The following is a 144179-nucleotide window of genomic DNA, read 5'->3' on the forward strand; positions in this document are numbered from 1 at the left end:
CTCGTGCTGTTGTAACAAAGTACCACAGACTGAAGGCTTAAACTACAGAAATTCATTATCTTACAGTTCTGGAGGCTGGGGGTCCCAGAGCAAGGTGTGGGCAGGGTTGGTTCTTTCTGAGGACAGAGGCAGGCCCGTGAGGGACGAGTCTATTCCAGGCCACCCTCCTCGGCTTGCAGGTGGCTGCCTTCTTCCCGTGTATCTTCATGTTGCCTTTCCTCTGTGTATCAGGACACTAGCCCTAGTGGGTTAGAACTCACTCTAATGACCTTATCTTAACTACTTACATCTGCAATGACTCTGTTTCCAAATAAATCACATTCTGAGGTCATGAGGGGTTAGGACTTCAACATATGATTTTGGTGGGGGGATGCGATTCAACTCATAACACTGAGGCATCCACTTTGCAACTCTGAGGGACAAACAATGATGACTCAAGGCCAATTTTCTGAGGACGGCCTGGTGGACAGAGGAACATTCCTGAGTCCTTGTGGCCCCGCTGGGCTGTGAGCCTGGGTCAGAATCACCCCCACCCCCCGTCTGGAATCTGTGTTATTGGGCTGAATTGGGGGCTCTCCATGACTCTGGACATTTTAAGTCAAGTTTTCTGTTCTTGAGGTCTTACCGATACAGTCAAGGAGTCAGTCTTCTGACTCCTTGGTATCCCGAATGCTGGGGTTTTGACCTCGGCAATGACTGAACTCAGTAACACTGGGGTTTCTCTACTTCCACATTAAGATGGAAATAGCGTCCTTAGAGATCTAAATTAGAACCTTAGACTTAAGTAAACACCCCCAGTCAATTAAATACCACCTACTATTAGCAGATATTTGTTAGTTTTTAAGCACTCCGCTTCCATCCCGTCCTTCAAGTAAGAACACTTGGTACCTTTTGGGGAATTTCCTCTCCCCTTGGCGTTCGGTCTTGGTGGGGCTGAAAGTCAAGGAGCCTGCAGAGAACTCTCAGGGCCAAGTGCAGACGTGAGACCCAGGCCAGCCCACTGGACTGTTTCTCCTGGAGTGACGCAAGGAGAGAGTCTGCTTTCCAGCAGCAGCAGGCACCCTGTTTGTCTTTTCCCAGCCTGGAGCTTCAGCCTTCACCTTGAGTCCACGAGGGTTCCCCTTTCCTCGTAATACGTATCCTTTTCTGCTTCACTTGTCCAGTTTTTGTTTCTGTTGAGTGTGACCAAAAAACCCAACCTGATCTTGGGCTCATGTCATACTTCCAAACAGTAAGAAAAGATGGTCACTGATATTTGGAGTATTCAGAAGATACCCACATGGCTTCTGCCTCAGGAAAAAGAGAGACCTCCCTCTTGCTAACTTCATTCAGATAATTTCTTCCATTCTGATTTGATTTACCTGGGTTCAGATGGGACGATATAAAGTTGGCTTCATCCCCCCACTCCCATCCCCTAGTCTCCTGATACCCAATGGAAGCTTCAGCAGGGTAGCCCAAACCGAAGGTTTTTCCAGGGGCCGACTCTTGAGTTGATACATACCTGTTACAGGAGTGGGGGTAGTGGGTGCCTGCCTTCCTGGGTTTTAGGATCCGTAGTTTTAAAACTTCTTGTCATGATTACATTCGCTGTCATTGCTGCCCATCTAGAAAGAAGAAGAAAAATAATTTCATTAGAACCCTAAGGACCAAAAAGCCAAGCACGAGTTCAGTACAAAAGCTATCTTTAAATGTCAGTAATACAATTGGCTTTCAAATTTTCTTCTTTTTTTTGGCTCTCATACTTGAACTCAACAAAATTCCAAATGCAGGCATTTTGGGGGAACCAAGATAGATGTATATCCCTTCCAATATTCATTAATTTGTCTCTGGTCCAAGAAATCTTTAGGAACCTGTTTTAAAGTCTTTGGGATTTCTAATATGAATGGCCCAGCTGTGAATCATTTTTTGCGAGTCACATTGGACCAAAGGCCCTTTTCCCATGTGAATTAATAATGCAGGTTTTGCAGCAAAGAGAACTAGAGTGGGCTGAACTTGAATCCACTCGGCAGGCAGTACTGTTCAATTTACCGTTGGCAGGAGGTTTGAGCATCTATTCTGACAGCTAAAAGAACCAAAAAGCTGCCCAAGAGAATTTTAAGAGTGTTCAGAATGAAGTGTGAAGTTATTATAATAAATCCACTATGCAAATTGTAAATGCAGACCATTGGGGTTTCCAGAAGACTGTCCTCGTCTTGTAACTCCTGGATATTAATCCAGTCCATGGCAGTTTATTAGTAATATTAATAACCATAATAACTCACATTTGTGGAGTGCATTTCTCTGGAGATGCACAGAGGCACTTTGTGTTGCTCACTATCCGGTTAGCCCTGTCCCTGACCCTGGAGGCTGTCCTTTGTGTCCCCACCGCACGCTGGGTTCACCCTTTCCATAGCTCATGCCGTATTGCCACACATTATAACCCATGTGTCTTAGGAATTGATGATTGCTTCATTCTCTCCTCAGTTAGAAAGAAAATTCCATGAGTCCAGGAAGGGAGTCTTATTTGCCCTTGTGTACTGAACACAGAAGCCAAATAAATGTTCGTGGCAATGCTCTGAATTGGGTGTCTTCATCCAGAATTTGAATGGAGGGCAAACAGGCACAGAAAAGAAGGAGCAAGAAAGATGGAGAAGTTCAGAGAAGGACCCCTGGTCTTGGGTTTTAAGACGATCTGGAAAATTCAGATTTGTGTCCCTAACTAGAGAGCCCATTCTGCTGCCTGCAGCACCAGCGGGGTACAATTTAGGGATGAGGATAAAATCAGTTCATGTCCCACGTGGATGAGACAGAGGTGCAGAAGGACATGGTGCGTTTATTTCGTGGACATTTAGGGAGCCCATCACTCTGTGCTGGGGGTCACGGACTCACTGACATTGCTGCTGAAACACATTCTCCAGAGGCCAGCACAAACCATCCTGCTCCCTGCTTTGGGCTGTTTGACGGAAGCCAACCCGAATTGCTGAAAAGTCTGGCTCATAAGAGCACTTTTCAGGTGAAAGGGTGCAGTTCCCCTCAGGTAACATGAGTGAGGGAGTATGGCATATTGTTGAATCATGCTATAAAAAAGGTCTTGGAATCTGCCCTGATGAATATATAGCAATAAGAATGAATATTTATTCATGGCACCGTAAGATCCTATTTATGTCTATGGCCTTCAGAATCAGTTTGCTCTCTTAAATGCTTCCTGACTCCTCATCCCCATTATTTCCTGGACTCATTTACTCTGGCTTTAGTTTCCCCCTCCCCCAGTGGATCTCCCAAGGGGTAACTTTTGTTTCTCATCTGACTTAACTTCTAAGCTGCAATCAAGACCCTTGGCCACTATCTTCCTGGGAAGCTCCCCCACCTTGATTTGTGGGACTCACACACTTTACATCATCTCCCTGCCCGGCCTAACGGTTCATCTGTTATCTTCCTCTCCTGGATGGTTGGATTTCCTCTGCGCCAGGCCCTGAGGCTTCTTCTCTTCTCCCTTGATAGTCTCGCTGGGAGATTTTACCCACACCCTGCGTCGCCACGAGCAGACGCGCGCTGACGGCATGTCCAGGCCAGGCAGCTTGTCTGGGCTCCAGCCCCTGTTTCCATCTGCCCCCGGACAGCTCCACAAACCCACACATTTAAAATGGAATCCGTGACCTTTCCACAAGCCAGTTCTTCCTCTGAGGATCCCAGAAATCTGAGTCACGTGTGACTGCTGCATCTCCCTCCTCCATGCCTCCCCTAAACTGATCCATGTCCCCGTCCCACGAGTCTCATCTTTGAAAGGTCTCTTGCCCCCCTGCACATTGATCTTAATCTCCGCGGCCACTGCATGGCCCCAGCTGCTGTCATGTCTACCTCGGGCTACCGCAGGAGCCCATAGTCATTCTCTGCACTATACCCAGAAGCAGCTTTTAAAAACCAAATCTGTTCATGTCAACCCCTTGCTTAGAATCCCTCAATGGCTTTCCAGTTTGAAAGAATGACAATCAATCTCTCTTAACAAAGCCTCCCTTTTCATCCTCATCTTGGACTACTTCTCCCCTCATGCTTGGCTTTCCAGCTACCCTGGACTTTTACCAGCTTCTTCAATATGCCGTGCTACCTTCTGCCTCAGGGCTTTTGCACATATTTTTCCCTCTGCCTGGAGTTCTTTAATTCTACCTTTCTCCTGTTACCTGCTTAACTCCTATGTATACTTCAGAACCCATTTCACATGCCCCTTCAATAAGGCAGCTTCCTCAGGTTGTTTTAAATCTCTCTGCTATCTGTTTTTACAGCCCACTATACTCCTCTCCTTTGAAGTACTTATTATAATTGTAATTAAGTATTTAACCGGGTGATTATTGTTGAATTCTTGTCTCTCCTGACAGCCTGAGCGCTTCACTGTGGCAGGGTCCGTGTCTGTCTGGCTCTCCAGGCTATCTCCTCTTGTGGCATAGTGCACAGCACAAGAAATATCTGTTTAAAAATGAGCAAATTCCTCCACCTCTGTCATGATATTATCCACACTACTGACTGGCTTAGTGGGACTGTACTGAAAGTCAGGTATGATCCAGTAGTTCCAGAATTATCATAAATTTCAAATTAGTGAATTTTTTTTTTTTTTTGCGGTACGCAGGCCTCTCACTGTTGTGGCCTCTCCCGTTGCGGAGCACAGCCTCCGGACACGCAGGCTCAGCGGCCATGGCCCACGGGCCCAGCCGCTCCGCGGCATGTGGGATCTTCCCGGACCGGGGCACGAACCCATGTCCCCTGCATCGGCAGGCGGACTCTCAACCACTGCGCCACCAGGGAAGCCCCAAATTAGTGAATTTGAATCCAGGTGGATTTAATTTCCTTTTTGATTCCTAGCCCTATAACATATAAAATCTGCCTGTGGTGGGAGGAGGAAGCACGCAGAGCAGTTATCCTTAGAGCCAGTTCACAGGATGGCAGAAGGTGTTCACTCACACCATGGCGTGTGCCAGTTAAGTTAGGGTTGAGTTTCAGGGTGAATATAGGCTAGCATTTACATCAGGGAGAAATAAGTGACTTCATGACTTTGCCATTTTCCTGTTTGTCTCTCTAATGGCACTCAGAGTTCCAAGCTGGGGAATGGTTTTGAATCTCTCTGGAGGGCTAGCGTCCAGCAAATAATTGTTGTGTACATTAACTGGGGTGTTGGTTTCAGCCACATTGCAAATGGCCATTAACTGATACGATACCTAAATTATAGGTGTCAGCAGGTGAAGTGCTGGCATCTGCCCTGTGTTGTACAGGCAACCCTGGAGGCTCAACAGCCCTCTGAGAACTGGTCTTTCAACACTCCATCCACAGATGCTGGATGCTGGGCACAGGTTCTGCAAAGCACCGGAGCACACAAGGGGAAATGGGGCCCCCAACAGGAATGAATGGACAAGGTTTTCCAGTTCAGCCATCAAGGAGGGACCAAAGGCTCTGGTGACACAACCATAGTGAAGACATGCTTGGGGAAAACTGGGGGCGTGTACGTGCCCCAGTAGCCAGAGGCTGGGAGAATTACCCTTGAGGATGTGTTTTGTCTTCTCCTCATTGCCAGGGTCATCTTTTTTTTTTTTTTGCGGTACGCGGGCCTCTCACTGCTGTGGCCTCTCCCACCGCAGAGCACAGGCTCCGGATGCCCAGGCTCAGCGGCCATGGCTCACGGGCCCAGCCGCTCTGCGGCATGTGGGATCCTCCCGGACTGGGGCACGAACCCGTGTCCCCTGCATCAGCAGGCGGACTCTCAACCACTGCGCCACCAGGGAAGCCCCAGGGTCATCTTTTTGATCTAGAATATGTCAAACAAACCAAATCTGAGTGAGCATCCCCATGAGTCAGCTTTTTGTCACCATGAGAAATGAAATAGCCTTTGCACGGTCATTACTAAATTCGGACTCTTCCAAAACGTTTTCTCACGTGGTGCTTTTTTCCATGTCATCCTGCACGATGCTGTTGAATTATCATGGACTGGAATAGGCTGCTTTGTGCAGATTCAGTTTTTTCTCTCTCTTCTGATCCCTTTTGTATGGCTGTGCATGACCCTCAAGGCTCTCTCGGCGGGGAAGCTGGAAGTCTCCCCATAGCCCCCTCCTGCCAGGCCTGCGGTGCCCTGGATGAGGGACCTGCAGGCCCAGGTGGGCCCTGGCTTGCCTCCTTGGAGCGGCAGTCCCTCTGAGTGGAATGTTTCTCTTTGTTCCCAGGTCACCAGCTTCTGACCACTTCCTCCTCTGTTCCCCTATTCCTCATAGAGTTCTAAAAAAATCACTTGCGCTGCTTCATTCCACTTTATTTGCTATGAATCCATCTTTCCAAGAAGGCTTTGAGCTCCTTGGGGGTGAGGTCCCCGGCCTGGTTCGTCTCTGACTGACAGGATGCCTAGGGCATGGTGGCCACTTGTCAAAGCTTTCAGCTGCCATTGCTGAGTACGCTTCTTGGGCCACAAGGATGTGATGACAGAGGTTTGCTGCGAGTGTGTGGTGTGGGAATGCAGGACCAAAAGCTCTGTTGCCTCACGTTCTCCTTGTCTCCCACGGGACTCCTGGCTGGCAGCCAGCCCAGGCCCGACAGGTCAAGCAACACAACCTTTGCTGGCCTGCCCCAGGCTGTGAGGACAGGAAGTGGCCAGGGGACCCTGATCCAGATTGCCACACACAGCTACTCATGTGAGCCCCGGGGCTGAGGAAGTGTGATGGGCCCACAGAACCAGAGCCCTGACTGGTGCCCCAGGCAGGCCCCAGCTCCTTATTCCTCTATGCAGCTGCGTACTGTCAGCTTCAGTTCTGAGACAAGATAAGGGAGCCTCAGAATGTTTCATGTCACACAGCTGCTGAGCGACAGAGCTGGGCTGGGGACCCCGGCCCGGGTGGTCCTGGAGTCAGGGCACAGCAAGGGAGGTAGCAGTTGGTGGTCTGGCATGGCCGGGTTGCCCGATTGAGTAAATGAAAAAACAGGACACTTAGGGAAATATGAGTTTCAGATAGAACAATGAACATTTGTTTAGTATAAGTATGTCCCATATTTGGGCTATACTTTGTACTAGTCAAATTTTTCTATCAAATTAATCATCCCATACTTATACTAAAAATAGGTACTCACTGTTTATCTGAACTTCAAATTGCACTGGAAATCTTGTTTTTTATCTGGCAAGCTGAGGTCCTCACCAACTTTTAGGACCCAAAGTGGATCACAGTCAGAGGAAGCCAATCCAGCAAGTCAATCCTGGGATGACTCATATCTGCATGTTACCCTGCGGTTCAAGACACACACTGGGATCCATTATCTTGTTTGATTCTCATGACCCTTATGGGATGGGTTCAACAGGTCTTACTGTCACCATTTTCTAGGTGGAGAAAAAAAGGCACAGAGAGGTGCAGAATATTGCTCAGAATATTGCTCAGTGTCACACAGCATGTAGAAAAGAGAACCGGGGCTGGGATTCAGCTCGGGTTCACCGCTTGACCACCCCACACTTTCTCCAGGATGAAACCCTCACCCCTCTTGTCCTTGGGCTCAGGCACAGAAGGGTGTGTGCTGGGCTCCTGGGCTGGAGTTCAAGGGAGAATTGACGACTGATGGAGAAAAGGAGGGTTTATCATTCTATTCACCTCCCAAGAATCTTCTCAGCTCAGCTTTTTCATGACAACCAAAGGAGTAGAACTAACAATGCAACCGGGCAGCACAGGGTCCCTCCTGTCTGGGGAGGCTCAGGTGGCCGGTCCTTGCACAGATGGGAGGGATGCTCTCCGGCTGCTAAGCAGGCCCCTCCCTTCTCCTCGCATCCCTGCCCATCTTTGCACAGGAAGCTGTTGAGATTTGCTTTGTTGCCGGGTTTGACCACTTGCCTGTAGTGTGGTTTTTGAGCTCTAGCTCTTTGGGTGGATTTAATTACCTTAATTGAATGGTGTTTTCACTTTTCAGTAAAGGCGAAGCAGGAAGCTGGTGGAGATGACAGGGGTTGGCTTTATCACACCCAGAAGGCCCTGACAAATTGGAACTGATTCTTTCCCTCCTCTTTCTGGGTGTGTTTTTGAGACATTGACTTGGGGTTGCCTTGAGGAGTGGTTTGGTGCAGTGAAACCAAACACAGCCAGCTTGTTCCATCCTGTGAACGCACACACGTTGTACACACAGCTTCTGCCACCCACCCCACACCAGGCAGGTGCCTTGCTCTGTACGTGTGCCCTGCTGGTCCGTCTTGGGCCAAGCTCTTGACCTCTTTGTGCAATTTCCAACAGACTTCCCGCTTGCTCTTTCAGAGGGAACGTCTTTGTCTATGTCCTACATTTTACATGGCAAAATCAACTTCCTCAGTTGGAGATGGGTGCAGACTCGTGTCAAGTGCCCAGGGCCACTGCTGCATGTGCCTGTCCTCATTCATTCCTTGCTAACACTTACACCTTATGGCTGGCAAACTGGAGCTACCTAGGCAGCTTGTCCCTTATAGAGCGCTGGAGCTGGGATCACACCTGCCTTTGGCTCCAGGACCCCGCTGTCCGGCCCGTGATGATTCCTTCCCAGCTCTCTCCCAATGCAATGATCCCTCTGTCCTTGTAACTCCTTTGGACTTTTGGAAATCAGAAATTTCAAGTTCGTTTATATTCTAATAGAGGTAAACTTGGGCTCTCAGAAGCCACGCTTGAAGCTCTTCTATGCATCCATCCACTCCACAACTGTTCACTACTATGTGCCACCCTGTTCTAGTGCTGGAGATACAGCCGAGGCAGGGCTGACCTGGGCCTTCTCCCTGTGGAACTGGAATGAACTGAGGGATGGCACTGGGCCACACATATTGTCTTAGACAGGTTTCCACTGGGTAGTGCCTCTTATACACGAAAAACGCACCTTTGTGCACAGGTCATCACACATCTGGTTTGGCCGTTTTGGCTCCACTGGTCTGGTTCTTGGCACCCCAGGGTGGGGGGTTCTGCTTGCATCCTGGCTTGGCCTTGCTTAAATGGCCCCAGCTTATGGGCTAGACTGGGCAAGGGTTCTCAGATGGACCCCGAGGCTTCCACGCGCTGGGAGAGGACAAGGCCGCCTTCGTCCAACCCCAGGAACGTGGTTGGTTAGCACTGGGGGCCCCGGCAGCAGCGCTGGCTTGGCATGTGTCTGAATCCCCCCTGAATCACATCACGTGTACAGGGGTCTCAAAACCCTGCAGCATGTAGGAGTCCAGGACATCCCAGGGATGTGGCTGAAGAAATCAGCTTGCCTGGGCTTGCCAGGCTCACAGAGCTGGCTGTGAGCTGTAGCTGCAGCTGCTGTTGGTGTTCTGCTGCCCTTGGGAGAGAGCTCGGGGCAGAGATGCTTTCTCTCTGGAGCTCAGCCCAGCCTGACTCCCACTTCCTGCCTGGGTCCGTGGTCCACTGTGTCTGGATGGGATGTTTCCTCAGGAGCCTCTGATCATTGCCCAGATCTGGGGCTGTATCTGGAATTAGAGGCCAGGGAGCCTGGCACAAGGAAGGTTGGACCTAACCCAACCAGCGCTCCCCAGGACAGGAAGATGCCAGCACCTGGCATCACACACTCGGTGGGGACCAAGTTGCGGGAGGAAAGCAGAGAAGCAAGGCATGGAGGCAAGGAGAGGAGGAGAGGGAGGGGCCAAACTGGAAGAAATGGTTTCGATGCTCAGCCCTGTGACCTTTCGGCCTCCTTGTTAGACACAACCCAAAGTCCACACCACTGCCAGGCCAGGGCAGGGCAGCTGCCAGAAGGGGGACATGCAGCTCTTTCAGAAACACAGGGGCCATTGAAATGATGAGTGCACTGGGATCGGGGCCAGGTCCCAGTGCTACTCTGCATTCGCTGAGTACAACCTTGGCTAACTTACAGAAAGTCTGTGAGCCTCAGGTTTCTCATCCGTAAAATGGAGCTAAAGATCTGTCCCTGCGTATTAATGACAGGGCTTCTCAGCCTCGGCACCACTGACTTTGCCATGGCCCCCAGGGCAAAATCACCCCTGCCTGAGAACTGCTTTACAGAAGCAAGGAGAGAGTCTCTGGAGCATCCTTTGTTTGTTCATTCACTCATTCATTCATCCCTTCCACCTTTCCCAGGAAGATCCTGCCCTGGATTCTGGAAACAGTAGGAACTGACATGAGATAGGAATCAACCAGGCAGTTCTGGGCAGTAGAAAGAGCTGGAGACCTGGGTGAAGTCCTGTTCCAAGGCGGTGTCATTTTGGGCAAGTCACTTCACCTCTACCTACACCTGTGAAACTGGGACAATAAAAATCAACTCCAGTTCTGCCACCCCAACCACCTGGGGCTGCTCCCCATGCTGGAGCAGGCTAAGCAAAGGAATGGTCATGAAACTGGTCCCCGAGGCAGCCACTGCTTGAAAGTCTCCAGATGCCTTGGAGCCATTGGACTCACCAGGTCCTGGGCTCTCCCCCAGCCAGGGGGCCACCTGCACCAGAAGGAGGCCCAGCGAGCCCAGTGAGCCCTGGCCATCCTGACCCTGAATTTTACCTGCACGCAGGCCCCTGGGCAGCAAGGGGATTACGTGCACGCTCTTTCTCTACATATCTCACAGGAGCAGAGGTTCCACACTTGTTTTCCCCTCAACACACAGTAAGAAATACATCTACATCACAGCGTACAACGAGCTCAGAGACATATATTTAAATAAAACAAGGAAAATTCACGAAGCAAAACTTACTCTGCTTAAATGTACCACTCTGATATTTTCATCTTATTCTGTTGTAGTCTTTCATTAAAAAAAAAACATTCTCAATGTAGTAAGTGATTTCAGGACCCAATAATGAGTTGGAGTCTGCAGTGTGTTGTTTTTTTTTTTTTAACTGTCCTAGACCAGAATCTCCAGGCATTCCTGATCAGGCTCTGTTTGCTGCTGCTTTATTTTTAGTGATACTGGGTTCTCATCTGGATGGAGAAATGGAGACCCAAGGCCCAAATGCAGTGACCAGATTCACGTTGTGGGGAAGGGAGGAGACCTCCCAGGTGGTGGGTCCACGGGCCAGGCCTTGCCTTTCTGCTTCAGTGCTGTGTCCCCAGTCCCTGTACAGTACCTGGGCCTAATTTGTTGAATGAATGAGTAAAAGAAATCCCCTTTTACGGAGTACCTGGCATAAGAGGCACTTTATAGGCTCCAGTCTTATTGATTCCTATTTTTTATTACGTAATCAGTACTCGAAACAGCCTTGTGAGGTAGAAATCACTCTTGCTCTTTACAGAGGAAGACCTCGAGTCCAGAGGTGTTTAATACTTGGCGATGTAGGGCTTGAACCTGAGGCTGCTGTGGAGGGAGAGGGTCTCTGCGACCTGCATTTAAAGAGGTGCCTCCAGGAGCTTCTGAAATGCCTGTTGCAGGCTGAGAACCTCTGCTCAGCATCACCCCACCCCTCGGCGCCCTGCAGGCCCCCTCACTCCTGGTTCTCACCCTCAGGGCTCCCTGGCACTCATTTTAAGACCCACGGCTACAGGAGGTCTTCTATCCCCTGCATCTCATTCCACCCGGGAGTCCACTTTTGATGGGCCAAGCCCTTGAAAGCCTGCCCTGCCCCTCACTGATGGACACCTGACTCTCCATTTAAGAGCTGTGGAATCAGTTAGACTTCGGGCAAATCACACAATCCATCTGAGCCTCAGTCTTGGTTTTGTAACCTGGGGCTGATAGGAAGGCATATCCAGCAGCCTGGTCCTCGAGGAAGCCCCTATGGATTATGAAGTGGGCGTTGCAGGGACAATTGTAACCAATAGCCCAGACACTGCTTTGGAGACCCTTGTCCAGAGAGGAGGATGCTTCAGAGGCTCCCAGAGGAAGAGGCACTTGGGTTTGCTGGGAGTGGGGTGTCCCTTAGTAACCATCTTTTCTCTAGCCCCTGGGAGGAGAGCCAGGCCATATGGGAAGGGGCACCCCTGAAAAGCAGCCCTGGGGTGTCCCAGGCTTGGGCAGATAGAGGAGGTTCCAGGGAGGGCTCCCAGAACCACGAGAAGGCAGAGGGGCTGCAGAGCTCCCTCGCCGTCTATGGACCCCATTTCCCCATCTGTAGGCTGGCACCACAGGGCTGGGTAGCAAAGGGGGAGAAGCAGAGCTGGAAGAGCCAGCACTGGTTACCCAGCTCCTCCTAACTGCCATGAACTTCACATATGCCATCTCGCTCAGTGGCCACAACCACTGCGCCAGTTAGATAGGGAGCGTGCCAAAGGAATCTGAGGTGGAGAAATTGAGGGGCAGAGAGGCTGAGGAACTTGCTCAAGGTCACACAGCCAGGGAGTGGCAGAGCCAGGATTCAGACCCAAATCTCTGTGCCAAACGGTTTTGCCCTCCTTGTGCAGCCAAAGTAGAGAGAGTTATGGGGCGGGCGTTTCCCTCTGCCATGGTGTCCCCGCAGGGTAAGGAGGGCTGGAGACCTCTCTCCTAGCACCTTCTCTTCCGTCTCCCACACCCTCCTCTTCCCACCAAGGAGCATTTGCTTTAGTAAAGCTAGAGAAGGCAACTGCTGGAAGTGGCCGTCCCGTGGGAGCATCCAGCAGGGTGCCCTCTTCCCTGTCCCTGGACTACCAGGAAGGCATGTGTATCTGGGCTGGAGGAGGAGCCTCCCATGGAGCCACTGGGAATCTCTAACACCACCCCAACCCCACATACACAGCAGAGCCCTGCTCTCTCTGGTCTTCTCCTCACTTCCTGCTGGAGGCTGGGACGTAGAAGGGAGACGGCTGGTTGGTAGATGACAGCTGTCCTTTCTCCAACCCATGTGGCAGCTATGAGCCCAACTCTTCCAGGGAAGGAAAGAGAGAACTTCCCTGCTTCGGGGACACAGTCATGGAACTGACTAACATCCCTCCTTCTTCATGAATTCCTCGTGGAGTGCTTACAGCAGCAAGAAAAAGAATTCAGACATGGCCATCCAGGCTATCCTTCTAAAAATTAAAACTGAAAAATGCTCTTTCAACAGGCAATGTTATTTAAAACAAAGGCTTCAACAATGAGTTGAAGTGGAAAAATTATCAGCTTCTTGGAGCGTCTTCTACTGTGTTTGAGAACAACAAGAAATCTTGTCTCCCCTTTCTTTCCTAAGTCAGTGGTCCTTGCTTCTCACCATGCCTTGGAGGGCTGGTTAAACAGAGTTCTGGGCCACCCCGGAGATGTTTGCTCAGGAAATCGGGGCTGGGCCACAGCATCTTGGGATACAGGTGCTGCTGGTCTTGGGGCCACACACTTGGAGCACCGCTGCCCTAGGTTTTGAGCAATTGGAGGTTGGACCCCTTTCCCGGAGGTCGTACTGACAAGTCATAGGCACTTGGGCCACTTGGGGCTCACAGTTGTCAACGACGGTGGTTTGGCCTGTGCCTGCCTGGCTCTAGGCCTGGCTCTGGGCAGGCCGTGCATGTGTGGGGTGTAGAGATCAATCAGGAATATGCCCTCTCCAAGGGACAGTCATCTGTGAGGGGAGAACAGGCAGAGGTCAGTGCGAGCTGCAGGGTCCAGGAGGCGGGAAGAGGGTGATCTCACCGGCAGGGCTTGCTTGAAGTCAGCTGGGAGGGAGTTTGCTGCCAGTCTGTGCACAGGCACCCAGCTGGCTCCAGCCTGGGCACCAAGCAGAGGGGAGTGGAACGTTTAGAGTCAGACCACGCTCCCGTTTCCTAGCCCTGTGCCACCTGGGCAAGTTCCCGCACCTCTCTGAGCCTCCCTTCCCTCATCTGTAACTATCCCTACCTCTCTGGGTGGTTGTGAAGGGTAGAGGTAAAAAATATCAAGAGCCCAGAAGAGACACAGAGTAAGGACTCAGTAAATGGAAGCTTCCACTGCTAGAGACCTTGAGTTTTTGAAACAGACCATGCTGGGAAGGAATTCCATATCTACCGCTGTGGTACTAACACCGGCCAACAGAATTGCAGAGTGAGCTCATGTACGTAAAGCATATAGTAGGTGCTCACTAAATGTCGTTTGCCTCATTTCTAATCCCCAGACGGGGGCGCTATAACATAGTGGGAAGTGCCTGGACTGAGGCCAGACCTGCTTGGGCGTCGTTCATTGCTGTACCGGCGGTGAGCGGGTCCCCGGCAAATTACAAATCCTCTCTGTGCTTCGGCTTGGCTTCCTCACCTGTAAAATGAGACTAAAGTAGTACCTGCCTCCTGATGTCCTTGGGAGGACTCAGTGAATTCGTGTCTGTGAGGTGACTGACACCTAGCAACTGTCAACGTGTGGTTACCATCCCCACCACGCAACCTGCTCAAGCCAGGGCCAGGACACAGGGTCACAAGGACGACTGCCTTTCCCCAACATATAAGAGAGAGAGAGAAGCGAGGCAGCAGCTGCCCAGAACCCCTGAGGCTTCCCTGTCCTCGGAACCACCTTGTACCTTTGCCCTCTCTGTCTGGTTTCTGTGCCTGAGCAATCCGCTCAGTCCCCTCATTCTGAGTGGGCATCAGCTGACCTTTAGCAGCCTCGGTGTTTGTGTGGCGGGCATTCCCCTTGAAAACCATGCCTGCATCTCCTAGGCCATCACTGGAACTAATCTGGGGAAACCTTGCATGCTGGATGTGAGAATAAAACCAGAGATCTACGTAAGTGGTTTGTATACAGGAGTAATGCAGCCAGATTGCCGTGATGAACTTGGTGGGACACTGAGGGTGAGAAATGGCTCTGAACCCGTGGGTTTAGCCCAGTGGGTCTGAATTTTGACCCCTTGATTGCTGCAGCCTTTGGGGCTAACCTGCTTCAGAGAGGGGCAGACAGGGCCAGGGCAAGGGATGAGCTGGTGGTGCTACATGTGGCCAGGCTGCCCCAAGCCAGGGTAAGCCAAGGGGCAGCTCCAGTATGACTTCTCCATCGCAAGCAGGGCTCAGGGGCTTGAAACCAGCCTCTAGACTGGGCAGGGAGTAGGGAAAGGCCTGGGTTGCTCAAGCAAATCTCACTTTCCTCTCTCCCCTTGCCTTCCTTAAGCTTCAGGTGAAGGCTTTAAGATGGGACATGGCTGAAATGAAATCTCTCTCTTAGCTCAGCCTTGAAGTTCCTCAGCAGCTCAAGCCCACCTGGGAAGGGGCCATTCAGGGACAAAAGGGACCCACTGAGGTCAGGGAACAACATCCAGAGTGCAGAGGCCCAAAGGAACCGAGGACTCCCACTGACAGCAGGAGCATGCATCTCCGTAGGCTCGGAAGCCCTTTGCTGGGGAGTCCTCAGGGAGGGCCAAGCCTGGAGCCTCCAGGGAGGCCAAGCAGAGCATGGAGGATATCAGGAAGGCCTTCTCCCCACTTCAATGGGCTGTGGTCCAGAAGGGTCTCTTTCCTCTTCCTATGAGAAAGAGAGGTCTATCAAGTCCTGGGGAGAAAGCCATTCATGGTCCATTGACTCTATGGCCCCTCTTGCACTCAGATTCCCAAACACTCTGGCGTCTGCAGCTCGGAAGGGAAAACGCTTCGCACCAAGCCTCCTTCTGCCCTCCGCCTAGGGACCTAGGCCAGCTGGGAACCCACTCTGTCTCAACCTTGACATCCGCTGTCACGTAGTACTCACACATGCAGCACCCTCCAGGGAATGTTCCAGAATGATAGCGATGACTTACGTTGAGGGTGACACATCTCAGCAGTGCTCCACATGTTCCATTTCGGGGCCTTGATCCAAGGCTTTGAATGATCCCGTGTCCTCCCCCTTCCCCCGCACCTCCAGCTCAGGTCCTGCAACCCCTGGGATCAAGTAGAAACTAAGAGGTGTTTCGGGTTTTCCCAACTAATGAAACGAGACATAAGATTGAGTTATAGGGCTCTGGATTGGCTGGATCTGGTGAAATGTGATTTAAACCCTCAGATGGAGATAAAACCAAGACCACTGCAGCCTGTTGGGAAATGTCAGCACTGTGTGTCTCCACAGGGCAGCCTCCTTTGAAAGCCCTTTTCGTCTCTCCAGTAATCCTGGGCAGATGGAGTGAAGGCCTGAAAGCCAAGGAGGACGATGGCCCAGGCCTGGCTCCACTGGCCAGCGGGTTTCAGTTACTGAGATTTCTGGCATAGCCTGGAGGAATAGGGCTAATTCTAGATATGGAGCTTCCCCTTTCTGTAAGGGTCTCCAGGACTTCCTTAGGGTCAGGAGCAAAAAGCAGAAAACACCAGATCACTCTCTGGAGTCCCAGTGAAAAGACATTGGGGTGGACATACTCTTCCTAGGAGAACTCGGAGCCATCGGGCCTTCCCTACCTCCTCCGCACACCTCTGTGTCCTGGGTTCCCAGGGGATCCAAGTCCCTCTGTTTCCAGGACCCAGCATTCGGCTTTCCTCCCAGCGGGCACAGGTGCTCACATCCCAACAAGCTTCTGGTCACCAGTGATCAGGCACAGTTTTTCCCCTCCCGAAGACCAAGGGGCAGACGCATGCTGGACTTGGGTCACCCAGAGACGTCTATTTATAAACCATCCTGATAAGCACAATCTGCCCTGCTCAGCCCAGGCCACACTCCACAGCAAAGCTAATCCTCCCAGGGGCAAACTGAACATTTCCTGTACCAGCTAGACTGGAAAAACTGGCCCAGCGAAGGGGCAGGGAGCTCCAGAGCCAGCCACGGGTCCTGAAGGGTCCAACTCACAGGCTGCTGTACAAGCTAGAACGTTCACTGCTGTTTGTGTGTGCACCAAATTGACCCATCTCAAGGAGTGTTCATGTACAACAGGGGTCAGCAAATATTTTCTGTAAAGGGCTGCATAGTAAATGTTTTGCTTTTGCCGGCCACACAGCCTGGACAGTTGTGTGAAAGCCAGCATAGACATTATGTAAATGAACGAGCATGGCCATGTGCCAATAAAACTTTATTTACAAAACCAGGAGCCCAGCCCACGGCCCTGGTTTACCAACCACTGTAGTAAAGGGAACACAAATGCAGGAAAATCAGACTTCATTTAATGTGAACATTTGCTTAATCTACTCTCCAGGACTCCTATAATTTTGGGTTTTAAAAATATTACTTCAAATATTGTTTTTTATAATTGGGTTAGATATGTTCAAAGAAATGATCCATAAACTTAGGTTTTTTTGTTTTTGTTTTTAATAACCTTTATTTTCTAGAGCAGTTTTAGCTTTGCAGCGAAATTGGGCAACTGAGTAAAAGTTACAGAGATTTCCCATATAGTCCCTGCCCCTGCCCCCCCGAATGCATAGCCTCCTCCATTATCAATATCCATGGGGGTGTTATAAAGTCCTAAATAATAATTTTTTAAAGGCTATTTAGATTTCCACACATATTCAATGTTGCTCTTCTCAATGATCAGTTCTCCTCCACGAGGAAAAGAAGATATGATTTTAGATTTGGTTAAGCCCACCGTGCAGGAGTCTGGTTGGGGAACCCCGGGATGTGGGAGAACACACAGTCTGTGGGCGGGTTCCCTGTTGAGGCCACACATGCTCTCAGAGTCCATGGGCCAGAATGTCCTGATGACCAATTGTCCTCTTTGTTACAGCTGGTAGGATCCTGCCTGGCGCAGCACTGGGGGACACAAGAGAGCCAGTCTCCTGCCATAGAACCTGTGGGGTTGCCCCCATTTGACAACACAGTGCCCTGGGCACACCCAAGGCTCATACTCGCTCAGCCATGTGGGAGCAGAATGCCCTGACAGATGCACGGAAGGACAAAGTCACACACGTCTATACCATGTACTCTGTTCCCTCATAGTCCACACGGCAATCCAGCACCACAGCACACCCAGCACTGAAGAAACTCAGCCCCCCACATGCCCCTGGCCACTCACACCGCCCTGCACAGCGCCCTGGCACAGAGCAACATCCCAACCCCGACGGTGCAGAGTGCACATCCCCGTGGGCCGGCTGGAGCTTGAGCCTCCCAGCCTGCACGAGGGAACCAGACAAGCATCTGACCCTACCTTCCGCTCTCCGCTAGTCCCGGCGGCTTGCTCTTCAGGCCTCCCAGGAACCGGACAGAACCCTAACTCTTCCAGCAGCCCGGCTCTGCCCAGCAGCCAAAATTTCTTCCCTTGTCAGCCAGACTGCCCAAAGATAGAGGGGAACGGATTCAAGACCCAGACCTCTTATTGTTCAGAAACCTGCCCACCTGAGGCAAATCAGTGACCAGAAGCTGGCCAGACACTGGAAGTTCAGGAAGCGCACCTAAATAGAGACCCAGCCGGGGGAAACCAAATGGTGTTCTTGGTAGGGAAGAGGCAAACAGTCCCCACTGCAACACCCGCGTGGTGTCAAGTAACAGTCAGATTAAACAAACAGCCTCAGCAGCTATTTTTACATCCAGATCGGCCACGGGTAATAGATAACTTGGGGAGTGCGAAATTGCTTGCCTCTTAGCCAGACCCTAACCACGATTCCAGCCTCAATCCGGAATGGTTTTTAAAACGATTCCAGCACTGAGATTCAAATAAAAATATCCCGAGGTGCGAAGGAAAACATTTGTTTAGGGAAACATTAAAAACACGATATTGTGTGCATTGGAGCCAGTGCCTGGAGGCCTGCTGATGCCCCGGGGCAGAAATAGCCCGTTTCATCATCGGCTCGGAGGACCGCAGCCTGCATTCCTCGAGTAAGGAGCCGTACTGGGCTGTGCTTTTGGAGCAAAATAACACGCCCAGCTGCAGGCTGGGGGAAGGCCAGCCTGGGGTTTCAGGGTGACAGTTGCAGAAGCATATGAAATAATCAGAGAAGAGGCAAGGTAAGTGCCCACTTGATGAGCCTGGCCATGGCAGGTCTGATTGTTTGCAAGGTCCAAGTGCCAGTGGACCGACCCCTTTCTGCCAGGTTAGAGCTCTCCTCTCCGTCTCTGGGAGGGGCTGGTCCCTCCACAGCTCCAAGGTGGGCTTACATCGGCCTTCCCAATGGCCACTTCCTGTCTTGGCCTGGGGTCACCTGCTCCCCAAACTGCCTGCAGACCCCCAGACATTTGCCAACCCCTTTGCCTTTGCTCATGCTGGGCCAGCTCCCGGATGCCCTCTTTACCCTCTCCAAGTTGACCCCGGAAGAGTCTGCTCATTACCAGGAGCACAAGAGTTTTAATGCAGGAGGTTTTGTTTGTTTGTTTGTTTTCTTTCTTTTCAAGATCCTTTCTCATGCTCCCCTGCCCCATGGCCTGGGAAGGCAGAGGTGCCCAGTCCCAGACAGGTGCTCCGCCCTTTGAGATGCCCAAAGCCCTTGGAAGTCTGTATCGTACTGAACCTCCATGCCTATTTGTGGACTGCCCTGCCTACCCCCAGGGGCTTCTCACAGCCAGCAACCTCAGTTCTAGCCCCAACGCAAGGCCTGGCACCACCTCCAGCCTTGAACCCACCAGTGGCCAGTGTCCCAGGGATCTGGGTCTATGCATTTCGGTTCAAACAAGTTAGAAAGAACAGCTCCTTGTTGCCCTGTAGATGGAGGGTTCAGACCCCCAACCAGCAACAGCATCCCGCCCCTCCTCCTCCTGGAAGCCTTAAAACTTACCTTTTGCCCTAAGAACTTAGGACCTGGCTGTGGGGACACCTGCTCACTGATCAGCACTCAGAGGTGGTTTGAGGGAGAACCAAAGCGAACCCCTTGATTCTACCCACCCCACCTACCTCCCCTCCTTGTCAAAATCAACACTAGCCAAACTGGTAGATCAATCTGAGAGATGAGTCAGCATTAAACAAAACAAAACAAGACAAAAACAAAACATAGAATTTGGAGCCCTGGCCCCTTGTATTTCCTAGCTATTTGACACCAGCCAAATCACTTAACCTCTCTGTGCCTCAGTTTACTCGTCTCTAAGGTGGACAGATTGCCTGTGTTCTGTGGGGTTGAAGATCAAATGGGCTCATGTACACGGATATGCTTCTATATTGCAAAGCTTCTCAAATGGTAGTTATTTACTTGTTATTTTTTTCATGACTTTTGCCACATCTTCAACCATCTGTACTATTGTTTACTTATCTTTCTATAAAGAGAATTTAAATTGACTTACTTTATAAAAAAACAGAGCTCTTTGGTCAACAGCAATACCTAAGAAATCATGGATTTGATGCTCTAATTTTTTTCCCGATTACATGTTGAAATAAATTTATAGCCAGTTCGTATGTTATCTGCTTTGACCCAAGTCGTTTTGTTCCAGATTTTAGGAATAGTTGCATTACTAAATCCCATTTTATGGAGGAGTTTGCCTTGGGGCGCAGGTAACCTGAGCTGAAATGATTCAGCAGGGCCCCTGATTTTCCTCACTTCCTTTCCTCCCGCTCCTCACAGCATTTCTTCCCCAGCTTACTTTTAATTCTTCACAGGTGGAGAACATGACCTCATGTCTGGCTTAGGATCCTAGAAGCGGTGAGCTTTGCTCTGTGTCAGGCGCTGATGGTGTTTGCTTGAAGTGACTGATTGAGAAAAGAAAACCACAAGGATGGTCCAGAGAACATTCAGGCGGCAGGGTTGTGGCTGGCAGCTTTGTCAACGACGTCAGCAGGAGGGGTCGGGAGAGAACCGTAATACACAGTTGACCTGGCAAGAGGCTGTCCTGGGAGCAGCCTCAGAGCTTGGCCCAAGACTATCCAGCTAGCTTGACCACAGCTGACCGCGGCAGAATCTGATTTCTCCCAGAATGTGCCTCCACCTGCCCTGTGCCACAGACACCACGTGTGGCTCGCTCCTGGCGGGGCACTGGCATGGACCACCCCAGGCACAAAACACAGCCAGCGAACTCAGCCCAAGCTCCACCAGGAGCTCAGGGTCTGCATGAGCCAGAGCTGGCATCTTTCCGGGGGATGGGCCCAGGCAAAGTGACCACTCTCTTCCAGTCCAGGAGCTGTGAGCTGCATGGAAAGAATGTGAATGAAGACACAATTCTAAATGTAGAATCACGAACGCTATGTGAGCCGGCTCCCTCACCATCCAGAAAAACAAGACCCGCTTGTACATTCTGCAAGAACATAAATAAAGCTGTCCTCAGGCGGCGTGTTACAGTGTCCCCCCCCCTTGCAGTGACTTCACTGGCTCTGACTCTCCACAGAACCTCTGGAGCATCGTGGGAGCTGCCCAGCTGCCTGACGGCGTGGGTGAAAATGGCCTCGCTCTTGCCTGGATATGCGTGATGCTGGCTAATTTAATTCTATGGCAGATCTGCTCTGTTCTGCCTCTGTACTAATTAGAAACATTCAAAAGCTGGTAAGGAGGGCCATGTAGAATGGGTCCTTCAGGGCAATTTCTGGTGCTGGGTGTTTGAAGTTCACATCCTTGCAAATAACATGAGGCAACTCCTCTGATTCTTCCACGCTTGTGACCTGGTTTTGTTGAGCTGCTTGTCAGAGGTCTCTTCACCACTGCTCGTCCTTCTTGAGGAGTTGTTTCCATAAACGTCTTCAGGAGGTTGGTGCATTTCCCAGGCTTAATAGTAACAACAAAATAGTCATGCCGGTAAACACATACAAAACCCTTACTCTGTGCCCTACTCTGTTCTGAGTCCTTACGTAAGTTAACCTATACACTGTACACTCTATCTTAGGGGCCAGTAACATTTTGCTCTATCCCCATGAATTGCTTCCAGTAGGGGAGCTAGGGAAAGATAAGATAGGGGGAACCGATATTTCCTGAGCACCCGTTATGTTGCCAGGCACTGTCTGATTTCTTTTCTGGCTATATGTGATGACTATTCACGCCCCCTCTTTCCAGATGAGAAAACGGAGGCTTGCAGAGGTTCTGGATGTCATGCAGCTCATGTTGGCACTGAGGGTACAGATGAGGGTTTGTTCTCCAGCCTGTCTGGACTATACGTCTCTGTTTCACCCTCCCTAACAAGACATTCTCCCAGACTAAGTCCACGGAACATGGCCTCTTTCCATCCACCTGTTCTCCTGTGTCTCTCCGGGGAGAGAGTAAAGTCTGGCCAGGGCACCTCTTTAGCTACTGCTTTGTTATGGGAACTGAGGAGAGAGATTCTGTACCTGTCAGCACAGTAAAAGGTTGTCCTCAGGGCTGATGGCAGAATGGGGTGTCACTGCAGGAGGACACTTCTCACCTGCTGAGGGGCCTGATTAATAGGATCCCTCCTTCAGATGGATCCCCTTACCAGGAGCTCTGAGTTAGTGCCTTTGTGAAGGGATGTGCATGATAACACACATCCAGTGCCTAGCTCAGAGGGGCTGGATTTATTTGGGGGGCCCTGTTCACAGCTCGCAGCTAGAAAACAGCCCACTGGCCCAGGTCACTGAGGCCCCTTCCTTAGGGCTGCTCCTCACCCCATCTGACCAACCTGGTGCCAGATTGGTGGCTGTCAAAGTCAACTGAGGGCTACCCAGTCTGGAGGCTCTCCTTGAAGCCTTTCCTTCAGGACTCTTGGCTTAGGACTTTATAATGACAGCTTTAAATGAAAGAAACAGAACCTGTGTTGGGAAAGGAAGTAAATCCACCTTATTAAAATACTCCCAAACACCAACAAAATCACTGTGACCAGCTGGGACGATGGCCACCAGTGCATCTGGAGTGTCCCTGAGTCATCTCTCCCCACGGAGGGATCTGGAAACGAGCCAGGAGGGGCTGGGGGAGGTGCGTTCTACTCCCTGCAGCACGGGCCGGGAAACTTGTTCTGTAAAAGGCTAGAGAGTACATGTTTTTAGCTTCGTGGGTCAGATTGTATTTGTCAGGACTGCTCCACTCGGCTGTGAAAAGCAGTCAGAGATGCTCTGTAGATGAAGAGGTGGGGCTGCGTTCCAATCAAACTTTATTTATGGACACAGAGATTTGAATTTCGTATCATTTTCACATATCACAGAATGTTCTGGTTTTGATTCTCCCCCACCCCCAACTATTTAAATATGTAAAGACCATTCTTAGCTCCCATGGCTGTACAAAGTCAGGGGCCTCGTGTGCAGACTCCTGAGCCTGTCTGTCCACTTCTGTCACCACCAACCACGTGTGGCTAATGAGCGCTGGAAACCTAGCTGGTCTGAACTGAGACATGCTGTAAGTGTAAAATACATGCTGGATTTCAGACTTAGTAGAAAAAAAGAAGAATATAAAATATCTTCTTAGTCATATTCTGTATTGAGTATCGTATTGAATCTGTGTTGAAATGGTAACACATTGAATATTTCAGCTTTAATAAAATATACTGTTAAGATCGTTTTCACAAGTTTCTTGTTACATTTTTCATGTGGCTACCGGCAAATTTTAAATGACACATGTATTTCTCTAGGACAGTGCTGGGCTAGCTCTTCTCCTGGTCATGGGCCCTCTCCCTCACTGCCATGAGGCCTCAGTATACCGTGAGGCCAGTCCGTTCCTGGGGTCAAGGTTGATGTGCTCATGGTGGAAATGTCCATCACTTCTCCATCATCAACTGCTCTGAGTTCAGACAGGAACTTTGTATTCTTAGATCACTAGTATTGTTGTTCCTACTTGCTTCTACCATTATCTGTAAAATACTGGATCTGAAGAAATTAAACTTTCTGCTACTGAAGAAGAAAATGGTGTTAGCTGCTCTTTTTCAAGCACCCACTGGATGCTGGGCTAGCTGTCTTGTACACTGTGTATATTTTGATCCCTACAACCACCCTGGGAGGAAGCCATGCCCATCTCTATTTCCAGATGCAGAACAAGGTCAAAGAGGTGAAATCCCTTGCCCAAAATTATGTAATTGGTTGCAGAGCTGGTCTCAAAGTCCGGTGTCCCAGTCTCCCCAGACTGCATTTTTTCTTCCCCTGGTGCCATAATCATTAAAATGCCATGGAAAGAGGGCCTTCCTGGAAGAACTGCTTCTCCCTATGGTACAGAGAGGTAATGGAGGAATCACACAGAGCAGCCTGGCTCTGGGGGAGGAGGATCTGAGGCAGCACTGGGGTACAAAGCCCGCTCAAGTGAGCCCTCTTGCTGTTCTGCACACCCAGGCATTGCCTGCTCCCTTCCCCCCAGCAGCACCTGGAGAAGAAGGCTCTTGTTGGTCCTGCCTTCCCTTCTGGCACAGGGGTAGTATGACTGTTCTGACCTCAGAAAAGGAACAAGGTAAGCATCACTAGTTACACTGGCTCCAGCCGCACTTGCCTCCTTGCTCCTCTTCATGTATGTAGTTCTGTCCTGCCCCAGGGCCTTTGCAGCGGCTGACCCTGTGTTTGGAGCGCTCTGCCCATATCTTTACCCGCTGCTTCCTTCTCCCCATTCAAATGGCAGCTCAGGGGTCACTTCCTCAGAGAGAGCTGACCATCCCATCTAAAGACCCCCAGCCTCGGGCTTCCCTGGTGGCGCAGTGGTTGAGAGCCCGCCTGCCGATGCAGGGGACACGAGTTCGTGCCCCGGTCCGGGAAGATCCCACATGCCGTGGAGCGGCTGGGCCCGTGAGCCATGGCTGCTGAGCCTGCACGTCCGGAGCCTGTGCTCTGCAACGGGAGAGGCCACAACAGTGAGAGGCCCACATACCACGAAAACAAACAAACAGAAGACCCTCAGCCTCTGTCACGCCACCTTGTTTATATCCTTCATGGCACTGATCATTCACAGAAACCATCTCAGTTCTTTGGTCCTGGGTTTATGCTCTGTCTACATCTTCCCCAGAATGCAAGCTGCAGTAAGACTTTCAAACTTTATCTTCCTTGTTCTCCTCTGCACCCACTATGTGCTAGTGAATGAAGGGGGTCACTCTGGAGGTTAGGTTCCTTACCGCCTCACCCCTCTCCCTGTCACTATGGACTCAGGTTGCTGGGCTTTTTTCTGAGTGGTGGTTCTTGAATCACCTGGAGGTCTGGTGAAAGCACAGATTGCTGGAGCCTTCCCTCAGAATGTGCATTTCTAACAAGTTTCCAGATGATGCTTGTGCTGCTGGCCCAAGGACCACACTTGGAGAAGAAAACACACCTGCTGTGGATGAGCTGGGTTGACTCTGCCCTTCCACTGTTGCTATAGATGATTCCCTGGGAGTGAGCAGCTGCTCAAGAGCTGCTTCCTATTCAAGTTGATTCAACAAATATCTACTGAGCACTCACTGTGCCTCAGGCACTACTGGGTGCCTTCTCACTCATCCTCCCCCTTCATCCTCACTGCATCTCTGAGTTAGCTTTACAGGTAAGAGAGCTGTGCCACAAGGAGGTAAGTAAATGGCCCAAGGTCACAGAACCAGGAGAAGGGGAGGCTGGGGCTTGGGTTCAGGGATTCGCGCAGCCCAAGCAGGCTCCCATCCTGTCCCGCTGCCTCTCTGAGGTCTTGCCTCCCAGAAGCGTTTGGTGTGGGTCACAGATGCCAGGTAGATCCATTTCTACTCCTTCTCTGTTTGGTGCTTGGCAGGGCCACACAGAACTTCTGGAGGCACAGCCAGGAGGGTCTGAGAAGCGAAACAGCCAAGAATGTAGATTTTGGCCTCAGAGATGTAAGGGTTCTTTCCCAGATCAGCAGCTGTGTGACCTTGGGCATGTGATTTGATTTCTTCAAACTTGCATTTGCTACTTACTTCAGATGACTGCTGCAAATGTTAAAGGGGATGAGGCAAGTGCCTAGCACAGGGAGCTACACATGAATGGGTACAACAGGCTGATGAAGCTATCCTGTTATAATTCTGATTGCCTTGCCTATATCAGGGCTGGTAGGTGGGCAAGAGTAGGTCTTCAGTGATTGTAAAATCTGGGAGCTTGGGGCTGAGGAGGTGGTGAGAGGAGACACCCCAGTGGAGTACTACACAGCTTTAGAAAGGTACAAAGGGCATCTCTCCATACTTGTAAGGAGCAATTCCCAGGGCAAGAGGGAGAAACATGGTATCTCATGTTATGTTACCATTTACTCAAGCAGTAGAAGATACAAATGTGTGTGCATTTATATGTATTTTCTTATATTAAAGGAAAACAATAAAAGAATAAACCCCAAACTGAAATAGTTACCTCTGGGGACAGGAGGGCACAGGTGTGGGAATGGGAGTAAGAGCTAGACTTCTCAGGGTCTGCCTTGTTTGGTAGATTTGACGTGGAGCCATGTCAGCCCCTTACCTTATTATCAAACTAAACCAAACCAAAAGTTAAAAAAAGACAGGCCCTAAAAATTGACAGCGAAATGAAACAAATGAACCTAATATGTAGGGGGTATAATTTCACAAAGGGGGATTATTTCAAATGATTTTAAAATACATTAGTTTGTTTTAACATTCATAAGTAGGATATACCTGAACATAAAATTAACTGTACAGTAAAATCTTAAGTCATTCTCAGAAATGTAGATAGATATAGATAAAGTGAACTAGGAAGTATGTTAATGTCATAAGAAAGAAAGATTTTTTTTTAGTGTTAGAGAAAAGAGCTGCAGATATAAAATCAAATGGTAAGTAAAACTCAGTACCTGTATATTTGATATCAATATAAAATAAAGAGATTGTATAAAATCAAATATACAAAAGTGTAAAATCAAATATACAAAATTGTAAAATCAAGATATACTTTTATTTATTTTTATTTTTGTTTTTGCAGTATGCGGGCCTCTCACTGCTGTGGCCTCTCCCGTTGCGGAGCACAGGCTCCCGACGCGCAGGTTCAGAGGCCATGGCTCACGGGCCCAGCCACTCCACGGCATGTGGGATCTTCCCGGACCGGGGCACGAACCCGTGTCCCCTGCATCGGCAGGTGGACTCTCAACGACTGCGCCACCAGGGAAGCCCTATACTTTCTTTTAAAGATAGAAAAGTATTTCCTACTGAAAAGACCTAAAAACAGTAACATCATAACGATCACTCTCCTTTGTACCAAGATTTTGGTCTCTGAATATGAACTCTCGTTAAAAAGAACAAACATTCTCTTATCCGGAGCAGAAAATGTGTAAGAAGAGTCTGAAACCTCTTGTCACACCAAAGGCAGGCAGCCTAAGTAAGATGGTTGGATTGATATCAAAACAACTAAGGAGCTGACTTTGAAGAGTTTCCACCAGCAACAGATGGAGCAGTTTTCATCAGTACAAATAAAATCCACAATAGATTGAAACACTGAATATATTTGAACTCATGAGTTCATAACGATTCTGAAAAAAAACAAAACGAAACAACTTAAACAACCCTCTGTGGTCTCCTTGGAGGACGTAGGGAGCAGCTTCAACCTTCTGAAAAGTTGAACAGGGTCAAGTACTTCACCTGACTTTCCTGTATGAACTATACCAAATAGTCCAAAGAGCCAAGTGATGAATGAAGGAGAGTTTCTCTAATAAAGAAGGAAGGGTAGAACTAGGATGTTATCATTTTTCAAACCCCTGACAAATAATGACCAAGACAATGATCCCCAAGGGGCCTCCTGTAAAAACACACAACACCCATGAAGTGTTCTTACAAAAAACCAAACCTAAATCAGAACAAGCCTCTAACTCTGGATTTAATGACCAGATTATAGGAATAAAAGGGACAGAGGAAACTGTTAAATGACACCATGAGGAAGCAATCAGCAAAATCTGGGGTGTGGAAAACTCTATAGGACAAGTGACCAATCTCTTTAACAAATAAGCCATTGAAATCAAAGTAGGTGGGACCGATTGATTAAAAGACACTAAAGAGACGCAGTGATTAAATGCCATACACAGACCCTCATTTGATCTTAATTCCGACAAACCATCCATGGCAAACATTTATAAGACAACTTGGCCAATATGAATGCTGCCTGGGTATTTGATGATATTCAGGGATTACTGGTAATGCTTTAGATGTGATAATGGTATTTGAAAAAAGCAGCTTTATTATTCAGCAAGACCTACACTAATATTTATGAATGAAATATGACATCTGGGACTTATTTCTGAGTAATGCAGTATATGGGGAAATGGATTGGAGTATATGAAACAAGATTTTTGAAGTTAGGCATTTGTTACACTATCTTCTGAACCTTTGTATACATTTGAAATGTTCCATAATTTAAAAAAATAGAAAATTCCCTGCGGCAGGAAGGAGAGAATGAGGGTCAGAGCGAGCTGATGGGGAGATGGGAGATCCCGGGAAGGAGAGAGACTCAGCAGGGAGCCAGAGAACACTGGCAGGGTCTGCTGGAGCCAGGGCGAGACCTGAGACTGTCCCTAGGGACACATGGCCGAGGAGGTGGCACCTGGGCCTGCCTGGCCCGTCCCTCAGACTCCAGTCTGTCTCGTAACCTCAGTTAGGGTTATCTGATATAAAGTGGCTTCAGAGAGGCCAACAACTCTACAAATATTGGCAGGTACACAAAGCATCAGAGACAAACGTCCAATTTTAGAGTTTGGTTGACTAAGGCTACACTTAAAAATTAAGACATTAAAATAGAAGAAATATTGATGGAAGAGTGTTAAGTAACCAAGTAAAAAATGGAGTTTATATATTAATGTAAACATGTGTACATAGTCATGGCAAAATTTTTTTTTGAACTGTAAAAATGTAGTTGTGGGAAAAAAAGTTCTCAAATAATATATCACCAAGCATTAGGTAAAAAGCTACCTAAAACCAACAAATATTGTTTCATAAGCAGAATACATGCATGTGTTGATTTTTCCTTTTTTTTTTTTAATGATAGTGCATTTTTCATGGAGATGATTTGCATCAGGGTGAAGAAACCTGTTTCTACTTTTGACAAGAGATTATCGTTGGACCAACTTGCAGGGAAACCTGAGTCCAGAGTTTTAGTGAGACACTTTCTGTTCTTTCATCCCACACACCCTGCTGGAGCCACCTTCACCTGGCCGAGGTGGGTGGTTAATTTCACCAGTGATGTTAACACCCCTGGAATGGATGTATGGGATGGGGGCTAAACATAACTCAGTGCAGGGGAAGTTTCTCTAGAAAGCCCGGAGCTGTCTACTCTCTCCCAAGGGCTGGGGAGTCACTCTCCAGTGGCCACTGCTGTGACGTGATGACCGTGTCTGGAGCAAAAGCTGCTTCTTGGACCGTTGCACGTGTGAAGGTCCCTTTATAGGCATTGCTTTTGCTGCAGAGGGTCGCCTTGGGCCTCCAGAGGGAGCGGGGAGGAGGGTGAGCTCACAACCACAGGTAGGGGGTGCTGCCCAGCTCATATACCTTCAATCCCGTCAGAGCTCTGGCTTCCTTAGGGGGAATGGAGGGTGTCAAGACCCCTCCCCACCCCTCGGCTCCATCAGAGGAAGTTCTTTTGCATTCTCCTGTCCGGTTTTAGAGCACAGAGCAGGAAGCAGATACCCACAGTGGGACGGGGACTGGCTCAGGAGCCTTGGGAGGCTGGGACAGAGCCACACTGTACACTCTGAGATGAGCAGCTCTGCAAGTCACCATCTCCCCTCCAGGTTCACTATCTGACGTTTGGGTTCCAACTCCCCAAGACTAGCTCTGCTTCCAGAAGCTTCCAGAGGCTTCCAGAAACCCAGATGCATAGAGCTGTGAGGCTTTTGCACGACTTCATGGGCATCTACTTGTTGGAGTTCTGTTGGCATGAATGGTACCGCCTGGCATGCAGAGGGCTCACCACCCCTTTATGGGGCGTTGGCTCTCCGTGCAGCCCTCCGAGGAGGGTTCAGTAGGCTTGTCATCCTCCACTTTCCTGCAGAGGGAGTGGGGTCTTGGCGACTTACGGAAGGCACATGGCGAGTCCAGCAGATAACAGAGCTGGTGTCAGACCTGGGGTGCCCAACAGTTCCACTAGGGGCTTTCTGGCTCTTTCCTGGCTTTCTTGGAGGAACCAGCACACTCCCTTCCTTGAACATCCCTTGCTCTCAGCTCCAGAGCCCAGTCACCTAGTGCCGTCTGTAGTCCGATGGGACCCAAAAGGCTGCAGGAGGCTTTTGCTCTAAAAGAATTTGGATTGGTTAGCAGCCTTTAAAATTTGGGAGATTTGGGGGTGACAATGGCATTTCTGGCTCTCTTTAATGGAAGGTCGGGCACCACTGGGTTGCAGGAGCTGGGGCCGAGCGGGGCTGTCCTTTCAGACAGGGCACACACCATCCTGCTGGCCACCAGCTAACTGTATCATTTACATAACCTGTCTGGACTATTTGCAACTCCATTCTGAGCAGGCGATGGCTTAGGCTATGTTGGAGAGGGATAGCTGACGCGTCTCAGCATCTCCCCTAAAGCCAGCTGGGGTGCCGGACCCCAAACACCCTGGCACCACCCTACTTGCCACCAGACACCCTCGAACACTCACAGAACTGGGTGCCACGTTGAGTTCAATTAAACCTTGAAGAGCACGTAAACTAGGAAACCAGGAAGTGTTCTGCCAGCATTAATACTAAATAAGGCTTATCTTCAGAAACATTTACCTGCTGTGAGCAGATATGTCTTCATGAAATATGAAATCCACCCAAATTTATTAAAACTGCCTGCATAGAAGTGGGAACTCAAACTGAGCAGCCCTCTGTTAGAGCCTCATTATTATTATGGCATTATTTATTTATATCCTACCTTAAGACAGACATGATGTAATCCAGTAATTAAGATTATTATGATTGAATATTTATTAAGCACCTACAGTAAGCCAGTCACTGATCCACATAAAATGAGTCTCTACCCTCCAGAGCTGCCACCTTGCTGCCATGGGGGGCTCAGCGCTTCTCATAGGGGAGCAGGCGGGAGTTGAATGGATTTTGTCTTCCCTGAGCAAGCCTGAGGGAAATGATGCTGATCAGAAATTGGGCCCAGTTTAGTCTCGCAGTTCAATCGGAATGAAATGAAAACCATCCATCGCTGGCTTAGAAGAGAGATGGGACTGCAGAGGGGCTGTCCACCCCAAATGCCTCCTCCTAGGAGTGAGGCATCTCAGAACCCAGTGGTGGGCAGGGCTGTGACCTCCTCTGCGCCCCCCAGGGCAGTAGGTGTGGACAGCTTCCTCTGCATTTGTAACTCACTCCCAAGTCCAGACTGTGCTGTTCTTTTGTACTTCCTTCAAAATTAGCCCCTACTCTCACATGTCACAGGGCAACTTAGGCTGGGTCTCTGTGCCAGCTCAGGGGCTGCAGAGGGAAGCAGACACAGCCTCAGGCTTCCCGGAAGCCAGTCCCTAGACAAGGTCCCTCAGGGAGCTTCCTCCCTCTGCCCCATCCCACTGCTCCAAAACAGCCTGTGGAAGGTCTGGCCCTCTCCTCTCCCTGGTTCCCCCTTCCCATCTTCTTCTGTCTTACCCCACACTGGGCTGCTTCTTCCTAAAAGGACCTCCTGGGTTGGGAGCTTGCCAAGGTAGAGCCTGTAGGTTGGGCCCTCAGGCTTCTCCCTGCCCCCCCATGCCTGGGCACCATTTATACAGTGAAAGAGAAAATGAATGAATGAAAGCACTAAGGGGTCGATGAATGCAACACCACTATAAATGTGTACCCAGCATTGATACATGAACTTCTGTGACCAACGTTCTTCACTTACATGTTCTCCCTAGCAGATTATTTCTGTGTTTGGGAAGGGAGTGGTATGTTCTTTGGGTTCTCTGGTGCCTTTGGTAGGAGATGTTTTGAAAACTGACACATGCCTGTCCTGCTTCCCTTAGCAAGAGCCCTGACTCTTACATTTGGTTCAGAAACAACCTACTCTATTGTGGAGGAGACCCTACTTGTTTCTACAAAATGGCAGGGTTTTTTTTTAATGTTGTGATTTTAAAAAACTGCGGCAGAATATATATAACATAGAAGGTACTATCTTAACCATTGGTAAGTGTACAATTCTGTGGCATTAAGTACATTCACATTATTGTGCAACTATCACCACTATCCATCTCCAAAATATTTTCAACATCCCAAACTGAAACTCTGTACTTATTAAACAATATCCCATTCCCTTTCCCCCAGCCCCTGGCAACCACCATTCTACTTTTTGTCTCTATGAATTTGTCCACTCTAGATACCTCATGTAAGTGAAACCATCCAGTCTTTTTGTGACTGGCTTATTTCACTTAGCATCATGTCCTCGAGGTTCATCCATGTTGGAGCATGTATCAGAATTTTCTTCCTTTGTAAGGCTGAATATTATTCCATTTTATCACATTTTATTTATCCATTCATCCTTCAGCGTACACTTGGGTTGTTTCTACCTTTTGGCTATTGTGAATAGTACTGCTGTAAACATGGATGTCCAAATATCTGTTCAAGATCCTGGGAAGGTGTGCAAACTGTGGTGGTGTCTTCCCTTTAATACAGCACCAGCTGTGCACTGTGATAATCTGTGGAACATTAAACATTGCGAGGCTGCATCCTACCCCGCACACTTCTGAGTTAATTGGTCTGGGGCAAATCTCAGCCATACATAGGGGAGGGTTACAAAACTTCCCATGTAAATCTGATGTGCAACCAGGCTGGGAACCACTATTTCAAGTTGTGCTATTGTTTCCTTGGTGCGGGATCCTTAGGTGCCAGAGATGGGACATAGCTGCCTGTGTAGAAGTGGATGAGTGCCTTGCTTTGGGCAGGTTTCTCCTGGTGCTGGTGATGAGGACCACACTGAAGTCTACTTCAGGTCTTCTTTGTCACTTGCCCTGATTCCATCAGAAACCCCTGAAGTCTGGTTTCCAGGCCTTACAGTGTATTCATTACTAGGCTCAGGGATACCTCTTCCTTGTGGAAAAGAACCTGTCACTGATTATCCACGTCTCCATTCGGAGGGGACGTGGACCATTTGCCTTCACATAACATTTTTGCCATCTGGAACTAGCTGCAGTGTTTCCCAATCACCTCTGATGGTAAGACCAGTATGGGGGCTGGTTCCAATACAGATTACTTACCAGGCCTCTCCCTTGGAACTTCTAATTCGGTAAGTCTGGGTTGGGGGCCAAAGCATCTGTTTTGTTTTGAAACAAGCAACCCCAGATGATCTTCATCAGGAGTTGGAAAAACATTGCCGTGTAGTGTAGTGTGCAGAGTGGTGGTGAGGGGAGCAGCTTCCCTTGGCTGTAGGCCCCTGTCCAGCATCATGATAACGCGCTTCTCACCGCACACCCCTTCACTCTCAGCCAGACGTTCTCCAAGTGTGGACCCTGGACCAGCAGCATCAGCATCTCAGAGCTTGTGGGAAATGCAGATTTTCAGGCTATAATGAATCAGAGACTCTTAGAGGTGGGCCCAGTTAGGTCTGTTTTTACAAGTCCTCCAAGGGATTCTCCTGCAACCGTGGGTCTTAACAAAGCATTTTTACACACTCCCTCATTCAGCCCCATGTTTGGCAGTTGGGAAACCAGGGCCCAGAGGGACAGCATAACTTGTCCAATATCAGTCAGTGAAATGAGGGGTAGGACTGGAACTCAAGACCAGGGTTCCAGACTCTGGATCCAGGGACCCCTGTCTATAAAGACGGACCCCAGATTAGGGGGAGTTCAGAAGGTTTTTACGCCAGATTCTCACTTTACTTCAAGGGATGTGGAGAGCCAAGAATGGAAGGAGTGAAATATGTACCACCCAGACATGACTTTCACCTAAATTAGAGTATATTTGGCCAATAAACACAAATCATCCCTCATCTAAAGATAGCCCTCCCCACTCCCTAAACAAAATGCTCCACCAATTAGATTCTAGGATTCTGAATTACACTAAAGAGGAAGAACTCTTTAAACAAAGGATTGCATAAGTAGGCAAGTCAGACATGAAAATGATGTCACCACCCAGGGCATCAGGGAGAAACATGGACGCCATAAAGTGGGATTGCCACTAACCATAGATTTAATTTGGAGTGAGATCAAACCACCAGACACAGGCCACGCCCTTCAGGAACCATTTTAAAAGAGATTGCTGTCGAAATGCCAGGTCAGCCCAGAATGGTGAGGAAACCTCTAGAGTGGCTGGACTTGAAAGAGGAGCGAGACTTCAAGGCAGAGCTATGACCTCAGGGAATGTTTTCCACCTCCTCCAAGGAATGTTGGCCATCCCTGCACACCCCTCCCAACCCTTCCACATGAAAGGGGACTTCGAGGCAGTCAAAGAAGGGAAACACCTGGCATCTGGCTTTAGAGTCCAGCTGGGACTCTTATGAGATCTGTGGGTGTGAGCATGTTATTGATCCACCCTCTGCCTCAGTGTTCTTCTCTATAAAGTGGGCTTCATGATATCGACGTGGCAGTTTTTGTACAGATTAAGTGAAACAATGCATACTCAATCCTGGCTTCCATATTTTTTTTTCTTAACGTCTTTATTGAAGTATAATTGCTTTACAATGGTGTGTTAGTTTCTGCTGTATAACAAAGTGAATCAGTTATACATACACATATATCCCTGTATTCCCTCCCTCTTGTGTCTCCCTCTCACCCTCCCTATATCACCCCTCTAGGTGGTCACAGAACACCCAGCTGATCTCCCTGTGCTATGTGGCTGCTTCCCACTAGCTATCGATTTTACATTTGGTAGTGTATATAAGTCCATGCCACTCTCTCACTTCGTCCCAGCTTACCCTTCCCACTCCCCGTGTCCTCAAGTCCATTCTCTACGTCTGCGTCTTTATTCCTGTCCTGCCCCTAGGTTCTTCAGAAACATTGTTTGTTTTTTAGATTCTTTAGCATACGGTATTTGCTTTTTCGCTTTCTGACTTATTTCACTCTGTATTACAGACTCTAGGTCCAACCACCTCACTGTAAATAACTCAATTTCGTTTCTGTTTATGGCTGAGTAATATTCCATTGTATATATGTGCCACATCTTCTTTATCCATTCATCTGTTGATGGACACCTAGGTTGCTTCCATGTCCTGGCTATTGTAAATAGTGCTGCAATGAACACTGTGGTACATGTCTCTTTTTGAATTATGGTTTTCTCAGGGTATATGCCCCGTAGTGGGATTGCTGGGTCATATGGTAGTTCTATTTTTAGTTTTTTAAGGAACCCTCCATAGTGGCTGTATCAATTTACATTCCCACCAACAGTGTAAGAGGCTTCCCTTTTCTCCACACCCTCTCCAGCATTTATTGCTTGTAGATTTTTTGATGATGGCCATTCTGACTGGTGTGAGGTGATACCTCATTGTAGTTTTGATTTGCATTTCTCTAATGATTAGTGATGTTGAGCATCCTTTCATGTGTTTGTAGGCAAACTGTATATCTTCTTTGGAGAAATCTCTATTTAGATCTTCTGCCTGTTTTTGGATTGGGTTGTTTGTTTTGTGATATTGAGCTGCATGAGCTGCCTGTATATTTTGGAGATTAATCCTTTGTCAGTTGCTTCATTTGCAAATATATTCTCCCATTCTGAGGGTGGTCTTTTCAACTTGTTTATGGTTTCCTTTGCTGTGCACAAGCTTTTAAGTTTCATTAGGTCCCATTTGTTTATTTTTGTTTTTATTTCCATTTCTCTAGGAGATGGGTCAAAAAGGATCTTGCTGTGATTTATGTCAGAGTGTTCTTCCTATGTTTTCCTCTAAGAGTTTTATAGTGTATGGTCTTATATTTAGGTCTTTAATCCATTTTGAGTTTATTTTTGTGTATGGTGTTAGGGAATGTTTTAATTTCACATGTAGCTGTCCAGTTTTCCCAGCATCACTTACTGAAGAGGCAGTCTTTTCTCCATTGTATATTCTTGCCTCCTTTATCAAAGATAAGGTGACCATATATGCTTGGGTTTATCTCTGGGCTTTCTATCCTGTTCCATTGATCTATATTTCTGTTTTTGTTCCAGTATCATGCTGTCTTGATTACTGTAGCTTTGTAGTATAGTCTGAAGTCAGGGAGGCTGATTCCTCCAGCTCCACTTTTCTTTCTCAAGATTGCTTTGGTTATTCAGGGCTTTTTTTGTGTTTCCATACAAATTGTGAAATTTTTTGTTCTAGTTCTGTGAAAAATGCCATTGGTAGTTTGATAGGGATTGCATTGAATCTGTAGATTTCTTTGGGTAGTATAGTCATTTTCACAATGTTGATTCTTCCAATCCAAGAACATGGTATATCTCTCCATCTGTTCATATCATCTTTAATTTCTTTCATCAGTGTCTTATAGTTTTCTGCATACAGGTCTTTTGTCTCCTTTACCGAATTCATTGATTAGCTCTAGTAGTTTTCTGGTAGCATCTTTAGGATTCTCTATGTATAGTATCATGTTATCTGCAAACAGTGACAGCTCTACTTCTTCTTTTCTGATTTGGATTCCTTTTATTTCATTTTCTTCTCTGATTGCTGTGGCTAAAACTTCCAAAACTATGTTGAATAATAGTGGTGAGAGTGGGCATCCTTGTCTTGTTACTGATTTTAGAGGAAATGGTTTCAGTTTTTCACCATTGAGAATGATGTTGGCTGTGTGTTTGTCATATATAGCCTTTATTATGTTGAGGTAAGTTCCCTCTATGCCTACTTTCTGGAGAGTTTTTATCATAAATTGGTGTTGAATTATGTTGAAACCTTTTTTTGCATCTATTGAGATTATCATATGGTTTTTATCCTTCAGTTTGTTAATATGGTGTATCACATTGATTGATTTGCATATATTGAAGAATCCTTGCATTCCTGGGATAAACCCCCACTTGATCATGGTGTATGATCCTTTTAATGTGCTGGTGGATTCTGTTTGCTAGTATTTTGTTGAGGATTTTTGCATCTATGTTCAGCAGTGATATTGGTTTGTAGTTTTCTTTCTTTGTGACATCCTTGTCTGGTTTTGGTATCAGGGTGATGGTGGCCTTGTAGAATGAGTTTGGGAGTGTTCCTCCCTCTGCTATATTTTGGAAGAGCTTGAGAAGGATAGGTGTTAGCTCTTCTCTAAATGTTTGATAGAATTTGCCTGTGAAGCCATCTGGTCCTGGGCTTTTGTTTGTTGGAAGATTTTTAATCACAATTTTGATTTCAGTGTTTGTGATTTGTCTGTTTATATTTTCTATTTCTTCCTGGTTTGGTCTTGGAAGGTTGTGCTTTTCTAAGAATTCGTCCATTTCTTCCAGGTTGTCCATTTTATTGGCATATAGTTGCTTGTAGTAATCCCTTATGATTCTTTGTCTTTCTTCAGGGTCAGTTGTTACTCCTCCTTTTTCATTTCTAATTCTGCTGATTTGAGTCTTCTCCCTTTTTTTCTTGACTAGTCTGGCTAGTGCTTTATCAATTTTGTTTATCTTCTTAAAGAACTAACTTTTAGTTTTATTGATCTTTGTTATTGTTTCCTTCATTTCTTTTTCATTTATTTCTGATCTGATCTTTATGTTTTGTTTCTTTCTGCTAACTTTGGGTTTTTTGTTTGTTTGTTTGTTCTTCTTTGTCTAATTGCTTTAGGTGTAAGGTTAGGTTTTTTATTTGAGATTTTTCTTGTTTCTTGAGGCAGGATCGTATTGCTATAAACTTCCCTCTTAGAACTGCTTTTGTTGCATCCCATAAGTTTTGGATCATTGTGTTTTCATTGTCATTTGTTTCTAGGTATTTTTTGATTTCCTTTTTGATTTCTCCAGTGATCTCTTAGATATTTAGTAACATATTGTTTAGCCTCCATGTGTTTGTATTTTTTACAGCTCTTTTCCTGTAATTGATATCTAGTCTCATAACGTTGTTGTCAGAAAAGATACTTGATACAATTTCAATTTTCTTAAATTTACCAAGGCTTGATTTGTGACCCAAGATATGATGTATCCTGGAGAATGTTCCATGAGCACTTGAGAAGAAAGTGTATTCTGTTGTTTTTGGATGGAATGTCCTATAAATATCAATTAAGTCCCTCTTGTTTAATGTATCATTTAAAGCTTGTGTTTCCTTATTGATTTTCATTTTGGATAATCTGTCCATTGGTGAAAGCTAGGTGTTAAAGTTCCCTACTTTGATTGTGTTACTGTCGATTTCCCCTTTTATGGCTGTTAGCATTTGCCTTATGTATTGAGGTGCTCCTATGTTGGGTGCATAAACATTTATAATTGTTATATCTTCTTCTTGGATTGATCCTGTGATCATTATGTAGTGTCCTTCTTTGTCTCTTGTAACAGTCTTTATTTTAAAGTATGTTTTACCTGATAAGAGAATTGCTACTCCAGCTTTCTTTTGATTTCCATTTGCATGGAATATCTTTTTCCATCCCCTCACTTTCAGTCTGTATGTGTCCCTAGGTCTGAAGTGGGTCTCTTGTAGACAGCATATGTATGGGTCTTGGTTTTGTATCCATTCAGCTAGTCTATGTCATTTGGTTGGAGCATTTAATCCATTTACATTTAAGATAATTATTGCTTATGTTCCTATTAGCATTTTCTTAATTGTTTTGGGTTTATTTTTGTAGGTCTTTTCCTTCTCTTGTGTTTCCTGCCTAGAGAAGTTCCTTTAGCATTTGTGGTAAAGCTGGTTTGCTGGTGCTGGATTCTCTTAACTTTTGTTTGTCTGTAAAGGTTTTAATTTCTCCATTGAATCTGAATGAGATCCTTGCTTGGTAGAGTAATCTTAGTTGTAGCTTTTTCCCTTTCATCACTTTAAATATGTCCTGCCACTCCCTTCTGGCTTGCAGAGTTTCTGCTGAAAGATCAGCTGTTAACCTTATGGGGATTCCCTTGTGTGTTATTTGTACCTCTTCCCTTGATGCTTTTAACATTTTTTCTTTGTATTTAATTTTTAATAGTTTGATAAATATGTGTCTTGGCATGTTTCTCCTTGGATTTATCCTGTATGGGACTCTCTGTGCTTCCTGGACTTGATTGACTATTTCCTTTCCCATGTTAGGGAAGTTTTCAACTATAATCTCTTCAAATATTTTCTCAGACCCTTTCTTTTGCTCTTCTTCTTCTGGGACCCCTATAATTTGAATGTTGGTGCATTTAATGCTGTCCCAGCGGTCTCTGAGACTGTCCTCAATTCTTTTCATTCTTTTTTCTTTATTCTGCTCTGCAGTAGTTATTTCCACTGTTTTATCTTCCAGGTCACTTATCCGTTTTTCTGCCTCAGTTATTCTGCTATTGATTCCTTCTAGAGAATTTTAAATTTCATTTATTGTGTTGTTCATCAGTGCTTGTTTGCTCTTTAGTTCTTCTAGGTCCTTGTTAAACGTTTCTTGTATTTTCTCCATTCTATTTCTAAGATTTTGGATCATCTTTACTGTCATTACTCTGAATTCTTTTTCAGGTAGACTGCCTATTTCCTCTTCATTTGTTTGGTCTGGTGGGTTTTTACCTTGCTCCTTCAACTGCTGCATATTTGTCTGTCTTCTCTTTTTGCTTAACTTGCTGTGTTTGGGGTCTCCTTTTCGCGGGCTGCATGTTCATTGTTCCCATTGTTTTTGGTGTCTGCCCCCAGTGGGTGAGGTTGGTTCAGTGGTTCAGTGGCTTGTGTAGGCTTCCTGGTGGAGGGGACTGGTGCCTGTGTTTTGGTGGGTGGGGCTGGATCTTTTTTTGGGGGTGTGCTAGATCTTGTCTTTGTGGTGGGTAGGGCTGCATCCAGTGGTGTGTTTTGGGGTGCCTGTGAACTTAGTATGATCTTAGGCAGCCTCTCTGCTAATGCGTGTGGTTGTGCTCCTGTCTTGCTAGTTGTTTGGCATGGGGCATCCAGCACTGGAGCTTGCTGGCCTTTGGGTGGAGCTGGGTTTTAGCTTTGAGATGGAGCTCTCTGGGAGAGCTCCTGCCGATTTATATTACATTGGCCTGGAAGGTCTCTGGTGGACCAATGTCCTGATCTCAGCTCTCCCACCTCAGAGGCTCAGGCCTGACACCATGCCGGAGCACCAAGACCCTGTCAGCCACACAGCTGGGGTAGCTGTCCTGTCACAGAGTCACCTGAGGGCCTGGCATCCTGTTGAGAGCTCCTCTCCTCAAGTCCTGGAGATGCCTGAGGGGCGGCCTCCTGTCAGGGGCTTCCTGGTCAGGTGCAGTTGCCTGAGGGCCAGGCGTAGGGTTTGAGTCATGCGGGGTGCTAGGTGCTCACCTTCTCTGCTCTGGAGCGCAGCGTCGGCGGGGGGTTGGCTGGCGTCTGAGCTGGTTCCATACTTAATCCCAGGCTGGCACTCAGTGAGAAGCAGCTCAGACTCTGAGAGTGCTCTGTTATTTGTGGTCCTAGAAAGAGGCCCCCTGGGCAGATCTTGCCTCTTTTTTTGGCGAGGCCACCTGTTTAAGCAACAGAAAGCAGTGCCCAGATGCCTCGTTGCTGTTAGTACTTGTACTGGGGAAAAAGTCAATTCTCTCACCCCTCAGTTCTTCCCTCCCCAGAAAGACAACAATAGCTAGTCCTTCCTCTATTTTAAGTCCCAATCGAGAGCTTATTGTCTCCATTTCCCTGGTGTCATTTCCTCCTAATTCACATCCAGGTTGCATCCTTTCCTTTTGAGGTTCCATTGGGTGGTCCCATTCCTAGAAATTTTCCATGCATACTTACCATATAGTCATTTGGGGGCCGGTGGTGATGATGGAAAATGTGTATGTGTGTGTGTATGTGTGAATATGTGTGTGTGTGTGCATGGCTAGGTGTGTGTGTGTGAGCTGGGTGCAGACAGTTTTGTGGATCAGACTCTGTATTACCATCTTACTAAAAAGAGAACAAGAAACAGATTTCTACTGTTTTGGGGTCTAATTTTCTAAGAATCTCACCTTGAATTCTTTGTAGATGTTACTATGTATGACATAAAAAATAAAATGTATCCCTGAAACATCTCATGTTTTGGAAATTCTTCAATAGGAAGAGTTTTTTTATATAGTCAAGCAATCCTTAATGGGGTCATGGAACAGCATCATGGGAAGGCCCTGGAGGGCATCCCACTTCTTCATCCTATAACTGGGGAAACAAGGTCCCTAGGGGGAAAGGAGCCCTGTGGTGTGTGCATGGCAATCCCCAGTCCTGGCCTCTTTCCTCTGACACACAAGTGGGTGGAAATGGCCCTTAGAATGACCTATTAGAGACCAAAGCAGGCTTGATATTAACCATTCTCCCTGTGGGGTGATCTAATGCATGTAAACTCCACCATCACTGCCCAGAAAAACCCATTCCCAATTTAAAGTTCCTAAGAGTGCCAAAAAACGGGTTGCTGAAGCATCCACTCATTCATTCAACGTGCCTGTGCCTCTCTGGTTCTGGGTACTGGGGACCCTGAGGTGCACACGCAGTGCTGGTCCCTACCCACTCTGCCCCCTGCTGGCCGGAGGCCCACATTGCAGGTCATATTTTCCCCATCACCACGGAGGCGTGTGTGAGTGTGCGTGTGCGTGTGGTAAAGCCAGAGAATCTGCCCAGGCTCCAAGGCTGCAGGTTAGGGGGTGCTCAACATCGATAGGAAAACTTGTATAAAGTACAGGGAGGCACAGAGTGAGCTAAAGAGGCTTCCCTCAAAGGTCGGCTTGAATTTGGTGTTTGAGGGATGGTTTTAGGGTTGAGAAAGCATTAAGATTGTCTTTCCTCCCTGAGAGAAACAATGTGGACGTGGGAAATGATGTCACAAACTTTAAATGGTGAGGAATTCCAACAGCTGGTGAAATAAAAAGGTGTATCAGAAATTGAAAGGGCTAAGAACCTGTTTGTGTTCTCCCTTTGGGACGAGGGCTCCCTCTTCTTGCCTTTCCTCTTGCCTTTCCTCCGCCTCCTCCCCCACTTCCTCCCATCTTTCCTTTCTCCCTAAGAAAATTTATTTTTCTCATTATAGACAATTTGACAATTTGGGGAGGGTGAAAGAAAGTAGGAAAAACCCCCCACCCAGGGAGGTTGACATGGAGGAGTCTATGCTTGTGTGGGGTAGAGGTATATGGGAGATCTCTGGACTTTATACTCGATCTTGGTGTGAACCTAAAACTGCTATAAAAAATAAAGTCTGTAAATCAAAAACAAAAACAAACCTCCACCCATAAGTCCCACGTGCAATTTATTCATTCACTCTTTTTTTTTTTTAAACATAGTTGTGTTCACACCATCTGGACAATTTCATAACTTTCTTTTGCCATTAAACTTTATAACAAAAGAGTTTCCATGTTATTATGAATTTTTCTGAAACTTTTTTTTTATTGAAGTATAGTTGATTTACAGTGTTGTGTTCGACTCTGGTGTACATCAAAGTGATTCAGTTATACATATATATTCTTTTTCATTGTAGTTTATTACAGGATATTGAATATAGTTCTCTGTGCTATACGGTAGGACCTTGTTGTTTATATATTTTACAAATAGTAGTTTGTATCTGCTAATCCTAAACTCCTAATTTATCCCTCCCCCCTTTCCCCTTTGGTAACTATAAGTTTGTTTTCTATGTCTGTGAGTCTGTTTCTGCTTTGTAAATAACTCCATTTGTATCATATTTTAGATACCACATATAAGTGATGTCATATGGTATTTGTCTTTCACTGTCTGACTGCTTCACTTAGTATGATAATTTCTAGGTCCATCCATGTTGCTGCAAATGGCATTACTTCATTCTTTTTTTATGGCTGAGTAGGATTCCATTGTATATATGTACCACATCTTCTTTATCCATTTATCTGTTGATGGACATTTAGGTTGCTTACATGTCTTGGCTATTGTAAATAGTGCTACTATAAACAATGGGCTGCATGTATCTTTTCAAATTAGCGTTTTCTCCAGATGTATGCCCAGGAGTGGGATTGCTGGATCATACGGTAACTCTATTTTTAGTTTTTTAAGGAAACATACCTTTTTCCATAGTGGCTGCACCAATTTACATTCCCACCAACAGTGTAGGGGAGGGGTTCCCTTTTCTCCACACCCTCTCCAGCATTTATTGTTCATGGACTTTTTAATGATTGCCATTCTGACTGGTGTGAGGTGGTACCTCACTGTAGTTTTAATTTGCATTTCTCTAATAATTAGTGATGTTGAGTATCTTTTCATGTGCCTGTTTGCCATCTGTATCTCTTCTTTCAAGAAATGTCTATTTAGGTCTTCTGCCCACTTTTTGATTTGGGTTTTTTTGTTTGTTTGTTTTTTGTTATTGAGTTGTATGAGCTCTTTGTGTCTTTTGGAAATTAAGCTCTTGCGTGTCACATCATTTGAAAATATTTTCTCTCAGTTCGTAGGTTGTCTTTTCATTTTGTTTATGGTTTCGTTTGCTGTGCAAAAGCTTATAAGTTTGATAAGGTCTCATTTGTTTATTTTTGCTTTTATTTCTATTGTCTTGGGAGGCTGACCTAAGAAAGCATTGCTATGATTTATGTCAGAGATGTTTGCTTATGTTCTCTTCTAGGAGCTTTATGGTGTCCAGTCTTATTTTTGTCTTTAAGCCATTTTGAGTTTATTTTTGTGTTTGGTGTGAGGGTGTGTTCTAACTTCATTGATTTACATGCCGCTGTCCAGCTTTCCCAACACCACTTGCTGAAGATACTGTCTTTTCTCCATTGTATATTCTTGCTTCCTTTGTTTAAGATTAATTTACCATAGGTGTGTGGGTTTATTTCTGGGCTCTCTATCCTGCTCCGTTGAGCCATATGTCTGCTTTTGTGCTAATACCATGCTGTTTTGATTACTGTAGCTTTGTAGTATTGTCTGAAATCTGGGAGGATTATGCCTCCTGCTTTGTTCTTTTTCCTCAGGATTGCTTTGGCAATTCTGGGTCTTTTGTGACTCCATATAAGTTTTGTGATTATTTGTTCTAGTTATATGAAAAATGTAATGGATAATTTGATAGGGATTGCATTAAATCTATAGATTGCTTTGGGTTCTATGGCCATTTTAATTAACAATATTAATTCTTCCAATCCAAGATCAAACGTTATTTTTAATGGCTTAATATTCCACATTATAGAATTTCAATGTATTTGGCTCCTTAGGAAATGCTACAATGAAGATGTTGATAGGTAAGATTTTTTAATTTGGACTTATTGCCTTAAGATATATTTGCAATGTTCTTGGATTGGAAGAATCAACATTTTGAAAATGACTATACTACCCAAAGAAATCTACAGATTCAATGCAATCCCTATCAAACTACCATTGGCATTTTTCACAGAACTAGAGCAAAAAATTTCACAATTTGTATGGAAAAACAAAAAAACCCAAATAGGCAAAGCAATCTTGAAAAAGAAAAATGGAGCTGGAGGAATCAGCCTCCCTGACTTCAGACTATACTACAAAGCTACAGTAATCAAGACAGCATGATACTGGAACAAAAACAGAAAGATAGATCAATGGAACAGGATAGAAAGCCCAGAGATAAACCCAAGCACATATGGTCACCTTATCTTTGATAAAGGAGGCAAGAATATACAATGGAGAAAAGACAGCCTCTTCAATAAGTGGTGCTGGGAAATCTGGACAGCTACATGTAAAAGAATGAAGTTAGAACACTTCCTAACATCATACACAAAAATAAACTCAAAATGGATTAAAGACCTAAATGTAAAGCCAGACACTATAAAACTCTTTGAGGAAAACATAGGAAGAACACTCTTTGACATAAATCACAGCAAGATCCTTTGTGACCCACCTCCTAGAGAAATGGAAATAAAAACAAAAATAAACGAATGGGACCTAATGAAACTTAAAAGCTTGTGCACAGCAAAGGAAACCATAAACAAGATGAAAGGACAACCCTCAGAATGGGAGAAAATATTTGCAAACAAAGAAACTGACAAAGGATTAATCTCCAAAATATACAGGCAGTTCATGCAGCTCAATATCAAAAAAAACAAACAACCCAGTCCAAAAATGGCAGAAGACTTAAATAGAGATTTCTCCAAAGAAGATATACAGATTGCCTACAAACACGTGAAAGGATGCTCAACATCACTAATCATTAGAGAAATGCAAATCAAATCTACAATGAGGTATCACTTCACACTGGTCAGAATGGCCATCATCAAAAAATCTACAAAGCAATAAATGCTAGAGAGGGTGTGGAGAAAAGGGAAGCCTCTTCTACTGTTGGTGGGAATGTAAATTGATATAGCCACTATGGAGAACAGTATGGAGGTTCCTTAAAAAACTAAAAATTGAGCTACCATACGACCCAGCAATCTTACTACTAGGCATATACCCTGAGAAAACCATAATTCAAAAAGAGTCAGGCACCACAATGTTCACTGAAGCTCTATTTACAATAGGCAGGACATGGAAGCAACCTAAGTGTCCACTGACAGATGAATGGATAAAGAAGATGTGGCACATGTATACAATGGAATATTACTCAGCCATAAAAGGAAATGAAATTGAGTTATTTGTAGTGAGGTGGTTGGACCTAGAGTCTGTCATACAGAGTGAAGTAAGTGAGAAAGAGAAAAACAAATACCGTATGCTAACACATATATATGGAATCTAAAAACAAAAAATGGTTCTGATGAACCTAGGGGCAGGACAAGAATAAAGACGCAGACGTAAAGAATGGACTTGAGGACACGGGGAGCGGGACAGGTAAGCTGGGGCAAAGTGAGAGAGTAGCACTGACATACACACTACCAAATGTAAAACAGATAACTAGTGGGAAGCAGCTGCATCACAGGGGGAGATCAGCTCAGTGCTTTGTGACCACCTAGAGGGGTGGGATAGGGAGGGTGGGAGGGAGACGCAAGAGGGAGGGGATATGGGGATATATGTATACATACAGCTGATTCACTTTGTTATACAGCAGAAACTAACACACCATTGTAAAGCAATTATACTCAAATAAAGATGTTAAAAAAAGATATATTTGCAGTTGTGTGATTAGTGGATCAAAGAGATTCACATTATCAAGGCTTGTATGCATACATCTTGCCAAATTGCTTTCCACTGCCACCAGCAATGAGTAAGCCTGCCTGTTTGACCACATCTTTGGCAGCACTGGGTATTTCCTTTTTATATCTCCTTGCTATTATGAGCTCTTAGAGACAGCCCTGGTTATGACTGAGACCAGTGTGGAGTGCCCTTGGGGTGACACAATTACAGGACAAATGGGCGCAGGAGTCTTCAGCCATGCCGAGGGTGGGGCACCCTTCCTGTTACCCGCTGTGAGGCCAGAAGGAGCAAGCCCAGGTGAACACAAGCCCCTAGCTACTCATAAAGGCGGCCCAGGGATGCTACAGGGCAGCATGGTGTAATGCAGTGTGCTGTTTAGGTCTCTGCCTGGGTTTGAATCCTTTTTTGCTAAACTCCTGGCTGTGTAGTTTGGGGCAGGAAGTTATCTCCTGAGGAATCTCTGTTTCCTTTAATATACCTTGAGGCTAAAGTGCTCCCAGGTAGAGCTGTTTTGGGAAATGGAAGGGATGACCTCCCCACAGGAGGATTTCAAATCAGCCTAGTTCCTTTCTTCTTTTCACTTCATTCCCAAATCCCCCAGGAGCCAGGTCACGGCCGGATGCAGGCCAAAGCAGGATCTCCATCGGAGCTGGAAAGGCGGTAGTCTACCTCCATGGCGAGCACTACTTGCTGCCCTACAGCTCTGGCCGCCGCAGCCCAAGCCGTGCCTGGTACATCCCACACACGAGTGAGTCCAGGCCATTCAGTGTTCTGCAGGGTGAGCATTTAGAGGCCAGCCTTCCATCATTTTTCTTCCTTGTCTTTGGGATGAGATCATGAGAGGCAGGCTGGTAATTGCTCAGGAAAATAAGGCTCCTTTTTAATCAGGTGCTAAAAGTGCTTTCAGCAGCCTAGTGCAGTGCTGCTGACAGGAGCAGTCTCCAGCCAATTTCGTGACACTTCAAAGAGCAGAGGTCAGATTGCTTCTGGGAAATTAGCACCATCACCCCTGCCCCCAACCTTAATTTTCTTGGACCATTGAACACACATGTCAAACTCAGAGATGGGAAATATTGATGTATCTGCAACACAACCCCTGTTGAGAATTTACGGAAATCACCTTCTCTGAGTGCTGCATTCAGTTTCTTCATCTGTAGAATGGGGATAAATTGGCTAAATCCTACCTCATCGGGTTATGAGGATCTAGGGAAGAGGAGAGAAAGGCACGGTGTTTATTGTACTTTTCATGTTATGCTTCATTAGATCTTTTCAAAAACTTCACGACGTGGGGAGCATCATTACCTGGGATGTGGATCCACCTCTTTACAGCCCAGGTCCCCTCCCCAGCGCCCATGCGCTGCTTGCACAGACCCCCTCCCATCATTGCGAGCACCCAGGGGTGCGGAAGGAAAGCTTGGCTTTGTGACCCACGGCCAACATGCTTCTTAACTCCCCTGTGCTGAAATTCTTCCTGCTGCAAACAGAGCTGGTTGGTTTTGTCCTCTACCTCCAGGTCGAAAGCACTGGGCAAGTCACAGAAGCTCCCTAACATTGGGAAAAAAGATGTGGTCAGAAAGTGGAAATTTTCCAGAGCAGTTCCTCAAGGCTGCACGGCTTCTCTCTGCCATCTCCCTTCAGCTCCCCAATCTTTTGGTTCTGCTCTCGATAACATGGTAGGTCAAGCATGTTGCTAAATATAGCTGCCCTCCCAGATGGGCTGTCATCTGGATTGTCAGCAGTGTGTCCCAGGTTTTCAGACTGGGACTTGAAAGTTAAGCTCAGTTATGGGACAGGAATTTTGTTTTCAGAAGTCCCACCTTCCTCCCCTTGAACTGTAGGCCCAGGGACAGACCCCACAGAGCCAGGTGGAAGGCAGGTGGGAAGTAGGGTGGGGCTGGAGAGAGCCTGGACCTGCAGACCTGAGCATGACAGTGAGCTGAGTCCTCAAGATCAAAGTCTCTGACTCCTATGCTCTATGGCCTTGGGAACACGGCTGCCTCACAGGAGCTGTAGGGTCCATCCGTAGGGCCAGGGTAAGTCACTGTCTCACCACCAGCAGTGTGGGAACTTGGGCAACCAGTGAACTTCTGAGCCACAGTGGCCCCATGTGCAAGAAGGCGTCATGGTAACTTCATGCTCACCATTACAGTGAATAAAGGAAAGCAAGGATGTGCTGACTTTGGGTCCTGTTGAAGCTCCTCACACTGGGGGAACTGGAGTCTGCCACGTGGTATGGACTTTGCCATCTCTCCATCAGCCCTGCCATGCAGGTGTCCGGTTCAGCCCAGCCAAAGTGTTCTGAACATCTCTGTGTGCTGGGAGCTTGAGGCTCAGAAAAACGATGAGTTCAAGGGCACGCAGACAGGAAGCAGCAGAGACAGGGTGATGCCCATCTGATACTCCATCCTCCCTCTTCACCCAGGGATGATCATTTGTATTGTTCTCTGGTCTGTTGGTCTGAGAATTCTTAAGGAAGAAACCAGTTGAGGACAGAGGGGCACAGCTGGGTCTGGGCAGGGCTGAGGGAGGGGACTCGAGGGGGCTCACCCCCGATGGAGCAGGTTGGGGGTCCAGGGCTGCTGTACTGACCCATCTGAAAACTCTAGGGGCATTGTTCTATGTCAGTGTCATCCCTGGATTTGTGCAGCCCATAGTCTGTGCAGCTGAATACAAGGGTCCCTCTAGGGCCACTTTCCCCCGAAGCCATCTTGGCACATTGGAGATACAGGCTGGGTGTGTACAAACTTTTTCCTCAGCCCTCTGAGCCCCACAGGCTCCCAGTTTAGGAGGAGGGATTGAAATTTGCTTAGCTGAAGGGATTTATTTTCCTTAGCGTCTATTCCCCTGTCTAGTGGTACAATGCAGTATAATTAGTTTGTCTGGCTTTGAATCCTTCGTTGATTCTAGAAGCATTTGTTTTGTAAATACCATGGGCCAGGCAATGGAATACAGCCATGAACAAGACAGGCAGAGTCACTGCTTTCATGGAACTTTGGGGTTTGGGGGTGGGAGTTTCAAGGTGAGAGCAGAGAGCAGGCAGGGCCAGGCCATGTGGAGCCTTGGTGGCCACGCCATCGAGTTTACATTTTATTCAGTGTTATAGGAAGCCAATGGTGGACTTAGTCATAGGACCAATAGGATATGATGAACATTTAAAAAAGATTTCATAGCAGCATTATTTATAATTGCCAAGATATGGAAGCAAGCTAAGTGCCCAACAACAGATGAATGGATAAAGAAGGTGTGGTATATATACTACAATGGAATATTACTCAGCAATGAAAAGAACGACCTTTTGCCATTTGCAGCAATATGGATGCATGTTGGAGGGTATTACGCTAAGTCAAATAAGTCAGACAGAGAAAGAGAAATCCTGTATGATATCGCTTATATGTGGAATCTAAAAAATATAACAAACTAGTGAATATAACAAAATAAGAAGCAAACTCACAGATATAGGGAATAAACTAGTGGTTACCAATGGGGAGAGGGAAGGGAGGAGGGGCAATATAGGGGTAGGGGGTTAAGAGGTACAAACTGTTAGGTATAAAATAAGTTACAATGGGCTCCCCTGGTGGCGCAGTGGTTGAGAGTCCGCCTGCCGATGCAGGGGACACGGGTTCATGCCCCAGTCCGGGAAGATCCCACATGCCGTGGAGCGGCTGGGCCCGTGAGCCATGGCCGCTGAGCCTGTGCTCCGCAACGGGAGAGGCCGCAACAGTGAGAGGCCCACGTACTGCAAAAAAAAAAAAAAAAAGCTACAAGGATATATTATACAACATGGGGAAATATAGCCAGTATTTTATAATAACTATAAATGGAGTATAACCTTTAAAAATTGTGAATTACTATATTGTACACCTGTAACGTATATAATGTTATATATCAACTATACTTCAATTAAAAAATAAAGATCTCTCTGGCTGCTGCATGGAAAATAGAATGTTGTAGGATGAGATGGGGGGCAGGGCCAGTCAGAGGACATTGTAGGGGTTCAGGAGAGACAGCCAGTGGCCTAGAGGCTCAGGGAGGGGAAGGGGAGGTCATTTGGGATTGAACTTGGCTCTGGAGGCTTGGATGTGCTGGATGAGGAAGAGGTGAGCCAAGCAGGACTCCCAGCACTGAGTACATGCTCACACTGTCTGCCACAAGCGGGTTGCTTCAGTTTTAGGAAACAACCGTGCAGTTGGCTGGTTTCCACAGCTAACAGGTAGTGAGCACATCTGTGTGACTGATCGCCATTATTGATTCATTTTAATAATCACAACAATCTTACAAGAAAGCTGCTATTGTTCTCTAAATAATTTGCTCAAGTCACTTGTTTGGTTGCCCAAGCATCCAGAAAATTAGTCTCAGCAGTAGGTGTAGTCTCTCCCTCGGGCCACCAGCTCTGGGTATCAGAGGGAGCTTGGTTCACGCCCATTGCTAAGGGATCAGGTCCACATTTGAGAATTTCATGTTTGCCTTCCCCTCCAGACATAGGTTGGCAATTATTCTCCTTATAAGTTTGCTGAAAGCTAAATGAACTATCCCAACTCTCTGTCCCTGAAACAGATGAGCCTTACCCTGTAGAGGACATAGGGCTGCCTTGAACCTCCCAGGGGCCTGGGTGCCCTGCTGAGGGCCCCATGGAAAGACCTGAAGTCCCTGACCCCAGAGACACCAGTAGTGTCTTTGAGCCCATTTGGAAGTTCCTGCAGAACACGAGGGCTCTCATTCAAGTAGCCCCATCCAGATGCTCACGTGAAGTGGCTGTTCCGAGTGCCAGCAGGGAGGACTCCTGAGGTCAGCTGACCAGTAGCACACAGTCTCCCTGTCGGCATCACATGGCCACGGGAGAGAAGAGAAGTGTACAAGATGATGAACACGGGCCTAGAAGCCCCCAGACCCCTGTCCTTTATTTTGTTTTGAAACTTTGCCCCAGTATATCTTTGCACGGATCATTGGGCAGTTCCCTGCTCATAAAGGGCTGCTCTCCAAAGTTAAATGGGATGTGCCTGCTCAAAGCCTTAAGATGAATTGCCCCATGTGTGAGCCTGTGCACACATGCTAAACACTGGTATGCGTGTGGAAGCTTTCACAGCTCTCCTGTGGACCACGAGAGAATCAGAATAAAGAGAATGGCATTTGGGGCATTCTTGGCAGAGAATGAGATGGTGGTGCAGCTGGAGATCCAGGTACGGATCCGAACCTGGCATCTTGCACCTGTGAATGAGGTACCATAATCTCCACCTTCCAGAGGAAGAAACTGGTAATCCGGCTCACGGTAGTACTCCATGGCAGAGCCAGCTGTGCACCCCACCCACGTGGCCTACCCCTCAATATGACCCCTCTGGCTCCCACATGGCCATCCATTGTGTTAAATGAGCGCTTCGACAACATCTGAAGGCCAGGTTTGGTGCTTGAATCTATTGCCACATTAATAACTTCAGACCATTTCAGACAGCATCAAAATAGTAAATTAGGACATGACGGGCCAATATATTCAGGGCAGAGAGCTGAAGTACCATTTTATTACATGTGCCATGGAATTAAAGGCTTAATTTTCTTTTAAAAGATGGTGATGCATCATTTCCTGCAGCCAGGGAAAAACAGTTAGCAGAAATGATTTATTTTTCATTCCATTTAAAAATAGGAAACCAGAATCCCAGGATCTACCTCTCTGTTATTTATCTCTGCCTGGAGGGCACTTGAGACTTTGATCAGTCATTCTGACTTGAAGGACAGGCCAAGTCCTGGGCGTGGCCAGGAGAGGGAGGTGAGGACAGGGTCGCTGTCTCTATGGGTTAGGGGAGTGTGGCTTCCCATGCAAGGCTCAGAAGGCAGGCAGGCTGAGCTCCTTTCCCATCCTTGGCCACAGGCCTGCTCTGTGGTCACCATTCACCTCTTGAAGCATGATTTTCTCACCTACAAAATGGAATCACAACTGAGCTTCTGGTGGGACTATTGTAAGGATCTCATGAGATTATATGTGGAAAGAAAGTGGGCCTCCAGTGGCTCTTGCACAATTATGTGATATGGTAGGCAGAAATTTTTAGAACAGCTCTTTTATTTTCTGATAATACAAGTTATACTCATTGAGAGGAAATTTGGAAAATATAGAAAATAGCAAAGAAGAAAATAAAGAACATGGTATCATATGGCCCAGAGATGGTCAAAGTTATTTTTTCCCTTTTTCTTGGCATACTTTTAAAACCAAAATTAGATTCATATACATTTACAAATTAATATTCTGGTACTCTGTTTTTCCGGCTTGATATTATAATGTGAATATCTGCCTCATCATTAATGACTGTCCAGGAACTTCTTTGCATGGCTGCATACTATTCTTTTGTAGAAATGCAAGTGACCTGTAATGATCCCTTCTTGTTGGATCTTTACATTATTTCTTTTATGAACGCTTCCTGTGGTTGCTACATGTTAGTGCTGACAGCGGGGTTTAAAACAACAGACATTTATTCTCTCACAGTTCTGGAGGCCAGAAATCTGAGATCAAGGTGTTGGCAGGGCCAAGCTGACTTTGAGTGCTGGTCCAGCCTCTGGTGGCACCAGGTGTTTCTGGGCTTGTGGCCACATCAGTCCAGTCTCTGCTTCCATCTTCACATGGCCTTCTTTTTTTTTTCTGTAAGTCTCTCTCCTCTGAGTGCTTCTAAAAGGAGACTTTGTCACTGGATGTAGGGCTCACCTGGATAATTAAGCTGATCTCATCTCTAGATCCTTAATTATATTTGCAGAGACTCTTCCCAAATAAAGTCACGTCCACAAGTTCTGGGGGTTAGGATGTTGACATATCTTTTGGGAGCCACCATTCAGCCCATTGCCACCAGGGAACCAGGGCTTAAAGAAGTCCAGCTCTTTGCCCAGGGTCACAAGCTTTCAGGTAGTAGAGCTGGGATTCTCTCCCAGGCATTTGGCCTAAATACATTTAATTTGTCTGAACATCTTTTTATCTACATGGGAGTCATCTTTTAAACTTTTTGTTTTAATGACCTCTTTGTGTCTGATGACAATGGCACTCTCCTGTCTGTTCTTCCCAGGCCCAGTCACCCTCACAGACAGGCCCCCAAGACCCTATCCTCATATCTGTCCCTACCAGTTGGGTGAGAGGGAAGGGAGCCAACACGCACAGTATGGCAGGTGTGAGCCTTCTGCCCCCGGGGACTCCTGCTGTCTGAACCCACTGTCCCCTCCATCAGATGCCACAGGTATCAACAGCACCAGCTGGATCCAGACCACTGTCCCCAGCTTCTCTCCTTCCCCCAGGAGACCCCCGAGCAGGTCTGCCTTACCCCCTCACTGAGGTCTGTGGGACAAAACCCTCTGCAGCACCCTTGACCTCTCCTTGTGGCCAGAGCCACAAGTGAGGTTCCTGAGTGATGTTGCCCTGTCCACTGCTTTGTAAATCTGATTAATACACGAGAACAGTTTGTGGGTTTCCCGGGGATGAATGTGCACCCTCTGAGGGATGTGCACCAGAGAAGGCACCTCTGAGGGGGCCTGGCTAGCTGACTTGCCTCCATTTCCTTCTGTAAGCCTGAGTGTTCGCCCTTGTAATCCCCCTCTTGGGGGTAAGATCCCTCTGGTGAGCCCCTGCTGGGACTGTCAGCACCCAGGAAGGGGACATAGTGCCTCTCATGCTTCCTCAGGTCTCCTGGGTCTTGGGCCCGCCCTGAATCAGCTTGCTTCTGTGTCAGGGGCCTGAGCCACACCACTGTACTCATGCAAAGTGGGGCTCGGGGCAAGACAAGGAGGAGCACCTAATACATGGCAGGGGCCAGGCCAGGTGATTAATGATCAACCTACAGTCACTCTAAGACTTAGATAAAATTATACCCATTTTAAAGGTGAAGAAACTGAAAGGAAAAAAATGACTTGTCCAAGGCCACATAAGCAGCAGGGAGCAGCGCCCCTTGGCTCCATAGTGGAGGTGCTAAGTCCTTTTCCATAGACGATCCCTACCATTGCAGATTCTGCTTCTACTTCAATATAGGCTTAACCCTGAGAAGGTCATAGCCAGCCTTCTGCAGGAAAGACAGGGCTTGACAAGTGAGTGATAAAGTTACAGGTTTGGTTTCAGGCTTGGAATCTGGGTCTTCTGATCATGAGCTGCTGGGCCAGAGCCCAGAGTCAGGGGAGGAGGTTGGAGGAGGAGTCTGTGGGCTATAGGTACCTGAGCCCTGTAAGTCCCATGTGGATTGCATGAATGTCCCCATGACAGCACAGGGCTACGCTGAGCATTCCATGTGACCAGGTGCCTGACCAGGATGGCTGGGGCCTCTGCAGCTCCAGCAGACTTTCTCTAGGATAAAGGTTAAACAGAAAAGAAGTTGTCCAAAGACCTGGGAAATGAGCCCAGGTTCTATGCATGGAGATTGGAGCTTTAGTTACACATACTGTCTCATCTAACCTCCCCAGCAGCTCAGCAAGTAGGCCGTATTATCCCCTTATTACAGACTGGGAAATGAGGCTCAGAGAGGTTAAGTGACTTGTGCAGGGTCACACAGCAAGAAGGAGATGGAGCTGAGATTCACCGCTTACTGAAGCTTGTGCCTCTGAACCCAAGCAGGTGAAAAATCTGCCCCCGTTCTTCTTCCTGCTGTAGCTACTCAGTCAGACATTTACTATTGCAGGGAGAAGTGCTTAAAGACATATAAGTTTCAGAGACATGATATAGTCACAGATGTGACTGAGGTAGGCCTCCTAGCTGGGTCAGAAGCTGCTCCTGCGGTGGAGGACAGCCTTCTGCTAGCTCCTAAGACCCCTGGTGCAGGAGAGCCGGGCATTTCCCAGGCTCAGGCCTGCTGGAGGGGCTGGGTAAGGCAGCCTGTATGCTGTGACTTCCTCTGAACAGCGGTGCCCAGCACCAGCCGTGCTGGGAGTAGACCCTGGTCCCCCTCAGCCACTAATCAGCACTCCCTTCCATCTACATCCTTGGCACTGCCGCCCGGCTTCCCGCCCTCCATGAGACAACCTGGGGCTGAAATATCACCCAGCAAGTCCCTCCAACCTGGCCCTGCCGAGAAAGTGGTCTTTACAGTGAGAAATGAGGGGAGCACAGAGGCTCACTCACCATGGCAGCGTTCCCCTCGAGCAGCAGCAGCGTGAAGGGCACAAGATGGACACGGGCTGCATGCAGGGCTCCTGCGCTGGGCACTCACGCTTCCTTTCTCGGAGCTACAGTGAGGCAGTGGGAAAGAATCCGCTCCCACCCAGCTGGGCCTGCCCTTCGCCTGAGACACCAGATCTGACTTGGAAGCCAGCTGGACATTCCTGCGTTAGGCTGCTCAGAAATGGACCACGGCCCCACCACTCAGAGAGGCCCAAGTGCTCCGGCTCCCTGCTTCCTTTGGAGCCTGGCCCTTCTCTGCAACGCCCCCATCCCAAGGGACTGGATCTCTGACCTTCGTGAAGCCCTCGGCCGACCCTGCACCCGCCCTCTGGCTCTGTTCGTTTATAAATAGGCCCATTTCTCATCCTGCTCCAGCCCAGAGCTCCACACCCAAGAGGCAGATGCAACCTCGGGATTCCCTTTCCAGCCAAGGGCAGAGCAGGACCCGACGGGCTCGTGGGCCTGAGGGATGAGATCACAAATTCTCCTGCAAATAGCAACTCATGCTGGACATTCAGAAGCACAAGTCTGCCTATGGGCCACTTTCCTGCGTCTCCCCTAACAAATGACCACACACAGGGTGACTTAAACAACAGACGTTTATTGTCTCACAGTTCTGGAGGCCAGAAGTCTGAAATCAAGGGGTCGACAGGGTTGCTCTAGGGGAGGCTCCTTCCTTGCCTCTTCCAGCTTCTAGAGGCCCCATTCATTCCTTGGTTTGTGGACACATCACTCCAACCCATATGGTCACATCGCTTCCTTCTCTTCTCTCTGCCTCAAATGTCCATTTCTCTTATAACAGGACACTTGCCATTGGATTTAAGGACCACTAGGATAATCCAGGACTCATCACACCATCCTTAAGTCTATCTGCAGAGACCGTTTTTTTTAAAATAAGGTCACATTCATAGGTCCCAGGAATTAAGACACAGACATATATTTTGGGGGCCAGCATTCAGCCACTGCAGCTCCTTGTTACAGGTGAAATTTACTCAGATGGTCATTGACAGGAGGGTCAAATGAGGAAGCCTGAGAAAAGGCATTTGTAACAGAGAGATGCAAGCATTTGGGGTGCCTGATGCTTGTACCTCCGGGGCCAGGTAAATCCTGCTGCTTCTGAAGGAGACTCTTTAATGGTGGACTGTCCCTGGCAAAGCCGAGGGCTCGGGAACAGGCTGTGTGTCATCTCCGGCTTGGCTGAGTTTGTGGGTCAGTGCCCAGCTATTGGATGGATTAGTGAATCGTCAATAGATCCGGCTGAGCTGAGACATCTGGAGTAAGCAGACCACAGATAGGCACTGGTTATTTTGGCTTTCGTGGTGATGTGGTGTGATTTGTAGCTTGGCTCACGGCCACTGTGACACTCACAGAGCCTGGTCAGCTGTCACAGTGTCATGCTCTTTGGCGAGTGAAATGACCTGAGTGTAATTTCATGGCTCATGGGAAGAACACGGGCTCTGGAGTCACACAGACCCCGCGGGTCTGTCCGGGCCATCGCTCGCTGCCCACGGGAACTTCTCGAGGCTTCCTCTTAGTAAAATGAGGAGGGACAAACCCATCTGGAGATATCGTTGTCCTTACGAAGCTAGATTCTATCTCCAGGGCCTGGCACGTAGTAGGCACTCATTAAATGGCTGTTTCGATTTGGGGGTGGGAAGGCCACCATCCACCATCTGTTGAAGCCTGGACCTTTCCACTGCCTCCTTCCTCCCCTCTCCCTCTCTCTGGGTCCTACCATGTCTTTTTTCTTTTTTTTTTTTTTAGATGTTGGGGGTAGGAGTTTATTAATTAATTAATTTATTTTTGCTGTGTTGGGTCTTCGTTTCTGTGCGAGGGCTTCCCCTAGTTGTGGCAAGTGGGGACCACTCTTCATCGCGGTGCGCGGGCCTCTCACTATCGCGGCCTCTCCTGTTGCGGAGCACAGGCTCCAGACGCGCAGGCTCAGCAGTTGTGGCTCACGGGCCTAGTTGCTCCGCGGCATGTGGGATCCTCCCAGACCAGGGCTCGAACCCGTGTCCCCTGCATTGGCAGGCAGACTCTCAACCACTGCGCCACTAGGGAAGCCCTCCTACCATGTCTTGAACTCTGCCTTGTGTCCCCTGGTTTGGGCCATGCATTTGCTCCCCTGGGTCCCTGCAGCAGTTTCCCGACCACTCTCACTGCCTCAGGCTCCCTGCTCTAGGCCTGCTTCACACAGCAGCCAATGCCAGGGACAGCTCTGGTTTTGTCACATTCTCTGCCTCTGTGTGTTGATGATTTCTCACCCCTGCTGGATCCTGGATCCGAGCCCCTCCGAATCAGCCCTGCCCACGTGGCAGCCGCAGGGATCGCTGCTCTTCTTTCACGCCCTGCGTTCCAGCGCCTGTGAGCCCTGCTCCAGCTGCTTCTCCTCCCGCCTGCTCTCACTCAGCCCTGCCTGCTTCCCCCATCCCTCCTCCTCCCACATCTCTCTAGTCTCTCTCTTCTTTCCTCTCCCTGTCTCCCTCTTCTCTTTTTCTCTCTCCTCCTCCCCGCCCTCCCCATGGTCCCCATTGCCCGTCTCTGTGTTCCTGTAGCACCTTGAACTTCCCATAAACACACCACACTGCACTGAGCCTCTTCTGGAACCTTGCAGTGTACACAGCACTCCCAGACTTCTCTCGCAGGGGATGAGGAGGGTCATGGTCCAGAGCCCAAGCTCTGCAGCCAGGGTCTGGGACTGAAGTGCCTGTGTGCCCTTGGGCAAATCATTTCACTTCTCTGGGCCTTGTTTTCCTCAGCTGTGAAGCTTCTGTGAGTGACTCCATGCCCTCACAGAAGGGCTCCCACTTAGACTAGCACACACTCACCACCGAGGATGGTGGTGTGTCCCAGTCTAAGTGGGAGCCCTTTCTGTCATGGAGTTGACAGCCTGGGGGATATCAGAAAAGATGAGCAATCATGATGCCGTGTGATAAAGGAAGTGTGGTGCAATCAGAGGACAGGAGGGGTTCCTCACCCGCTAGAGACACAGATGTGGCTAGGGCCTCCCTCCAGAGGCCTCGAGCTGCGCAAGGACGGGGAGGACTATGTCATGGTTGTCGATACCTGCCAGGGCCTGGCACCTCCACCTTCCATGCTGTTGGACACCTTCTGAGCACCATGCCCATCTGTCGGTCCACCACTCTCATTCCAGTTACTGCTGGCTCCACCTGCGACAGACGAGCCCTGCAGCAAACCCCCCACTCCGCCCCCTCCCTGGACTCCACACCACGTGCCTCTCACTTCTTGTCTCAGACTTCCTGAGGCCAGGGCATGTAGCAATGCCTGTGGGGACCCACTGAGCACTCACACAGGTATGGTCCCAAAGTGCAGGGCTCTGTGTACCGGGCCCACTCTTGACCTGTGGAGGTGGACAGCCAAAAGATGAGCTGTTCTCTGGGCTTCCCTGGTGGTGCAGTGGTTGGGAGTCCACCTGCCAGTGCAAGGGACACGGGTTCGAGCCCTGGTCTGGGAAGATCCCACATGCCGCGGAGCAACTAAGCCCGTGCGCCAAAATTACTGAGCCTGCGCTCTAGAGCCCACGAGCCACAACCGCTGAGCCCATGTGCCACATCTACTGAAGCCCGTGTGCCTAGAGCCTGTGCTCCACAACAAGAGAAGCCACCGCAATGTGAAGCCCGCGCACCGCAGCAAAGAGTAGCTCCTGCTTGCTACAACTAGAGAAAGCCCACACACAGCAACAAAGACCCAACACAGCCAAAAATAAATAAAAAAAAAAAAAAAAAAAAAAAAAAGATGAGCTGCTCTCCACCCGAGTCCCAGGAAGACAATTCTGAAAGGCATTTCAAAAAGTTCTTCAGAAGTTTCTGGTCAGGTGGAGTACCAGTCCCCCTTAGCAGTGGGTAGCCCATAACGCTTCTTCCAGTTACCTCTCATGTTTTCTCTGCTCACTTCCCTGGTCCTACACTCCACATCCCTGGGATACTTCCCAAATACAACTATCTACATCAGCCCTTCATCTTGGTCTCTGTACGGACTGCTTAACATAAGATCCCTAACAAGGGTTTAACTTGAGCTGACTGAGTACCTCAGCCAGAGAAGCCTGCCACATCCTCCAATGCTTCTTAGTAGGTGAGTCCCCTTTACAGCAATGGTGCCAAAGTAAAGAAACAAGGATGGAGCAGATCAGGCAGTGAGAGAGAGAGACCAGGAACTGGGTCCAACTAAGGCGGATCTGAGGCCAGAATCCAGGTCACTGTGTTGAGCCTTCCAACCCATAAACATAGTATGTCACCCTTATTTAGGTCTTCTTTGATTTCTTTCCTCAGCATTTTATGATTTTTGGTATACAGATCCTGTACATGCTTTGTCAAGTTTATACCTAAGTGTTTCATTTTCTTTGGAGCAATAATCAATGGTATTGCATTTTAAATTTTGGTTTCAATGTGTTCATTTGTGCATGTAGAAATGCAGTGTACTTTTGTGTGTTGACCTTATATTCTGTAATCTTGCTGAACTCACTTATTTATTAGTTCTAATTTACGTGTGTGTGTGTGTGTGTGTATTTCTTGGGATTTTCTATGTAGACAATCATGTCACATACAAATAAGGACAGTTTTATTTCTTCATTTTCAATCTGTAGGCCTTTTGTTTCTTTTTCTTACCTTATTGCAGTGGCTAGAACTTCAATTATGTTGAAGAGGAGTGATGAGAGCAGATACCCTTCCCTTGTTCAATCTTTCACTATTAAGTATGATGTAGTCATAGGCTTTTTGTAAATGCTCTTTATCGTGTGAAGTGGTTCCCCTCTATTCCTAGCTTACTGGGAGGTTTTTCTTTTTTTAATTATCATACATGGGTGTTGGATTTTGTCAAATGTTTTTCCTGTGTCAATTGGTATGACCATATGATTTTTCTTCTTTAGCCTATTGATGGATTACATTGATTGATTTTCAAATGTTGAATAAGCATACTTGGAATAAATTCCACTTGGTTATGGTGTGTAATCCTATTTATACCATCATTGAATTAGATTTTCTAGCACTGTGCTGAGGGCTTTTACCTCTAAGTTCATGAAAGATATTGGTCTGTAGTTTTCTTTTCTTGTGATATCTTTGTCTGGTTTGGTATCAAGTAATACTGGTCTCATAAAATGAGTTAAGGATTGTTCTTTCTTTTACTTTTTTGCTGACATTATATAAACTTCATATAATTCTTTAAGTATTTGGCAAAATTTTGTGGTAAATCTACTGGACCTGGAGATTTATTCTGAGGGAACTTTTTAATTACACATTTTTATAGGACTATTCAGGCTATCTATTTCTTCTTGGTTGAGTTTTATAGTTGTAGTTTTTGAGGACTTGGTTCATTTCTTCTGTTATCAAATTCATGAGAGTAAAGTTGTTTGTAGCCTTCCCTTCTTATCTTTTTAATGGCTGCAAGGTAGGTCTCTGGTGAAATTTCCTGTTTCCTTCCTGATATTGGTGATTTGTGTCTTCTCTCTATTTTATCTTTGTCAGTCTTGCTAGAGGTTTAGCAATTTTATTGATTTTTTGAAGAAGTAGCTGTTTGATTTCATTGATTTTCTCTATTGATTTCCTGTTTCAAATTCTTTGATTCTCTTGTTTTTATAGTTCCTTGCTTCTACCTGCTTTGGGTTTATTTTGTTTTTATTTTTCTAGCTTCTTGAGATTGGACTTAGATTATTGATTTGAGACTGTTCCTCTTTTCTAATGTAAGCATTTAGTGCTATGAATTTTCCTGAAGGATAGTTTCATTGGATATGGAATTCAAGGTTGACAGTCCTTTTCTTTAAGCACATGAAAAATGGCATGCCACTTCCTCCTGGACTCTATATCTTCATTAGAGACATCTGCTGTCACTCGAATTGGTGTTTTGTTATAAGAAAGGTATCATTTCTTTTGGGCTGCTTTTAAGAATTTTTCTTTGTCTTTAATTTTCAGAAGTTTACTTATAATGTATGTTGGTGTGGATCTCTTTTGGTTTTTCCTGTTTGGGACATGCTCAGCTATTTGAGTCTCTCAGTTTATGTTTTTCACTATATTTAAGAAGTTTTTAGCTATTATTTCTCTGAAAACTTTTCAGCCCATATTCTTTCTCTCCTTCTGAGACTATACTAATGCAAATGTTAGATCTTTTGTTGTTGTCCAACAGGTCCCTGAGGCCTGTTGGTTGATTCCCTTGTTTGGCTGGAGTGCATTCTCAAGTAACACATAAGAGTGTGAGGCAAATCTTGGCATCTGTAAAAAATGTCTTTATTCTCTCACACTTCACTGTTAGTATGAGTATGGAATTTCAGGTTGAAAATTAATTTTCTAGCAGAATTCTTTTTTTTTAAATAAACTTATTTATTTATTTTTATTTTTGGCTGCGATGGGTCTTCGTTGCTGCACGGGGGCTTTCTCTGGTTGCAGTGAGCAGGGGCGACTCTCTGTTGTGGTGCGTGGGGTCCTCATTGTGGTGGCTTCTCTTGTTGCGGAGCACAGGCTCTAGGCGCACGGTCTTCAGTAGTTGTGGCTCGTGGGCTCCAGAGCACAGGCTCAGTAGTTGTGACGCATGGGCTCAGTTGCTCCGCGGCATGTGGGATCTTCCTGGACCAGGGTTCGAACCTGTGTCCCCTGCACTGGCAGGTGGATTCTTAACCACTGTACCACCAGGGAAGCCCTCTATCAGAATTCTTAAGGCATTGCTTCATAATCTTTTAGCACCCAGTGTGGTTGATGCACAGTCAGAAGCATGGATGGTTTTCTTTCCTTTGTAGGCAACTCAATTTTATTTTTTCTTTCTGAAAACTTTAAGGTATTCTTATTTATCTTGATGCCAAAACCACACAGTATCGATTACTATAGCTTCATAATAAGTTTTGAAATCTGGTAGTGTAAGGCCTTAAACTTTGTTCTTTTTCTTCGAAGATTGACCTGGCTACTCCAGGTCTTTGCATTTCTATGTAAATTTAGAATCATTTGTCAATTTCCACAAAAATAAAACCTCCTGGGATTTTATCTGGGATTGAAATAAATATATAGATCAATTTGGAGAGAACTGATGTATTAAAAAGATTAAGACTTTCCTTCCAGTAAAAAGGTATATTCCTTTATTTCTCAGGTCGTTCTTTCTTCCTTCATTAATATTTAATAGTTCAAAAAAATATAGATCTTACACATTTCATGTTCAGGTTATTTATAAACCTGAGGGCTTTTTATCCTTTTCCATTTTCTGACTGGTTACTGAGATCTCACAAGGGCATTAGGGGCTCTGCAACCCCTTTGAAGTCCTGGACAGTGAAATAGACAGGTCTTATGAGGACCTCTGGGACCTGGGTTCCCTTCACTCAAAGTAGCTGACAGCACTTATGAATTTTGAGAGGTTGTGAGCAGGAAAGAGACATTGTCCAATCTAAGTTTAATGAAGGGTCTTCTGGCTGTAGTGTGTGTGTGTGTGTGTGCAGGGGCCTGGGGGAATGGGACCATGCCAGAGCCAAAGACACTGGTTTGGAGAGCGTTGTCACAGGAGGGGTTCCAGCCTGGCTGACTTTGTAGTGGGAGTAGGTGCCTCTCCCTAAGGGGGCTAGGCCACTTACCCTGACTGAAGCTGTTCCCCCAGCTATGGGCACTAAAGGCATTCACTGACTAAGTGCTGGAAGAACAGGCAGAGCTCCTTCCCCACTAGAGAACAGAATATAGAATTGTTTGCTTTCTATCCCCAGTGTGAACTCCATGACTGTTGCCTTTTCTTGCTCCATCTCTCTGGCCAGTTTACCTCCCTGTTCCTTGTTCCTTCCTTGGTGTCTGCTGGAACCAAGTCACATTGGTTGTATCTCTGAGCTTGGACCCTCACCACAAGCTCAGCACTGCTGCCCCAAATAGCATGGCCATTGGGTGCTGGTGCTGGCTGAGCTGGACTTGAATTCATTGTGTGTCCTTGGACTTACAGCACAGGCTGCTAGCCTTTCTTTGGAGAAGCCCACTGGGGAACTTAACTCAGTTTCTATCAGTCATCACCCAGCAGTTCCACCCAAATCCAAGTCTCTGGCTGGAAGAACACTGTACCAAAAATCCAGTGGATTCTCTTATAAATCCAGATCAATTTCCATTAAGGCTGGGCTAGAGAATTTCTGGAAGCAGGCGGGACATAGTTCCATCGCATGTCAGTTTGCTGTTGCTTCTCTCTTGCTTTGGAAAGGCAGAGAAAATAGAACCATTGGAATCCACCAGCAAATGCCTCATTGCTCAGCCATGCAGTCAGCCCTGTCCTCAACACAAACCAATATGAACTGGTAGCAGTGTTTAATCATTTTTCATAGTCACTAATGAAAACAATGCTGCTTCTGGCTGGGTAGTTCAAAGTGCCCAACAAATGAATTCTGAGTCCCAGGCAAGAACTCTAGATCTAGAAGGTGCTGGATCAACTAATGACATACCTTGTGCAAATTTTAAACCTCCCAATAATGTCCATGACTGTGGCCTAATGGTACTATAGAGACTTTAGGATATGTACATATATTAGTCACAGTAATTAAAATCCTGGAATTATATGTTATTTGTATGGCAATTTGTGATGTGCTTAATGCTCCCAGTTTCAAAATTATTAAAGCTACTGTCCCTGGACTGGTCAAAGTGATAAGGAAAGTAAGATTGTGATCATATTCCCTTTTGATGGGGCAGGAGGGGAGGAGGATGCGTGTGGGATTTTCTTGTAAAGAGAACAAATGCCAAATAAAAGAATTCCAGCTGTGCAACAGGAAAGTTGAAATGGTTTGTTAGGATCATTAATATTGCAATGAAAACTAATTAAACCTGGAACTAGAAGGAGTTCATTAGTGGTTTGGAGCTGAGGATTCTGCTTCTACAGAGTCGGTTATAGCACTGGGGAACTTGGAAAGATGTCAGCTGGGCTTGGGGTCAGGCGGCTCTCTCCTTTGTGTGGCTTCTGGAATTGGGCTTCGCTAATGATAGGCACTTGGCAGACATGAATCAAGAGATTTCCTTGGAATACCTGAAGTACTCCCAGTCCCTGCCTCCAGAGGGGACCTGGATGATGCCACACCTGTCTGGGTGGGTCACCCCTTGCAGGCTACTGAGAATGAGCCTTTGAAGATGGGGAAGCAGGGTGGAATTGGCAGATTTTCTTTCCAAGAAATGAGAGAGGTTTTCACATTGCAACTCAGCTCACTTCAAGCCACGAAAAAGAAAAGAAACCCACGGCTTTGATGGTAGTTTTGAGCTACTGAAGTGCTTTCACACACATTGCATTTGCTTTTCTCAACAGTCCTCATAAAATCGCTTTATCATTTCTTTCTCCAAGTTGGTTGCCTGAGAGAGGGGAAGTTGCTTTCTTGCAGGTTGGGTTTGCCGAGCCGCAGACTCTGAAATGGGGTTTAGCTGACAGGATGCCCATTAAGGAGGGGTCTTGGGACCAACCCTGTTAAAGGGAAGGGCTAGCGGCAGATGTGGGTGGAGGGAGAATCAAGCTTTGATCTTGTCCGACACCTCTGGGAGCTTTGCGACTGGAGTGGCCCTTCAGAGGTGTCCTGAGATGGGTTGAGATGGCCAGGTCTTCATCCTTTGGCTTCGGTCAGTCATTGGATGGCAGCCACCCTGGGAAAGGCGGGACCTAGTGCTGGCTGGCTCTGTGCTGACACAAAGGGACCCCTGCCCACAGCACTCCCAGCAGCTGGGGCAGCAAGTCCTCCTTCACTGGGGGTTCTGAGCAGCACATGGCAACATCCTCTGCTGTTCTGTTCATCATACTCTCCCCTGAACTTAGCACAGTTCCTGGCATATGATAGGTTTAGTAATGTATTCAATAGATGGAATAGTCCCCTTTCACACAGAAAAAATGAAGGCTTTGGAAAGTGAAGTAAACGGTGTAATTAAAGTTAGAAGGAAGGTCCCTAACTCCAGAATCCCAGTCCTGGCCACTCTCTCTTACCTCTACTCATGAACAATGGGGTACACGAAGGGGGTCATCGGGTGATGGTCATCTGGCCCCAGGTACAAAAAAAATCAAGTTCATCTTTCAACATCCAAAGAAGATAGCAGGGTTTTCTCTCTTTTGAGGTCTTTTCCTAGGCCTGCCTTCGGGTGGAGGATTGCCACTGGTCTCAAGAGGAAGGACAGGGGTTCTTCCAGCAGGCCAGACTAACTTGGCCTCGAGTTTGAGGACTGCCAGAATGAAAGGTGGGCCCTGCTGTCCACCCTATGGCTTGGCAGCTTTGGCCAGCCCAAGGGGCTGCCTGGTTCTGGGGTCCAGGCAAAGAGAACAGAGCCTGTGAACACATAGGCTGAGAGTTCCAAGCAAACTGCCCTGAAATAGCTTTGGATAGTTTATTACAAGGTCTCAGCCCCTGTGTTTGCATTGTAGGCACAACCAAAGCAAAACGTAAATCTGATAACCAGACAAATATGGCAAAAAGATGTACTTTTCTTGATTTTCTGGTCCTTGAATCCAGCACTTCTAGTGTGCCATGAGTGGGTTACAGAAGTGCCAATGTTTTGTTCCCCTTGGCCTTGGGGGCAGCGGGCAGACATGAGGAGGGGCAGCTGGTCACCTCCAACCACAAGCAGCCTCTTCTGTTTATTCCCACGTGACACATGTGCCGTAATCTAGAGGAGGTTGAGATGTGCCATTTAAACCACTTTGCTATAGGGAGCTTGTTTTGAATGTTGGAAGCCAAAAGTGCTATGCATTGTAGTAAAGATCTTTCGCAGTTTTCCAAGTCAAATTCCATGACCCAAAGGAAATGGCCTGCTCTCTCCCAGGGCCCAGAACAGTCACGCTTCAGCTGTCAGATCCATGAGATCCAAAGGCTCCTGAGAGCATCTCGTTCAAGCCCCTCATCTTATAGATGAGGATACTGAGGTCCAGGAAGATAACTGCCTGGGCAATGGGCATAGAAATGAGGTAGGTTTAATTTGACAAAATTATTAACCCTGCTCATTATCCTGGAATGATCCCATGAGAGCTCATGAAAAATGGTAATTACCTAATTGCCTACTTTATCTACATATTATATTTTATGCATTGTATAATTATCACCATCATAATTAATGGTGGTGAATTCTTCCATAGCTGAAAGCAGTCTGCTGAAGGGGGTATTTAAATATCTTTTTTTTTTTTCATGTCAAGGTTAAGCCTAGGCAGACCTTTGCCTTTTGTTTAATCCCAGGCATCAGAGAGAGGTGATGAAGAGACACGTTTGTGGGAGACCATGCGCCAACCCCAACTCTTGATGGTCAGCCATCATTTCCCACAGTGCGGGGCAAGAGCACATCTCCAGGACACCTCACGGTATCCACAGTGCTGGAAAATTCAACCTGACTTTACTAGAGGCCCCCAAATGCCCTGATTTCACAGAAGTAAAAATTTAGCAGTCAACTCTGAACCTTCCTAGTCTACCTTTCAGAATCATTCAGGTAATTCATAATGTTTTGGGTTAAGTTAAAATGCAATCGAGTAGAGAAATTAAAAATCTTGATGGTTTAAAAAAGTCTGGAGCCAGGCCACCCAGCGTTAGAAAGGCAATCCCATGACTACCCATGGTGGAGAAAGAAGCAGGATCCCCTCTTTCTTCTTCACACCCTGGTGTGTAGCTTTCCTCCTCAAGGTCACCTCATGGTCCAGGCTGGTTGAAAAGTTCCAGCCATCATGTCAGTATTCCAGGCTGGCAGCCAGAAGGAAGGTGGTGGGGGTGGGGTGGGGGGAGGGAGACTTGAGACTGTTCTTCCCAGTTGAATAGATTTTCTAGCATTCCCATAGAGCAACTCATTTCCATTCCATTGGCCAGAATCAGTCAGACTACCCTTAAATGCAAGGGAGGAAGCTAAAAAAAGATTTTAGCTGGTATATCTTCTCCTAGCTAAAAAAAACAGGGCTCTTTAACTAGGGAAGAAAGGAGGATCATGGTTGGTGTAGACAATCACTCTCTCTGCCATGAGATTCCAGGAGATAACAGGGACCAAGTCTTTAGCACAGCGTCTGGCACATGGTTCAGTTCTTGTTTATTTAGCAATCATTTATGCAGTGCCTCCACCTCTTAGGGCAGAGGCTGCCCCTACTCTCAGGGAATTCTCGATCTAGGGCTCGGCTAGCACACGGAGGCAAGGGCATTCTCCAAGGAGACAAAATCTCTTTGACTGATCTGCTTCACATCGATGGCTCCTTTGTGGTTTTCGAAGCAGGGGGCTGCAGAGTCATTCAGCCAGGGTTGGGGGGTGCCTATGGTCTTCCAGTGTCCTATTGCCATAAGAATGTTTCGGGTGCTGCTTAAAGAGGCTGCTCATGCTGGGCAGCATGTTTTGGTGGGAATGGTACAGGTTGGAAGCCAGAGATTCCTGGCCTCTTATCCCACAGTGATGCTGATGCTAGCCCTCAGCGTGGCAAGCCTTAGGTTCCTGGTCTGCCAAATGAGGATAATGCCCCTTACTTGGCAGGGCTCTCATGAGAATAGTTCCCAGCCCTGCTCTTGTCAAGATGCAGCTGCTGCTATTATATACGTCATGCCCACTCTGAGAAACCCTGGTTTAGGGGAAGTATGTAACTTCATAGTGAATCCCACTTTCCTCATCTATAAACTGGGAACACAATCCTCACATTTTGGGCTGCTGTGCAGATTGAATGGGACAATGTGTGAAGAGCGCCTTCATGTAACAGATGATCCATACTCAGTCCCCTTATTCTAAGCTCCTACCTAATGCAAGGATGCATTATCTGACATCCCCAAAGCATGGCTTACATCCTCTGCTTAAACAATTCTTAGGTCACTGTCTCCAGGGACAGAACTTGAGGGTTTGTTAAGGAAGTGTTCCTAAGGAGAAACTGGTAAGGGGAGGGCGGGCAGGGGAAGGGCAGGGAAAGGGAGGAGGCCAGCCAGTGTGTGATTTCAAGCAAAATCCCGCAGAGGTGAGCCTCAGCCTGATTCCAGAGGGCTCTGGGGGTCAGTTCCATCTCAGATTTGGTCCAACCTAAGGCCCTGGGGCTGGGCTTCCAGACTCTTGAACCCCCCAGCTCTCAGCTAAGGGGTACTTCTGACACTCCATGTGTGCTAGCAAAGGAGCTCCAGCAGCCTGAGGGCAGTCCTCCTTCAAAGAGGAGGGGAGGGCTTCCCTGGTGGCGCAGTGAGTCTGCCTGCCAATGCAGGGGACGCGGGTTCGTGCCCCAGTCTGGGAAGATCCCACATGTCACGGAGCGGCTGGGCCCGTGAGCCATGGCCACTGAGCCTGTGCGTCCGGAGCCTGTGCTCTGCAACAGGAGAGGCCACAGCAGTGAGAGACCCGCATACTGCAAAAAAAAAAAAAAAAAGTGGAGGGGAAAGCACTACTGAGCTGGGAGAGTGAGCAGAGATACAGTCAAAAAGATCTCAGGGGATCTGGGCAGGGCGCAACATGTCTACTACGGGACTTAAATCCGCTCTTCTGTTTGGGTCTCACACTAGACCACAAAGACAAAAACAGAAATGTGAAGTGCACACATATACTAAAATGAGATTCTAGACCTATCCGCACAGAACTTGCCCTGACCAGCCACAATGGGTCCTGGTACCTTTAGCCAATTATCAACCTCTAGTGTATGTTCAGGCTGGGAATGGCTCACAGTAAAGATACGGAGGGTTGTAGGGTTGCCCCTCCCAGAGTGGGCTACTTTCCTGGCTCAAGACAACTGAAGAGTGCTTGGGGCAATCTCTCATTCAGGGAGTGTGTGCTTGAAGGGAAACTGATGTCTCCTCCCCTCCCACTGATCTGAGTACTTCCTAAGCTTAGAAACTCCTGTCCCTGCTATTGGGAAAGAGCCGGGGAAGAGTTTTTAGAAGAGCTTGACCTGAGCATCCTGAGGCCCTGGGGGTAGGGGACACAGAGAATAGCAGGAGGAGGAGGGGGAGAGGAGTAGAACGACAAAGGGGTAGGAAAGGGGAGAGGGGGCCAGAGAGGTGGAGCATTCACACTGCACAGCTGACAGGAGGGGAGGGTGTCAAGAGATTGCAGGGATCCCACAGTAGTGGGAGGGCACCCTGTTCTTCTCCAGCCTCCCACCCAGCCCTGAAGGATGCAGAAGTGGCAGAATGCAGAGGGAGGGGTGCAGGAGCTTGGGCAAGAAAGGCTGCATCATGCCCCACTTCCCACTGGGAAGAAGGGAGAAGATTTTAAATGGATGAGAAATGGAGCTTTTGATTTCAGTTGGATGAGACTTTATTTATTTATTTATTTATTTTGCCGTACGTGGGCCTCTCACTGTTGTGGCCTCTCCCGTTGTGGAGCACAGGCTCCGGACGCACAGGCTCAGCGGCCATGGCTCACGGGCCCAGCCTCTCCGCGGCATGTGGATCTTCCCGGGCCGGGGCAGGAACCCATGTCCCCTGCATCGGCAGGCGGACTCTCAACCACTGTGCCACCAGGGAAGCCCGAGACGTTTTAATACGTGAAAAACATTATTAAAAGCCTGCAAGTGACTGAAAGGCTAAGGGCTACACTCACTGTATCCTACACTTGCCCTACACTCCAGGGCAAGCAGGGGTGATCAGACATTCCCTTCCTAAACAGTGTTGAGGGGAAAAATCATTTTCTACTTGTACCTTTGAGTCTAGCTTGTTGAATATACTAATTATACATAATTTTTAATGACACTGGAATATTCAATTTACCATTATTTATTTCCCTATTGTTGAACATTTCTCTAAGTTGTTTTTATTTTATATTTTTTTGTTTTAAGAATAATACTGCAAAACCTGTACATAAATGTTCATAGCAGCCAAAAGCTGGAGACAATTCAAATGTTCCATAGTAGGTGAACAGTTAAACAAAACTGTGGTCCATCTGTACCATGGAATCCTACTCAGCAACAAAAAGGAACAAAATATTAACACACGCAGCAACTTGGATGACAAGGGAATTATGCTGAGTGAAAAAAAGAAAGCCAATCCCTAAGCGTTTCATACTTTCTGATTCCATTTATATAACATTCTTGCAATGAAAAAATGATAAAAGAGTTGGAGTTCAGCGTCGTGATTGCCAGGGGTTAGGGGCTGTGTGGGGAGGGAGGTGGGTATGGCTATAAAAACACAGGGGATCCTGGCAGTCACAGAACTGTTTATATCTTTGCTGTGGTGGTGGTCCCACTGGTCTACACATGTGATGAAATTGCATAGAATTATATACATGCAAATGAGCGAGTACAGCAGGGAAGTATGAATAGTGATGTTGTGTCTATGTCAGTTCCCTGGTTGTGATATTGGGCTAGAGTTATACAATGTTTCTATTGGAGGAAGCTGGGTGAAGCGTGTGCTGGGTCTCTCTGTATATCTTCTTTCTTATAACTGCATGTGAATCTCAATGATCTCAAAAAAGAAATTTAAAAAAAATAAAATTTTCCAATTAGAAAATGTGAATAAATGTAAATAATTAAAGGCAAAGGTATTTGGAAAAATGGTATTGATTGTTCCTGTACTTATACCTTTTGGTGCCTCTCTGGTTATTTTTTCCCAGGAAAGATTTGTAGAAATGGAATTATTGAATCAAAAGGTAAAACGTTTCTAAGGCTTCTTATACACATTATCAAATTTTGTCCAGAAAATATGCACAATTTATGCACCCACTGGAGTTTGTTTTATGCTGCCCACAGCAGTATTAATCATCTTTCAATGTTAAAAACAAGAACAAAAACAACTCCCTTCCTTGTTGCCATTTCTATATGCACTAGACAATATCTCATTGTCTTAATTCCCCTCCCATTGACTACTAGTGAGGCTGAACATTTTTTCATATGGTATGTATTATTGGCCATTTGCCTTCATACTTAGCTCATATTTCTATTGGGATATTGATAAGATTTTTATTTCTGATTTGTAAGAGTTCCTTAAATTATAAGAATATTAACCCCTTTGTCATATTTGTTGAAAATACTTTTTTAGTTTGTCTTGTCCTTTTATTTTTTAAATGTGGCATTTTTGATATAACCTGTGTATGATATACATACATAGATTATGCAGCTTAATTGATCAATATTTTCCTCTGTGATATTTTTTAGAAGTGCCTCCACCCTCCTGATGTCAGTAATTATTGACATATATTTACTTCTATTTTCTAAGGTTTCATTATAAGTAAAAATTCCATTTGATGAGTAATCCATTTCTTTCCTCTTGGGTGTAATGGTCCCTTTATCATATTCTCATTTCTTATATATTTTGGAGATTTCTTTCTGTGCTTACTTAGTCTCTTCCATTGATCTGTTTGCAAATTCTTCTGCCAATAAAACACTTAATTGCTGGAACTTTAGTACACACTTTAAAATTTGGCAGAACAATTCCCCCTGCTTTTTAAAAATGCTTCCAACCTTTCTCACTTGTTTATTTTTTTAGATAATATTTAGAATTATTTTGTAAATATTTGCTTCATTAAAAAATTCCACCACCATATTGATAGTAATTGTAGTAACTATTTAATTTGAAAGCAACTAACTTTATTTATTTATTTATTTATTTATTTATTTCTGCCTATTTATGGGACTCTATGGCAACTTTGCAATATACTTGCAATATTTTTCTCCATTTATTAAAATATTACTTTGTATGTTTCAGTAAGCTCTCATATTGACTACATATGTATTGTAATAATTACTCGTGGTTATGTTACGCTTTACAAATTTGTTATGAAGTTAGGGTTAGGGTTAGTAATTATCACTGGTATTTAGCAATGATCTTGATTTAGGTTTATTTATCCTGCATCTGCCCAACAATCTAACTGATGTAAACAGATTTTTTGGTCAGTCCTCCTGAGCCTTCTTAGTTTCTAATCATATTGTCTGTAGATAACGTAATGCTGCACTTTCCTTTCCTGGAGCCCTTCCACTTCTCAGTCTTCATGCCTATTGCACCAGCCAGAACGTTCCAATCAGGGTTCAGCAGTGCTGGGGTAGCAGGCTTATTTTTATGGACTTCATTTCAAAGGTAATAAAACTGTGTATTAATGAATCAAGTATTACTTTGGCTTAAGGTTGGCTTTTACCATTTAAAAATATATCATTCAAGTTTTAAAATTATGAGTCATCTTCATGTTAGGTTTTATCAAATGTCTTTTCAGTATCTGTTAACACCATCATTTTACAATACATCTCATAGTATACTAGTAGATTTCCTAATATTTAATCTTCCTTGCATCCTCAGGTAAAATCACCTTGATCAAGGTAGGGATTATTTTATTGTAGTGTCATATTTGATTTGCTGATATTTCTGCCAGGACTGGATACATAATTTGCAGGGCCCAGTGTAAAGAGCAAATGTAGGGTCCCTTGTTGAAAAATTATTAAGAATTTCAAGCTTGTGACAGAGAGCATTAAACTAAGCATGGGGCTCTTCAGAGCACAAGGCCCTGTGTTGTACGTAGGTCACAAGTCCATGAAGCTGGCCCTGATTTTTGCTTTTATATTTACACATGAAGTTGAAATTGGTCCATAGCTTTGTTTTTTCAGTCAAGTTTTGACATCAGGTTTATACTAATTTCAGAAAACCAGTACGGTAGCTTACCATATTTTGTGTCCCCTGATAGAGTTTACATAGTATAGGGGTTAACTGTTCCTTGAAAATGTGAAGAGGACACCTAGACATGGTCATTTGTCCAGGGGGCATTCTTGAGGAGTTATTTTGAAATATTAAAAAACATTTCACCATGAATATTATTCCCCACAGGATTCCCAATTTTCTAAAGCCAATTTTAATCATTTGCTTGTTCCAGAAAATTGATTAACTTGATCTAGAAGTCTGTACTTTCTGGAGTAAATTTCAATGTAAGATTTCATAATAATTTTTGTAATTTCCTTACCTTTGTTACATCTCATTTCACATAACTGATTATATTTGTCTATCTCTCTTTTTGTGATTAGATATACCAGAGATTTCTCTATGTTATAGTGATTATCACCCCTCTACCCAATGACCCAGTTTGAGGAAGATTTATTAATTACCTCCTCTTAGGATGGGAGACTCTTCTGCTTATTTGTTTTGTTTGCTGCTCTGATTTCTGCTTTTATCTCTATTGTTTCCATCTCCCTGTTCTACTGAAGGTTGTTTATTTTCTGCTAACTTCTCATGTTCTTGATTAATCTTCATATATATATATATATATATATATATATATATATATATATATATACATGAAATGAAAGCACTTAAGATTATAAACTTGTTTCTACTTCCATGTTGGGCCACACTCCATATTCTTTGAAATTCATTATTTTGGTTTTATTTTTTTTTTTTCCACAAGAAACTGTAACTGCAAATGCAACCTCTATGATTCAAGTTAGTTAAGTGGTCCCTCTCTCTCTTTTTAAAAAATTTCCATGGGGCTAAATTTCATTTGTTTGTTTAAACTTTGTCATCGACTTCTAGTTTTGCTGTTTGTTTTAGATTGTTGTATGTATAAGTTCTGCTGTTTAGGTTTTGTTTCTCCTTTTATAAATGTCCCAGGATACCTGATAAGTAGGTATATTCCCTGGAAGGCACAACATCTAAATTCTACTTGTTAATCCAATCTTATTAATTATAATTCTCATTTCTATGTCCCTTGTTTTTAACTACTTGGTTTGTTGGAGGTGAAAAGATGTATGTTAAAATCTATCACAATGATTTTTCCTTCTAGTCTCTTATTTCCATAGTCCTTTCAGTGCTTCGTAGCTACTGAAGCTGTATTATTCTGAAGGTGAAGTTTCATGGGTGTTACATATTTACTCTGAAGGGTTTCTTTTGTTGCCTTCAATGTTCCCTTTGAAAGTGGCTTTTTCTGAGGTATGCATCCCCTGTTCTCTGTGGGACACTCCTCACTGCTTATGATCCATTCACTGGGTCCTGGTTTCCTTCTTCCTTGTCCATCGCCCCCTTTGTTCCTCACAGGTCCTGAGATCCGAGGCTGCCTGGCAGTTTGCCACTTCCTCCCGGTGCCCACCACGGTCTCTGGCACATGCAAAACACTTGATAGACATATGGTCAAGGAATGGGAAACAAGTGACCCTCTTTGACATATTAAACAGTTCTTTTTAACCTTGATTTTTATTTTATCTGAAAATAATCTGATTACTCCTGCTCTTCTTTCCTCTCTCTCCTTGGTTCCTGGTGGGAGGGTGGGCTCGCCTGGCCGCCCCTTGTGGCTGTGTCCTGCAGGAGAAGCCTGCTTTCCAGTCCCTCTTCCTCCCCCTGTCCTGTGTGCTCCATCGCTGCCTCGCAGGGCCCTGAGGACAGAGGGCATAGCATAGCTTGGCTTGGAATCGGTGCCCAGGTCATAAACCTGGCCTGACCAGTGGAGAGATCTTGAGGACATGGTTTAACTCTTCTGGACCTCAGGTTGCTCATCTGCTGTGGGGATAAGTAAGATGACGTCGTAGGGCACTGACCCCACACAAAGTTGTCGCTCTGCTCGCCGCCTTCCAGTCCCACCCTTCAGGGGAAAACAACAATCAAAACGTCACCTGCCAGAAGGTTGCTGCTCACTGACCTGCGGGTGGGCTGATGTCTTAGAACTGTTGACTGTTAGATGTGCCAAGTGCTGTTGCCGGACCAGGGGAAGAGGGACAATAATGCTGTCCTAGCACCAGGGAGCGACCCGATTGATAATGGAGCATCTGCTCTCCACATGAGAGGGCGGAGTGACCTGTGATGGTTATCCACATTTTATCATTGGGGATGGGGTTAAGAGGTTTGTCCTGTGTCACACAGTGAGTGCTAGGGAGCTGGGGTTATTAATATCTTCAGTTAATTCAGGGCCATACATTGGAGAAGCTCAGAGTCCTCTGGTCTCGCCTAAGAGTTCGTACTTGCATCTGCAGCATCTCCAAAGGTGAAGGGACCTTTGGTCATGTCTGTCACTCACACTTCTTGGGAAGATGATGGTCAGGTCTTTTGATCCCCCTTCTAAGGGTGAAGAGACCCAGGCAGGGTCCTTGACCTCTCTGGGATCTCAGAGGAGGGAGACAGTGTCAGAAATGACATGCAGAGACTTGGGGTCTCAATTCCGGGGTCCCCTCCCCAGGCGCCCCTAGAGTAAGGAGTGTTCTAACACCCACCCTCTCTGGGCCTGACCACCTCTGTCCCGTTATCCCAACCTCAGGCCCCAGGACCTGAGCCCCATGCTGCAGCCCTCTGAACGGTGGGCTCCTGCCCTGATACCAGGAAAGTTAGGCCCCTCCTGTTTCCCCAAGTTCTGCCTCACTGGTCAAGGTCAGTTTATGACTCCTGACTGAGGAGGGCCCCCTTCAAGGCCTGGTGGACTCTGGACCATCAGTGAGGTGGGGGAGTCCCTGGACCTTAAGTGGTGGCTGAATTCAGTGTCCCCTTGCTCCAGTCACCCTGCACTGTACTCTCCCCTCCTTGGCTGCTTCCCTCTCCAAGGCCCGGGAAGTGTCCATCCTACTCAAAGGCCAAGTGCCTTATCAACAAGAAGCCGCTGTGTGCTTTCTACTTCCAGCTATGTTTATTCATCTTCCCGTGCCTCTCACCCTTCCAAGCCACGGCCTTGAGCTCCGGAGCCTGACGGACAAATGCCTGACCAGAGCCCTGGGAGGCACAGCTTGCTCTCAGCTCGGAGCAGCTGGGCCCAGCCTGGCCCAACGCAGAGGGCCACGGAGACCCAAACTTGGCTTTGCGAGGACTCCTGGCTGAGCAGCCCCAACAAATGTTGGATCTCAATTCCTCTAAAGTAAGAGGAATCCTTTCTCGCTTCCCTGGGGTGCCCTGAGAATGAATTATTTACTACTTGTAAAGCACTTTGTAGGGTTCAGTATCATTACACAGGGACCACAGGGCTCAAAAGCAACCCTGGATGCCTGACAGGGTGGTTGTTACTATTAAGCATTTATATAGCACTTTACATTGGCTGAGTACTTCCCAATCATTTATTAGTTAATTCTCTCAGCACTCCAGAGCTGTCAGTGCACTCCGGTTGCCATGTTCTCCCACCTGGAGGTGAGGTTGCTGAGATCAGGAGAGGCCGACCACCTGGTCCAGGGTTACCCGGCGCGGGTGGCTTGAGTCACTGCCTTTGATCCTCGGGCTACCTGTAGGTTTCATTCTTACAACCTTGTCATCAACCCACCCCAATCCTCCAGTGAGGCATCCTGCAAGGAATGGCTGTAGTTTATGACCTCGGTGACACTCTGGGGAATGCTCTCAGATTTACAACCTACTGTCTCGTGAAGGAATGACCACTGGCTTTAGAGTCAAAATCTGGTGGTACAGTTTATAAGAAGTGCAAGCTTGAACACATTTCTTAAGTCTCCTGAAACTCGGGGGCCTTGATTATCACGTAAGAATAGAAAAACCAAGGAGGCTGTCCTGAGGATCAGAAGTATTAAGTAGAGAGAACATGGCATAAGACAAAGGCTTAATACTTGTTAGCTCTAAGCCTCTAATTACTGTCATGGCACAGACTTCAGCTTCAAAGATGACACAGGCAAGCCTTTGGGAAATGTTATAAAGGAAAGCTTTGCATCCAAGAAACCCACTGGGACTCTTATCAAATTCTTGCCTTTAGCTTGGGAACCTAAGAGTAGAAAGGTAAGAAGAAGGGGGAAAGCTGTAGCTATTACTCTTTCCATTATACATTAATAAATCATGCTACTTAGAAGCCACACTGCTCTTCAGTACGTCTTTTTTTCATTAACTAACAAATATTTACTAAGCACCTACTCTAAGCCAGGCACAGTTTTAAGAGTGAAGCATTTGGCGGTGAACAAGGGAGACAAAGAATGAAGGAACACTGGTCAGGGAGTGAGTAGGGGATCGTGTAGGAGAGGGAGGGGATGGTATGTGCAAATATCCTGGGGAAGGGAAGACTTCAGAATGCCCAAGTAACAGAGAGAAGAACACTATGGCTGGGTAAGGGAGTGAATGTGAGATGAGCTGAGTGAAGATAGCAGAAGCAGCTCCCGTGGAGCCCCGAACCCCAGGGTGAGGGGTGGGATTTTATTCCCCATGAAACACCTACGAGAGGCTCCAAGCAAGAGGGTGATGCGATCCTTCAGGTTGCTGTGTACATCATCACATTTTCAGCAGACAGGAATCTGAGCACCCATCTCTGTCAGATTGTTAATCTCTCAGCTCCAGGAATTCCAAAGTGTGTTTTCTTAGTGACAGAGACTGGATGTCTGTGTACCCCCCAAATTCATACATTGAAACCTCATCCCCATTGTGATGGTATTTGAATGTGGGGCCTTTGGGAGTTGATTAGGTCATGAGGGTGGAGCCCTTATGAATGGGATTAGTGTCCTTATAAAAGAGACCCCAGGGAACTCCCTTGTCCCTTCTGCCACGTGTGGGCACAGTGAGAACACCATTGTGAACCAGGAAGCAGGCCTTCATCAGACATCAAATCTGTGGATGCCTTGATCTTGGACTTCCCAGACTCCAGAAGTGTGAGAAATACATGTTTGTTGTTTATAAACCACACAGTCTGAATGGACTGAGCCACTTAGAGAATGTCTGAAACACAGTTCGGTGAGGGAAGCCCAACAATAATCATCACTTCAATAATAATCATCACTTCAGCGATGGCTTTTGCAAAGCCCTCACATCCATGATCGCCTGTGAATTCTCATAAAAATTTGACAGGCTCGCTGAGATGAAGTAAGCCACATGGCTCCACGGTTCCCAAGCGCTGGTGCCAGGGCTGACTGAGATGCTCCTCCCCACTGTGCTCAGCCTCCCTTCCTGCCTCCCTTTGTGAGATTTGTCCACAAACTGGCTATGGAGGGCTAGTCCATCGTCTCTTCCTGGTGGTCTGGGGAAAACTGCTACCCACCAAAGTACTCCCTCATCTCACAGTTCAGACAGATGCCTGTGGGTCCCAAATCCCCTTCCTGGGGTGCTGGCATAGACTCTGCTTGTCATGTAGGGCAATCTGTGTGGGAATCATGGAGCTTTCTAAAAAGGGTGTCCTGGCCAGCGAGAAGCTTGCAGTCTGTTGGAGAAACAAGACCTCAGTGCCTTAGAAATTGTATTTATGGAGTTGTAAAGTGCTGTGGCTGGAAAGAACCTGAACATCTGGTTGCTCAAGATAACGGCTGCAATTACCAGGTCATACTTAATTAATTACTGAGTACATCATCCTGACAATGTGTGGCTAGGAAGCTGTGCTCAGCCTAATGGTGAGTTTCCTTGAAATCTTAGTAGTAGGGGAACCCATAGTTGAGAAGCTCTTCAGAAAAATAGGGCTGAGGACTGAGGTCGTAAATGAACCCAAGAAGCACTATACATCTACATATTTTTTAACCTTCAGTACAATAAAACAAAGGCAGCATACTAAATAAAGGCAAAAGCATTAGCCTCTTACACATCATACGTTTGTAATAGCAGGAAGTTTATAATTAACTTCCATTTACCATTCCTTCCTCCCTAGAATCTTTAGATATCTCTTCCTCACAATTTCAGCAAGATGCTTATAAATTCACTTGGCTTGCATTCAGAGAACATGTTTAAAGGGGATAATATTTTTGAAGTATTTTCATAACCAGTAACTCTTCATGCCCTGGGCTCCCCACCTGTGTTGGAAAGAGTTCTTACCAGGAGAAAACAATATCTGTACTAGTTAGTTTAATCAGAAAGGGGATTTTAAAATCATATTTGTTTGCTTACAGGATCTCCCGGGAAACCAGGGAATGATCTTGGCTACCACTCAGCCAGGAAAATTGCCCAAGCACACACAGGACTGTTCAAATAAAGTACCACGGCCCCTGCCACCCCCTGCTTGACACCTATGACACCAGGCTCTCAAAATCTCATTTCAGCTGCTGAGAAGAGTCATTTGCTTCTGCAATCAGACTTCTGGAAGATTCCATGTCCTGCTGTGTGGCCAGAGTCACTGTTGCTCACTTCATTTTCCAAGTCGGTGTGTCAGCTTGGCAGATGCTAGGTGGTACATGGAACTCTCTCTGGAAATGTAGTGTCTAGCCCCCAGTCTCTACACGTCTAGTGAGAGGGGAGTTAGCTTTCGGGGGGCCAGCTTACAGGATCGGCCAACCCCCCCATGGTAGCAATAGTTTTCAGGCAGAAGGCAGATATTAGCTAGAACACCATGTCATTACTCAGCTCTGACTTTTCAAAGTAAATGTTTTTTTGAGTCTCTAACAGGACAGTGGTCTTAAGAGCCAGGATTTGTAGGGAGAGAAAGCTTCTTATAAATTCTTGAAGCTCCCATGAACATGTTCAGGGCCAACATGAACATCCGTGCTACAATAACACATGGGGCAGAGAAACTCAGGGTATAATACAATCATAGACCCTGCTACACAGGAAAAGGAAGCAAAAAGCTCACCCCTTCCACTCTGGTGGGCTGTAGGAGGAGAAGAGAGAAAGATCAGGACAAATTGGTCAAATGCAGAATCTTCACCTTGCCCACCTTGTTGATACAACTTGGTGGGGTTAGGGGTGCTAGAAACATTGCTATACTCCTCAAATATCAAAAATTCCTAGCTCGCTTCCTGCATGTTATCCTGGGAGACTATGGGCCTTGGGAGAAGACAGGTGACAATTCATCACCATAACTGACCTGCAGTGGGAACAATCAGAGGGTGGGTGCCTGGGCAGGGGCCCAAGCTCTTCCATCTGGTGGCTCTGTTGCCCCCTTAGCTTTCAGTTCTCTGCTACATCCTCTCTATATGACCAGCCAAAACAAGCAAGTAAAAAGAGGAAGGGAAGTCCATGGAAGATGGCACAGGAGACTACAGGGGTTTGGCCAGCAAGCAGTGTGTACCACTTCCATCCACATCTTTTTTTTTTTTTCCCCCGGTACGCGGGCCTCTCACTGTTGTGGCCTCTCCCGTTGTAGAGCACAGGCTCCAGATGCGCAGGCTCAGCAGCCGTGGCTCACGGGCCCAGCTGCTCCGCGGCATGTGGGATCTTCCCGGACCAGGGCACGAACCCGTGTCCCCTACATCGGCAGGTGGACTCTCAACCACTGCGCCACCAGGGAAGCCCCCATCCACATCTTTGACCAGAACTAAATCACATGACTCCCCTAATTGTAGGGGAGGCTGGACAATGTAGTTTGGCTGTGTACCTAGAAGGAAAAGGAATGCATAACAGGGTTTCTGTCCCATACCAGGGATGTTGTGTGCTTGGTAAGAGGACACAGTGGCAGCACAGGGTGGAGGAGTTCTAAGAGATGTCACATGCAGGCGCTCCATGGCCAAGTGGAAATGGTGGAGTCCAGAGCTCAACCCTGGGTGCCACAGGATGTCTTGGGGTCAAGTGCAGTGAAAGGCTGTCTGATGGACAGCAGCCCCAGCTGGAAACCTGACCAGCCAGACTGCGGCAGAGGGGGTTGAGGACTCAGCCTGCGTCTGAGGCCCCCTCCCTCCTGCTGCCATGAGGCCATGTGTACCCACCACATGCCCAGGTTCCATCTTGGTGTGAGGGAATGGTCTGCTGTCTTTCACCCCTCCTCTCCCGCCCTCTTTTGGTTCTACTTCTTTTAGGACTCGGGCAAGGAGGGTTGCTTAGGAAAAATGGTAGAACCTTTCTATGTCAGTGACAGGCAGTGTGCCCTCTGTTGGTCATTGCTTCTGCTACTCTGGTTAGTGTTGAGTCACTGCTGACGCAATTGGTGTAATAGATGTCCACACCCTGGCATGTGTGTGTGCTTTTGGGGGCCTCTCTGCAGGGTCTTTCCTGAGATGGGAAACCCAGCTCTGACACAACCTCCTTCACTCCTCTCCTCCTTCAGCTCCCACAACTATGCTTTCCTCCACTGCCCCCAGTGGTCTCTTGCTGCTGGCATCCCACCTTGTGGGGGCCAGGCTCATGGGTGGGGTATCAGCAAGACAGCTCAAGCTGAGCCATCTTTTGGGGCATTGCTTGACCACAGAATACTCATATATTTTTGCTACTCAGCTGACAGGAGTGTGGGCTGTTTGGCTGTCACACTCTTCCTTCCTTTCCGTTTTCTCTGGCTCAGGGAGGTGTAAGGGAGGTGAACAATCCTGAGGAGATGTACAACCAAGGGATTAGAGGCCAATTTCCTCTTTTGTTGGCACCTAAATCCCTAGGAGAACCCCTCACCCACTTGGTTTAGGGGACAGGGGAGGGAAACTCCCCCCAGGATGGGGGAGGGGGAGATTCCTCCAGAGACCAGTGGTACATGTCTACCTCCTCCCTAGTCCTGGTCTTGGGCTTATATAGACTTTACACACACACACACACATGCATGCACACATACACATATTTATTTATTTATTATAAGAGATTGGCTCATATGATTATAGAGGCTGGCAAGTCCAAAACCTACAGGAGTGGGCTGACAGGGTAGAGACCCAGAAAAGAGTTGATACTGCAGTTCAAGTCTGAAGGTCATCTGCTTCAGAATTCCCTCTTGCTCAGGGGACTTTTTTTCTATTCAGGTCTTCAACTGATTGGATGAGGCCCACCCACTTTATGGAGGGCAATCTGCCTTACTCAAAGTTCACTGATTTAAATGTAAATCTCATCCAAAACCACCTCACAGAAACATCCAGAATAATGTTTGACCAAATATCTGGGCACTGTGGCCCAGCCATATCGACACATAAAATTAACCATCACAGTTGGGGTAATTGGGTGGGTTTGCTCCATTTAATTAACTCTGAAGAAGCTGTCTGTTCCCAATTGCTAGCCACTCTTTTGAAAGTCCTTGGTGACTTTTCAGAATGTGGGACCCTTAACACTCCTCATCCCCAGCTCTGCCCACAGTTACAAATTTGGGGGCAACAAAACAAGTTAAAGTGAAAATGAAACTAACACCCTTCCTATATGATTGACATATTCCCTCTTTCTCTGTCTCTCCCCTCCTGATAACATCTATATCTCTGTCTGTCTACATCTACTTTTTGTTTAACAGCTTTATTAAATATAATTCACATGCCATATAATTCACCCACTTAAAGTGTATATTCACAGTTATGTGCAACCATCACCACAGTCAATTTTAGAACACTTCATTATCTCAAAAAGAAACCCGCATTCTGTCACTCTCCTATCCCTCATCTCCATTATCTACTCCAAGCAAACACTAATCTACTTTATATCTTGATAGATTTCCCTATTCTGGACTTTCACATAAATGGTGTTTTGTGACTGGCTTCTTTCAGTTATCATGATGTTTTCAAGGTTCATCCATGTTGTACCGTATGTCAATATTTCATTCAGTTTTATGGCTGAATAATATTCTATTGTATGAATATACCATTTTTTATTCATTCATTTGTCAGCTGGTGGACATTTAAGTTGTTTCCACTTTTTGGGTGCCATGAATACTGCTACTATGAACACTTGTATGCAAATTTTTGTGAAGACATATGTTTTCTTTCTCTCGGATAAATACCTAGGAGTGGAATTGCTGTGTCCTATGGTAACTCTGTGTTTAATCATCTGAGGACCTGCCTGTCTGTTTCTGAAGTGGCTCCATCATTTTACATTCCCCCTAGCAGTGTATGAGGATTCAATTTTCTCTACATCCTTGACAATGATTGCTGTTATCTGACTTTTTGTTTCTAGCCACCCTAATGTGTATGAAGTGGTATCTCACTGTGGTTTTGATTTCCATGATGACTAATGATTATATTTTCATGTTTGTTACTGATAAAATCTCGGTTGGGGTATTTGGCTGCAGCCAAATTCTACTCAGCTCTGGTAGAAAAGTCAAGTGTACAGGTGGTGCCTGAGGTTGAAAGTCAGGTTCAAGTGTCAGAGACAACTTTTCCCTTCATTGTCTTTCCCATAGCCATAATTCGTCTAGAACCTTGACTGACCTGGCTAGGTGGAGCTGGAATACCCCCAATTTGCAGTAGGCCAGCCAACCAGCTCTCTCCTCTGGTTCTCTCTTTCACCTGCTTTAGGCTTTCTCTTCTCCTGCACCCCAGCCTGGCCTCTCTAGACCTGCTTCGATGCCTCAGGATGGCCAGAGGCCACTGGCTGATGTCAGAATGGTTGAGAAGAGTTCAGGGATCTGATTCCACTGTGTTAGGCTATGAAGGTCATTCCAGTAAGGTCTGAGTGTGCCTGTAAACAGGTTATATGTGATAATGTATGTTGCAGCAAATCTAAGGGTTCTTTCCTTATATACACCCCCTTACTGCCTTCTAAGAAACATGAGTGTGCTAACTGGAAGTTTTTTGTTTGCTGAGTGCAAGGTTATCATGCTCTATGTAATGGCTTCCATAGGCTTGAATACAGTATTGATTTGGGTGTGTAAGTTTAAAGGCAGAAACCAGAAAATTGTAAATTGCCCTCCTTAATAAGAAAGGAGTGGCAAAGTTAGTGGTTTCGGGAAAAATCTAGGACTGAGAGGGAGTAATAGGGGAGATTTAGAGCAGAGTTTGCCACACTTTTTCTTAAAGGCCAAATAGTAAATATTTTAGACTTTGTGGTCCATTCAGTTTGTCCTGGCTACTCAACTCTGTAGCTGTAGCACAACAGCAAGTCCTAGATGAAACCTAAATGGGTGGGCTGTCCCAATAAAGCAGGTGGCTGTAGTTTGGTAACCCCTGGGAAGGTTGAAGGGATAGGATGAGAGAGAGAGAGATAGGGAAACTGAGACTTCATGACTAGCAGCTGAAATGTGACACTTGGGAAATGAGACATAATTAACAGAAAATTTCCAACTGTGGCTCCACTCACCCCACCTTTGGTGTGGACAGATTCTTTATGATAAATGCAAGAAAGTGCTGAGTATTGCCTCATGGCTGGTGAGGGGTGAACACAGAAGCTGTATCTGGGGCAGCCAACATAAGGGTCAGTAGCAGAAAGTGGTGCCCAGCCCAGCTCTTGGTGCCAGGGAAACTCTTAGTATAATGTTCAGATGACTCTGACCAGAACCAGCACTGTGATCCAAATGGCAGAAGTCTGACTCTGTCTCTGGAAGACCCTGTTGTTGGTGGAGAAGTTGTTTGATTTACAAGCCCCCTCATTTGCCTGTTGCCAAACCCCATCAGGGACACCCTTTCAGATGAAAACTCTGCTTTCCCCATCAGCACTAACTTTGTCACGCTTTAGTACACGATTGCTTAGTAAGTATTGGAGAGATGAGAAATGGGGAAGAAGAGGCAAGACTGAGGCAGATGGCGTCTGGAGTGGGAGACCTAGGTGCCTGGGGAGGGAGGGCCACCCAATGAATGGCAATGTGGCCTAACCACACCTCACCTTGTTGATGAGCATGGATTGCTTATTGGGACAATGTGGGTGTCAGACCCTGGCACACTTTTCTATCATAGTTTCAGGTTAATTTATTTAGAAATCTGTTCTTGGAGAAATAGATCTACATTTTTTCCCCCTGTGGAAATAGAAGTTATGTCACCTTTTTTCTATGGATTAGTTTTATTTGGCTGCCATAATGTCCTACTTTTCTAGTCATGAGACTGTTGAGTTGGTTGTTAAAAAAACTGTACAAAGACCACATCAGTCATTTTTAAAGCTAGTTATTTTGGTCGTGAAGACATAGCCAGGATCTTTGGTCTCTTTTGTAGTCTTTGGCAAATTATCTCAAGACAATCTTTTCATAATATTTTATGTTTTAGATAAATATAAATATTTTGTTTTCTAAACAACTGATTGCATCACCAGGACATGGAGCTCTTCTTAGAATGTGAGAGGTAGCAGGTGTACTGGTTGTCTGGTTACTAAGACATTGCTACAAATTCTCCTTCAGTTAAAGTGAGCTTTCCAGGAAAAACATTTGAGGCAAACATGATATGAAGGCTAATATCTTTATTACTCAAAGAGCTCATGCAAATTCTGAAGAACATTAAGACCCCAACAGAGGCATGGAGACAGAACAACTCACAAAAGAGAAATCAGAAAGATGCAATTAACACAACCCCAGCACCAGCTAAAAAATTAATGCTAACTCCCTATGGTTAGTTTCATATGGTGTAAACTGGTACTCCTTCTTGGAAAGCAATCTGCCAAAATGTTTCAAGATTCATAAACATGATTATGTCTACGATCCAGAAATCTCACTTCTGGAAATCTTTCCTAAGGAAAGATCCCAGATAAGAAAAAACAGTATGTATTTGAGTGCACTGTATAAGCAAACTACAAGTTCAACATTACTGAAATGATTTAGTATATTATCTGACTGATGAACGAATATGCAAGCCATCCAAGAGTCAATTATGAAGACTTTGATAATGTGAAAAGTAAAATGGGCAGAATTTAAACAGTTTGTACCACAAAATACATGCATCACTCCAAGGACTAGAGAGAATATACAAAAATAGTATTCCTTTCCAGTCTTTGGAATGATGTGGAATTAAGAGTAACTTTTTTAAAAAGGAGTTTTTCATTATAAAAAACTTCCAACATACACGGAGGGAGAGAAGGTAAAAAAACTCTCATAAACCCATCACCTAGGTTTCACAATTAGTACCCTTTTGCAATATTTCCTCCATATAAATTAAAAAATCTCTAATAGATAATATTTTTTTTAAATGCATAACCCACATGTCATCATCACAACCAGAGAAGTAAATAATTTATTTCATGTGTGTGTCTTTTTAAAAAATTGGACATAATTTTAGACTTAAAGAAAAGTTGGAAGAATAGTAGAAAGAATTTCTGCATACTCTTATTCTAGAATCTCCAGATGTTAATGATATATCTCAGTTGCTCTATTCATCTTCCCCTCCCCATAACCACACACACATCATTATTTTTTTAAACCGTTTGTCTTAGTCTGTTCCAGCTGCTATACCTAAAATACCATACCGAGTGGCTTAAATAACAATTATTTATCATAGCTCTGGATGCTACGAAGTCCAAGAACAAGGCCCTGGCAAATTCAGTGTCTGGCAAGAGCCCACTTCCCGGTTCATAGAATGACATGTTCTTGCTGTGCCCTCACATGTGGAAGGGGCAAGGGAGTTCCCTGGAGTGTCTTTTATAAGAAAACTAATCTCATTCATGAGGGCTTCACTCTCATGACATAATCAACCCCAAAGGCCTCACTTCTAAATACCATCATATTGGGAATGAGGTTTTAACATATGAATTTTGGGGGCACAAACATTCACTCCATAGCACCAGGTGAGAATAAGTTGCAGACATGATGCCCTTTTATCTCTAAATACCATAGACTGTATTTCCTAAAAACAAAGACAAGTTCATGCATAACTGGAATCCAATGATTACAACCAGGAAATAAACATACAGTTGTGGGCATGTGACCTTTGCAATGATTGTCATGTGATAACTTTTCTAATTTCAAAATTTCTTCGACATCTGTTCGTTGGCTTTCTGTTGTAAAGAAGAGCTTTTCCTTCCTGTTGATTGATTGTTTGATTGACATCAGCATGAACTCATAGATTCTTAATTTATTCAAAAAGTTATTTTCCATTATGCCATTATTTATTTTGATGTTCTAATTGTCCCAGATTTGGCCACTGAGAGCCCTTCATGCTGAATTCTGTGTCCTTTTGACATGTCTCCATAATATTTTGAGCCTTTCTAACTTTCCAGCACAATAAGATATTCCAGTTTCATCTTGTACTTTCTGTACTCCAGCCCTGGAATCAGCCATTTTACCAAGGAGAGCCAGCTTCTTTTATTAGAGATGGTATTTAGAAACCAAGAGCTGAGCGCAAGTTGAGCTCAGTTTTTTGAGTGTATCATTGCTTCTTGACTCTCCAGTACACCATGCTAAGAAATATATGTATGTACAGACACCCACATCCACAATACACCCCTCTGCCCCACGCATATCTATATATCTTCCTAGCTGTTGTACACACACACACACACACATGTAAAGTGTACATAAAATTTTCATAAATTTACACTGAAGCCTCTAATTCCAATCCAACAACACAGATTTTACTTATCCTTTTCACTTCCCATATTTGTAAGTCCTGTATTTAATAATAGATTTAGCTCTCATTATCCACAATATATTTGTTTATTTATCCAACCAAGTAATCTGAAGTTTGAACATTTTCTGTCCTCTAATTATGTGGAGAGTATGAGTTTTGTATAGTTTTATCCTTCCTTCCTTCCTCCCTCCCTCCCTTCCTTCCTCCCTTCCTTCTTTCCTTCCTTCCTTCCGGAGGTTATGTGGGAAGATTGGGTTTAGTCATTACCATCATCTTGGTTACCAAGATGTATGATGAATTTAACATTATCTAATATCCTGTCTGTGTCCAATTCTTCCTGATTTTCTATAAAGTTTCTTTTCACAGTTAGTTTGGTCTAATCAGGATCCCAACAAATTTCACACTTTTCATTGGGTGATAAGTCTCTTAAAGCTATTTAATAGCTATAATAGCACACCCTTTTTTTTTTTTTTTTTTTTTTTTTTTTTTTTCTTTTTGCGGTATGCGGGCCTCTCACTGTTGTGGCCTCTCCCGTTGCGGAGCACAGGCTCCGGACGCGCAGGCTCAGCGGCCATGGCTCACGGGCCCAGCCGCTCCGCGGCATATGGGATCCTCCCAGACCGGGGCACGAACCCGTATCCCCTGCATCGGCAGGCGGACTCTCAACCACTGCGCCACCAGGGAGGCCCCATAGCACACCCTTTTTCATGTCATTTATTTCTGGAAGAACTGATCATCGATCCTGTGGATCTTTCACACTTTGGGTTTGGCTGATTTTCTCCTAAAAGTGTCATTGATTGTGCCAGATTTCCTTTAACCAGCAATTAGACCCAGTTACTTGCTCATGTTCAGGTTCAGTTTTGTTTCGTTTTGAAAGGAAACCTTACTAGATGGTGTTGTGTTCTTCCTATTGCGTCATATCATAAGGAGCATGGTGTCTGGTGAAAGCACTCTGAGCAATTATTGATCAGTGTCCACTGACAGTTAGTGTCAGTGGCTGTTATTATGAAGTCCTTGTCTACAATTTCACCTAATGGACCTTCAGCCATTGATGAATGTTGTCTAGATTCATTGTCTTGAGATGGCAAAACTGTGATTTTCAAATTCCCTGGGAATGGCCTTTCATCTGCTCCCACATTTTATGTAATGTTATAATATACTTGTAATTAAAAATATAAATACATAAGAATGAAAGTTTATATCAGTATCAGTAGTAAGCTGAAGCCAAATGGCATTATCCACATGAAAGATTTGCAATCTAGTTTCCCAGATAGCCTCGTTACCATGCCTCTTGAGAGCACACTGAAGTTTCCAAAGGCTGAGGGGTTTATTTTGGGAATATGTGTGCCCAGTTAAATCCCTTCATAGAAAAAGAAGGAATTAAAATGTACACACTCTATCCTCAACAATTCTACGTTGGTATTAGCCCCAGTGAAATAATTATCTTTCTCAGGGTAATGGCTTTTATAACCTTAAGACAGAAGTGATTTGGTGTGCCAGTTTAAAGGTAGAAACCAGGAAAGATGTACCAGGAATTTCATTATAGCAATATTTGCAATAATAACAAAGTGTAACAACCTAAATGTGAATGGAGGAAGGAATAAATTAAAGGTAACCCATGCAAACATAAGAATAAAGTACAGCAGGCAAAAGGCATTTGAGCTATCTGAATCAATAGGGATAAATCTCAAAAACTTAATGCAAGTGAAAAAAAACAAGGTACAGAAAAATCCATTTTTTGTCAGTTATGAAAATAGAAACACACTAAATGATATTATTTATTTTTTATGGGTAGATATGTATCTATGTATATAAGACTATAAAACATGGGTTGAAGGCGATGTGAAACTCATAATAGAGGTAGCCACTGGGTTGAGGGGAGGGTAAAGGACCTTAAATTTAGCTGACATTGTTCTAACACTGATTTAAAAAAAGAATATAATACTTGTGTGATTTTTTATAAAAAGCATATAAGCACAGAAAAAGATGAAGAGGAAATATACCAAAATATCACAATGTTTAATTGTCTGAGATAGGAGTCATTGGTTTTTATCCCCATTGTATTTTTCTGTATTTTTTTAATTTCCAAAAATTATAAAAGAAGGGCAGAACCTTGCTCAGCGGCAGCAATAACTCATCCAAAAAGACACGAATGGCAGGTCCCTGGAGGGACAACTCTCACTGTGGCATGATGGCTCTGTCTGGACTGGCAGGTCTCAGTGGGGTGGGTACCAGTCGAGGAAGGTGGTATCTCCCAGGGATCTGATAGGACCTTGTAAGGCCATCTGGAAGCCATGTCTCCTGATACTAACCTGTCTTCCTTTTCCCAGTGGCAAAACCCTGGGTCCTCTGGCTTCTTTCTTCTTCTCCCTCCCTCCCCACAGGCAGACAGTCCCCGGGTGCTGCAGTCCCACTTTCCTCACCGTTGCCCCCCACGACCCTACCACTGTTTCTCTCTCTCTCCAGTCCCTGTTATGTAAGATTCCAGACTGGCCTTCTTAAATCCCACAGCACATCTGTCTCTCCCAGGTGAAAAGATTCTTGGCAGCCCCTTATTGAGGGTGGGACAAAATCTAAATAGCTTAGCCTAATATTTGTGGTCCTCTCTTCAATCTGAGTCTGGCTTTCATGCCTTTGTTCCCTCTGCATCCTTCTCCTTCCCTTCCTCTCCCCGCTCCTTGACTCCATTCTGTGAACAAGAACCTCTCACTAGAACTCCAAGAAGGGTTCAACACTCCAACAAGACCCACTAGAGTTCTAGTTCCACTAGAACTCCAGCAAGAACCTCTTAAATAGTCCACACGGTGTTTCTCAAACCTATGACATACCTTCCTGTCGCCGGCCTGGAATGTCCTCCCCTCCTGCCTGTCTCTCATTGGCTCCTCAGTGAGCCTCCCCTGCTCTCAGTAATCTGTCTCCCCTCTGAGTTCCCTCATCATGTATTATCCATGCCCCACGCATTTCTTCCATACCTATTATAAAATAATAATAAAGTAATAGCTACTGCTTATTGAGTACCTCCATGTCAGGTGCAGACAGAGTTATCAACCAGAGCCATTAGTTTGGTGGAGGGCCAGAGAGATGAGAGGCCAGGAAAGGGTTGTCAGGGTCCCAGCCATCAGGCCGTGGCTGAAGATGGGCTTTCTCAGTCTAGAGAATTCCTTGGGCACAAGAGAGTCAAACACAAGAGGGCCTACTTGAGGTCATTTGGGGAGCTGAGATGGTCAATATGGGAAGGGGTCATTTTCCGATGTCTAGAAGGGGCCAGGTTTGGGATATGCCCAGAGGCTGTCATAAATGTCCCCCTTGAGGACCACTTCCATGCTGACCCACAGAGGGTCTAGGACCCCAGCCACAGGGAGAAGGGAGCAGATGCCAGCATCACCTCAACTCTCTTCCCTTGGCTCCACTCTCCTGCCTGCAGGGCAGGCTCTAAAAGGCAAAGAGCCCTGGGGCACGGCTGCCTCACTGTGGCCCCTCCTGCCCCAGCTCAGGGTCTGCCTATCCCTGCAGCTTCCTCTTCTGCAGGCACACTGCTCCTTAGCCTATTGTTCCAAGCTAGGACGGTGAGTTCCGCAGCTGTCCAGGCTCCGAGCTTCTCTTCCTACAGCCTGCAGCCCATGTTGTGCCTCCAGCCTCTAGTCATCTCTAGTCCTTTTCTCAAAATGGTCACTGTGTTTCTTGTCGCAGGGCCCCAGATTCTCAGCAGCTTGAAGGGACAGGGTGGAGGCACGGGCCCTGGGCTGGAGACCTGAACAAGCTCTCATTTAGGGCTTTGCCTATGTGTCCAGGTGGCCTACATGTCCTTCAAGACAGGCCCTGAGTCCTCATCCCCAAACATCCTCAGAGAACAAAGCAACAGCCTAATTCCCCGATAGAGCCAGAGGAAGTTTTCCCTGCATAAGCCAAGGGCCAAAACCAGAGACGTTCAAGGAGACTGTAGGGGCATGTCTTGGAGGCAGAGGACACCTGAAGTTCAGGCCCCTGGCCTCAGTGTGGATGTGGCCCCTTTCAAGTGCCCAGCCTCCTGCCAGCTGCCGGCGACATCTGCCACTTACCAGGAAGCTTTGGGAGAGGCAGCGCATTTGTGGGAGCGCACGGAATGCCATCAGCTTCCGGAATGGATAAGGTGGAGTTTGCACATGGCCATTTTATTTCTACTCCACGTTTCTGGAGAAAGCCTAAGCCTAATGGCTTCGAGTCCTCCTCTCTGCTCGTGAAATTTAAAAGGGGGAACAAGAGCGCACATAATTATAATCCCACAGCAGGGCAATTGGCTTGCCTCTGACTATTAGGTCCCATTAAAGATGTAATATCTGTGGTGTCTCAGGAGAAATTCCTACTTATTTATGCTTAGTATTAGGGCAAATATTAGTTAGCATCAAAACAGGATGCAGTTAAGTCTAATCTGATGTCACCAGCAGAGCTTGCCTTATAAACAAAATAAGTGGCAGTTACTTTCAAGCTGAACTAATAATTTTTTCAAGTGATTCCGTTTGGTGTTCATCAGAAATGTTCACCGACGGAAGGTGTGTTCCAGGCAAATGTGCAGGGTGTGCTTTTTAATCACACTTTATTTAAATGTACAAATGAAGGCGGCAGGACTGGCTTCTCTCTCCCTCTCCCTAGGTTTTCCTTTGGGACAGTAATTAGGAAATATGACCCAATATAGGAAATGAGCATTGCTGCTTTTATGGGGATTTTAAACCAAATGACTCTGCTGCTGTAACTGAAGGAGCTGCTCCCCCGGAAGCCCAGTAGGCTGTTCCAGGCTACCTGTACTTCAGGCCTTTTGGAAAATTGTTCCTTAGCCTCCTGCAAACGCCTTTTGTGAGAGAAAGGAGGGAAGGCCTGGGAGAGAGCCTGGGGGTGGGACCCTGTGTGAGGAGCGGGTCCAGCACTCATCCTAGCTGCACGTGACCAGGCTGGCTCTCCAGGTGGCAGTTTGGGGGCAAATCCCCTCCCTTCCCTTCAGCAGTGTTGTCTTCCTGACAACAAATGACTGCACTGGGTCTCTGTTGCTTGAATAAAAGAAATGTAACTAATTTAGCCACCAACCTGGCGTTGTCCAAGTGCCCCTCTCTTCCCAGCTCCATGCCTTTCCTCCAGCAGCTCCCTCTACTTGGAATATCATCCCCGGAAGCCAACTCCTCGTAGGGGATTGGATCCGACCTTTAAGGTCTCAAATGCGGCCTCCTTCCTGAAGGTTTTCCTCATCTTCCCAAATGGATAGGATGCCTCCCTGCACCACCTTCTACCTACCATGCGGCACTCATCTCAGCCTGGTGGTCTTAGGTTAATTATCTATTAATTATCTATTATCTATTAATCTCTCAACCATTGTGCCACCAGGGAAGCCCTCTCTGTGCCTTTTTGAATGTGCCCCTGTAGTCTGAGCACACAGCCCCCAGAGAGACGGGCCTGTGGGGCTCCCAGAGGGCTGCACCCAGGCCCCAGGTGGTAGATGGGACCATCCAACCCTCCCCTCCTTCTCGGAGGGGCAGCTGCTCTGACTGTGGTCCCACTCATGGGAATTTTCTCTACAGTGGAGAGATGGCTCCAGCCCCTACACTGGCAGGCACTTGGGGGGCACTTGGGGGCCATGCACAGAGCCATGCATCTATGTGAGCTGAGCACCCATCTCCCATGGGACCCTGGTTCTCAGCACTGGCCAGGGCTGGCTCAGGCTACAAGAAATTCTACAAGGACTTCAGATTCACTTCCCCTCCCAGGCCCCATCCTCTCTCCACGTACCTCTATCCCAGTACGCAAACACTGGGCACTCTCCATGGATCAGGCCTGAGAGGGCTTCCCTGGTGGCGCAATGGTTGAGAGTCCGCCTGCCGATGCAGGGGACACGGGTTCATGCCCCGGTCTGGGAAGATCCCACATGCCGCGGAGCGGCTGGGCCCGTGAGCCATGGTCGCTGAGCCTGCGCGTCCGGAGCCTGTGCTCCACAACGGGAGAGGCCACAGCAGTGAGAGGCCCGTGTACCACAAAAAAAAAAAAAAAGGCACAGCGAGTCCTGGGTGGAGGCAGCATTAGCAACCTGAGGAAGTTCTGGGCTAAGGACCCTCTGCTTCAGGAGAATGTGCTGAAGGTCCAGGTGCTAAAGACTGAAATAAAGTAGAGACCCAGTCTCGTTGTGGAGGTTAGTGACACAGATTAGCATACCAGCCATCGTGGGCAAAGGGTTGGGGCACAGTAACATAGGTATCAGGGAGGGACAGAGGTCTGGGACAGAGGTCAGACCCTCCAGGGCCCTGCTGGGAGTGCCTCTGACCTGTCAGGGGACCAGTCGTGAGCACATTAGCGTGTCAAGCCGCTCCCCTGCCAAATCCACCAATGGCTCCTCAATGTGCCCAGGAAAAGTCCAAATGCCTCTGCTTAGCATGCCCTGAGCCACCCTTCTTCCCTTCCACTTGTTATTGCCCTTTAGAAAATAGGGGCTTCCCTGGTGGCGCAGTGGTTGGGAGTCCGCCTGCCGATGCAGGGGACATGGGTTCGTGCCCCGGTCCGGGAAGATCCCACATGCCGCGGAGCAGCTGGGCCCGTGAGCCATGGTCGCTGAGCCTGAGCGTCCGGAGCCTGTGCTCCACGACGGGAGAGGCCACAACAGTGAGAGGCCCGCGTACAGAAAAAAAAAAAAAGAAAGAAATTATTTCATCTGACTCTAGCAGACGCTTCTTGGGGGTTGAGGTAGACAGGCCGACCGAGCTCCATACAACTGACCCCCTCTCCAGGAGCACAGAGCTGATACCCCAGGGCAACCCTGCCTCCGAGGTCCGTGGGTAGGAGCCTGACTGAATGTGCCCAATCACACCTGTTCTAGGAATTCGGAGAAGGGCAGAGGCTGGCGCTGGTCCCGCCGCAGGGCTGGGCAGGGAGGGCAAGGTCTGGCTGAGGTCGCAGATGCTGTTACTGTACAGTTTCCGGCTTCCTGCTTCTTGGTTGTTCACATCTTTCTCAGATTCCCTGAGATATGTGTGCAGATATAGATATAGATTACTTGAAAATAAGTATTTAAATGCTAATCAGTTCACCCTAAATGCTCTGCAAGGTATCTTCTAAGAAGGAGCCTAGGACAGTCTCGGGGAGTGGAGAAGGCTGGAGCTCGTGTACAGGCCTGAGCCATGGCTGCCCTGGGCCAGTCGCTGAGCCCCTGCTTACTTGCCTGGGAAGTGGGCTCCCTACGTCTCCCCTGAACCACAGAGTGCCACGGGACTCCATTGTTAATCTCATTAATCCACAGAAGCTGGCCACACCAGAGCCACTGGCTGCCAGGTCCAAGCTCCACCAACTTTCTTCTGCAGCCCAGAGGTGGGAGGCAGAATGTCACCAAGAGGGCAAGGTCTAGTACTAACAGAGAAAGGGGGCAGCCTTGTCAGGTTAACAAATATGTCCAGAAAAAAACCTGGTAAGAAGTTCTATAAATGGCACAAATGTTTGGAAACATTTTGCATGCCACGCTGGGTTGATAGAAATAGAATGTAACGAAAGAACAGAAATCAGTGGATCCTCAACAACACATCACAGTCAGCAGGAGGAATGTGTCTTGGTCAGCAAGACAGCAGGAGATGCAGGGCTGATAAAGAGGAAGGGACTCTACAGAGCGGATGCTCTCCCAACCTCCAGAGCGAGGCCCGGATGGAGCTGGGGAGAAGTTACATGGGTGGCAGCGATGGGCTCCCTTGGGGAGGGCTGGTGCTGTGCGCTGAGGTGACACTGAGCCTGCCCTGAACGAGGTCCTGGCCGCGCCTGGCCACCGCGTGTTTGTCAGTCGGCCGTGTGAGTGCATGCTGCCTGCACTGCATGGAGGGAGCAGTGGGTGGAGCTGGCAGCGCTCCTTTCCTGTGGCTGCTCTGAGCTGCCTGCCACGCCGGCGACCAGGGCAGCCTGCTGCCCCGACTGCTCCTCTCTGACCCTCACAGCACAGAGCCTTGCCCCAGAAAGAGAGCAGGATACAGAAGAAGCCCCCCAGGGTCAGGTCAGATTCACATCACTCTCTTTACCCTTTGCCTTAGAGCATTTGAGGGTCCCACCATCCACCTGACAACTATTTTAAGAGCCATGGGGTGTTATCAGGGAGCAACAGTGACAGAGCGGGCTGCCTGGAATTTTTCCCTGGCATCTATCTGGGAGCCGACCTAGGAAGCATTCCAGCGGGCTGCCTCCCTGGGAGAAGGTCATACCCCACAGGCAACAGCTTTAGGTCTGCTGGCAAAGCTCTTTGACTAGAAGAATGGAAGCATTACATTTTCAAAGTAATATTTCATTGGTCACCTAATCTTATGACTGGAAGGGCCTCCTTTTAGAAATCACCTAATCCTAAAGGGGCTCAGCGAGGGACATTGACCTGCTTGGAGCTACTCAGCAGGCAGTGGGGATTGGGATTCTGATCTGCGGCTGCTGTGCCATGGAGGCAGGCATAAGTGAAAACAGATGGCAGGGTGCCTCAGGGGAGGGCTGAGGACCGATGACCTCATGCTTCACCCCAGACTGCAGGATGCTGCTGAAGAATCCAGAAGCCAATGCTATGGGATAGGAAATCTTGACCCATTGAGCTTCTGGTTGTGGCCTCCTCACTCTGATGGGGATGGGTGAGTATATGGGAGCTGCAGCCCATCCCTAGGCTGGCTGAACCCCTCTCCCATAATATTGGCCAGAGTCGGTCTCATGCACGAGTCCCTCTGCCCGCCTGACACCCTTTCTTACTCCCAGGCAGCAAAGCTCGTTGAGTTTCAGGTTCCAGAGCTGTGTGTGTGTATGGGGGCAGGATAATGGCATGACTCTTTTTGTGGGTTATAGCATCACGTAGACCTGTGTTCAAATCCGGGCCCCACTCTGTAGCTCTGTTTGACTTAGACAACAACCAGAAGCCCTAACCCTTGGTACCCCTGTGTGGAAATGGTGATCGTTATAGTACATTCCACACAGGGCTGTCGTGGGGACTAAATGGGGTGATGAATGTGCAGCCCGGGGCACAGTGCCTGTTACACAGTATGGAACCCAGTGACTGCAGCAGTTTCCACCACTGGCTTCAGACCCTCGCAGTCTTGTGGAGAAAGGCAAAGAGACTTTAGGAGTCCAGAGGACCCGAGGTTGTGTCCCAGCTCTTCCAACACGTTAGTCATGTCCTTGGGCAAGTCACTTCCCCTCCCAGCCTCAATTTGCCAACGCGTACTGGCATTTAATAGTCGCGCAACAGATACCTTCCCTGCTACTTAGGAGATTCTGCTACTTAGGAGAAAATTTGAGGGTCAGTGTGAATATAGTTTAAAACACCTCTTTTATCTTTGATTTTGTGACACTTGATGCCAACGTTAATATTCGGTAAGGTTTGGCTGACTGAAATTGAAATGATAAATTGATAGCATTTGCCACGTGTATTTGAAGATACTCATTCAAGCTCATCCATGAAGCTTTCTGAATTCAGATTCATTATGATATGTTCAGGTGTATTTATTTGTTTGTTTGCTTATTTTTGGTTCCTGAGACATGCAATAAAGTAGGAGTTCAAGTACCATAAAGAAGACTTGGCATAAGGTGGTGGTAATCTTTTTGCAATATATATGTGTGTCAAACTACCATGTTGTACACCTTAAACTTACACAGTGTTTTAGGTCAAGTATATACCAGATAAAGCTGGAAAAATCAAATATGAATTTTATACTAAGAGTAGATACTGTTTAAGTGTTTTCCGTGGGAAGTAACATGGGCCATTTTATGTTTTTGGTGTGTTTTTATGTCACTGTGGTTGCTGGGTGGGGAAGAGATGGAGCTGGGAGGCCAGTTGAGAGTATTGAAATAGTCCCAGCAAGAGGCGGTGGTGACTTGGACCAGGTTGGTCACAGTGGAGGAGAGCAGTGATGGCTGCGGGATTAGTTGTGATGCTTGGACATGGTGTGTCAAGGAGCGGGAATCAATATGTGCACCTCCCATGTTAAGCGATGGAGAAACTGAGTGGGTGAGCGAGACCAAGAGACAGTCTGTAGGGAAGGGCGAGCCAGGAGTTCTGTTTCCATCCTGGTGAATTTCAGATGCCAGCTGGAAATGCAAATGGAGAGGCCAGGAAGGCAGTTGGATAGGAGGAGTCTGCAGGTTGGGAGGGAGACTTGGTTGGAGAGTAAACATGAGAAACATTAGCATTAGGAGGAGAGTGTAGATGAGGCCCAGAGAAGAAAGACCAGAAAGGTCCTAAGGGGTTAGTGTCCATGGAGTTGGTATGACTAAAGGAGCAGTCAATGAGCCAGAGAAGGAGAGCTACCTGGGAGAGCAGGAAAGCAAGGAGAGTGTGGGCACAGGAGCCAAAAAAGGCACTGTGCCAAGAAAGAGGAGTGGCCCACTGTGCTGTTGAGAGGTCAATAAGAGGAGGGGAAAGACGTCATCTTGGTATTCAACTCTGGGCGGATCTTTGGTAACCTTGACAAGAGCCAGTTCCAATAAAGTAATGAGGACGGATGCTATGGAGTGAGTTGAAGAGTCCAGAGCAGGTGAGAAGAGTAGAGAGCTAGTGTCGATGGCCTTATGAGTGTGTGTTGGGAACGCTCCACCCTCTGCATCCTCCCGAGAAAGTTTGGGATCAGAAAGTAGAGAGGATTTACACTGTACTTGCAATCTCCCAGGAGTGAGCTAGTGAAATTGCTGTCCTGGGGCAACAGAGGAAAAGCGTGGGTGTGGCATATCAAATATAAGAGGGCCAGGGATAGTTCCCTTTTCCCCAGTATGTTCTCTGACTTACCCCAAGGCTCAGTATAGTGTCTCAGTTTTTTCCTGGTGGGGCGTGGAAGTTAAGCAGAGACATAGCCAGCCTGTGGTGGGTCTATACAGAATTTAATCGCTGAGATGGGGAAATACACATAGAATAATACAGCTAGGAAAATCCCCTCTGGGATACTGGCTGGAGATACGGCTATGTGTCAGCAGTCTGACAGCTCGAGGGAGCTGCATGGGCATTGAGTCAGTGCCCGGAGACCAGGCAAGCCATCATCGAGAGAGCATTATACACTGGTTATGCTGTGGACCAAGTGGGATGAGTCCTGTTGAAAGCAAGAGGCTGACTCAGACCTAGTAGAAATTCACACCAAGAAGAGGTCACCTTCATCCCTTTTCCTCCTTTGCCTGGTAAACCCCAAAGTTCAGCATCGACGCCTGAAGCAGTGAGAAATCACGAAAGAGGGAGAAATCCTGAAAAAGGAAAAATCCCTATATGGCTGAATTTTAACCCTTAAGTGACGAGAAATTACATGTATTTTGAGTTTAAAGGAAAACAGATAGATTGTCTGTAAAAGACAGAATAGGGGTAGGGAGCCAAACATTAAATTGAGTTGTAGAAAGCAACTCATTTTTGCACATTTGTGCTCGGTATCTTTCTTTTGCCTCCATCCCCCAGATACACAGCCCATAATTCTCCACCCACTCTCTGTCCAGGAAGGCTGATCTGTAGGGACCACATCAATGGTTTTCAATTGTGCTTGGCTGCTGGGGAATGCTGGAAGGAGATCAGAGGGGTCAGAGGGAAGAGGGTGAGATCAGGGTGTTTATTACCCCAGATCCCTCCTTGCAGCTACCCTGGCCTTTGTTTCTTGATGAAGGTCACAGCTCCTCTGTCAAGGTGACCCTCTCTTAAGGTGACCCTCTCCACTTGACTCTCTCCTTCTGAAGTCTATGGTGGTAACAGCCTGGAAATACTGGGTGCCATATTCTATATTAGCCAGTTGGGTCATGCTTTTTATCTGCTGTTCAATATTCTTTTTCTGTTTATTTTGCGTTTTATTATCTGTTTGTTTTGTCAGTTGCTGAGGGAGATGTCTTAAAATCTCCCACTATGATTGTGGATTTGCCTATTTCCATTTTAGTTCTATAGATTCTTCTTGTATATATTTTGAGGCTATGTTGTTAGATGTAAAATTTTAGGATTATTATATCTTCCTGGTGAAGCTTTTTTATTATGAAGTGTTCTTTATTTCCAATAACACTTCTTGCCTCAAAAACTGATATTAATATAGCTTCCTCAGCTATCTTTTGGTTAGTGTTTGCATGACATATTATTTTTCATCCTTTTAACTGTTCTATATCATATAAAGTGTGTATTTTGTACACAATGTAGTCTTTTTCTCCAGTCTGTGATCTATGTCTTTTAATTGAAATACTTCTTCCATTTACACTTAATGCATTTACTGATACATTTAGGTTTATAACTACCTTTTCCACTCTCTTCTATTGGTCCTGCCTGGTCCATGTTCCTTTTCCTCTCCTTTCTTGCCTTCTTTTGGATTAAGAATTTTTTCATTATTCTATTCTTTCCCCTATATTAGAAAGTTTCTTACATGCTAGTTTACTAATTTTGATGGTTACCCTAGAGATTGCAACATGCATCACTGACTTACTAACGTCTAATATAGATTCATACCTTTACCATTTCCCATATAATGTAAGAATGTTATTCTTTAATTCCATGTACCCTTCCTACCTTATGTGCTTTGTTGTCATGCATTTCAATTCTATACCTTACTTAAATCCCACAAGACACTGTTATTATTGCTTTACACAGTCAAGAGTCATTTATATTTACTCATATATGTTCTCTTTCTGTTACTCTTCATTTTTTTTTTTTCCTCTTGCATCTCTCTGCTTCTATTTAGAATCATTTCCTCTGGCAATAGGAAACCTTTCAGTATTTCATTTAGTGGCCAGTCTGCTGGTGGTATTTTCTCTGTTTTTGTTTGCCTGAAAATATCTTTATTTTGCTTTTATTTTTGAAGGATATTTTTGCTGGCTATAGAATTCTAGGTCCACAGTTGATTTCAGAACTTTGAAGACAGAATTCCATTATCCTTTGGTTCCCATCATTCCTATTGAGAAATCAGTGTTTGGTCTTACTCTTGTACCCCTGAAGGTAATGTGTCTTTCTTCTCCCACTTGCTCTTTAAATATTTTCTATTTGTTTTTTTTATTATTGTTTTGATTTACTCTTTACTTTGATATGTGTAAGTGTGGGTTTCTTGGTGTTTATCCTACTTGAATTAACCCCCCTTTTGTATCCATCCTTATTGTTCTACTCTAAGTTTGGAAAATTGAGTCAGAGCAAGGATGAAGGATAGTTGATGGTAACCTAGATCTCTGGATCTTTTGGATCAGTATTAACCAGCCCCTCAGTGGCAGCATCGCACCCTTCTCCATGCCCCCTGATGAACTTCAATCTCACCTAACTCCACTATCTTCTCTCTTATTCCAGGGGTTTTTTAGTCAAAAATGTAAGCAATTTATCAGATCAGGTATAGTTTGAGCTGAGAAATATTCTTCCAGGTCATCACCATGCTCAGGTTGGTATGATACACCAGACACCTCCAGCCATTTATTAATACCCCTTTATAGAGATAGTCTAGAACAGCGGTAAAGATCCAGCTTCTAGATCAGATCTCCTGGGTTAACATCCCAGTTCTGCCACTCCTTCCCCCACCGTGTGACCTTAGGAAGGTAACCTCTCTATCCCTCAGTATCTAATCTGTGAAACAGAGGGCAATAATAGTGTCAGCTCAGAGTGGCACTACATCGTGTTTCTTTTCCCCTTGAAGAAGCAAGGTAGTTAATACCAAAAAGTCATTAGGACAGTGTCTAGAATAAAACTTTACATAGTTGTTACTTATTGTGTTTATTATGTGCAAGAGCTCATCCCTGCCTTCAGGGTACACTGTTTTGGGGGCTGGTGACCATGTATAATGACAGACAATGCCACAATACAGGGAAACTGAATGACAAATGTTCAAGGTGAAGCATCCCTAGACTCACTGTAACCTGAGTCCAGCAGAGTGGTCTGTCCCACCAGCATATGTGTGCAGTATGTGTGGAAAGCCAGGCCACTAAGCCAGCTTGTCAGGCATGTTGGTGACACACTTCCAAGGAAGGAGAATTCTGTTTTGTCCAAACGAGATCACGGGACCAGAGGTGTGAGCTGCTCACTGTCTCTGTCCTAATAGAGTCTCAATAGCCATTTGGCTTCATTTCTACATTTACCAGACACTACAACTCTCATTTTCCCTTCCAGCAATTAGTAGAGGAGACATCTAGAGCTATTTCATGAACATGAGGAGCCACTCAAAGTGGCCAAATTGTTAGCAGCTGTGCTTGGAAATACGACATAGACATAAGGCTTCATTCCAGAGCAGTACATCACGTGTGTGTGTATGTTTTTTCCCCTTGAAGAAGCAAATCAGTTATACTGAAAAAGTCATTGGAACAGTGTCTGGAATAAAGCCCTCTATAGTTGTTACATATTGTGTTTATCATGCGCAAGAGTTTGTCCCTGCCTTCAGGGTCACGGGCCAGTGAACACACAGGAAACAGACGTTATCCTCAGGTTAACCCTTTCGCTGACTTTATCAACAATGCTTTTCCTTTGGCCCATCAGGTATTGTGAAAGGCACAGGTTTTGGAGACAGACATGCCCAGGTTTGGATTCTGGTTCCCCCCTGTGTTAACCTCGACAAATGCCCCAGCTCTCTCCACCCCACCTGTGATATCTTCAATTTGTGCTTCCCAGCACTATTGGAATGACTTCAGCTGGGCCGTGTGGGGAAAAGGAGCTCATTGCCCCTCAAGCTCTGGGCAGGATGGCTCATCCCCCAATCCCATCTACCAAGAAAGCCTTGCACGATTCCGGATTCCACCTTCCCATGGCCTTGCATCTTCTTGACCACTTTGCCTGGAGACCTTGACCTCCTTGGGATGGGAGTCTTTCCAAGCCTAACACTGATGCAGGGGTGAGACTCATCCCTGAGCTGAGCTCCAGAGAATCCACTCACACACACTGTTGAGACAGATCGGGGGAGACTCACATAAACACCACTGTTCGTAAACATCTGAAATTACTTATTGATTCTTCTTTTTTCAGAAGTTCCCTCCAGATGCCTTCCACTCAGCCCATCTGTTGGCCTGTCCCTCAAGGGCCCCCACTGGCTTCTCATTCTTCCTTCGCTGCTGCACCTCCCTCCTTCCGTCTGCACCAGATAACACAGGAACACCAAATCCTCTCCCCAGAGTCACGTCTAAGTCATTCGAGTGCTCAGCAAGCAAAACAGCTTTTGTTAAACAGCATTCACCTTTGCGAGAAGGCAGCTAAGAATATAAATTGCAAAGTTCTTCATTCTGTTTTTTTTTTTTTTTGAGATGCTTTTGTTTGTGTTTTCCCCCAAGCAGAACCTGAGACAAATCCTTGGGTGAAAAGAACCCATTTGGGAGGTGAGGCCAGGGAGCAGGAATGAGGGAGTAATGAGGGTGAGACTGGGAAAAGCTCATAAAATATGTATGGCAAGGTGATTTCTATAGACAGCAGAGGCTGAACTCTGCAGGAGTCTCTGAGAAGCCTACCCCAGCCAGAATTGTCTGTTTAAAACTCAAGAGGCTGGAGCATGCGAGCTCCTGTCCCTCATTATTTGAGTTGCCCAGGAAACAGTAACTCCGCCATATTTCCAGACTGCCTGTGAGCTGAGTAGGATGCCATGTCTTCAAAGAAAGCTCAGAAGCAGAGGCAAAGAGAACCAAGGCTCAGGCTGGAGTTGGGATGCGTGCTTGGAACTGTCCACCTGCTGTGGCTGAAAGTGGAGGTGGCCAAGTCGACATGGAGCAGGACACTGCCTCGTATTGGAGCATGTGGAGGTGTCTAGCACAGTGCTGGCACTCAGCAAGAGCTCACCAGACCTTCCTCCCCTCTCCCTCCCATCCTCTGACCCTTCCTACTGTTGGCTCGCCATGAGATGTAGACCATGCCTGGACTCCAGCCGGCTCTGTCTCTAATTCTGGGATTCCACCTACCTGGCTGGGTGCCTGAATATACAGAACACAGTAGAGTGCCTGCGAGTGTGCCGTGGCCCCGGGTGTGCCCTGGGCTGACACCAGGAGTAAAGTTGGATGAGATGGAGGTGGTCTTCAGATTTCGGGAGGGAGGAGAGGAAAGGCCAGTGAGGAACTCTGCTCCTGTGCAGCCTGGGGGGTGGTTGGTAGCCATGGAGAGCCAGCTGCAAGCCTCTTGTGCTGCTGTGACTTCAGGACCCCCAGGGCGGGAGGCAAGGTGAGCGAGAATGTGGAGTAGTTGGGCCTCAAGGTGTCTTTGTCACCAGCAGTTGGCTGTCTCTGTCTGGAGAGAAGGCTGTTTGTGGCAACGCTGAGCCAGCCTTGGTGCAGGATGTCCATGAACCCCTTATTTCTGGCCATCGAGGGGTGTAGGTGGAGGGCAGATGAGGGCCAGGCCAGGGAGCTGCCCAGCTCGGAAAAGCAAGAGCACAACCCAGGCACAGATGAAGGAACAAGGAGGACAGAAGGACAGATGTGTTCTCCTTCTGAGGCAGCCGGGAAGTCGGTGAGGACTGAGGTCAGGTGGAACCAGTGTGAGGCGTTCCTTCTGTGCCAGACGCCACGCGGAATCAGTGAGTGAGCATCAGTATGGGTAGGTGTGCTCCTCATGGTCTCAGTGCATCAGCTCTCTCAGAGCCAGGCAGGTCTTACTGTGATCATCTTCCTAATCTGACAGGTGAAGAAACTGTGGCTCAGGGAGGTCATGTGCCTTGTTTAGGTGACACTAAGCATAATTGGGGACGTGGACACTGGGACCCAGGCAGCCTGGGTCCAGGGTGGGTTCCTAACCACACATGACCCTCCCTCCCTTCTTGGTCTGGTACTGCTATATGACAACCCTGTGGGACAACTATGGCTCATCCTGCTTCCCTGTGAGCCCTGCTCCTAGATGCAGCTGGTAAGGTGCAGAGCCAGGACTCAAAGCCAGCACTTACTGCTCCAAAGCTCAGAATCTCTGTTTAGGCCTCAAGAATGCCTGGACCCCCAGGGTCTCAGCTCCAGATGCTTAGGACATGGCTCAGTTTTCTCTGTGTTTTTTTTTTTTTTTTTTCAGAGAGCTCTTTCTCCAGCCCAACACTGCTCACGTCTTCCTGCCTGTCTGTTTTTAATCTTGGGCTCTGCATGCTCTCCTAGTATCCCCCCAACTCCCAAATTTAATTAGAGTGCACGATCGACTCACAATCTTGTTCCTTGCATTGGCTCCCCTGGCACTGCCTGCACTTGTCTCTAGGCTCTTCCCAGAGAGAATGATCTGGGGAGTTGAGGGATGGCTTAGAGCTCAGGTAATCAGCGGGATGGACCTCCAAGGAGAGCAGAAGATAATGCTTCCCCCAGAACCACAAAATCTGCACTAGAAGATGATGTTTGACACTGGAGAAAGCTCTTCCCAACTGCTCCGAAGCAGGCAAATCTCAGAACGGGATGTGATGAGAACACTAAATTCCAGTGGAAATGACAGAAGGATGCAGATAAACGGTAGATAATTGTCCCAGTTGAGACCTAAGGCAGAAGTTTGACACAGATGGTGCCTCGGTGACTTGCATAAAATAAAATGGAATGAAATCTTGAAAGCAAGGAAAAAATGCACAAAGCTTAGCTCAGTTCCATGACTTAGAGTTGCTGTACATTTTCAGAAAGGTTGGATTTAGGGTCTTGTGAGCAGAAGTCACCAGGGGGTTGAACACAGGAGATGGTTTTCCCATGAAAATCTCACCAGAAAATCTCCTGGAAAAGACTCACCACAAAGCCCACTTGCCAGTCCGGCCGTGGTTGGCAGGCGTTTGTTGGTGACTCAGATGGTTTGGGCTGAGGGCTCTTTTAGAAGTGAGACCACTGCTGTGGCATCAATAAAAGTTTGGAAAACACAGAAAAGTTGAATGGAGGAGACATTGATTTTCCCACAGGCTAATAGCCCAAACACAGCTATTTTTGTCATTTTGGTGTTTCATTACCATTTTTCCCCCATGCATTTTTGTGATCATGCTGTGTAAACAGATCTTGTATATTGTTTTCTCCTCAAATGGGCTTCTCCATGTTATCCCTTTGTAAAACTTATCGTTATTAGTTGCACTATATCGCATCAAGTGTGTGCATCCTGATTCAGTGTGTTCCTCTTTGAACGTTTAGGTTATTTCTAATTTTTCATTGTTATAGGTATATTTGTGCATTGGGCTATTTTCCATCTTTGAGGTTATTTCCTTGGAAAAGATCCCCAGTAGTACAGTTCACACGTCAAAGAGCACCAGCCATTTTGAAAGCTTTCGTTAAAAATTACCAACCGACCTTCTCAAGGAGGCCCTCGTTTAGTTACATCCCTGGGCAAACAGGAAGCCGCTGTCAGGTCCCACCTTACGGCAGAGGCATTGGTTTCTCTTTGTTATTTTCTGATCTCATTCATTCATTCAACATTTACTGAAGTCCTGCTGTATCACAGGAATTGCTGTGTGTGTAGTGGAAACGAAAATGAATCTGACACATCCGTGTTGCTCAGAGAACTCACAGTGTAGAAGAGAAGGCAGACAGTGGGCCAGCATGAATGGGGGGGGTGGCGGTGGAGCCAGGTGCCATGTTTCCTGTGTCTGCCACTGCCCAGAGTCCAGCACAGAGCTGGGCAGCCCTTGTTGACACATTTGCAGCTCTGCTCCCACCAGGCTCAGGGAGCTCTTCCCAGGCTCTTCCTTTCCCCAGTTCTCTCTCCTCCCACCTCCTTCCCAGTGCCTCTTGGACACTTGTATTCACACCACAGAACTCTCAGCTCTCCTGAGTCCATAATGTGTTTTCAGCTTCCTACCCAAACCATCCTACCTTCTTCAGAATGACCAGGTAGTCAGATTGCCTAATTCATTTTATCTCCTGGGGCTTCTGAATTTTTCCTCTGCAGCCCAGGGACTTTTTCATGGGCTCCCAGAGCCTCTGGGCTGTTTTCTCTATATGTCTTAGTCTGTCCTGAGTTTCTCAGTCCCCAGCCTGGGATACAGAGAGGATATTTGGGTAGAGGCAGCAGCAGCATGGCAGAGATATATGGAAACCCCTTAGAGCATTTCCACAATCACCATGCTTCCCGGATGGCCTCTGGGAAAAGATACGGGCAATGGCCTTTCAGAGAATTAAACAAATCAGGGTATTTGGCGGGAAAGAAGATTGTTTCCTTGCAGCTTCGTTAGGTGCAAGCTGTTGGCCTCGAGTTTTAATGCTCTTTTCAATTTTTCTGTGTCATAAGCTGTTTTGAGGTAAGAACTGCTCATTTAATTTGATTCCTTTTTTTTCCTTTTTCTTTTTTTTTTTTTGGCCAGCTCTTGCACAGAGGCAAAGTTGATAAGAAAGAAGTGGTTTCTCCCCATTCCCGGAGGACTGTAACAGCAACACTTTAGCTTGCCTCTAATTATAGCCACCATGACAGTTCATATGTTGTAGCAATAAAAATAACCATAAACCTTACATAATCATTAAAGTTAAGCAAACAGCCCCTCACTGCATCATAATGTACAGGTAGTTGCTAATAATCCAGGAACAGCATTGGGGCATTCAAGGAACATCTTTCCTATCTCCACAGTTTCTTAAACAACTTTAGAGACATATTTTTATTAAGTATATGCAAGGCAGATGATCTTAACCTCAAGAAGAGTGTGCATAATAATTGTGTACCTTTCTAATGCTCTCCAAAGACCTATTCAGAATCCATTCTGAAAGACAATAATATATCAAGAAGTTCTGAAAACTTCCTCCTAATGAAGACATGCCAATTTGAGACCAAGAATGTGGCCTCAAAGGACAAAATAACCACCGCTCCCAGTCTCTTGGTGTTTTGCTACTTTATTTCAGAGTGATTCAAAATCTAATTAAATTTCTAAACTCTAATGAAATTACAAGAAAAATCATTTAGGATTATATTATGTACAATTACTCATAACTGAAAATTACAGTTACTCTCTTTCACCAGGATGGAGTCTCCTGGGAAAACCCCTGTTATTTATCCACCATATAAATCTGACACTTCTCCCACTATTTACAGGTTGGAGGTAAAGCTGAATTAATTAAATGTATATATCCTGAACTGAAACAGATAGGTGGGGAGGGGGTCAAGAAGAGGAAGATATGGGCTGAGATTTCCTTACATAAGAAAGGCTGGGATTGAGTGAGTAACAGCTGACACTAGATTCTGTCTAAAGGGGAAGATGCTCAGAGTCTGGGATCTCTTGGGAGCAGAAGCATTGCAAAGATTTAGATGACGAGCTTAGGTTGTGGGATGTTCATTCAAGTTATGTTTGGCTTTGAGAACATTAGCTTATTTTTTGTAGGTAAGTGAAGGCCTTGCTTCTAGAAGTTTGCTTAGGGATGGTGGCCTGAATTTCCATTTTAAAAGGGCTTAATAATGTTACCCATCCATGCTAATATCACTAACCAGATGCTTTTGAGTCTTTAGCAGCTGGTTAGCAATTTCATGAAATTCATCTGCTCAAAGTCTTTAATTTCTGTGAATTGAGAGCTTTGAAGGTACCTCCATAGACACAAGTATTGTCTTGTATTGCCATGAGTTGGGCTATGGGGGACTTGGATTGCCAGGAATATAGACTAAATAATTTGGCTCTTTCCTCTTACTAAGAATGACTGGAAAAGCTAGACAAAATATATATTTTAAAACATCTGTTTAAAATTGTCAGAGAGCTAACAGGCAATGAAGAAATATGAGAATAAAATCTGGGAGAAGAAACTCCAAATGAGCCTGGAACTTGAAAATTTTTTCTCCCAGAGGAATCTTTCAATCCTAGAAGAAGTAGCTGAGAGGCTAAGAATTGAAGAGAGCTGTCAATAGCTTTGAGGGGATAGAACTCAGAACCTGCTGAGGAAGAGGAACGCTGGAAAGCCTCCCAGCTTTGGGTCAGGATGCTAAAGGGCTAATCCTTAGGAGAAATGGTGAACCAGAAATAAACTGGCCTTCAGAAGGCGTGAAGTACAGCTTTTATTTATTTTAGTCTCTGGCATTGTATTTAGTGCTGCAGTTTTTGCCAGTGAAACCTAGGAGACTGTCAAAAGCAATATAAATCTATTTGGAGGAATATAACATCATCCTAGGCTTAAAATTATTTTATTTCTCTAGTTTTTCATAAACAGTATCAGGGATTTGATAATAAAACCAGGCATATGAAAAGATAATAAAACATACTGGAAAGAAAGAAAAAGAAAAACAATAGACAATAGAAACAGACACATAGTTGATCCAGGAAATGGAAATATCAGAAAATACACATTGAAAGAACTATACTTACCATTTTCAAAGAAATAAAAGATGAGACTGTGAATTTGGCAGAGATTTGGAAAGAATAAAAAAGTATCAAATGAAAATTCCAGAACTGAAAGTTACAATAACCAAAATCAACTCAGTAGGTGGTTAAACATCAGATTACATGCAGCTGAAGAGAGAATTAGTGAATTGGAAGATGGTTTAGAATAAAATACCTATACTGACACATGGGAAGACAAAAAGATAAAAACACAGAAGATATTATAACAGACATAGGGAATACAGTGAGAAAGTCTAAAGTATGTGTAATTAGAGTACCAGGAGGAGAGAATAGAGAGAATAAAACAAAAACAATATTTGAAGAGATAATGGCTGAGGATTTTCTAAAACTAATAAAACACATCAAGCCACATATTTAAGAAGTCCTAAAAACTCTAAACAGAATAAATCAAAAGAAAACCACACTTAGACACATCAGAGTAAAACTAACAGAGATGAAAGATAAAGGAAAATCTTATTAGCAGCAAGAAAAAGAAGAAAAATTATCTTTGAAAGAACAATAAGATAGATTGCCAGAGGGACTTCCCTGGTGGCACAGTGGTTAAGAATCCACCTGCCAATGCAGGGGACACAGATTCGAGCCCTGGTCCAGAAAGATCACACATGCCATGGTGCAACTAAGCCCGTGTGCCACAACTACTGAGCCTGCACTCTAGAGCCCACGAACCACAACTACTGAGCCCATGTGCCACAAGTACTGAAGCTCATGCACCTAAAGCCCATGCTCTGCAACAAGAGAAGCCACCGCAATGAGAAGCCTGCACACAACAACAAAGAGTAGCTCCTGCTCGTTGCAATAGAGAAAGCCCGCGTGCAGCAACAAAGACCCAATGCAGCCATAAATATATATATATATATATATATATATATATATATATGAAAAAAGATAGACTGCCAGAGATGGATTTCTGTGACACCAATGAAGCTTAAACTTCAGGGTCCCTCAATTACATGGGGTCCTTCTGAGGCATCTGTTTACATGGCCATAGTTTTTTTAAATATATAAAACATGCCATTAAGATATTTTAACTTTGATTAAGACTACACTTTTTCACTCTGATTTCCTTCTATACGCTAGCCACCATGATGGATGTGTTACAATATTTTCAGGATTTGGGGGGACCAGGCCAACAGGAAGTTGATTTAGGGATTTATCTAGTTTGGTTTAGTAGAATATAATTATGTGGTTCTTGGTTACTTTCACATATATTGGTATGGTATAGAAACAGTTTTCAGTAATACTCTTCTTTTGCCTAGCATGATGACTTACCATGACAAAGGTATAGAGTTAAGTGTTACACCTTAGTATGAGCATCCTTATGGTGACAGCACTAGAAGTATGTGTGTAGTGGAGAAAAACAAGCAAGTAAGCAAACAAACAAAAGATTGGAAATATACAGAAGCTAATCTATAGAAAATTCTTCCAAATTTTATAGTTTGCATATGAAATAAACTTGACATGGGTTTTCCCAATTTTGACAATAATCATTAACTTTATTTACTGCATTACCAAAAGAGTGATGCTAAAGAAATTTTTATAATCAATCAGTAAGAAAAAATAAATTTCAAACATGCTAGAGGAGTCTTTCCCTATTCTCTTAAAAAATTGTCAAATGAAGAGACATCAAAGAATATACAGCAGAAAAATGGAGGAAAAAAGTATTATAGTTTTGTCAGGCAGTTAATTAGTAAAAAATATTATTTTGTTTTTCTAGATTTTTGATGTTTGTAGTATATTTAGCTTCTTATAAACTTATAATTTTCTGTGATTTCTTCTCTCATACTAAATAAATATTCACTACTGAACCTAATTTTGTATTTATAGTTTTGTATTCTCTTTTTTTAAAATAAGTGCTCCTGAATTTTATAAGCTTCAGACTACATAAAACCTGGATCTTCTGTTACTGATAGCTGACTTGTAAACAAAAATAATAAATGTCAATGAAATATTTTTAAGTGGTACAAAAAATTATTACTTACCTTAAACTCCAGAAATATCCACAAAAAAATATCCTACATAAATGAATGTGAATATGACATTCTTCTATTTATAGCTTTTTAGTTGAATTTGACTCGTTAATACTCTATGTAGAATCCAGCTGTGACATCTGTCACCCTATTGATCACCAGGGTTGATTTGTCTGATCAGGCTGCCTAGGTGGGTGTCCCCTTCCTCCCTCACCACTCAATGCGTGTCCCTCCCAAAGCTGTGCACTCTGATGAAGAGAATGACCTTTCCTGTTAGAGGAGGACCATTCTTCGGCCAAGTGTATACCATTAGCTACACTTCCCTGCTAGAACCTCCAAACAAGCTCTCAAGGTCCACTGTAGGAGAACATAGGGTAGTCAAGCTTCCAAGACTCCAGATACATCCAAATGAGGCGCTGCATGTGGCAGTCTGCCTTACTTAAAAGAAATACTTTATGCAGAAATTTTACATCTATATTCATATGTGAATGTCTGTTTTTATACTGCCCTTATCTGGTTTTAGTATCTTTAATATGAACTTTTATTAAAATGAGCAGGACAGATTTTACTCAATTTTTTCTGTAAAAGTTTCTATAAGAATTATTTGCTCCTGTAGAATTTGGTAGAACTCCCTTATAAGCTCATGTAAACATGGGCTTTTTAAAGGAAGAATGTCTTTGATTGCCTTTTCAATTATTTGGATGGTATTGGTATCTTTGTCTACTTTTTTCTTTCTTTTTTTTTTAACATCTTTATTGGAGTATAATTGCTTTACAATGGTGTGTTAGTTTCTGCTTTATAATAAAGTGAATTAGTTATACATATACATATGTTCCCATATCTCTTCCCTCTTGCATCTCCCTCCCTCCCACCCTCCCTATCCCACCCCTCTAGGTGGTCACCAAGCACTGAGCTGATCTCCCTGTGCTATGCGGCTGCTTCCCACTAGCTGTCTATTTTACGTTTGGTAGTGTGTATATGTCCATGCCACTCTCTCACTTTGTCACAGCTTACCCTTCCCCCTCGTCATATCCTGAAGTCCATTCCCTCAAGTCCATTCCCCAGACCTGGTAGGTCTGTGTCTTTATTCCCATCTTACCCCTAGGTTCTTCATGACCTTTTTTTTTTTTTTCTTAGATTCCATATATATATGTGAACATACGGTATTTGTTTTTCTCTCTCTGACTTACTTCACTCTGTATGACAGACTCTAGGTCCATCCACCTCACTACAAATAACTCAATTTCATTTCTTTTTATGGCTGCCACTATGGAGAACAGTATGGAGGTTCCTTAAAAAACTAAAAATAGAATTACCATACAACCCAGCAATCCCATTACTGGGCATATACCCTAAGAAAACCATAATTCAAAAAGAGTCATGTACCAAAATGTTCATTGCAGCTCTATGTACAATAGTCAGGACGTGGAAGCAACCTAAGTGTCCATCAACAGATGAATGGATAAAGAAGATGTGGCACATATTCACAATCGAATATTACTCTACTTTTTTCTTGTGCTAATTTTGGCATTTTATATTTTTGCCAATTTTTGTCTATTTTTTGAGGTTTTTAATTTGCTCATGTAGATCTTTATAAAAAATTTAAAAACTCTCAATTATGTCATAGTATATTATTTTTTAATGTTATCTCTCTTTTCCCCTCTGAACAGTCTTGCTAGAGGTCGATTGTATTAGTATTTGTAAAGAATCAGTGTTTTGTTACTCATTTGTATTGTGTGGGTTTTTTTCCTCCCGTTTTACCTTAGTAATAAATCCCTCAATTTTATGCAGGGCACATAGATGAAAAACTTTATTTCCCAGCCTCTTTGCAGTTAAGTCTGGTCAAATGATTAATTTCTTGCCAATGAGATGTAAGAGGAAATGTGCTACAAAATTTGTATTCTTTCTTTATTGAGTATAAATGTATTACTATGAGCTTATTTATATGTTATTCAAACTGTTTACTTCTTGCTTACTTTTGTCTACTTGAAATCTCAGTTTCTAAAATAGATGTATGACATTCTTCAACTATAATTGTTTATTTCTCCCTGTAATTCTTTCAGTTGTTTCTTTATTTATTTTGAAATTATATTTTTGGTGCCTACCTATGCATGATTATTATCCTTCCTTCCTTCCTCTCTCTCTCTCTCTCTCTTTCTCCTTCCTTCTTTCCTCCCTCTCTTCCTTTCTTTCCCTTCCTTTCTTCCTTCCTTTTTCTACCAGTATGTATAATATCTATCTTTCTCCTCGTGTTAATTTGCACCTTAAATTCTGTTTTATTCAATATTAAAATCGCTACCCTGTTTTTTGTCTTTGCTCTATTTTTTGTTTCTTATTTTCAATTTTTATGAATTTATTTCTAAAGTATGTCTTTGTTCAACAACATATGGACAATGTATGGCAGAACTTTAAAAAATTCAATATTAGTTATTATCTTATAATTAATTATCCCTATTTACATATTTAAATTTTTATTGAAGTTCAATATGCATACAGAAAATGTACATAAAATTTAGAGCTAAAAGAATTTTTAAAAAGCATGGCTCATCCCCAACACTATTTGTCCTTCTAAAAATCTTTGCCTTTTTCCCCATGTCAAGTCTTACTGTTCAGTAAGAAATATCCTGGCAGGAATATTACCCGTGTAGTTAGATCTTTGGGTTTGTGTAAGAAAGGAGATATTCCATTTTCAGACTATTTATTTATATGATGACATTTGTTAACACAAAGAAAATTGGTGTTTATACTAAGCTCCTGTGATTCCAGGGCAGAATGTTAGCTGCAAATTGAGAATTTGTAGATAACTTGTGACTTACTTCCTAGGCAGAGAAGCCAAGAAAGATTTTAACTCCTCCTGAGAAAATAAGGTGGAATGTGAGACTCCCAATGTTTGCTAGTGTTCTCTAAGCTTCTTGCATCACCTAAGATGCCCAGATAGCAGACAATCCTTTACACAAGATTGAAATTAAGAAACAGGCATCTGGGTTGTTTGCAGTTTTGCTGGTCTTCAAATTTGATAAATGTCAACTTCTGCAACCTTCTAAGATATACGGGCTGAGAATGAAGTTCTTTTTAATAGTGAGGGAAATACTGCATACACCATAGTTTCCTAATTCTCACACAGCATGCAGATGGCCAAGTATGGATGAAATTGGATGCCCAGCCTGAGAAAGATGCTCTGTCCCATACCTCCCTTTGAACTGGGCTCTTAGCAAGCCAGGCCTAGGTTTCTTTGGCCAGGAGACCCTGAGCCAAGAGGGCTTTGTGTTGTTGAACATGGCGTACATGGCTTTTCCAAAGTCTCACCAGTGGCTGCCCAGCTCCTTGGCTTCCCTAGGGCACTGGAAAAAAATTGAGAGTAAACGTTGCTTTTTGGCTTTGGTTGTTTCATTATTTCAAGACTGATTACTTTAATAATGAATTTTGCACTAGTACCTTCAAGGTATTTTATCCTTTTTATCATGACCTGGCTATATTTGAGAAAATTTAGAATCACAGAATTATTCTTGGGTCATCAACAGAACTGCCTACAGCCATATGTATGTTAAGGCATAAATATAATTTTTACAATCAGGAAATAGTATTGAAACAACACAACATATATATGTATTTATGGTAAGATTTATGGATCACATTTATGTATAAGATTCCCTGTGGCTCATCCCCAAATGCGTACTTTACTCTACCTTATTACTTCTGCTTACCACAGTTCAAGGTTGCACCATTCTTTAATTGAAAAAGATTTTGGACCAGAAGGCTATACCCCTGACCATGTTTGCCTACAACCTATACCGTTTTTCTTTTCCTGGAAACAGGTATCTCCACTAATTTCCTTGTTGAAACTCAAGTGAGATGATGAAGGTAAAGGCACGCATTTACTGGTATATACCCTCCTGTCTGCTTACTATTTCATTAAAGACATGGGCCAACTTAGGTTGGTTCCTGTCTTTTGTTTGTCATTCTGATTCTTAATTTTCAGTAACTGTGTGGTGAGCATCCTTATATACACATCCTTGTACCTTTGTTCAATTATTTCCTTAAACTATGTTTCTTAAAGTGGGATTAATGGGTCAAAGCTTGTGTAAACTTTTAAAGCTGCGAATACTTAGGACTAGAATGGTTGTAAGAACTTAAATTTCTATCAACACAACCATGTTAGTATTCACATTTATTTTAATTACATTTTAATTATGTAGCCTTTAATAAATATCAAATTCTCCTTAACATATGTGGATTATGAATAAGGAGACTATATAATTATGACCCAGATCTTTTGGTCTCTGTCAAACTTTTGGGAGTGAAGGGGATGCCATTACAATTACACAAAGATAATGTAAATAAACCAGGACTTACCTTGGAAAAACTCAGACTATGATCTTCCTACAAATTCCCATGTGCCCAACCGAAATTAAAGTGCTAGAACATTACCACTACTGCCTACCTGTGAATTCCTTCCCTTATGCCTCCCTCTTAAATTTCGTGTTTATCATTCTAATGATTTTTAAAAATATTATTCAGTGAAAAATATATATGTGTTTTCTAGAATTTTTATTGTTTAGTTTTGCTTGTTTCTGTGCTTCATGAAAATGGCATCATTCTGCTTGTCATCTTTTGCAGTTTGACTTTTCACACATTATGTTTCTGAGGTTTATCCAAGTTGTCTCTGTTGCTGTAGTCCATTCATTAATAGTTATATAATATTCCATTGTAAAATTCATCATGAATTATTTATCCATTTTTCTGTTGATGGATTTTGTGGTTCTTTCAAGATCTTTTTTGCTACTACAAATCAGGCTCCATGAATATTTTTTCCTGTGTCTCTACACAGGTGTAAGAGTGTCTCTGGTCATATCTCCAGGAGTAGAATTGTTGGATCACATGATAAACAAATCTTCAACTTTACTGGAGAACAAAAAATTGTTTTCAAAGATGTTATACCATATTTTTCACAGTCTTAAATTAACTTTAGCATTACCCAAGATTTCCTCCCCCCATCTTCTTTGAGGTATTAATCGACAAATAAAAACTTGATACATTTAAGGTGTACAACCTGGTGTTCTGATATATGTATACATTGTGAAATAATTGCCACAGTCAAGCTAATTAACGTATCTATCACCTCAGTGTGTGCACGCATATTGAGAACACTTAAGATTTACCCTCTTAGCAAATTTTAAGTACACAGTACAGTATTGTCAACTATATTCGCATTGCTATACATTAGATCTCCAGACTTACTCATCTAACTCATGCCTTTCTTAGTCCTTCTTTTCCATTTACATCTGTACATTTCCTTTTAATTATTATTTTACTTGCAGTCAACAAATCTGATATGAGACATTTTCATTATCATTCAGTTCTAGCTCTTTTTAATTTTCGTGTAATTTCTTCTTTGACTTACCAGTTACTTAGAAATGCGTTTTTAAATTTCTAAACATGTGGAAACAATGTATTTTGGGCTGCTGTTATCTAATTCGGTTGCACTGTGGTAGGAAATATGGTCTGTATGGCACCTATTCTTTGAAATTTTTGAGAATTCCTTCATGGCCCAGATGTTTGTTTGTACATATAGTATGTATGCTTGAGAAGACAATTTTCTATTTGTTGGGTGCAGCATTCTATTTAAGTGTGATACATCAATGTATGTTTAAAGCCTTCCCTATCTTTAATTTTTAAAAAGTCTCCCACAATGACGGTGGATTTAACAGTTTCTCATGACTAGTACTACAGGCACATCAGGCATGAATCACATGCTTTGTGGCTGGTGCTGAGGTGTTGGGGGAGGACAGGAACTTCCCAGGTAGGACGGGACCATGCTGGAGGAGGGGCAGAGCCTGCAGAATATCATAGGTGCAGGGCTCTTTCTCTTCTGATTGGTGGAGCAGGTTACCTCTCAACCACAGGTAAGGTCCACAACCTCCCCGCTCTAGGTGGGAGGCTGGGGCTGGGCTGGCTCAGCCTGGGTGTGAACTAAGTAAATTGATTCCTTTATTCAATAAAAGCTATTGAGACCTTGTGCTGTGTCCAGTGCAGGGCTAGGTGCTCTGGCCCCTGACCTCACAGGCTCCCAGTCTAGTGGGAGTCATCCCAACACCTGTGAAGGAGCAGCCTCAAGTTAAGAACCGGGCCTTTGTTACAGGGGCATGGGGTGGGGCACCCATTCTGGCTGAGGGGGGCACCAGACCACACTGAGACTCCAATCACACCTAGGTACACTGGCTAGATGTCAGGCTATCTTTTCAGATTCTAGCTTATAGGACCATTTTGAGCATCTGTGTTTCCTCCTCCTCCACTCAAGCAGGTAGCAGATGCTGTATTTTCTGGTCTCAGGAGGTTATGGCAGGGTGAAAAAGAAGAAGTTGCTGCAGAAAATTCCCTCTGTGGGTTTAAATATGAAAGGTCGAGCCCTGGAAGAGATCTCGAGTGGCAGTCTAGAGCAGAAGTTACACACTGGTGTTTGGTTTGATGTGCCTCATGGTAAAACATTTTAAAATTATCAAAAATAGGAAAGTCAGTGATTTCACATCAACCTGAGACCTCTTTGCTCACCTGAAAGCTCTGGGCCCGCTTGCAGCTCCCCTGGTGTGTTTCCTGCAGCTCCCAGCCACTGCCCATGGATTATTAACCTCTGCACTGGCATTTTCTTATAGTTCGCTTAGTGGAAAGTGAAATATTTCTCCTACACATGTCTCCATGAAGTGGGATAAAGATTTTAAAAGTCCACATGTTTCAGGAGAAGCAAGAGAGAGTATGCTTCCTGGGGCAGGTGAAGGCTGAGCCAAAATATTTAATGTGAAATAAAGTGTGTCTGGGTAAAAGGATGAACCAAAATGAAGCAAACTGCATTCTCCAGGGACAGCCTACTCCACTCACGTGGAGACTCAGAGGAGCAAAAGTGGCCGTTCTGAAGGGGCCCACTCTGTGGGTGTCAGTGGCCACCAGTGCAACCTGATGCCCTCTGGCTGGACGGCTGGACCTTGGCAGTGGGTGGTACCCACCCATGGAGGGCCCAGCACAGTGTGAGGAGCACAGGCTGCCAGCTGACGGCCTGGGCTCAATGCCCAGCTGAGTGGACCCTACACCTCCGTGGTGTAGTTTCCTTCTCTGTCAAAGGAAGGCCAGTGCTAACACCTGACTCACAGGGTTGTGATGGGGATCAAATTGTAAGAGAGCGCCAGGCTGGCGGCAAGTGCTCACCGAGTTAGCTTCGTTAGGGATTTGGCTGAGGGAGCCCAAGAAAGAAAAGAGTTCAATGTCTGCCCGCTCATTTGGATGGAGCTCAACAACTGTCATTAAGTTGATTTACACCTTAGAAAGTGACATTTCTTGCACGCTGGAGTTGGTGGCTTGACAGTCAAGGAGAATTACGGAAACATGTGGCCCCAAATCTGCGGGTTGAGCCTGTGTTGACAGCCAAGGGTCCTCCGGGGTAGGGCACTTGACCTGGGATCTGTGAACTTGGATGGGAAAAAATTACATCTCTGTCCTCTAACCTCTAATGGAAACTTAGCCTTTCCTTGTAATGTGAGTGCAGCCAACAAGCCACAGTGCTATTACCACACGGGTGATTCTATCACTAGTAGGAGCTGTGGGTATCTCCATCCATATTCCAGTTGTTAGAGACATCTCTCAGTATCACATTTATCACGACATCAAGATTGTGGTAATTATTTCACCTGCTGCTAGACCTTGCTATTTACTGTGTGGGTAAGGAAGCACATATATTTCTGTATCACAAGTCTGTTTTCTAAATATTTGGATACCTGTATTTCAGAATCACTGGTTTCTTTTATAATCCCTAAGTACTTTATTTGGGGCACTTGAAAATGTTATTCTGGGAAGTGATCCATAGGCCTCCCCAGATGTAAAGGGGGGTCCGTGGCACAAAAACAGTGACTGCCCCGTGCTCTGGGCTCGGGGGCACTTCCTGTCCCTGACCCACGGCTGTAGGGGTTACTACAGGAGCTGGACGTCCAGGCAGGCCAGCTTTGCCCACATACCTCTCTGAGACTTACCAGCTGGGGTCTCTGGGGAAGAATCTGCACCCAGCCGCACTCGGGTTCGGTGCTGTGTGGCGAAGATTACAGGATATAATGTTGGGTAATGACCGGTACCACCCGCCCCCCACCCCACTGCTCAACGAGGGCCAGCTCCCTTTTGCTCCCTGTTCTGGCCAGGATGACAGGGCTGAGAGGAACTGAGCAGTGTTGGGCTCTGGTAGCAGCTTCCTTCCCCATCTGTCACGTGGGGCTTAGGGGCTTGGCTCCTGTCCTCCGGAGTCTTGGGTCACATAGCCCTCCTTGTCTGCCCTTTGAGGAGCCAGGAGCAGACAGCCAGCATGGACATGGGGGCCAGCACGCTGAGAGCCCTCCTCCTTCTCCTGGGCAAATGAGACGTGCAGAAAGGGGGCTCGTGTTACTCTTTTGTGGCAGGTGGGTGCCTCAGCGAGTTGGAAACTGGGGCATGTTAGCCCATCAGGGCTCAGTCCCTAAAGCACACATGCGTCCCTTTGGACAGATGCCTTTTCTCACTTTGAGGGGACAGTAAGCAATGCTCTTGTCAGTTTCACTCTAGCTGCAACTTTCAAATGCTTCCGGGACAGCGGAGAACAGGAAGTATGGGCTTGGGACCTAGACAAATCTGGCTTTAAATCGTGGCTCTGTTGCTGACAAACGGAGCAAGCTTCTTAGACTCTCAGTTTCTGAACCAATAAAAGGGAGGATAATAATGTTTACCTTCTAGGGTTGTGTGAATAATTAAGTCAAATCAAAATAATTACATAAAATGAGAATATGTAGGTATGGAGATGTTTTTCTAATGTTAATGTTGAATCAGTCTTTTTGTGGAATAAAGCAGACTTAGTTACCCAGAGGTATCCTTGTTTTGGTTTTTTTTTTGCGGTACGCGGGCCTCTCACCTTTGTGGCCTCTACCGTTGTGGAGCGCAGGCTCAGCGGCCATGGCTCACGGGCCCAGCCGCTCCGCGGCATGTGGGATCTTCCTGGACGAGGGCACGAACCTGTGTCCCCTGCATCGGCAGGCAGACTCTCAACCGCTGCGCCACCAGGGAAGCCCCATCTTGGCTCTTATCATGCCCTTGCTCTTGCATGTAGAGTAATTGCACATATTCCTTGAAAGCATGACAAGCCCACTTCCTGAGATCTGATTCTGGGTATGGTGCTGCTGTCAGCACCTCTATGTAGACCACATTCATTTCTCACAAGCAGCCCACAAGGTAGATGTTCTTATTACCATAATCATCATTATACCCATTTCATAGATGAGGAAACTGAGGCACATATCAATAAAGTTGTTTACCAGAGGTCATGGAGCAGGTAAGCGAGAATGGTGGGATTCAAATGGAAGTATTTTGATGCCCAAAGCCTATATTTTTAGCCTGTCAGTCAAGACGAGGAAGTGGTATCATCATGCAAAAACTGACATGACTTTTCAAACTGTTTTTTCAATTTTTTTATTTCAAAATAATATCAAACCTAAGAAAAGTTGCAAGAATAAGAATAGTGCAAAGAATGTATGATTTGCTGATTTCTTAAACAAATTACCTCATTTGCTTTATCATATATTTTTTCTTTCACTCTCTCTGAAGATAGGGAGAACATATGATAAAGCAAATGTGGTTATGTCTATTCTGTATTTATAACCTATATCTATCTATATGTAAATATAGCTATGTTTTTATAAAACAAATGAGGATACCTATTATATATAATAGATATGATATATATGTATATATACATATATACAGAGAGAGAAAGAGAGAGAGACAGTTTTTTTCCAGAGCCATTTGAGATTAAATTATACACATCATTTTTTTTAAAACCCTAAATACATTAATGTGTATTTTTTAAAGACTGGAGATAATCTCTCACATAACCACAGTCCCAGTACAGTTATCAACTTCAGGGTATTTAACATTGACAAATACTTTCACATAATCTATCATAGTGCAATATTTACAGGGGACCCAGTGACATCCTTTGCAGCTTTCACTGCATCTCAGCCAAAGAGCCAGTGGGGAGGATCAGATGTTTCCTTTGGTAGCCATGTCTCTTTAACTTTCTTTGATCTGGAACATCTCTACAACTTATGTTCATTGTTTATGACACTGATGTTTGAGAAACTTCCATCCCCTTTTTTTCATGGAACATTCCTCATTTTGGGGTTTACCCGATATCCTAGTGATCGGATTCCAGGGCTCCCTTCCCCACCCGAAAACTCCGTAACTGATCTTGTGTCCTCAGGGTTTCACATTGGGAGGCATAGGACAGCTTCCTGAGAAATGCTGATGTACTTCTGACATAATGATGAAAGACTTAAAACTAGGTTTTGGATTATAGTTGTCTCAATTCTAAATAAATTATTTGCCACTTAACTACTAACCAATCAATATTTTAAAATTTTGTTAAAATATTGTTCTAAGAAGAGCTATTGAAAATATCTGGTGAAATTTCTAGGCATTTTATTAGAGGTTTGCACCTTCCTTTTTAAAAAGCTGCCCTATAAAATATTCCTATAGACTGTAATTCCCACCAAAAAGTCAGCCATCTGTCTTCATTTTAATTCCGTTGGAAAGCACCACTGAAATCTATGTATTATTATAATCATGATAATAATAAAAGAAACATAATATCACTTTAATTATGTTCCAGTGCCTAAAACATTCTTCACTGAAGGAGCCAGAGTTATTGAAGAGAGCAGAGGCTTTTCTCCCCCCCTTAATTTATAATGAAAAGATGACAGAGGCCGGGATAAAGAGAATTAAATTCGTTTTTATCTCACAAGTCAAAGTCATCACTTTATTCCTTGGCTCTTACTCCCTGAGATCTTTGTAAAAATCTTTCCTGACAGCTTTTCCCCTGTTCCAGATTCCTGCCAAGACAATGGTTCAGAATTGTGTGGTGTGTGGATTCCAGTGAGAAAGAATTCCTGCTGTATTATTTCTCTTTGTGTAACAAATTGCCACAAATATAACAAAAGAAACATGCACTAGAGTCTTTCTCAGAAAGTCAGCAGAGGGTAAAGGAAGGGGCTAGGCCCCCGGAAGGCAAGGAGAAATTTCCTGATAGAGTAAGAATTCTCTTCATGACTTTTACCCATTTTCTAATTCAATTGCTTGTTTTTTTTTCCTTTTATTACTACAGAATCTTAAGAGTTCTTAATATATTTTGGACTTGAGTTCTTTGTCAAATATGTGATCTGCAAGTAGTTTCCCTCAGCCTCTAGCTTGTCTCTTCATCCTTGTCACAGGGTCTTTCACAGAACAAAGCATTTAATGTTAATTAAGTCTAATTTACTGATTTGTTTTTCTTTTATGGATCATGCTTTTGATAACGTGTCTGAGTTTTCACCAAGCCCTAAGTCTCTAAGATTTTAGCTTACATTTTCTTCTAAAAGTTGTATAGCTTTATATTTTGCATTTAAATCTATGATCCATTTTGAATTCATTTGTGAATTTAAGTCAAGGTAGTTTTTTTCTTCTTTTTTCTTTCTTTCGTTTCCTCCCTTCCCTCCTCCCTCTCTTCCTTCCTTCCTTCCCTCCTTCCTTCCTTCCTCCCTCCCTCCTTCCTTCCTCCCTCCCTTCCTTCCTTCCTTCCTTTCTTCCTTCCTTCTTCCCTGCCTCCCTCCCTCTTTTTCTCTCTCTCTCTTGCTGTGTTACTTTCATTCTCCTATGGGTATGCAATTACTCCAGCACCATTGGTTGATACAAAGATTCTCCCTCTATTGAACTGATTTTGCTCACTCATCAAAGACCTGTTAGTCGTACTTGCGTGAACTATTTCTGGGTAATCTTTTCTTTTCCACTGATGTATGTGTCTGTCCCTTTGCCAATACCACACAGTATTGATTTCTGTAGGTATATATGTTCCACAATGGTAGAGTGATCCTTCCTACTTTATTCTTCCTTTAAAACAAAAAATTTTAGGAAGTCTAGTTCCTTTACCTTTCCATGTAAATTTTAGAATAATCTTACCTATATCAACCAAAAATCTTGCTGGCATTTTGATAGGAATTACATTAAATCTATAGATCAGTTTGAGGATATTTGACCTGTTATTATGTTGTCCATGAAGTCAGTATGTATTTCTGTTTATTAGATGCTTTTTAATTTCTCAGCATTGTGGAGGTTTTTGTGTGTGTGTGTGTGGTACGCAGGCCTCTCACTGTTGGGGCCTACTCCCGTTGCGGAGCACAGGCTCCGGACGCGCAGGCTCAGCGGCCATGGCTCACGGGCCCAGCCGCTCCGTGGCATGTGGGATCTTCCCAGACCGGGGCATGAACCCGTGTGTCCCCTGCATCGGCAGGCGGACTCTCAACTGCTGAGCCACCAGGGAAGCCCTGGAGTTTTTAATATATGAGACCTGTATATATATTATTAGACTTGCACCTAAGTATTTTTTGAGTGATTATAAATTGTATTGTATTTAAATTTTTCTATGTGCAATTGTTAGTATATAGAAGTATAATTGATTTGTGTATGTTTATCTTTTATCTTGCCCCTTTTATCCTGAACTCATTAGTTCTAGGATTTAATTTTTAGATTTTCCTACATAGACCATAATATCATCTGCAGGGACAGTTTTATTTCTTCCTTCTGAAAAGTATGCCTTTTATTTCCTTTTCTTGCTTTATTGGACTGGCAGGAACTTCCAGTACTATGTTAAACAGGCATATTCTCTTAGTGGGAAAATATCTCGTTTTTCACCATTAAGTATAATGTTAGCTGTAGGGGTTTTTTGTAGATATTCTTTATCAAGTTGAAGAAATTTCTCTCTTTTCCTACTTTCTGAGAGTTTTTGTCATGAATGTGTGTAGAATTTTTTCAAATGCTTTTCTTGCATCACTTGATATAGTCAGCTGATTTTTCCTTCATTAGCTTGTTAATATGTTGGATTACATTGATGGATTTTTGCATATCAAACCAGCCTTGCATCCCTAAATAAACTCCATTTGGTCATGGTGTATAATTCTTCTTTTATCTTGGTGAATTCTACTTGATAATATTCTGAATCTATATTCATGAGGGATACTGGTCTGTAGTTTTTTTTTTCACATTAATTTTGTCTGGTTTTAATGTCGCAGTAACGCTGGCTTCATAAAATTCATTAGGAAGTGTTTCCTATTTTCTGGATGGAATTGTGTAGAATTGGTGTGAATATCTTCTTTAAACATTTGCTAGAATTCTCCCATGAAAACTGGACTTGCAGATTTTTTGAGGGGGGGAATTTGTAGATTATGAATTTAATTTCCTTAATAGTTATAGGGCTATTCAAAGTATCTATTTCATATTCGGTGAGTTGTGATATTTGTACTTTTTGAGGAATTGGTCCATTTTATCTAAGTCATCAGGATTTTATGTGTAGAATTGTTCATGGTATTCTCTTATTAACCTTCTGAGGTCTGCAGGATCTGTATGATACCCTGTTTCATTTCTGCTATTGGTAATTGATGTATTTTCTCTTTTTTTCCTTTGTCAGTCTTGCTAGAGGTTTGTCAACTTGATTGATCTTTTCAAAGAACCAGAATTTTGTTTCACTGATTTTCTCTATTATTTTTGTTTCAATCTCATTGATTTCTGCTCCTATCTTTATTATTTACTTCCTTCTGCTTGCTCTAGCTTTATTTTGGTGCTCTTCTTCTGGTTTCTTCAAGTGGGATATTAAATTACTGACTTAAGACTTCTTCCCTTTTCTAATGTAAGCATTTTAATGCTATAAATTGCCCTTCATTGCTTTACCTGTGTCCTTCAAATTTTGACAGGCATGTTTTCATTTTCATTTCGTTAATAAAATTTTTATCTCCCTTGGAACTTCCTTTCTGACCCATGAGTTATTTAGAAGTATTGTTAGTTTCCAAGTGTTTGGAAAATTCCTGTTATCTTTCTATTATTGATTTTTAGTTGAGTCCATTGTGATCAGAGAACACACTTTGTATGATTTAAATTCTCCTAAATTTGTTGGGGTTTGACCCAGACCATAGTCCATCTTGGTACATTGTATATGAGTGCTTGAGAAAATGCATATTCTGCTGGTGTTGGGTCCTGTTCTTTAGAGTATGATTGAATTTTTAAATATTATTACTGATTTTCTGTATAGTTGTTCTATCAATTGTTGAGAGAGGGTTGTTGAAGCCTTCAACTATAATTGTGCATGTCTATTTTTCCTTTCAGTTTTATCTTTCTTAAAATTATTATTTTGCAGCTGTTGTTTGATGTATAGGCATTTAGAATTACTGTGTCTATTTGGTAGATTGACTTTTTATCATTATGTAATGTAATATCTCTGGCCCTGATAATTTTCTTTGCTCTGAAATTTATCTGATATTAAAGTAACCTCTTCTTCCTTCTTTTTATTAATGTTTGCATGGCATTTCTTTTTCTATCCTTTACTTTCAACCTACCTATATAATATTTGGAGTAAGTGTCTTGTAGACAGCATATAGCTCAGTCATTTTTAAAACGGACTTTGAAATTCTGTTTTTTAATTGACAAATTTAGGCAATTTACACTTAATGTTGTTATTGATATATTAGAGCTTTCAGTCTGACATTTCATATTTTTATTTCTGATCGTTCTCTGTTTTTCATTTCTCTTTTTCCTACCTTCCAGTGTGTTACTGGAACTTTTTTTAGAATTCCATTTTGATTTGTCTGTAGTGTTTCTGAGTATATTGCTTTTCATAGCATTTTGAGTGGTTGCTCTAGGTATTACATTATAAACATAATGTATCACAATCTACTGGTGTTAACATTTAACAGTTCACGTGAAATGTAGAAATTGTGCCTTTGTGTCCCTTCACTCTCTTAAATATTTCTTCTACATATATTGAGAACTGTATCAGACATGTTATATTTTTTTAGCTTTAGCTGTTAAACAATTTAGAAATCTTAGAGGAGAATGAAAATCTGTTTTATTGACATATTTTTATGAGTTGTGACAGACACCAATGACTCAGCCACACCTGACCTCAGGCCACATGCCACTTCCAGGGGGAACCCCAAGGCCCTCAGCCAGTTTGCCTTCTCCTCTCTACCTTTCAGGATCTTCTTATGTGAGTTTTTAATATAATATCTAGCGTGTTTTGCTATACTTAGTAAGAGCAATAGAGAAAAGTAAGCCTATCCCATCTTCCCAGAACGGAAGTCTGAAATGAGTTTTTAAGAGCCTGGGGGAATGGGTGATTTGGAGGAATGCTTTTTGGAGAGGGGCTCTGGGCTACCTAACATCTCTCAGACACACATCCCTGATCCTAGAGACTCCTGAAGGGGAGAAAGGCCCTGTGAGGTGAAGGGAGGAGATGCGACCTCAGCAGAGTGTCTGTCTGTGGGGAAATACCCCTGGTCCTTGCACACTGGGTGGGAGCTACAGCCAAGCGGCTCAGAGACGGAGATGACCTGGCTGACACACTAATCAGCAGACTTCTTCTTCTTCTTTTTTTTTAATTTTTTAACATCTTTATTGGAGTATAATTGCTTTACAATGGTGTGCTAATTTCTGCTGTACAACAAAGTGAATCAGCTACACGTATACATATATCCCCATATCCCCTCCCTCTTGCGTCTCCCTCCCACCCTCCCTATCCCACCCCTCTAGGTGGTCACAAAGCACTGAGCTGATCTCCCTGTGCTAAGCAGCTGCTTCCCACTAGCTATTTATTTTACATTTGGTAACGGATATGTGTCAGTGACACTCTTTTACTTCGTCCCAGCTTACCTGTTCCCCTCCCCATGTCCTCAAGTCCATTCTCTACGTCTTCATTCCTGTCCTGCCCCTAGGTTCATTAGAACCATTTTTTTTTTTTAGATTCCATATATATGTATTAGCATGTTGTATTTGTTTTTCTCTTTCTAACTTACTTCACTCTGTATGACAGACTCTAGGTCCATCCACCTCACTACAAATAACTCGATTTCGTTTCTTTTTATGGCTGAGTAATAGTCCATTGTCTATATGTGCCACATCTTCTTTATCCATTCATCTGCCTATGGACACTTATGTTGCTTCCATGTCCTGGCTATTGTAAATAGTGCTGCAGTGAGCATTGTGGTGCATGTCTCTTTTTGAATTATGGTTTTCTCAGGGTATATGTCCAGAAGTGGGATTGCTGGGTTACTCCCTCCTAAATTAAACCCCTCGTGCTTCCTCTTTAAAGTCACGTAAGCATCTCTGTCACACCCAGATCCTCATTTATCCACCAGAATTGCTTGAACTACTCCTTTTATTAAATTTGATTCCATTAAATAACCGGTTAATGGTTCTCAGTAAGATGACCTGGGCTCACGCTCTCCCTCTTGTCTGAATGAAACAGATGAGCAGCTGGGGATTTTTCTGCCTGGGACCTGGCTGCACCCACCCCAGAGGCCTGTGAAAACCCTTGGGCCACATCATCATCAAGGAGTTGATGTCCAGGGATCGAGGTGAAGGACTGGAGCTGGGGTCATGGGCTATACCACATGGACATCAGGGCTTTCTCTTATGTTAAGGAAACAATGTTTTTCACCAGACTCTGCTGGGACACAAAATAAGTGAGTCAGGCCCCAACCTGAAGGCGTTGACAGTCTACGGAGAGGACAGTTGTAATGTGGTGGGTTAAGTGCTGAGATGAAGGAACATGGAGGGAAGAGAGGAGGAGCCCTTGATCCAAACTAGGGTATCCAGGAGGGCTTCCTGGAAGAGGAGTTTTGCTGAGAGCAAATTGCTTATGCCTCTGCATGGCTGAAATCCTTCAGCAGCTTCCCACTGCTGCAAGGCCAGACAGGCGTTTACGTGGCCAAAGGGCCCCCCTAGCCCTGTCATGTGGCCCGTCCCAGGGCTCCTGCTCCCCAACCCCACGAATATCCATCAAGTTCCTGTCCAGTCTCTAGGCCTCCTCAGCTATAGTCTCTGTTGTGTGGGATGCGTGCCCTCCCCACCCCGGGACCCCAGAGATGCTCTCTCCCAGTTCTAACAGCATTCCTGTTTCCAGGTGTGTCTGTCTGGGTCTCTCTCCATCCCACACTGCCACCTCGGTCAGGGCAGGCATCCAGTCTTGCAGGCCACCGCTCAGCTCAGGCCCAGTAACTGTACTTGTTTGAGTTGATTAGTGCATGAAGTAGAGGCTCAGATTCAAGGAGCCAGTCTGCAGCAACTGTGAGCAGGGAAGGATCTGGCTGGCCCAGGAGGGCTGCGGGGAGGGCAGCGCGGGCTGGAGAGGAGTGCGAGGTGAGGCCGGGAGGTGAGCGGAGGAGGGCTGGGTGAGCCTCAGGAGGAAGCTGCTCTTACCCTGAGGGCGTTTTAAGCAGCCCTGGAGGGAGAGCCCCCTGGCCAGTGTAGCAGGCAAGCTGGCGGTAGGGAGATTTCCTAGGAGAGAGAAGACAGGCTGGATGTGTCTAGGGCCTCACCAGCAGGGTGCACGCTGGCTTCTGAGGCCGCATTACAGACTCACGCCAGCTCCCCCACTGGAAACAGCGTGTGGCCTGAGGTTGGGGAGTGGCCGAGGTGCCATGTCTGTCACAGCTTGTGCCACAGAAGACAGTGTTGGACGGGCAGGCCTGCGACTGTGAGACAACAGCCCGGGACAGCTAAGCTGACCCAGGGAAAGCTCTGCAGAAGCTCAGAGAGGGTCCATGAGGCAACTTTGTGGTATGAAGAACAGAGCCCCTTCCCACAGAGCTGTAGATGAGCCCTAGTCACTGAGCCACACAACACATTGTTAAGAAGCTTTAGTCAACCTGGAGCCACTGTGACCCTGTGTGCTGGCCTGAGACTCTTCTGAGGAGCCTGGCCAGCCCAGGTTCAAACCCCAGAGCACTCCTATTCAGGTGTGTGACCCAACAGGACACGTCACCTGCTGAGGCTTCCCTGTGAAAGGAGAACTGTGGTCCCCAAGAGAGGCCCCTGCCCCTACCTGGCTTTAGAGGGCCCCCATATCACACACACGTATCCAAATGCAAGAATTTTTTTTTTTTTTTAGTCTTGTCAGAAAGTCTTTGAAAGTTCTGGAACTGGGTCAGCACACAGATATAAGGGAAAGGGACTTGTATGTGTGCTGGGCAGCTGAGAGTGAGGGGACAGGAACCACAGCTTGGCGGGAGGCTGGAAACTAGAGAGCAAGCGAGGGGCTGCTTTTAGTTCAATGACCACGGGCATTCCTACGCAGACCCAGCTCCCCGATAGCTGCGCTTCCTCCGTCCACTTGGTGCTCTAGTTTGGGCAGATGTCTTAACACTGCCCAGGAGTTCAGTGAGGAAAGCAAAGTGTTGGTTAGTGGGAGGCCCCCCGGGGTGTCAGACTGAGCCAGGCTCCATCCCAAATCCTGGAGGGTCTGGTCTTTCCAGGAAGCCCAGGCCAAGCCCGTCTGCCTGCTCTGTTCAGAAGATCTTGGCAGCCCTTGGGGCCATAGGCAGGGCTGAGCTTCCCTCTCTGGAAGGTGATCCCTGGGGAGTGGACTGCAGGGCCTGCCGGGAGGTGGCAGGGGGAAGTGTGTTGGGCCCTGTGTGGTAGCTTGATCTCTAACCTTTAAATATTTATATTTGTGGCATGCCCTGGGTTCTGCAAATGTTGGAAGTGGCCTTTAAAAAGATAATTATGGTGGAGATGCCCAACACAGACCTTGGCACACAGCAGGGCCCGATGATGGCGGCAGATGGCTCGGTGTTGCCAAACTCCCACCACTCTCATTGGCTGGGTGTGGCTTTCCTCTGCAGCATCATGGCCCCTTCCCCGAGGGCCAGGCCACCTGTCATCCCACAGCCCCACCCCCTGGACACATACCCCCCCTCCACCAAGTCCCCGAGGACTCCTGAGCAAAGCTTCCCAGAGGCTGAAGAGCACAGTATGAATATTGCATGAATAATAATAACCCACCACTTAGCGGTTATGCAACGCTTTCCTCTTCCACGATGCTTTACCATCATTAATTAGTTATTCTGCACTGTTTCCAGCCTCCCCTCCTCTCTCTGCAAAGGTGGGCCCTGAGACTCGCTCCTGAAGACAGGCCTTCTCAGGTCCGAAGCGCCTATGTTGAGTGGGTGGGCTGTCCCCTAGATGGAATACCACAGCCTTCTAGAGGCAACAGCAGAGACCTGGGACCATCTCCTTTCTGACCTGAGCGCCCTTCCAGATCAGCCTCCTGGTATGCTCTGCCCCTGCCTGTCCCTCGTCCCCTGGAAAGCTGAAGACCCCGTGTCAAGCGGTGGTTGAGTGCTCGTGGAACACGGTTCCTGCCCTCACTTCAGTCTGTGCTCCCCACAACCTGTGAGGGGATCCTCGCAGCCACGCTCCGTGTGTGGCCGGGCAGGCTTCCCATGGGCACCCCCGTTGCTGAGCGGCCAACGAGCTGGGAGCCATGAGGACTTCCAAGTATCATTCCTTCCCACCCACCATGGGGGCCTAGGTAAGTTTCATGCCCTCCTCAGAGACATTCAAAGGTGGAGCGAACCCCTCCACTGGTGAGTGTAGAGTTGGCTGGGTGTTCCAGCTGTGGGACCTCTGACCCCAGCCTTCCTGGACATCACCGCCCACCCCACCAGGGCAGCCCCAAGCACCTCTGACTCCCTTGAGGTTTCAGCAGCTCGCCTGCCAGGTGTGATAGTATTTACATGTCACCACTCCTGGCCAGCATGGACCTGGGGCTCCGTAGGGGCCCTGCCCCTTTGGGAGCACTCCCTAGGCATAGAGCACCCTTGGTTCTACCTTGGGCCGGAGCTGGCTCCCTGCCTCCAGCCCCTCCATTAGCCTGGAAGGGTATTGCTCAGTTTGGCTTCTGTAGCTGAGTGTTTTAATCCCAGTGTGTGAATCTTTAAGAATTAATTAGCAAAGATTGCTCAGGAAAAACAAAGTGGGCATACGTTTTGATACCATCTGGTCACCCACCATTATTGTTTTCCTCTTAATTATGAGGTTATTTCTAGAAGCTGGAGTCATTTTCCCTTGCATTTTGTTGCCTTGAGTGGGCTCCTCCATCTTTCTGGTGGCCCTCTGTGGCCCCCTGCTTCCAGCTCCTGCCCAGGGCAGCCATGTCCTGGCTGCCTGTCCCGTCCCCATCCTCTGGAAAGCCTGGAGAACCTCAGTTTACCTGTGCCCCTTTGCTGCTCTGACCCACTGAGCCAGCTTCTTTATCCCCAAGCCCCTGCACCCCCTTGGGCCTCCTGGCCTTCGCTGGCACCTTTCTCTGATGGGGCACCTTCTCTACCTGCCTCCATTCCCCTCTCCTCCACCATCTTCACTAGCTCCTACTTGTCCTTTTGTTTTTAATTTAAACAGTGCTCACTCCAGGGGACCTTCTTGACGCCCCCAGGCTGGGTTAGGTGCCCCTTTGGCCCTCCTGGACGCTAACAGCTGTGTGCTTCCGTGTGTTAGCAGGGACCCCCTGCATAGAATTCCTTGCTCACTGCCCATCTTCCAGGAGCCAGGGCCCACTGCAGGCCAGGGCCTGGGCAGTCCTGAGCTAGGTTTGGGAGCAAGGGCTCTGTCTGGCTCAGTGTGCTCTCTTGCCTGGATGGGGATCCATGGAAACCAAGGCGCCATTCCCAAGTTCCCAGGCCCATCGTGGAGCCGTCTTTGCTTTGTTCTCCTGGATCTTCTGTTTTCCTTCTGCTTTCCATCTCTCAAACCTGTGCAGCTCTGCAGCTTTGGGTTCTGCCCCAAGTCTAGGTGCTTTCACGGGAAGAAAGGAATGCCAACAGCTGTGGGAGAGGAGTGGCGACGTCCTGTTTACTTGAAGTTTGGCAGTTGCAGCTTCTTTACTGAGAACGGAAGAGGGTATTGAGGAAGAGCAATTTCAAGGTGGTTTCTAGGCTTGTGAGCAGGGAGCCTGATGTTCCTGCAAGTCACAGCCATGTCAGAGGAAGGTTCTAGACCCCAGCGCAAACCCAGCAGCTGCTGGGAGCAGGGCTGCTGCATAACCCAGGCCAACTCAGAGTCTGGCATCCTGCTCAGGAGAGGACTGAAGCCTCCATTCTGTATCTGGGCCTAGTGTGCCTAATTTCCAGCACCAAACAGCCCCAGGGCGGGGCAAAAGGGCTAGGTCCACCGACCTTGTTTTTCTGAGAAGCAGACCCATCGTGAGCTCTGAAGAGAGAAGGGGTTGCCAGCACCCACAGCCCCCAAACTAGCCCAATTAGAGAAGCGTGCCCTGGGTTCCACTGGGACCCCAAGGTCAGCTTCCATTGCAAGGAGGCTTCAGGACAAACAGCCAAAAGAAAGAGCTGTCTAGGTGAGTCCCTTCTATGTGTCAGGGGCTGAAGGCCCCATTTTCAGGTGAGAAGACTGAGGCCCAGGCTCAAACCACGGTGTGAAGCATAATTGGGCCATCCCCCTTTCGCTCTTCACTTCCAATCCCCTTTCTAATCCTCCCTCCCAGTGGGATCTGGCTGTGTGGTCCTTGGACCCGGGGCCTCAGGTGCATCCAAACTGATGGCAGCCACATGGCCCATCTGTGTTCCACACGTGTTCCACAAGTGTTCCCAGTCTCAGAGTCTTAGGAGCAATGCTGTCACTAGATTTGTTTCTCTGTGGCTGAACTTTACTTCCTCTTGAGCCCTGTTATCACTACAAAATTGATTTTCTCACTGCAAACCACTTCTGCTTTAACAGTAATTTGGGGATAACTTTCCCATCAGTTGAAGATTCTCTCCTTTTACCTTCTGCTTGCATCTCCCAGGAGGAGAAACTAAGTTCCAAGGAGTCTCACAGGTCATCCGGGTCCTGGAGAGAAACGGCTCACTTGGGCTATCTGAAGCGTGTCCTTCGTGCCACAGAACACCCTTCGGGGGCAAGGACTTGAGTGTGACAGTGTTGTGGGGGATCCTGGGCTGACAGAGAGGAGGGTACCTCCAGAGGAAGTGGCTTTGTGCTATGTCTTGGAGGATAAGAGCTTTCCATAGGGACAAAAAAAGGTATTGCATCAAAAAGCAGCATGTGCAAAGGCCCAGAGGTGCACAGGCTAGCTTAACTTGCAGATCCTAGTTGGGTTTATTTGAGGCTGTGCTGTGAGCTCCTCGTTCGCAGCCAGCACCCTCTGCTCTGTGAAGGACCTGCCAACTAAGTCATTAGGATGCTTCTGATTGCAGGTGATATTTACGTAGCTCAGATAAGACTATAAGATAAAGGTGTTTCCTTATTGAGGGGGCTGAGAATTCAAGAAGAGGTGCTTCAGGCACAGCTGGATCCAGGGGCTCAAAAGCCATCTTGAACTTGGTCTCAGCCTGACCTTTTTCTGTGGAGGCTTCAGTCTCAGCAGGTTCCCTCCACCCCGTGGGCCTCCCTCCACCCCTCAGTTACCAATTCTAGAAGGCACTCCTCTTTCTTAATATTTTCCCCAAAGTCCCAGAGTTGAGTTTCACTGGACTGAGTTGGATCACCCCATGACCAGTCCCTGCCGACAGGACGAAGTAATACCTGATCCATCAGGGATGGTTCACAGGTCCGTCCTGGAACTGGCCTCGAGGGAATCACAAGGAAGTGGTTCCCCACAGGAAAGTCAAGGTGATGCCTGCAGCCAAGGGGCCAGGAAAGGTGGGCAGGCAAGTGTGGCAAGGCCAGCCCACACACCCCCGTTCAGACTTTCTCCAACTCCTGGAGGCTGAGGTTTGCAGGAAGATGCCGGACATCACCCACGACACTCTGATCTTTTCTTCAGTATAAATCTTGTCTCCCCGTCACTCTGCAAGCTCCTTCATGGGGGACCGGGGTCTTGGGTTGCTCTTGGATCCCCCTGGTCACCAGGGCCACGTGGAGCACAGTGGCAGGTACTTCATTCCTATGTGTGGATTCTGCTAGGGGAGGACGGATGCCTTTTCTAGACATCTGAAACCCCTTCCTCGAGTTGAGGACATTGGAATTTATACGATCTAAACTTAGGAGCCATTCTGCAATATTTAAGTTTCAAGATGAAAATGGCCAGGCATCAATTGACAAACACTTAGGGCAGCCTCTCCCTATTTTTAGGTCGGATACTTATAGAACGACATCTGCGTGCATGCACGCCCACTGCCCCACAACTGGAAACACACAGCCTGATTCTGCCCAAATAAGGGTGTCGAAGAGGGCCAGCTCCCATGGAGGGTGGACCCAACAGGTGTGGACAGCACGGGAGGTCTGAGTGGCAGGGATGGGCTCTCAGGGGGTCAGATTCCAACTGAGATTGGGCAGGCCACCCTGCGCCTTCCGCTCGCTCTCTGGAGCAGCCCTGCTGCTGTGTTCCTCTGAAGGCTGCCCCCGCAGTACTCGGGGGGAGGGGGACGGAGGGAGCCTCCAGGCCTCAGGACTGTTTATTTTTCAGGAGATTCCTTCCTGTTGTGAAACCACTTGCAGAGAGCAGGCTGTGCTCTGCAGGACTGAGGTGGGAGGGGCTGTAGAGAGCCGGGTGGGACACTGGCTGTTTTGCAGGGAGGGGTGGAGTGTCAGGTCTCTGTCAACAGCATGTCCAAATGGGGCCTGAGATGGAAGGGCGACTCTAGACTCAGAGCCGGAAGAGTGCCTTTGTGTCTCTTAGCAAAAGGCACCATCCTCTGGGCAGGGGTAGCCTCAGGTGTGTGGCTTGGTGAGAGCTCCTGGGTCCAATGTGGCACACATGGGGACAATGTGGGTGGAGGCCCTGGAACCTCAGCGGGCCCATCTATAGGCAACCCTCCTGCTCTCTGCTCTAGGCAGCAGCAAAGGCCATGCCCTAAGACCTTGGCTCCTGCCCTCTGCCCCTGGTTCAGTGTGGACGGTCCTAGCTAGGAGTGTCGGTGGTCAAGCCAGATTTGGGCAGCACTGTGCCTACTACAGCCCTGTGAATCTACCAGTCAGAGGGTCCCTGCCTGCCCCCCAGGACACCAGCCTTGGTACTGCCAGCCCCTGCTCAGCCCCCTTGGACTGTCCCCTGGGTTTGAGAGACTGTCTTCTTGATGCTAAGCTCCCAAATCATGTTTGCACGAGAGAACCCAGAGAATTTCAGCAAAGAAAGAGCGGTGTGGCTTCCTCATGGATCTCTCACAGACCTGAACGCAGGAGCAGTCAGGAGGCTTCTGGCTGTGCTTGCAGACCAGCCCTGCTAGGGCCATCCATCCTCCAGCTACTTTGCGGCGCCAGGGGAAATCAGCGCTGGGGACTCGTAGGGGTCTATGGCCCAGGAGGGACTCCCCCGGCTGATGACCCTGGCAGGAAGCAGGGGTGTGGGCAGCTGGGCACAAGTGTGTTTCTGACAGATCCTCATTCAGGGGCTCTGAGAGCACAGGGCGGAGCTCGGGTGGAGGGCGGCATGGAGGATTTCCCTCCCCGAGGAGGGGAAAGGCTGCCGCCGAGTGGCTGTCTGGCTGGCTAGCAGGAATTACGGGGATGGGATGTGGCTGGTGGAGTGCACAGCGTGGCCCACTGCAGCTGTCAGGGCAGCAGCCCCATGGGGGCACTCACTCAGTCTCTGACCTTGCACCTGAGGCCCGGGAGCCTGTTTGGGGCCAGGGACTAGGGGCAGCCTCCCACCTTGGGGCGGACCCAGGATGGAGAATGGAGGGAGGTGTCTAAGGGGCCTGACCCTGTTGGGAGTGAGAGTGGGTGCTGAGCTGAGCCTAGGATCCCTGCCAGGGAGGGGCAGAAAGAGCAGAGCGTTCAGGATGATGCACTCGGCCGGTCAGGTTGATGAAAGATGCTGGGCAGCTTGGTGAGGACTGGGGTCTGGTGCTGTCGCTGAGGCCAGGGCCACGCTTTTCTGGACGCCAGATGTTCTTTCTCCCCTTTCCTTCTCAGCCCGCCTGTCAGTGGTCTGGGCTTCTCCGGCAGAGCCTACGTGTGTGTCCCACTGTCCCCATGTCTCCTTGTGTCTCTCTGGCTCTCTGACTCTTTCCATCTCGCTTTTTCTGATCTGTGCCCTTTCTTCTTTCTCTGTTCAAGTTTCGTCTTGAGCTCCAAGGACAATCCTACCTCAGGACCTTTGCACTTGCTCTTTTGTATCATATGGAGTGCTCTGTACCCAGAGAGCTGCAAGCTACTGCAAAGGCCTCTGGAGCAAGGATCTGAGAGATACCAATGAGGCAGCCGGCCCCGGGGGCTGAGTGAAGGTGCAGGCAAATCCAGAACAGCCAGCGTTTGTCGGGGTGGGGAGGTCCTAGCTGGGGGATGCCCTCTGGGAAGTAGGTGGTAGAGCAGGTGTGGGCGGTGGGCTGGGGGTGTGTGTGTTGGTGACTACCTTTTATGAACATGGTAAGTCTGAGGCTTCTGGAGACTTCCAAGTAGAGGAGATGTTCAGTGAGTGTCTGGCATTCAGGACAGATGTCTGGGCTCAGAAAGGGTGGTGGGCTTTTAGAGGCATGCAAAGCACAATCTCCCCCTCCCTGGGACCTGGGGCTTGGTAAGTACAAAGTAGCATCTCTTGAAGAAATGGGTGGATCTGTGGATGAAGAAGAGATGGATGTGTGGTATGTGGCCGTCAGGGGGATGCCCTGGGGATGAGCTGGAAATGGATTTTTTCAAGATTTTCACTTTCTGAAGGATCTGCCCTCCTTCAGACTTTTCAGTTTCTGGCAGTGATTTCTGAGCGTGAGGCCCTAAAGCATGTTTCATCAACTCTATCTCCAAGCATCGCCTCTCTCTGTTTCTGATGCTCATTGTTTCTCTGTCTCTTTCTGTCCCGTCTCCTGTCCTCCCCCTCTACTGTCTATTTGGCCACCCCACAGGGGCCTGGACTGGGGGAGACAGGTGTGATTAGGGTGACCATTTACCTTATCATCAAAGCAGGACTTTTTTTTTTTTTTTTTTTTTTTTTGCGGTACGCGGGCCTCTCACTGTTGGGGCCTCTCCTGTTGCGGAGCACAGGCTCCGGACATGCAGGTTCAGCAGCCATGGCTCACGGGCCCAGCCGCTCCGCGGCATGTGGGATCTTCCCGGACCGGGGCACGAACCCGCGTCCCCTGCATTGGCAGGCGGACTCTCAACCACTGCGCCACCAGGGAAGCCCCTAGGACTTTTTGAGAGTGGAGAAGAGACACTACTGTACTAATAATAGTGTCAGGATGATGGGCGTAAACCCACGCTGTCCTAGGAAAATCAGCATGTGGTCATCCTAGGTTTGGGAGGCCTGGGAGGCATGGTCTCCAGGTCCTGGGGTGGCCACACAGCTGTCCTCTCACTGGCAGTGTTACCTCCTCTTGCACCCAGGGTTCTCACAGAGGGGGGTAGGTACCCAGCTCTGGGGGATTTTGGAAATGTGTGGTGGAATTGGGGGCTTTTGGGGCTGGAGTAACCACGGATGCCATGTGTCCCATCTCATACGCACACGTTCACGCACACACCCAGACCCACACTGGCTAAGGTGTCCCATTTCTCTCTCCAGAAGAAACACGCTGACTTCCGGGTAAGATGGCGGAAGAGTAAGACGCGGAGATCACCTTCCTCCCCACGGATACACCAGAAATACAGCTACACGTGGAACAACTCCTACAGAACACCTACTGAACGCAGGCAGAAGACCCCAGACCTCCCAAAAGGCAAGAAACTCCCCACATACCTGGGTAGGGCAAAGCGGAGAGATTCCCGCACAGAGGATCGGTGCCGAGCGGCACTCACCAGCCCGAGAGGCTTGTGTGCTCGCCCGCCGGGGCAGGCGGCGCTGGAAGCTGAGGCTCGGGCTTCGGTCGGAGCGCAGGGAGAGGACTGGGGCTGGCGGCGAGAACTCAGCCTGAAGGGGGCTGGTGTGCCACAGCTAGCCGGGAGGGAGTCCGGGAAAACTCTGGAGCTGCCGAAGAGGCAAGAGACTTTTTCTTCCCTCTTGGTTTCCTGGTGCGCGAGGAGAGGGGATTAAGAGCGCTGCTTAAAGGGGCTCCACAGACGGGCGCGAGTCACGACTGAAAGCGCGGAGCCCAATGACGGGCGTGGGACGCTGGGGCTGCTGCTGCCGCCGCCGGGAGGCCTGTGTGCGAGCGCAGGTCACTGTCCACACCACCCTTCCGGGAGCCTGTGCAGCCCGCCACTGCCGGGGTCCCGGGATCCAGGGGCGGCTTCCCTGGGAGAACGCACGGCGCGCCTCGGGCTGGTGCAACGTCACGCCGACCTCTGCCGCTGCAGGCTCGCCCCGCACTCCGTGCCCCTCCCTCCCACCCGGCCTGAGTGAGCCAGAGTCCCCGAAGACGCTGCTCCTTTAGCCCTGTCCTGTCTGAGCGAAGAACAGACGCCCTGCGGCGACCTACACGCAGAGGCGGGGCCAAATCCAAAGCTGAGACCCAGGAGCTGTGAGAACAAAGAAGAGAAAGGGAAACCTCTCCCAGCAGCCTCAGAAGCAGCGGATTAAAGCTCCACAATCAACTTGATGTACCCTGCATCTGTGGAATACATGAATAGACAACACATCATCCCAAATTGAGGAGCCCGGAGTCAGTGCTGTGCCTCTGAGGTGGGAGAGCCAACTTCAGGACACTGGTCCACAAGAGACCTCCCAGCTCCACATAATATCAAACGGCGAAAATCTTCCAGAGATCTCCATCTCAACACCAGCACCCAGCTTCACTCAACGACCAGCAAGCTACAGTGCTGGACACCCTATGCCAAACAACTAGCAAGACAGGAACACAACGCCACCCATTAGCAGAGAGGTGGCCTAAAATCATAAAAAGTCCGCAGACACCCCAAAACACACCACCAGACGTGGACCTGCCCACCAGAAAGACAAGATCCAGCCTCATCCACCAGAACACAGGCACTAGTCCCCTCCACCAGGAAGCCTACACAACCCACTAAACCAACCTTAGCCACTGGGGACAGACACCAAAAACAACGGGAACTACGAACCTGCAGCCTGCAAAAAGGAGACCCCAAACACAGTAACATAAGCAAAATGAGAAGACAGAAAAACACACAGCAGGAGAAGGAGCAAGATAAAAACCCACCAGACCTAACAAATGAAGAGGAAATAGGCAGTCTACCTGAAAAAGAATTCAGAATAATGATGGTAAAGATGATCCAAGATTCTATTTCCCAGATCCAAAATCTTGGAAATAGAATAGACAAAATGCAAGAAACAGTTAACAAGGACCTAGAAGAACTAAAGATGAATCAAGCATCGATTAAAAACACAATAAATGAAATGAAAAATACTCTAGACGGGATCAATAGCAGAATAACTGAGGCAGAAGAACGGATAAGTGAGGTGGAAGATAAAATAGTGGAAATAACTGCTGCAGAGCAAAATAAAGAAAAAAGAATGAAAAGAACAGAGGAGAGTCTCAGAGACCTCTGGGACAACATTAAACGCACCAACATTCGAATTATAGGGGTTCCAGAAGAAGAAGAGAAAAAGAAAGGGACTGAGAAAATATTTGAAGAGATTATAGTTGAAAACTTCCCTAATATGGGGAAGGAAATAGTTAATCAAGTCCAGGAGGCACAGAGAGTCCCATACAGAATAAATCCAAGGAGAAATACGCCAAGACACATATTAATCAAACTGTCAAAAATTAAGCACAAAGAAATCATATTAAAAGCAGCAAGGCAAAAACAACAAATAACACACAAGGGAATCCCCATCAGGATAACAGCTGATCTCTCAGCAGAAACTCTACAAGCCAGAAGGGAGTGGCAGGACATAATTAAAGTGATGAAGGAGAAAAACCTGCAACCAAGATTACCCAGCAAGGATCTCATTCAGATTTGATGGAGAAATTAAAACGTTTACAGACAAGCAAAAGCTGAGAGACTTCAGCACCACCAAACCAGCTTTACAACAAATGCTAAAGGAACTTCTCTAGGCGAGAAACACAGCAGAAGGAAAAGACCTACAATAACAAACCGAAAACAATTAAGAAAATGGGAATAGGAACATACATATCGATAATTACCTTAAATGTAAATGGACTAAATGCTCCCACTAAAAGACACAGATTGGCTGAATGGATACAAAACCAAGACCCATATATATGCTGTCTACAAGAGACCCACTTCACACCTAGAGACACATACAGACTGAAAGTAAGGGGATGGAAAAAGATACTCCATGCAAATGGAAACCAAAAGAAAGCTGGAGTAGCAATTCTCATATCAGACAAAATAGACTTTAAAATAAAGACTACTAGAAGAGACAAAGAAGGACACTACATAATGATCAAGGGATCGATCCAAGAAGAAGATATAACAATTGTAAATATTTATGCACCCAACATAGGAGCACCTCAATACATAAGGCAAATACTAACAGCCATAAAAGGGGAAATCGACAGTAACACAATCATAGTAGGGGACTTTAACACCCCACTTTCAGCAATGGACAGATCATCCAAAATGAAAATAAATAAGGAAACACAAGCTTTAAATGATACATTAAACAAGATGGACTTAATTGATATTTATAGGAAATTCCATCCAAAAACAACAGAATACACATTTTTCTCAAGTGCTCATGGAACATTCTCCAGGATAGATCATATCTTGGGTCACAAATCAAGCCTTGGTAAATTTAAGAAAATTGAAATTGTATCAAGTATCTTTTCCGACCACAATGCTATGAGACTAGATATCAATTACAGGAAAAGATCTGTAAAAAATACAAACACATGGAGGCTAAACAATACACTACTTAATAACGAAGTGATCACTGAAGAAATCAAAGAGGAAATTAAAAAATACCTAGAAACAAATGACAATGGAGACACGACGACCCAAAACCTATGGGATGCAGCAAAAGCAGTTCTAAGAGGGAAGTTTATAGCAATACAATCCCACCTTAAGAAACAGGAAACATCTCGAATAAACAACCTAACCTTGCACCTAAAGCAATTAGAGAAAGAAGAACAAAAACATCCCAAAGTTAGCAGAAGGAAAGAAATCATAAAAATCAGATCAGAAATAAATGAAAAAGAAATGAAGGAAACGATAGCAAAGATCAATAAAACTAAGAGCTGGTTCTTTGAGAAGATAAACAAAATTGATAAACCATTAGCCAGACTCATCAAGAAAAAAAGGGAGAAGACTCAAATCAATAGAATTAGAAATGAAAAAGGAGAAGTAACAACTGACACTGCAGAAATACAAAAGATCATGAGAGATTACTATAAGCAACTCTATGCCAATAAAATGGACAACCTGGAAGAAATGGACCAATTCTTAGAAATGCACAACCTGCCAAGACTGAATCAGGAAGAAATAGAAAATATGAACAGACCAATCACAAGCACTGAAATTGAAACTGTGATAAAAAATCTTCCAACAAACAAAAGCCCAGGACCAGATGGCTTCACAGGTGAATTCTATCAAGCATTTAGAGAAGAGCTAACACCTATCCTTCTCAAACTCTTCCAAAATATAGCAGAGGGGGGAACACTCCCAAACTCATTCTACGAGGCCACCATCACCTTGATACCAAAAGCAGACAAGGATGTCACAAAGAAAGAAAACTACAGGCCAATATCACTGATGAACATAGATGCAAAAATCCTCAACAAAATACTAGCAAACAGAATCCAACAGCACATTAAAAGGATCATACACCATGATCAAGTGGGGTTTATTCCAGGAATGCAAGGGTTCTTCAATATACACAAATCAATCAACGTGATACACCATATTAACAAATTGAAGGAGAAAAACCATATGATCATCTCAATAGATGCAGAGAAAGCTTTTGACAAAATTCAACACCCATTTATGATAAAAACCCTGCAGGCATAGAGTAGGCATAGAGGGAACTTTCCTCAACATAATAAAGGCCATATATGACAAACCCACAGCCAGCATCGTCCTCAATGGTGAAAAACTGAAACCATTTCCACTAAGATCAGGAACAAGACAAGGTTGCCCACTCTCACCACTCTTATTCAACCTAGTTTTGGAAGTTTTAGCCACAGCAATCAGAGAAGAAAAGGAAATAAAAGGAATCCAAATCGGAAAAGAAGAAGTAAAGCTGTCACTGTTTGCAGATGACATGATACTATACATAGAGAATCCTAAAGATGCTACCAGAAAACTACTAGAGCTAATCAATGAATTTGGTAAAGTTGCAGGATACAAAATTAATGCACAGAAATCTCTGGCATTCCTATATACTAATGATGAAAAATCTGAAAGTGAAATCAAGGAAACACTCCCATTTACCATTGGAACAAAAAGAATAAAATATCTAGGAATAAACCTACCTAAGGAGACAAAAGACCTGTATGCAGAAAATTATAAGACACTGATGAAAGAAATTAAAGATGATACAAATAGATGGAGAGATGTACCATGTTCTTGGATTGGAAGAATCAACATTGAGAAAATGACTCTACTACCCAAAGCAATCTACAGATTCAGTGCAATCCCTATCAAACTACCACTGGCATTTTTCACAGAACTAGAGCAAAAAATTTCACAATTTGTATGGAAACACAAAAGACCCCGAATAGCCAAAGCAATCTTGAGAACGAAAAATGGAGCTGGAGGAATCAGGCTCCCTGACTTCAGACTATACTACAAAGCTACAGTAATCAAGACAGTATGATACTGGCACAAAAACAGAAAGATAGATCAATGGAACAGGATAGAAAGCCCAGAGATAAACCCACGGACATATGGTCACCTTATCTTTGATAAAGGAGGCAGGAATGTACAGTGGAGAAAGGACAGTCTCTTCAATAAGTGGTGCTGGGAAAACTGGATAGGGACATGTAAAAGTATGAGATTAGATCACTCCCTAACACCATACACAAAAATAAGCTCAAAATGGATTAAAGGCCTAAATGTAAGGCCAGGAAGTATCAAACTCTTAGAGGAAAACATAGGCAGAACACTCTATGACATAAATCACAGCAAGATCCTTTTTGACCCACCTCCTAGAGAAATGGAAATAAAGACAAAAATAAACACATGGGACCTAATGAAACTTCAAAGCTTTTGCACAGCAAAGGAAACCATAAACAAGACCAAAAGACAACCCTCAGAATGGGAGAAAATATTTGCAAATGAAGCAACTGACAAAGGATTAATCTCCAAAATTTATAAGCAGCTCAGGCAGCTCAATAACAAAAAAACAAACAACCAAATCCAAAAATGGGCAGAAGACCTAAATAGACATTTCTCCACAGAAGATATACAGACTGCCAACAAACACATGAAAGGATGCTCAACATCTTTACTCATTAGAGAAATGCAAATCAAAACTACAATGAGATATCATCTCACACCAGTCAGAATGGCCATCATCAAAAAATCTAGAAACAATAAATGCTGGAGAGGGTGTGGGAAAAAGGGAACACTCTTGCACTGCTGGTGGGAATGTGAATTGGTACAGCCACTATGGAGAACGGTATGGAGGTTCCTTAAAAAACTACAAATAGAACTACCATATGACCCAGCAATCCCACTACTGGGCATATACCCTGAGAAAACCATAATTCAAAAAGAGTCATGTACAAAAATGTTCATAGCAGCCCTATTTACAGTAGCCCGGAGATGGAAACAACCTAAGTGTCCATCATCGGATGAATGGGTAAAGAAGATGTGGCACATATATACAATGGAATATTACTCAGCCATAAAAAGAAACGAAATTGAGCTATTTGTAATGAGGTGGATGGACCTAGAGTCTGTCATACAGAGTGAAGTAAGTCAGAAAGAGAAAGACAAATACTGTATGCTGACACATATATATGGAATTTAAGAAAAAAAATGTCATGAAGAACATAGGGGTAAGACAGGAATAAAGACACAGACCTACTAAAGAATGGACTTGAGGATATGGGGAGGGGGAAGGGTAAGCTGTGACAAAGTGAAAGAGCAGCATGGACATATATACACTACCAAACGTAAGGTAGATAGCTAGTGGGAAGTAGCCGCATAGCACAGGGAGATCAGCTCGGTGCTTTGTGACTGCCTGGAGGGGTGGGATAGGGAGGGTGGGAGGGAGACGCAAAAGGGAGGGGATATGGGAACATATGTATATGTATAACTGATTTAATAAAAAAAAAAGAAAGAAAGAAACACGGTGAGCAGCTCCCAACTGTCACCAAATCCATGACCCACTCATGCAGGAAAGCAGAATTCCAAGTCAGCCAATGCCCCTCCCTTGCCCCGCCCTAAGGGCCCTTCTCCCTGGGCAGCTCTACCTTCTTCCAGCCCTTGGGGGATTGGTGTAACGACAGGTTCCCCTGAGCGTGCAGCTGCCACCACTCGCCAGGAGGGCATCCTCGTCCCAGCTCACCCAGAGCAGCACTCTGACTGCTCTCCCACTATAGAATCAGGGCAGACTGGCCTTTACCAGGGGTTCTAACAGGGCTTTTGGCAGTCTGGGTCAGGGGAGGCAGTGGACTAAGTCTGCAAGGATGAGGAGGATTAGCTCTTGATGGTAGGGGTGAAGGGACCTGGGAATGCATAGATGAACCCCAGGCTCAGAATCTGCATTACCTTTGGGGGCCTTTGGGGTCTCTGGAGTGGGGAATGTAGGATAGGGGTCAGTGTGGGATGGATGTGGGCAGAGACTCTGCCCACAGCATGGTCTCAGGGGCCCTCTGCTGGGTGACTGAGGCACCCTGGCGTGCGGCTGCGGGCTGCTGTGGCCAGCTCTGGTCCTGTGTCAGAACAATCGAGTGGACAGGCAGAGATTCTGGCAGAGTGATCTCACCACCCATGGTAAGCGATGCTGTCTTGACCCTCCAAACCGCCCACATGCATCAGAGGACACTTTGGGTTAAGGCATCGTGCTTTGGAAGCTCCAGTGCCCCTGGAAGTTTCCAGAACTCTTGCAAACCCTGATTCAGGGACATCTTAGTCATGGAATTCACAAAACTGAAAGATTTCACAATGCCTAATGCTTAATCCTGGTCCACGTGTACATGCATATGTGCGTGCTAGTGGGGGGAGGGGAGGCGATTATGTGATGACTCAAAATGAAGGCCTGACACGCACATGTGTGTGTGTGAAGATGCTGCTGTGAACAATACAAAGCAAACCAATTCAAAAGCATTGTTGAACGAACAGTCACTGTGCTTTTACGTTTCTACATAAGATCGTGTTAGAGAGCAGCTCCGCTTTGTATGTTTGGATGTTCTGAATTATTTTGATACATTGGAGCTGTAGGAGGAGATTTCCATAATCCAGGCGAGGTGGCTTCCATAGTCATTCAACAGTAAGCACTGCGAGAGTGAAGTACAGGAAAGGGAACGTGAAGGGTGCAGGAGGAAGGCAGGGTGCGGAGGAAGGGAAGGAACGGAATGAAGGATGGGGAGAGGCGGGTGGCTGGGAGTTAATGGCTGGACGGGAGTCCCACCCCCATCTATTCCCCCACCATGTGCAGCGAACTGTTCTCAGCATGTATCACACCAGAGCTTCTCCGCACAGAAGGAAGCACAATTCAAGTTTCCAAAACTGACACTAGATGGAGTCAGGCTGAGTCGGGAAGAAGTTAGACCCGAAAGAAAAAGCAAAGGACAAGCAAGCCATTCTCCTGTAGCAGAACTTGGCCCGTGCTTTCTGTCATCTAGGAATAATTTAGTGAACATGCTGTCCTTCTGTTTTGCATGTTAAACCTCGACTTCTCTGAAAGGTGAGTTGTAAGAGTGGTGGATCGCTTTTACTGAAAGGAGGAAAGGCAGTCCCTCTCTTGTCCTGCGCTGGCTGGTGGCTCTCCTGCACGCCCCCCACAGGACGGGAGGGGGATTGCTAGCCATGGGCCGGAAGTCCTGTTGCCAGGATGGCTGGGAGACCAGGAATCAGCATCTCTTTGAGACAGCTAATATGGGGGTATTTTGGCAAGATTTTAAATGAAGCTGCGGGCTGTTTGCCTGATTAGATCTGAGGAAACTGGGTTTTAACAGCAAGATAAATTTTATCTTATTTGATTTGATTTTCCAAGACCTTCTCTTTGACAGAGGCCAATCAACCGTTAGCCAGCTTAGTCCATTTGAT

The sequence above is a fragment of the Mesoplodon bidens genome (assembly GCF_964165515.1).
Source record: "Mesoplodon bidens genome assembly, chromosome: 1".
NCBI lineage: Eukaryota > Metazoa > Chordata > Mammalia > Artiodactyla > Ziphiidae > Mesoplodon > Mesoplodon bidens.